Below are 144,179 nucleotides of genomic sequence, written 5' to 3'. Positions count from 1 at the left end.
GAATGTCCCATTTCCAGCCCTAGCACTTGGGCTGCTTCCAGAGAGTGGGAAAGCAAGGGGACATAGTCTGTACCAAGGGACATTAAGTGATGGAAGCTCCACAGTATCAGGCGAGCTGGCTGGGACAGCTGCCACAGGTGCCCTGCCAGTTCAATTTTCTGGGGGTACCACTCTGCAGCGAAATGCACAGAGGCTCAAAGGGAGGTGTGGGGGAGAGAAATGACTCATCCCTGACTCTTGTTCTGCCTCAGGGTACAAACCCTGGGTCGAAGGACCTCTTTCAAGATACCACCCCTGAACTGGTGGGAGGGAAAGTGGGAAAATGGTAGTTACCACCTGGGGCTACCACTCTTCCACTCTGAGAAACCACAGAGGACAGAGCCCTGAGGGGGACTGGGTGCTGGCCCTTTACAAAAACAGCTGTCAGCCCTCTCTAGAAGGTCACCCCCTAATATTTTGCCTTCTACTACATTTTGCTGATTTTTTTTGCTTGTTGGCCTTGGAACTCTGGGCATATTACCACTGCTACCCATTGCTAAAGTGCTTGCACTCCCTGTCTAAAATATAATTTGATTGGAACATGCCTGATTGGCATATTTAATTTACACGTAAGTCTCTTGTAGAGTGTTGTAGAGTCATATACCATATTCCCAGGGCATGTAAATTAAAAGCTACTGGTGGGCCTGCAGCACTTATTGTGCCACCAACTTAAGTAGCACCCTAAAAGTTGTGCCAGGCCTGCCATTGCATCCTGGAGCCAGTGACCCACTGCCATGTTGACAGGGCATTTAAAACCCCTTGCCAATCCTCAACCCCCCCTTTTTCTTACATATAAGTCACCCCTAAGTTATACCCTAGGGAACCTATTAAGTAGGGAGCAGAGTAATTCAAAGGTAGGGTATGTACTTTTTAGTTTTATTTCTACCAGTATTGAATAACTCCCAAATTCATTGTTCACTACTGTGAGACCTACACCTCCCATAAATAACATTGGGGAATCCTTAATATATTTAATAAGCTGTAATTCCTAAACCAGAGGTGGTAGATATCTCATGTTTGGTATTTATGAATGTGTGATGATAAACTCTCTTTAATGGTAAAGTCAGATTTATTTTTGCAAGTATGAAAATGACATTTTTAGAAAGTTGGCATATTCCTGCCCTTAGCCCTCTGTGCCTGTAGCCTGCCTTAGGTCACATGACTGGGTGTAACTGACAGTTAGGACTTTGTAATTCGTCCCTTACAGTCACTCAATAGTGGGATTAGCAGAGCCTGAATGAGACATTAACTTGATGGGGGAGGCGAGAGCAGTTGCCCCACTTGCACCTGTATAGGCTGTGCTCTGCTATCACACAATAGGCTTAACAACCTTGTATTGTCAGTGCAGCCAGGTAGAAGCCAGCGCAGTAGAGGCAGACACTCCTTAAACGTCTGAAAATGTCTCCAAACCTCTAGGAGCAGGGTCACAAGGTATACATATAGGACTCTCAGACCCACTTTTCAGTTCCCCACTGTACCTGTAGAAGGACTCTCAGATGACTGCCTTCTGCTTTGACCTGCTGTGCATTCTACCAGACTGCTGCTCTACCTTGAAGGATTGCTTTGCTCCCTGGAGCCTGCCTTGATCCTTCACAGGCCAGCCTTGCTGTGGTGCCCTGCATCTTTACCTGCACCCAGGACTTCGGAAGAGACTCCATGGGCTAGTTTGCTAGCCTTCTGCCCTGAGCCACAGGGACATAACAGGCTCTCATCATCTTGAAACTGTACCTGAAGCTAGCCGAGTGGGTTGTGAACCCACAAGAGGTCTATATCTACTCCTTGACCCGTGGTAGTGGTGCTAAAAGTGCCCAGGTGGCCATATTCCAAAATGGAGGACTTGCTATTTTGCACCTTTAAACTTTAAAAAAATCATAACTCAGGTTTACTAATTGGGTTTTTATTGGTTTTGGTGTCAAATCAGGTATTACCATTGTTTCTATTTTTCTAAATTGGTTCACAATTTTTATTGTGTTGTGCCAGACGAGGTCCTCCCAGGACTGGTAACAAGTACCCTGGGACTGGTTACAGGGTATCACCTGTCATCACCCAGGCTAGCTCGAATCCAGTGCCATGGTGAATCCGGGATCCACGTCTGGGGATACTCAGCGGACTTTGGGTGACATAAGCAAACAAACACAAATGATGGATTGAATGTGGAATCTATCAAACATGCCACCCGAGTTTGGACCCAGCCATTTGCATATGAGTCTTGATCCTCTTTCCCAGTTCCTGCCTGGACCAGAAACGAGCATTCTGGGATCAGTTTCATGGTAGCATGGCTGCTGAAGGGTGATTCCTTGAAACCGGGCCCAGGATGCTTGTTTCACATACTAACATAGGGGAAATTGCATATTTTTAGAGTGCCAGATTTACAGTTCCATCTCCTTTCTAACAAACATTGGGGTAACCACATTTATTTAGTGAGGTCAGTTTTAACATTGTAATTCTGGTCCAACACATTTTGGATAAAGTTCATATAATTGTAGGGGTCAATTCTAGTGCAACTAAAATTTGGGCTTGGATTGACAAGTCTAACTTCAGTCCAGCACGCACCAGGGTAGGTTGATACAATTTTGTCATGTTCATATGTGATATTCTTACTCTAATCCAATAAATATCAGTGAAACTCCATATATTTGGCATTGTCAGTCATTCTATTCTGACAACTTTCCAATTAACATTGGGGGTAGTGCACATATTTGGGGTGGAGTTCAAATTTACTATTCTCACTCTAATGCAAGTAACTTTAGGAAAGTGTATACATTTTGGGGAGTGGGGAGGTGGTAAGATTTAGCATTCTAACTGCAGCCCCAATAAAACTTGGGAAAGTGCATATATGGGGGTGTTGAAGATTTAGGGGCATATTTAAGAGTCCCTAGCATCATTTTGACCTGGCAAGAACACCCATTTGTCAGTCATACCCAAACCTTCCCTTTTACTACATGTATGTCACACCTAAGGCAGCCACCATGGGCAAAGTACATTGTATTAAAAGGCAAGACATGTACTGGTATGTTACTGCTAAAATCGTTTTTAGGGTCTAGAGCTCGCTCCCAATGCGCGCAGCTCTACCAGGTTGTGCCTGTGTCACTGACCCTGCCCGCGCTGCTGTCGCATGTTCGAGGCCCTCCAACACCCACAGGCACCTGGTGTCTAGTGGGCTGCTCTGGTAAGCGCTCCTAGACTTGTGCTTTCCTTTCTCTGTTAATTTTTATTGTGCCTTATTTTCTTTTTATTGTGACTTATTTCCATTGTTTGTCTTGTATTTTGTGCCATTTTACCCCTTGTGCGCTCCCTGCCCTTACGCTCTGTTTCTCAGCTCCCCCGAGCCGTTTCAGCCTCTCTCCCTTCCTACTGCTGCCCCCCTGTGGCCCTGACCCCCTCTTACCCCCATTCGCTCATTCCTCCCACCTCACAGCTGCTCCTCCCTCCCACCTCTCCTTCTTAATGGTGGGCGCTGTGCCGGTGACGCGGCAGAGGCGCGCTAGAGGCAAGCCCGTCTGCGCCTGCCCACGCCTGAACCGCGCGCAGCACCACTCCCCCTGGCCCGCAAGGCCCCCGCACCTCTGCACGCCGTTATGCTGCCAGTGACCTCCACGCCCTCAATCCAGGACGCCCCTCCACCTGCTTCCAGTCCTTCCAGAAGAACACCAAGGGACCCTTCTCCTGCCAAGCCTGCCGCTTCACTTGTACCCGAAAGCATCACAACAGACCTGCTGACAACCACCTCAGCTGCATTCTACTCAATACCCGCTCCATTCACAAATACGCAATTGAACTCTAGGACCTACTGACCTCCACCTCACCGGACATCGCCTTCCTCACTGAAACCTGGACAAACTTGGCCTTGGAACCCGACATACCCATAGCCATCCCTGAAGGCTACAAAATCACCAGAAGAGACCGCACCAACAAACCAGGAGTAGGAATCGCCATAGTATACAAAAGCACCATCAAAGTCTTGAGCAGCACCCACGACACCCTCAACCTCGCCGAGCACCTCCACTTCAACATCCACATCAATGCCAACACCACCCTCAAAGGAACTCTGATCTACAGACCCCCGGGCCCCGATCTAAATTCTTGCGACGCCATCGCTGACATCGTCAGTGCAAACGCCCTCGACTCTACAGACTACATCCTCCTCGGAGATATGAACTTCCACCTAGAAAACAACAATGACACCAACACCACCAACCTGCTGGACAACCTCATCAACCTCGGCCTCAAACAACTCGTCACTTCGCCCACCCACTCCGCAGGCCACACACTCGACCCCATCTTCTCAGCCAGAAGCCACGTCTCCTTCAGCCACACCACCTAACTCAGCTGGACAGACCACCGCGGCATCCACTTCTCCTACCAGAAACCAGTAACTCACCACCACCACACACAACACCCCCGACGCAACTGGAGCAAAATCGCAATGGAACAACTGATCTCCACCCTCGCCCAGGCCCCACCCCCTGGGACTTCAGACCCTGACACAGCCACCACCAACTTGCATCACTGGATAGAAGACTGTGCCAACACCTTTGCGCCGGTCAAAAAAAACCAAACACCCTCCACAGAACCAAGGCCAGCTGGTTTACCCCAGACCTACAGGAATCCAAATGGTTATGTCGCAGAATGGAGAAAACCTGGTGCCTCAAACCTACAGACTCCAACCACATCGCACTCAAGGATACCATACGCAAACATCACCAGCTGATCCGCACCACCAAAAGGACCCACTTCAAAAGCCGCATTGACACCAACGCTCACAACAGTAAAGAACTCTTCGGCATCATCAAAGAGCTCTCCACCCCCAGGACCTGCTCCAACGAACCCCCGCCATCACAGGAGTTCTGCAACTCCCTTGCAACCCATTTCTGTCGAAAGATAGAAGAAATCCACAACCGCTTCAAACCCCAGACCACCAGCTGATTACAGACACCCACAAACCCAATGCCCCAAGCAACACCTACCTCCTCCACACCTGGACCCTCGTCAACAAAGAAGACACTGCCAACACCATGGCCTCCATCCACTCCGGATCACCATCGGACCCCTGCCCACACCATACCTTCAATAAAGCAAGCAACATCATCGCTCCCCACCTCTGCAAAACCATCAACAGCTCCTTCGAGTCAGCCACCACACAGAAGTCAACGCCCTGCAGAAGAAGCCCAAGGCAGACCCAGACGACCCCAAGAACTACCGGCCGATCTCCCTCCTCCCCTTCCAGCCAAGGTCATCGAAAAAATTGTGAACGCCCAATTATCCCGGTTCCTGGAAGACAGTAAGGGGCTCGAGACCTCCCAGTCCGGATTCCGCAAAAATCACAGCACCAAGACCGCATTCAATGCTGCCACAGATGACATCAGGACCATGCTCGATGAAGGAGAAACAGCAGCACTCATCCTCCTGGACCTCTCTGCAGCCTTCAACACAGTATGTCATCACACTCTCCGCACACGCCTCCACAACGGCGGAATTCGCGACAAGACTCTCGACTGGATCTCGTCATTTCTCACCTGCAGAACCCAGAGAGTCCGCCTTCCACCGTTCCTGTCAGAATCCTCCAAGATCATCTGTGGCATCCCCCAGGGATCATCTCTCAGCCCTACGCTCTTCAAGGTTTTCATGGCCCCGCTCTCCAAAATCACACAAACCCATCACATCAACATAGTATCCTATGCAGACGGCACCCAGATGATCCTCTCCCTCACGAAAGTCCATACAACTGCAAAGAACAACATCCACAACGGACTTCACGCCATTGGCAGCTGGATGGAATCAAGCCGCCTCAAGTTAAACACAGACAAGACAGAGATCCTCATCTTTGGCGCCAACCTCTCAGCATGGATTGACTCCTGGTCACCCACCTCCCTTGGAACGGCACCCTCGCCCACCACCCACGCACGCAACCTGAGATTCATCCTGGAATCCACACTCAGCATGACTCAGCAGGTCAACACTATCTCATCTTCCTGCTACAATACTCTCTGCATGCTCCGCAAGATCTTTAGGTGGATTCTCGTTAAAACCAGGAAAACTGTCACCCACGCCCTGGTCAGCAACCGATTGGACTACGGAAATGCTCTATATGCAGGAACAACGGGCAAACTCCAAACGAAGCTGCAAAGAATTCAGAACGCATCCGCTCGCCTCATCCTTGACTTCCTACGCTGCAACCACATCTCCCCCACCTCAGAGACCTACACTGGCTACCACTATCAAAGAGGATCACCTTCAAACTCCTCACCAACGCACACAAAGCCCTCCACAACAAAGGTCCAGCCTATCTCAACAACAGACTCACCTTCCACACCCCCACCTGCAATCTTTGCTCAACCAGCCTCGCACTTGCCTCCGAACCCCGCATCTGCCGCATCACTGCCGGAGGAAGATCCTTTTCTCACCTAGCCGCCAAGACCTGGAACTCCCTACCGCTCCACCTTCACCAGACCCAGGACCTCCTGACATTCAGAAAATGCCTCAAGACATGGCTTTGCGACCAGTAGCTCCCCCCTCCACCAGCGACTTGAGACCCTAACGGGTAAGTAGTCCGCTTAATAAATCCTCTGATTGATTGAATGATTGATTTTTCACTATTGCAAGGCCTTTCCCTCCCATAGGTTAATATGGGAATTGCCTTGACATATCTTTCATGTGTAATTTCCCATTGGGATCACATGGAGTTTGGGGTCTCTGAACTCACAATTTCAAAATACATATTTTGGTAAAGTTGTTTTTTAAATTGTAGTTTTGAAAATGCTGCTTTTAGAAAATGAACATTTTCTTGCTTTACCATTCTGTGCCTCTGCCTGTCTGTGGAATACACATATGGGCCAGTGTGAAAGAAGGGTAGTTTGTGAATTTATTCTAGACAGTCACACAAAGGGAGCTGACAGCTGGTGGGGAGAGCTGACACTTGCACCTGAATAGGGCTGTGCATGCACTTACTGAAAGCAGTCTCTAACCCCCTGGAGTGTGTCTGGGGCAGAGCATAAAAGGCAGGGTCTTGTGCACTACAAAGTCTTCACTTTAAAGTTTGCCTACTTCAAAGGCATAAATGGGTATAAGTACTGGACATCTGTCCCCACAAAGTTGGAACACTTCTCTACTTAGGACAATCTACAAGGAAAAAGAGCTAGAGGAGGGACTGCCACTGTGCCTTATGATTTGCTGTTCTGGCCTGCTGCTTTCTGCTTCTGCTATGGCAGTGAAAGGATTAGACTTTACTTTTTACATCGTGCTTCCAAAGGTTCTCCAGGGGCTTGGACTGAGTTTGTCTCCTGTTAGAAGTCTTAGTGACATCAAAGACATCATCTTTCAGCACCTGGGATGTCTTGCTGAGAGTCCTAACTGACTTTGGAACTGGCAATGCTGTCCAACTCCACATTTCTGCCTGCACCAGTGCGTAGTCCTGGCGATTATTATCCGCCATGGCAGCGCTGCCCTGACGGATTATAACTGCAGGGACAATGATGGCAGAAAACCGCCGGTCCCGGTGGTGTGACCGCAGCGCTACCACCACAGTCAAAATATGGCAAATTGTACCGCCAGCCTGTTGGCGGTACAATCGCCAATTCAACCCTGGCGGTCTTTGACTGCCAGGGTTGTAATGAGCGCCTTAATCTTTAAAAATGTGTATCTCTGCTTATGTATGCTGGAATTTTGTTGTTTTGGTCTTTGTTTACTCAGATAAAAAGCTCTTCTTTTTCAAAACTGGGAAGTACTTTTATGATCTTTTCACTGTGTTACTATGTGTGTGTACAAATACTTTACACATTGCCTCTGAGATAAGCCTATCTTCTATTGCCAAGCTAACAAGAAGGTGTGCAGGGGTCATCTTAGCTGTGTCACTCCATTACCCTGACCAGGGTGAGGTTCCCTACTTGGACAGGGTGCAAAGCCCTGCCAGCTACAGACCCCATTTCTAACCACACAAATAACAATAATTTATTAAATGTAATAAATAAAATATACATATATGTATACATGTGTGTATATATATATATATATATATATATACATATATATATATATATATATATATATATATATATATATATATATATATATATATATATACAAAGTCACACAATACTATTGAACACTTTTACAGATGGGTGAATCTTCAAAGAGGGGGTCTCAGGTCAGTTATTTACAAACATCCATAGAGGAAAATGAGCACTCTTGGGTTCCATGCAATGTTTCGGTACAACAACCTTTTTGAACTCTGGTAAAAAACACAGGCATCACTTTATGGCTTGTTATATGGACTTATTGTCCTGCTCATTGGTCAGTATCTAATTGCCACTCAAAGGGGACTGAGTTTGCTTCAAAGATTGCAGCAGTTTGTCTCCCGCTATCACAGTGTTTCTTACAAAACATTAGGGGCCATATGTACGAACACTTTTTCCCATAGACACAGAATGGTTAAAAACCTTTGCTACATCTGACCCTAGATCACCACATTGGTAAAACATATAAGTGTTTTTAAAATCATATAAAATGTATGTTTTTTCAGTGGATTTTAGTCAGCCAGCACCTTTAGCAGTTAAAATTGTGAGGCCTATTTCCTCAATTCATCATCTTGTTCAGTCCAACCAAGCTTGTATTTAATTACAACCCTTGTCTTGCCGCGTGTTGAACATCATAGCACAATGCAGACCTGTAAATGCAGGTTTAGTAACAAACACTTGACATTTAGGCCCTCATTATAACATTGGCGGTAAAAAACGCCTACCGCCGCGGTGACGGCTGCCAAAAGTCAGTTGCCACAGCTGCCAGCCGAACACCATATTATGACCACAGATGGATTTCCGCCACAAGAATGGCAGAAATCCAGCTGTGGCCATACCGGCCTCCAGCGTATTGTTCTGCCGGAGGACCCCTGGATCCAGGTAAGTCGGGTCTCTGACAGGGGAGGGGGGCGGGAGGTGTGTGTGTGTGTGGAAGTGTGTGAATGTATGTGTGTGTGTGAATTTGGGTGTATGCTGAGTGTTGAATGCATATGTGCATGTACTGACATGTGAGTGCGTTATGTCGTGAAATGTGAATGAGTGTCTGCAGGTATGTTTGGAAGTGAGTGCGGATGTATGTGTGATAGGATGTATGCATGCATGTATGTATGTGTGAATGAGTGTGTATATGCGTGTGTGTGTTTGTGTGTGTGTGTGTGTGAAAGGGGGTGTAGATGGGGGTGGGGAGAGTAACTAGGGAGGTGGGTGGGAGACCTCTATCAGTGACAGGGAAGAATTCACTGACATGGCCTACTGCCATGGTTTTTGTGGCATTAGGAATGCAAAGAAAACCATGGCGGTAGACGGGGTCATAATCCCACAGGTGTAACAATGGCGGCCCCTGGGATGAAAATGGATATCTCCAGCCCGGCGGCTGTTACCGTTGTGGTGGTTCTGAGTGGTACATTGGCGGGTTGGCTTCAGCCAACCCGCCATTGTCATAATGTGGCAGTTAGTATGGCCAGCCTGTTGGCGGTACTTACTGCCACATTATTGCCGACCGCCTGGGTCGTAATGACCCCCTTAGTAACGTCCCAAGTTCTTTTGGCAAGCACGTCAGCATGTTCAGCAATTTATACAACGGTTCATGGTTGATTCAAATACCAAAAATAAAGACACACATTACTGTTGAATACTTTTATGGAAAGGTGCTTCCTTCTGTGAGCATGGTCTCATGTCAGATAATTACAAACAAACATCCACAAAGGAAAAAGAGCACACTCTGGTTTCATTTAATTTTATTGCTTCCAGAAGATGCAATTGAGCACAACGACATTTTACAATTCTGGTAAAAAACACAGGCATCACTTTATGGTTCATTATATGGACTCATTGTCCTGCTTATTGGTCAGTATCTAATTGCCACTGAAAGGAGACTGAGTTTGCTTCAAAGATTACATCAGTTTGTCTCCCGCCATCACAGGTTGTCTTATTGCATATTAGATCACCCCGCTGGTAAAACATATAAGTGCTTTTAAAATCACCCACAAATTGATAGTTCCTCAGTGGATTTTAATCAACCAGCACTTTTAACAGGACACATTGCGAGGCATATGTCCTCAATTTCCATCTTGTTGAGTCCAACCAAGCCTGTATTTAATCACAACCCTCGTCTAGTCGCTTGTTGAATATCATAGCATAATGCATAGCAGTAAGTGTAGGATTAGTAACCACCACTTGACATTTAGGGCCTTATTTATACTTTTTGGTGCAAAACTGCACTAAGGCAGTTTTGCCCTAAAAAGTTTTGCACCGGCTTGCACCATTTTTTAGCACCAGCTGGGCACCATATTTATGGAATGGTGCAAGCCGGTGCAATGGGTAGGCTAGCTTAAAAAAAAATGACGTTAGGCAGTTTTGAGTCAAAATAAATGATTCTGAGCAGATTAACATCATTTTTTGACGCTAAGGGGCATATTTATACTCTGTTTGCACTGAATTAGCGTAATTTTTTTAAAACTCTAAATCAGTGCAAAACTAACTCCATATTTATACTTTGGTGCTAGACCCGTCTAGCACCAAATTTATGGAGTTAAAGTCATTTTTTGGAAGTGGTAACCTACCTTGCCTTAATGAGATGCAAGGTAGGCGTTCCCGTGCAAAAAAATGACTCTATGGCCTTAACACCATATTTATACTCCCATGTAAAAATGGTGCAAGGGAGGGAGGAGGGGTCAAAAAATGGGGCAAAGCTTGCTTTGCCCCATTTTTTAAGACCTGGGTCAGTGCAGGTGTTAGGGGACCTGTGGCCCTATTTCCATGGTGGAACACCATGGAATAAGCCCAGAGGTGCCCTCCCTAGGCCCTAGGGGCACCCCCACCCACACAAGAGGGACTGCGAAGATGGGGGACCCCATCCCAGGTAAGTACAGGTAAGTGCATTTTATTTTTGAAAGTGCCATAGGGGACCCTGAAATGGGCCCCATACATGGCACCGGGTGCAATGGCCATGCCCAGGGGAACCCTGTCCTCTGTGCTGGCCACTGGGGTGGTGGGCATGACTCCTGCCTTTTCTAAGGCAGGAGTCATGTGGCATGGTAGGTTTAGCACCATAAAATGACGCTAATCTGGTTAGAGTCATTTTTTTTTACTGTAACCTGCCTAAAGCCATTTTTTGGTGCTAAACCCTCTTCTTCCATACTGCCAGCCCCACCCGACTAAAGTCATTTTTTTAAACTCTAGCCTACCCTTTGCACTGGCTTGCACCATTCCATAAATATGGTGCCCGGCTGGTGCACAGAAATGGTGCAAGCCGGTGCTAAATTTGTTGGTGCAAAACTGAGTTAGTGCAGTTTTGCAGCAAAAAGTATAAATAAGGGCCAATATTTTGTAAGTTTGTGCCACTTTTGTGTCATAAAATGACGTTAATGCGGTGCAAAAAAAGTTTAAATCAGGGCCTTGGTGCTAGATGGGTCTAGCACCAAAGTATAAATATGGAGTTAGTTTTGCACCGAATTTGAGTAAAAAAAAATGACACTAATTCGGTGCAAACAGAGTATAAATATGCAGCAGAGTATAAATATGCCCCTAAATATGGCGTTAAGGCCATAGAGTCATTTTTTGCACGGGAACGCCTACCTTGCATCTCATTAAGGCAAAGTAGGTCTCCACTTTCAAAAAATGACTTTAACTCCATAAATTTGGTGCTAGAGGGGTCTAGCACCAAAGTATAAATATGGAGTTAGTTTTGTACCGAATTAGAGTAAAAAAAAATGACACTAATTCGGTGCAAACAGAGTATAAATATGCCCCTTAGTGTTGTCCCAAAGTGTTTTGGCAGGCACATCAGCATGTTCATCAAATTATATGGCATTCACTGTTGATTCCTATACCAAAAACAAAGCTGCATCCTTCTGTGAGCATGGCCTCACATCAGTTAATTGCAAACAAACCTCCACAGAGGAGAAGGAGCACTCTCGGGTTCCATGTTATTGGATTACAATAGATGGATGCAAATAGGGCAAAATTTAGCTCCAGAAACTCATTGCATTTTTCATGTGTCATCTTCTTCTCTAGAGAAATTGGACCTTTTCTCCACTTATTTTTAATGTGGTTAGTAATAGCAAGTGTTAGACATGGCATAATTGGCATGGTCTCCCCAAACCTTTTTCCTCTACTTCCCAGGTTGTTTCTGTGTGCTTGACTCTGTTTTTTGCTATTTTGTTTGCTCTGGACACTTTACCACTGCTAAAGTGTAAGTGTTCCCTGTATAAAGTATATGTGTACATTGACTTATCCATGATTGGCATATTTGATTACTAGTAAGTCCCTAGTAAAGTGCACTAGAAATGCCAAGAGCCTGTAAATCAAATGCTACTCGTGGGCCTGCAGCACTGGTTGTGCCACCCACATTAGCAGCCCTGTAAACATGGCTCGGACATGCCACTGCAGTGTCTGTGAGCGCAGTTTTAAACTGCCAATTAGACTTTGCAAGTGTACTCACTTGCCACGCATAAACCTTCCTTTTTCATTCATGTAATGCACCCCTAAGGTAGGTCCTAAGTAGCCCATGGACGGGATGCAGTGTATGTTAAAGGTGGGATATGTTCTTACGTGTTTTACATGTCCTGACAGTGAAGTACTGCCAAATTCGGTTTTCACTGTTGCAAGACCTATATCTCTCATAGGTTAACATGGGGGCTGTCTTTAAATATTATTAAAACACAGATTCCCTTTGGGAGCAGATAGACATGTGGAGTTTGAGGTCATCTTTCAGTGAAGTTGGTTTTTAGATTATGGCCATCATTGGCCAGTGCTGGTGGTATATCTGGCTCCCTATTTTGACTTTTCCACTGGGCCAGCGGACGGTAACACAGTTACCGTTGGCTGGCCCAGCGGAAAAGTCACATCAACATTGCTGCCGGCTCGTAATAGGGCCAGTGGAAATGTTGATGTGCAGCGGGTGCAGTAGCACCTGTCACACATTTCACTGCCCAAAATTCGGGCAGTCAAATGCGCGATGGGGCTGTGCCTTGGGGCACCTGCACTGCCCATGCCCCTTACTGCTAGCCTTTCCATGGCAGTGTTTACTGCTGTGGCCAGGCTGGCGGTCGGGGAGTCAGAATCCTCAGGGCAGTGGTGCTTGCACTGCTGCCCTGGGGATTATGACCGCCAGGTGGAAGCCTAGTCGTATAGTGGAGGGACAGGCGGTATGGCTGTGGCTATTGTGCCACGGTCATAATAGCTGGCGGAACATCGCCAGTCTGTTGGCGGTGTTACCGCCAGTTTACTGCTGCCCGCCAGGGTCGTAATGAGGCCCTATGTGTTTGAAAATGCCACTGTTAGAAAGTAGGCATTTTCCTGCTCAATCCATTCTGTGACTCTGCTTGTTTGTGGATTCCCTGTCTGGGTCAGTTTGACAGTGGGGCTGTTTGCACCTCTCCTCTAGACAGTGACACAAAGGGAGGTGGTGTGTAGCCTGCATATTCTGATAAGCCATCTGTGCTGGGAGGAAGGGGAGGAGTGGTCACTCACACCTGAAAGGGCTGTGCCTGCCCTCACCCAATGCAGTCTCCAACCCCATGGTGTGTGTCTGGGGCCTGGCCTGACCAAGGCAGGATCTGAAAACAACAGAGACTTCTCTTTGAAGTAGGCCTACCAAAACCCATGAAAATCAAATTACTTCTGGAACCAAGAGTAACCTCTGAGCTGGAAGCTGGAGGATGAGTACTGCCTCTTTGCCTGTGACTGTGCTTTGCTGGGTAGGCCTGCAGTAGTTGCTTCTACCTAAGAGAAGACAAAGACTGACTTTTGTATGATTTCCTACTCGTAAAGTATCTGCAAGGTTTGAAACTTAGATTGCCTTCTGTTGTTGAAGACTCAGGGAAAACAAACACTTCTCTCTGCCAGCACTTTGGCTTTCTGCTGAGAGTCCTGCCTGTCAAGTTGTGTCCTAACCTGTCTCTGGGCCCTTGAAAGGTGCAGCTGGTGAAGAAGGACAGAGATCCAAACAAAGACTGCCATACGGGGAAACTTTTGATGCACCACCCACCTCACAGCTGAATATTGATGCGCCGCTTGCCTCGTGGATAAAACCGTTGCTCCACCTGCATCGTGGCTGGGACATCAACGCAACACGGCTGGAGAAACGACGCACAAAACTCGCAACGGCTGCTGTTAATGACGCAAGCCCCCATGCAGCATGATTTCCTGACACTGTGCGACTGGATTTTGATGCCACATCGCTGGGAGCAAGAAAAATCAATGCAAAGCCTGCCCGGACCCGAGGTGTCAATCCAGATTGACACATCGCTCTCTTGCAGGAGAGATGAAACGGCACACACCAACGCGATTGGAGGAGGAACGACATCTGATTGTCAGATTTTTCTCATTAATATTACCTATTTCTCTAAATCTATGTTGTGTCATTTTGTAGTGTTTTCACTGAGTTATCGCATGTGATGGTACAAACACTTTACACCTTGCTTCTGAAGTTAAGCTGTAGTGAATCCTAGTTTGTATTAATATGATAACAGGAGTTAGCTTAGATTTCGCTTGCAGACTCGTGCCCCCCTTCACCTAGGGGCTTTTAACCTAGTTAGCTTGATATGTCTTAGACCATTTATTTAATTAAATCTTTTAAAATAGCTGCTGTGTTTATAGTTGGCCTCTTTTGTTTAGAGTTATCAGTGTCACCTCGCTAAGGCGTCAACTCATACAACAAAGACAAACAAACTATATGGGCTCACATTAGAAATTACCGTCCCAAGCATGAGGCGTTATCTATCATTTTGGAACAGCCTACGTCAGGGGTCCAAGTAGATCTGTATAAATACACCACACTTTAGACAGATAATCAGAGAGATTCTGACCAGATACCATTGCCGCTATCGATGCAGTACGTTGCCTTGACGCTGACCCGGACTTCGTGTTCTGCTGAAGTCTGAGTGTGAGACCACATTCAAGGTAACCAGGGCTGGGGGCTTCTTCCAGGGACATGGCATTGGCAGATTAGGTTTAACATACGCAGCTCTCCTCTAGGTAGAAGGTTAGGCCTATTATGGTAGGGTAAACAGACATATGACACGCTTCATGTCTTCCTATGCTATTACAAGATGATGGGGGTCTTCATTATCATGACCCTCGTCTTTACAATTTTATCCCTTGTGCTGTTCATTATCCTGATCATTGCAGCCAATATGATTTACCTAATTTTGTTGATTAAAAACTATTGAAACATTACTGCATCTTTGTTATTGCCTGTGTTTGGATGAGATATAATATATCTGTGAGAAAGGGGTAATCTCTGTTTAACCACAACATTCCCTCGGATGTCATACTTCTGAGTCCATGCGTAAAGGTTGCCACAAATCACCTTTGACTGTTTGGGTTGTTGGTGAGGTACTGCTAGTGAGCCGGAAGGGTTGGGGCTACAGTGGTGACTTGTTGTAGGACAGGCATAGTCACCTACAAACATAAGTACTGTCATCCCCAAACCAGCAGTCTTGCCCACGGAAAGAGTCCAATATACTACATAGCCTGTCTCCTCCTGCCAAGCTACTGAGGGGGTAAGTAGGGGTTAACTGAGGGTGATTCTCCTTTACTCTGACTAGAGTGAGGGTCCTTGCTTGGACAGGGGGTAACCTGACTGCCAACCAAAGACCCCATTTCTAACAGCAACATATATTTGAGAAACAGAGATTGCACCCTCCTTGTTACTTCTAGAAATTCATTATGTTTGTCTTGAGTGGCTATGTTGTAGTCCAAGCAGACCACACTCCTTATATTGTCAATGGACATTAGGTCCAGTTGTCAGGCTTTTAGAAATATTATGCCTCTATCCCAGTTGGTTTCAGATTTTTGTATAACCAGGAACAACTCTACAAAGTCATTCTATCACCTCAGGCATTCCAACATTTTGAAAGCTGTTTGTCCTGAAATAGTCTTGTGAGACTTCAGCTTTATATTTTAAGAAACAGACCCTATCTTTTAGGGCAGCCATTGTGGTGAATCCCCGTTGGTTTTAAAGGGATACAGGAGTTAGCTTAGCCAGTGGCTTTTACCCTACTTAGCTTGCATTGTTTTAGCACATTTATTTAATTAATTATTTTAAGATGGCTGCCTTTTTTTGACTTAGGCCCATGTTTCAGTTTGCATTATCAGTGTCACTGTGCTAAGGCATCAACATCAGGCGACAAAGACAAACAAACTGTAGGTGTTCACTTTAGATACTTTCCCTCTTCATGCTTTCAAGGGAATTGTTTATATTAATTACCATCCCAAGCACGCCTTGTTATCTATTGTTTGGGATCCAATTAGATCTCTATAAACACTCCTCGCTTTAATACATTGTCAGAGGGATTCCGAACAGATTCCATCACTGCTATTAATGCTGCACGTCGCCTTGATGCTGACCCAGTCTTCGTGTCCCTACGGAGTCTGAGCTAGGAAACAAGGGTTGGGGGCACTTCTCATGGACATGGCATTGGCAGATTGAGGTTTAACATACCTAGCTCTCTCTTAGGTTAGAGGACAGGTTCACAATGCTAGGATATTAGCTCAAATCACACACTTCATGTTATTTCATGATATTGCATGATGGTGGGGGTCTTTACCATTCTGTTTCTCACACTGTTCGTTATCCTAATCCTTGTGGACCATGCAAATTATCTCAGATTGCTGTTTTGCTAAACTAAAACCTATTGAAAACTCTACTGCATCTTCTTCATTGCCTGTGTGTGACTGAGACATGTTGTTAATGTGAGAAAGGGGTAATCTCTGTTTAACCATGAGGCTCCCTGAGATGTCACACTCTTGAGTCCATGCGTAAAGGCTGCCACAAATCACCTTTAACTGTTTTGGGTTTTTGATGAGGTACTGCTTATGAGCCGGGAGGGTTGGAACAACAGTTGTGTTTTGTTGTAGGATTGGCATAGTCGCATACAAACATAAGTACTGTCATCCTTAAACCAGCAGTCTTGCCTAGAGCAAGAGTCCAACTACGACACCATCTGGGCATAGCGGTTCTTAAACTTTAACTTTAATTTATTGGTTTTTTTGCCCACCATGCCACCGTGATGGATTAAACCCAGATCTGTGATTGGGGGTGAATGTTTGCATTGTTCAGCATTCCGTCCATCATCTGTTCTTTTTGCTGACTTTCAGAGCTACAGTATCACCAACTCACAGCCTCTCATGTCTCCTTAATACTTCTACACGTTAGGTCAAATTCATCCGATTGCTTGCTTGTGGATCTGCTCCCTGGTAAAACCATTGCTGATGGTAGAGGTGTTGAATTTGCTTGCTTTTTCAGGTGCTTTGTCTTGCCTTTTTCGCAAATTATGCAGCAACCTCACCACCTTAATTGATATCTTGTTTTATTTTGGGGGAGGGGTTGTTTTCCTTCACATACCATCTCCCAAGATTCTTCAGGCCGCTTTGCAACAGACCCACACTTCTTAGACAAAAGACAGGTGGTTGTTGGAAATATAACTATGGGTTGTCCAGTTGACTGTATTGCCTTCAGTACTCCTAGCACTCACTGAAGTTATCCTTGAAGAGAACATGGAAGACTGTAGGAGAATTGCAAGATGGTGGGGGTCTTTGTATTATCCACTCTTGTCTTTACCATTCTATTCCTTGCACTGTTCATTATCTGAATAACTGCAGCCCATGCAACTGCAGTGTTGCTAAATAAACTACTGCATCTTCTTCATTGCCTATGTGTGAATGAAACATGTTGTTAATGTGAGAAAGGGGTGATCTCCGTTTAACCACAACGTTCCGAATTCCATTCCTCAATGATTTAATATTTACAGTCACTTAGTTTAGTCTTATTACACATATGAAGTGGAATTCCCTCTATGCTTAAGCCCAGCTTATGGACAACATTTACTGTTACAAGTTTCTGCAGTCTCCAGTGTGTTCACCCATGGCTGCAAACTATTCTCTGAATGTATGCCCCTCCTCAAGCAAATTATAAATGCAGCTAAATGCTTACATTATTACTGGGGCAAAGTGAATGCTTTCTGATCCTCTTTCATGAATTGGGCCCAGCTCACAACACCTTTCCCAAAAAGGGCCACACTCTGCACTCAATACTGGCACCAAACCCCAGGAGCCACTCTAGCCCAGGACCCTCAACCTTTCCTGTGGGAGTTGCACAGAGATTCCTATTTAGAGAGCATTGCCACAGTCTAGTTGGCTGATGATGAGTGCCCATGTCAAGGCATGTCTAGTGTGCAGGGGTAGCCATTTGAGATCTTATGTAGCATGTGAAGAATGAGGAAGCAGGCAGGTTTCACTACCAGAACATGTAAGACTTAAAAGTACATGCCCTACTTTTTAGTTACTTAGCACCCTGCCCTGTGGGCTACCTAGAGCCTATCTAAGGGATGGCTTCTATAGAATAAAAGGGGAGTTTCATGCTTGGCATGTGGTTTAAATGTCAAGTCAAAGTGGCAGTAAACTCCACTGATGGGCCCTGCAATGGCAGGCCTGAGATGTTTGACAGGCTACTTGTGTGAGGACACGATCAGTGCTGCAAGCCCACCAATGCCATTAATGTACAGGCCCTCAGTATATAGTATACCACTTTACAAGGGACTTCCAAATAAATTAAATATGTCAATTGTGCATACTGCACAATGTTTTAGGACAGAGCACAAGCATTTTAGTACTGGTTAGTAGTGATGAAGTGCACAGAGTCCTAAAGGCAACAGAAACAAGCTCAGAAAAAGAGTGGGGGAGGTAAAACATTTGGGTTCAACCCTTCAGAGAGGGCCTTTTTCGAACAGTAAGGTGACTTGGAGAAGGCTGACTGATTGTGTGGTTGTGTGACGTAGGCTCTCATTATTCTAATGAGACTACTGGATTTGGGCGGCAGAATCACTTGCACTGTGGGGGACTGAGCCTGAACCCACTACAGGTGACACCTTTCGGCCTAATCCGGGTTTTGCTCAGGCTAACTAGCAGTGCCTCATCTCCACCCAAGAACAGGGATGATTGGGCAGCCAAGCGCATGACACAATTGATTCCTCAGGGAAATCATGGTCACTCAGATTGCATCAGTTTCTCTCATTTACATTAGTCTCACATTTACAAGGGCAATCAAAGCCAGTATATATTTCAATAAGGTTTTAATGAAGCAACTGCATCTTAGATAATAAAGCATGTATTGCATTAACTAGGACGATGAAGCATGACAGGATTAAAATTGTCACAATGAGAGTAAAGCAGAAAAATAATGCTACAATATTGTCATTAGAATCATTAAAATAATTCCTGCCTAGGCTATGTTAGAGCACAGCATGATAAGCTCTAGTTCTGCCCTTCAGGTTCCCCTGGGAAGACATCATCCCTTATACCTGAGCAAGAGGCCTGTAGTCTACATAAGCAGCTGTAGCGAAGCACTCAGCAATCAGCATAAAGTCGTGATCATCTGGCTGGAATCTCCCTCCAACGTACATGGGTCAAAGTAGTGTTTTTATAATAAAACAGATGATGTTCCAAGAAAGGATCCCTACTTAAGAGTGTGTATGTTTCTATGAACACTAGAGACAAAGCGTTACCACGTTTGCCGGCACCCTATCTTACTGCAGCCTTGAGAAAAACACAGAGTGAAAGAAATGTCTTGTTTAAGAATGCAGTGCTGAAGTAGGCACAAAAACAGCTAGATAGAGAGAAATAAAACAAGACCGCAAATGTGGCTATTGCTCAAATAATAAACAAAGCTGAAAAAATATATCTAGGTTAAAGTGCATAGCGGCAGGCCTAGTTTGCTAAAATAATGTGTATGAAGCTATAACTAAAATGGCTACACAACAGTTGCCGTACCACAGCAAGCTGCATGAGGACTATTCTCTGTAGTATCCAGCTGACAAGTAGCAACTTGGCTCTGACCAGACCTCAGCTGGAGTGAATTGTAACCACCAAATGCTATCCCTTGAGTCCTGGGAGGCTTGGCAGTGACTAACTGGACATCTTCTAACACTACTGAAAGGTGGGACTTTTTATTAGACCTTTCTTTACTTCCAGATCTCTGGTATACTGGGACCAATCACAGAAACCAATATGCAAAATATATGAATTTTCTGGGATAAATTGGGTTATTCCCACTTGGAACTTCTGTACAATAGCATATCCATTTCAGCAACCCCTCTGCAATAAGATGTCCCAATTTGAGGAAGTTTCCTTCAGCTCGAGACTACAACCTCACTCTGCTGGCTTCCATTTCCGATACTAGGTCCTAAGATCAAATTTATGACAAAGATGAACATGTCCAGAGTATCTGACCCACCCTGTATTGACACCTATGTCCTTGCCTATCATGACCATAGGCTATCATAATACTGTTTTGGTACTGTATAATTAGTTTACATATTGACCTAAGTTAAGGATGTCTTCTCTGTGCCTTAGCAATTAGAGGGTTAATCTCTGGTTCACTAATGTACTTTTGGGGTTCTTCATGATTGGATAGTATTAATATTTCTTGAGGTACGTGTCTGCCCCCCAACCCCCCACTACCAAGAGGGGACATCATCAAAGGTCATATAGATATTTCATTACACCCGTTACTTCTTCAGAAATGTCCAGGATATTCTGTCTGCTTGTAATAGGCCTGATATAATTTGTTTCAAAATTGTCCTGGATTAAACCATTGAACAGTGTGTATCTCTGGACCATTACTTTTGTTTAAAAATTTTACAAAACAATGATTTTTGTTCGCATGACCTAATTAGGATATTATGACAATAATTACCCTATTTAGCACAAAGCAAATTATGTAGTATTGCAAAATGCATTGTAAAAAAAGGTTCTTAAAACAGTAGGTATTGTTAGGCCATGCCCAACATTATCATTAATACAGATTGCATCTAACAGATCTACAACTATGTGAATACACTCTTTATGCAATGGTTTTTTATGTGAGTAGCTAAGGAATCTGTTTTAAAATGGTGTGTTTATACACTTGCCCTGGATGGCTGATATAATTTCCAGGTCCGAGCTACGACCTAGGTATCGGAACATGGTCACATATATTAAACTTAATCACCACTATTGGAAGGGATCATGTCTAATGTATATAAGTGCAGTTGCAACATTTTTTACATGTGTCAAGTAAGCATGAATCTCATCAACCACTTGGTGGAAAGAACAGCTTATAAGTATGTGATCAGTCACATCTGTAAAAGAATTGATTATGTTACATTAAAATGGTATTCTCAGAGTGCTTATATTTTCAATTGAAACCTAGGTCATTTTGCAATAGGTGTGACATATCCTGCAGACCTGATTGCATGTCACATATTTTTTCCATCTTTTAAGGTGGGAGGAATATTTACCATGTTTCAAAACAAAATCTTTAGCAAAGTCTATTATGATTCCATTTGTTTTTAATAAAGTCACTTCAAACCTTGAATGTCATAAAATAATTGTTTTCTTGATTGTAATAATTCCACTTAAACCTTGAATGTCATTAAATATATTTGTTCTCAATGGTTTACTATCTCACAAATATAATAGAGGTGCCTTCAATTGTTCTGCATCATCATTATATCAATTATACACAAACTAATATGTAAACTTTTCAGTTTAATACCCTTGATTAACCCTTGTCACTGTTTCATGGCCTCCAGCTGCCTAACCATGTCAGGATAGACCACAGCCACAATCCACTGCATCATAGAGGTCAAGGAGTGCCACACATACTGCTTTGTAGGGAGGACCATCAATGTTTATTTTGTTTCATTAAGCTTTGACATCAAAGATCTTTCCATGGTTTCCAAAGATATATGTTGCAGTGTCTATAGATGTAGGAAAGTACCATCTTGCAGGGCATGTTACCTCCATTTTTACTTGTTTGTCAGTTTGTTTTTGCCTGTCTCACTGAGATCCTGCTAGCCAGGACCCCAGTGCTCATAGTTGTGGCTTGAATGTGTTCCCTGTGTGGTGCCTAACTGTGTCACTGAGGCTCTGCTAACCAGAACCTCAGTGCTTATGCTCTCCCTGCTTCTAAAATTGTCACTGCAGGCTAATGCCCATTTTTGCCAATTCTGATTGGCACACTGGAACACCTTTATAATTCCCTAGTATATGGTACCTAGGTACCCAGGGTATTGGGGTTCCAGGAGATCCCTATGGGCTGCAGCATTTCTTTTGCCACCCCTCGGGAGCTCAGACAATTCTTACACAGGACTGCCACTGCAGCCTGAGTGAAATAACGTCCACGTCACCTATATGTCTAACCCTCACTCAGTGAAGGTTACGTGCAAAGTTACTAAGTGTGAGGGTACCCAGGCACTAGCCAAGGTACCCCCACATAGTTCAGGGCAATTTCCCCGGACTATGTGAGTGTGGGGACACCATTACACGCGTGCACTACATATAGGTCAATACCTATATGTAGCTTCACAATGGTAAATCCGAATATGGCCATGCAACATGTCTAGGATCATCGAATTGTCCCCCCATGCCAAATATGGTATTGGGGTACCAATCCCATGCATCCCCGGGGCTCCAGCATGGACCCAGGGTACTGCCAAACTAGCTCTCTGGGGTTTTCTCTGCAGATATCACTGCTGCCAACTCACAGACAGGTTTCTGCCATCCTGGGGTCTGGGCAGCCCAGTCCCAGGAAGGCAGAACAAATAATTTCCTCTGAGAGCGAGTTTACACCCTTTCCCTTTTAAAATAGGTGTTAAGGGATGGGGAGGGGTAACCTCCCCCAGCCTCTGGAAATTCTTTGAAGGGCACAGATGGTGCCCTCTTTGCATAAGCCAGTCTACACCGTTTCAGGGATCCCCAGCCCCTGCTGTGGCGCAAAACTGGACAAAGGAAAGGGGAGTGAGCATTCCCCTGTCTATCACCACCCCAGGGGTGGTGCCCAGAGCTCCTCCAGTGTCTCCCAGACCTCTGCCATATTGAATGCAGAGGTGTTAGGGCACAATGGAGACCTCTGAGTGGCCAGTGCCAGCAGGTGACGTCAAAGACCCCTCTTGATAGGCTCTTACCTGAGGGCTATTTAGGGTCTCTCCTATGGGTTTCTCGTCAGATAACAAATGCAAGAGCTCACCAGAGTTCCTCTGCACTTCTCTCTTCAACTTCTGCCAAGGATCAACCGCTGACTGCTCCAGGATGCCTGCAAAACCACAACAAAGTAGCAAGAAGACTACCAACAACATTGTAGTGCCTAATCATGCCGGCGTTCTCAACTGTTTCCTGGTGGTGCATTCTCTGAGGGCTGTCTGCCTTCACCCTGCACTGGAAGCCAAAAAGAAATCTCCTGTGGGTCGATGGAATCTTCCCCCTGCCAACGCAGGCACCAAACTTCTGCATCACCGGTCCCCTGGGTCCCCTCTCATCTTGACGAGCTTTGTCCCTGGAACACAGGAGCTGGATGCAAGTGACCATGACAGTCCAGTGGTCCTTCTGTCCAAACTTGGTGGAGGTAGGTCCTTGCCTTCCCACACCAGACAGTAATCCTGTGTACTGCATGATCTGCAGCTGCTAGGGATTCTGTGCACTTTTGCAAGACTTCTTTCATGCACAGCGCAGCCCAGGTCCCCATCACTCCATCCTGCATTGTCCAAATTGCTGAGTTGGACTCCGACTTCTTGGGACCAACTTTTGTTGTGCTGAGACGACCGCTGTGCTCAGATTTCCTGAATGCCTATTCAAGTACGTATGCGGGTGCTGCCTGCTTCTGCGTGGGCTCTCTGTGTTACTGATTGCCCCCTCTGTCTCCTTCTCCAAGGTGCGACCTCCTGGTCCTTCCTGGGCCCAAGCAGCACCCATAATCTTTAACAGCGACTCTTGCAGCTAGCAAGGCTTGTTTGCAGTCTTTCTACGTGGAAGCAAAAGTGCATCCTCCAGCACACCGTGGGACATCTTCTAACCAAAGGAGAAGTTCCTGGCACCTTCCGTATTTGCAGAATGTTTGGCTTCTTCCACCCAGAGGCAGCCCTTTTGCACTTTCATCCAGGGTTTAGTGGGTTCCTTCCCCCCCTGGACACTTGCGTGACTCTTGGACTTGGTCCCATTCCTTTGCAGGTCCTCAGGTCCAGGAATCCGTCTTCAGTACTTTGCAGTCAGTTGTTGTCTTTGCAGAATCCCCTAGCTCGACTTTGCTGTCTTTCTGGGGTAGTAGGGTAACTTTACTCCTACTTTTCAGGGTCTTGGGGTGGGGTATCTTGGACACCCTTTGTGTTTTCTTACCCTCCCAGTGACCCTCTAGACACTACACTAGGCCTGGGGTCCATTCGTGGTTCGCATTCCACTTTTGGAGTATATGGTTTGTGTTGCCCCTAAGCCTATTGTCTCCTATTGCAGTGTTTGCACTACTTTTCTAAGTGTTTTACTTACCTGCTTTTGATCTGTGTGTATATTTTGTGTATTTTACTTACATCCTAAAGGAGTATATCCTCTGAGATACTTTTGGCATATTGTCACTAAAATAAAGTACCTTTATTTTTAGTAACTTTGAGTATTGTGTTTCTTATGATATAGTGCTATATGATATAAGTGGAATAGTAGGAGCTTTGCATGTCTCCTAGTTCCTGAGCCTAAGCTGCTCTGCTATAGCTACCTCTATCAGCCTAAGCTGCTAGAACACTACTAAGCTACTAATGAGGGATAACTAGACCTGGCACAAAGTGTAAGTACCACAAGGTACCCACTATAAGCCAGGCTAGTCTCCTACATTGGTGATGCAGCGGTGGGATAAGTACTTGTAACTGCTTTACCACTTTGTCATTGGTGCTTTTCATAAGAAAAACATACCAAATACTTCAGAATATACACAGTAACCTAAACAGTTTAACTTCCCTTCTCTAAAACTTTCTAAAAAGTTTCTGAAAAGTTTCTGAAAACTTTCAAAAGTTTTCAAAAGTTTGAAAACGTTTTTCTCTGTACTTTTAAAAGTTCCAAAAACGTTTTTTTTTCTGTCTCTGTCCTAAACCTTTTCTGTCATGTCTGCAGTAGAGCTTACTCCCACAGTTGTCCAGGCAACATATGGGAATCTAGAATTTAAAAGTTTGAGGGGTCTCTGCATTAAAAGTGGTTTAGCCATTGGTAAGAATCCTACAAAATATCTTCTCCTTAGCCTTCTCCTAGAAAGTGACCAGAACCAGTCTGGCCCATCCCAGGATCAAGAGGTAGAGGAGGGGGGTACCCAGCCAGACTCAGGGGAGTCCCCCGAGGATGCTGGGGAGGGTTCTTCCAAGGACCTGTCAGCTAACAGGTCATCTAGTGATACTGGTAGTAGGAGGGGGTCACACACTAGTAGGGCTCCTTTCACTCCTAAAGGCAAGGTTACTAGAGTCCAGCTAGTTAGGGACAGGTCTCTCTCTGCCAATTCCCACATTACTTCTGTGTCTCACAATTCCCAAGCCTTGCACCCTGAGGATAACTTAATGGAAAGGGAACTCAGAAAGCAGAGTTTGGAAGAGGCCAGGCTGAGGCTTAAACAGCAGCAGCTGGCCTTAGACAGGGAATCTCTGGATGTGGAAAGGGAAAGGCAGAGGTTGGGGTTAGTTCCCCATGGTGGCACCAGCAGTGTTTTTGATAGCAATCCTATTAGAGAGCAAGAGTCCAGAAACCTGCATAAGATAGTCCCCCCCTTACAAGGAGGGGGATGACATTAACAAGTGGTTTGATGCACTTGAGAGAGCCTGTATGGTACAGGTGGTCCCTCAAAGGCGGTGGGCTGCTATCTTGTGGCTATCTTTCACTGGTAAGGGTAGGGATAGGCTCCTTACTGTCAGAGAAAGTGATGCTAATAACTACAAAGTTTTGAAGGATGCACTCTTGGATGGATTTGGCTTAACCACTGAACAAAACAGGATTAAGTTCTGAGACACCAGGAGAGAGTCCTCTCAAGACTGGGCAGACTTTGTAGACTGTTCAGTCCAGGCCTTGGAGGGTTGGTTGCATGGCAGTAAGGTGACTGACTATGAAAGCCTGTATAATCTAATCCTGAAAGAGCATATTTTGAACAATTGTGTGTCTGATTTGTTGCACCAGTACTTGGTAGACTCAGATCTGACCTCTCCCCAAGAATTGGGAAAGAAGGTAGACAATGGGGTCAGAACGAGAGTGAACAGAACAGTTCATACATGGGGTGACAAGGATGGCAAGAAGAAGGATGGCAAGTCTTCTGACAAGGGTGGGGACAAAGATAAAAAAACAACATTCTGAGCCTTCATCAGGCCCACAAAAATCCTCTGGGGGTGGTGGGTCCAAATCCTCTTCTCACAATCAGAAAAAAGCCATGGTGTTATTTATGTAAAGTAAAAGGCCATTGGGTAAGTGATGCCACTTGTCCAAAGAAAAACACCAAGGCTCCAACCACCACAACCCCAACTTCAACCTCTAGTGCCCCTAGTAAAAGCAGTGGTGGTGGGAAGTCTACTACAAATAGCTGGGCTCACTATTGGCAGTGTAGGTGGGGTTGGTCTTGTTAGGGACACCACAGAAGCTGTTTTAGTCTCTGATGGTGGCATTGACCTTGCCACCTTTTTTTGCTTGTCCCCTTAATGTGGGTAAGTACAAGCAACTACCCCTAATTAATGGTGTTGAGGTTGAGGCCGACAGGGATGCAGGAGCCAGTGTAACTATGGTTATAGAGAAATTGGTTCACCCTGATCAATACCTACTTGGTCAGCAGTACCAAGTGACTGATGCTCACAATAAAACACTTAGCCACCCCATGGCTGTTGTGAATCTCAACTGGGGGGGAGGGGGGGTTACTCGTCCAAAGAAAGTTGTGGTAGCCACTGAATTACCTGTAGATTGCTTACTAGGCAATGGTTTGGAGACATCAGCTTGAACTGGAGTGGAGTTGGAGGCTCATGCAGCAATGCTGGGCATTCCTGTGCATATTTTTGCTTTAACAAGGGCTCAGGCCAAAAGGCAAAAAGGACAGGGAAATGTGAATCCTGGAACAATGGACCAAGTGCTCCCAAAAGCTAGAGGTAGAAAGGGTAAATCCTTGCCCACTATCCCTCCCTCTCCAGGAGATTCCCCTTTTGAGGAATACAAATCCTCTCCATGTGCAGAACCTACACCAGATGAGCTGGCAGCAGACATTGCTGAGCTTTTGGGTGCAGGGGGGCCTGCTATGGAAGAGCTGAGTGTGGCACAGCAGACCTGTCCCACACTAGAGGGTTTAAGACAACAAGTTGTCAAACAGCAGAATGGGGATGTTACTGATAGCCATAAGGTCTATTGAGAAGACAATCTCTTTTATACTGAGTCAAGGGACCCTAAACCTGGAGCTGGTAGGAGATTTGTGAGCCCTTTGCAGTATAGGGAGTTTCTTCTGACCTTAGCACATGAAATTCCTTTGGCTGGGCATTTGGGCCAGAGTAAAACTTGGGACAGACTTGTTCTATTGTTTCATTGGCTTCACATGTCTGAGGACACTAAGGAGTTTTGTCGCTCTTGTGTGACCTGCCACGCCTGTGGCAAGACAGGTGGCACACCTAAGGCCCCTTTAATTCCACTTCCTGTGGTTGGGGTGCCCTTTGAAAGGGTAGGGGTTGACATAGTTGACCCCCTTGACCCTCCTTCTGCTTCAGGCAATAGGCTTATCATTGTGGTAGTGGACCATGCCACTGGGTATCCTGAAGCAATTCCCTTAAGGACCACTACAGCTCCTGCAGTGGCAAAGCCCTCCTGGGAATCTTTTCCAGAGTGTGTAGGAAAGTACCATCTTTCCTGGAATGTTACCCCCAATTGTTAATGATATGTATGTTTCTTTTTGCATGTGTCACTGGGATCCTGCTAGCCAGGACCGCAGTGCTCATAAGTTGTGCCCTGTATGTGTTCCCTGTGTGGTGCCTAACTGTATCACTGAGGCTCTGCTAACCAGAACCCCAGTGTTTATGCTCTCTCTGCTTTTAAAATTGTCACTGCAGGCTAGTGACTAATTTTACCAATACTGATTGGCACACTGGAACACCCTATAATTCCCTAGTACATGGTACCTAGGTCCCCAGGGCACTGGGGTTCCAGGAGATCCCTATGGGCTGCAGCATTTCTTTTGCCACCCATAGGGAGCTCAGACAATTCTTACACAGGACTGCCAGAGTAGCCTGAGTGAAACAACATCCACGTTATTTCACAGCCATTTTACACTGCACTTAAGTAACTTATAAGTCACCTATATGTCTAACCCTCACTTAGTGAAGGTTAGGTGCAAAGTTACTACGTGTGAGGGCACCCTGGCACTAGCCAAGGTGCCCCCACATTGTTCAGGGCAATTTCCCCGGACTTTGTGACTGAGGGTACACCATTACACGTGTGAACTACATATAGGTCAATATCCATGTGTAGCGTCACAATGGTAGCTCCGAACATGGCCATGTAACATGTCTAGGATCATGAAATTGTCCCCCCAATACCATTCTGGTATTGGGTGGGCAATCCCATGCATCCCCTGGGCTCCAGCATGGACCCCGGGTACTGCCAAACTAGCTCTTTGGGGTTTTCTCTGCAGCTACCACTGCTGCCAACCCTCAGACAGGTTACTGCCCCACTGGGGCCTGGGCAGACAAGACCCAGGAAGGCAGAACAAAGGATTTCCTCTGAGAGATTTTGTTACACCCTCTCCCTTTGGAAATAGGTGTTAAGGGCCTGAGAGGAGTACCCTCTCTGGGCCTCTGGTAATGCTTTGAAGGGCACAGATGGTGCCCTCCTTGCATAAACCAGTCTATACCAGTTCAGGGATCCCCCAGCCCCTGCTCTGGTGCAAAACTGGACAAAGAAAAGGGGAGTGACCACTCCTCTGTCCATCACTACCCCAGGGGTGGTGCCCAGAGCTCCGCCAGTGTCTCCTAGACCTCTGCCATCTTGGATGCAGAGGTGTGAGGGCACAATAGAGACCTCTGAGTTGCCAGTGCCAGCAGGTGACATCAGAGGCCCCTCCTGATAGGTGCTTACCTGACTAGGTGGCCAATCCTCCTCTGAGGGCTATTTAGGGTCTCTCTTCTGGGCTTCTCTTCAGATAACGAATGAAAGAGCTCACCAGAGTTCCTCTGCATTTCCCTCTTCAACTTCTGCCAAGGATCGACCACTGACTACTCCAGGACACCTGCAAAACTGCAACAAAGTAGCAAGGAGACTACCAGCGACATTGTAGCACCTAATCATGCCACCTTTCTCTGCTGTTTCCTCGTGGTGCATGCTCTGGGGGCTGTCTGCCTTCACCCTGCACTAGAAGCCAAGAAGAAATCTCCTGTGGGTTGACGGAATCTTCCCCCTGCTCATGCAGGCACCAAATGTCTGCTTCACCAGTCCTCTTGGTCCCCTCTCATCGTGACGAGCATTGTCCCTGGGACACAGGAGCTAGATGCAAGTGACCCCGACAGTCCAGTGGTACATCTGTCTAAATTTAGTGGAGGTAAGTCCATGCCTCCCCACGCCAGACAGTAATCCGGTGTACTGCATGAACTGCAGCTGCTACAGCTTCTGTGCACTTTTGCAAGGAATCCTTCAGGCACAGCACATCACAGGTCCCCAGCACTTCAACCTGCATTTCTCAACTCACTGAGTTGACCACCGGCTTTGTGGGACCCTCCTTTGTAGTGTTGAGACAACTGCCGTGCTCAGTTTTCTTGAACCCATGTTCAAGTGCTTCTATGGGTGCTGCCTGCTTCTACAGGGGCTCTCTGTGTTGCTGAGCACCCCCTCTGTCTCCTCTTCCAAGGGGCAATGTCCTGGTCCTTCCTGGGCCCAGGCAGCACCCATTTTCTTCAACCACGACCTTTGCAGCTAACAAGGCTTGTTTGTGGTATTTCTGCATGGAAAGAACTCTGCTTCCTCCAGCATGCTGTGGGACATCTTCTTTGCATAGGAGAAGTTCCTGGCATCTCCCGTTGTTGCCGAATATTCAGCTTCTTCCACCCAGATGCATCCATTTTGCACCTTCATCCTGGATTTAGTGGGCTCCTGTCCCCCACGGACACTTTCCTGACTCATGGACTTGGTTCCCTTCCTTTACAGGTCCTCAGGTCCAGAAATCCATCTTCAGTGCTTTGCAGTCAGTTGTGGTCTCTGCAGAATATCCTATCACGACTTTAGTGTGTTTCTGGGGAAGTAGGGTTACTTTACTCCTACTTTTCAGGGTCTTGGGGTGGGGTATCTTGGACACCCTTAGTGTTTTCTTACACTCCCAGCGACCCTCTACACACTACACTAGGCCTGGGCTCCCTAAGTGGTTCCCATTCCACTTTCTTAGTATGTGGTTTGTGTTGCCCCTAGGCCTTTTGTATCCTATTGTATTCTACAGTGTTTGCACTTTTCTAACTGTTTACTTACCTGATTTTGGTTTGTGTGTATATTTTGTGTATTTTACTTACCTCCTAATGGAATATATCCTCTGAGATACTTTTGGCACATTGTCACTAAAAGAAAGTACCTTTATTTTTAGTAACTCTGAGTATTGTGATTCTTATGAAATGGTGCTATATAAGTGGTATAGTAGGAGCTTTGCATGTCTCCTAGTTCCGCCTAAGCTGCTCTGCTATAGCTACCTCTATCAGCCTAAGCTTCTAGAACACTACTAATCTACTAATAAGGGATAACTGGACCTGGCACAAGGTGCAATTACCATCAGGTACCCACTATAAGCCAGGCCAGCCTCCTACAATAGACCACCTTGAAGTGCACATGCCTGGCAATGGCCTGTTGTGGGCTGAATTACAGAGACTAGTTAAACAACAATAAAATACATTAAATATATATTCTTTTAAACCACACAAGTAAAGTAACAGATGATTCTCTCTATAGGGAGTGCAGAATTATTAGGCAAATGAGTATTTTGACCACATCATCCTCTTTATGCATGTTGTCTTACTCCAAGCTGTATAGGCTCGAAAGCCTACTACCAATTAAGCATATTAGGTGATGTGCATCTCTGTAATGAGAAGGGGTGTGGTCTAATGACATCAACACCCTATATCAGGTGTGCATAATTATTAGGCAACTTCCTTTCCTTTGGCAAAATGGGTCAAAAGAAGGACATGACAGGCTCAGAAAAGTCAAAAATAGTGAGATATCTTGCAGAGGGATGCAGCACTCTTAAAATTGCAAAGCTTCTGAAGCGTGATCATCGAACAATCAAGCGTTTCATTCAAAATAGTCAACAGGGTCGCAAGAAGCGTGTGGAAAAACCAAGGCGCAAAATAACTGCCCATGAACTGAGAAAAGTCAAGCGTGCAGCTGCCACGATGCCACTTGCCACCAGTTTGGCCATATTTCAGAGCTGCAACATCACTGGAGTGCCCAAAAGCACAAGGTGTGCAATACTCAGAGACATGGCCAAGGTAAGAAAGGCTGAAAGACGACCACCACTGAACAAGACACACAAGCTGAAACGTCAAGACTGGGCCAAGAAATATCTCAAGACTGATTTTCTAAGGTTTTATGGACTGATGAAATGAGAGTGAGTCTTGATGGGCCAGATGGATGGGCCCGTGGCTGGATTGGTAAAGGGCAGAGAGCTCCAGTCCGACTCAGACGCCAGCAAGGTGGAGGTGGAGTACTGGTTTGGGCTGGTATCATCAAAGATGAGCTTGTGGGGCCTTTTCGGGTTGAGGATGGAGTCAAGCTCAACTCCCAGTCCTACTGCCAGTTCCTGGTAGACACCTTCTTCAAGCAGTGGTACAGGAAGAAGTCTGCATCCTTCAAGAAAAACATGATTTTCATGCAGGACAATGCTCCATCACACGCGTCCAAGTACTCCACAGCGTGGCTGGCAAGAAAGGGTATAAAAGAAGGAAATCTAATGACATGGCCTCCTTGTTCACCTGATCTGAACCCCATTGAGAACCTGTGGTCCATCATCAAATGTGAGATTTACAAGGAGGGAAAACAGTACACCTCTCTGAACAGTGTCTGGGAGGCTGTGGTTGCTGCTGCACGCAATGTTGATGGTGAACAGATCAAAACACTGACAGAATCCATGGATGGCAGGCTTTTGAGTGTCCTTGCAAAGAAAGGTGGCTATATTGGTCACTGATTTTTTTTTTTTTTTTTTTTTGAATGTCAGAAATGTATATTTGTGAATGTTGAGATGTTATATTGGTTTCACTGGTAATAATAAATAATTGAAATGGGTATATATTTGTTTTTTGTTAAGTCGCCTAATAATTATGCACAGTAATAGTCACCTGCACACACAGATATCCCCCTAACATAGCTAAAACTAAAAACAAACTAAAAACTATTCCAAAAATATTCAGCTTTGATATTAATGAGTTTTTTGGGTTCATTGAGAACATGGTTGTTGTTCAATAATAAAATTAATCCTCAAAAATACAACTTGCCTAATAATTCTGCACTCCCTGTATATATTAATTTACTTTTCTCACACAATTCATGAGAATGGCAGTGTGTTAGATGTTTTAGTGACTTGCCACAGTAACAGAAATACCAACCACATTATTCTAACTAGACCATCTACAATGTTCTATCGTAAATGTTGTCTAGATTGTCTGTTACCTTTTTTGTCTAAAAATGGAAAATAGTTATAAAAATGACAAACACTGTTTAATTAAAAAAATGTACAAGCCTGATTTAGTGTTTGTCAAACAAGTATTCCATACTGCAAATTTCTTATATCAGATGCCCATTGCAATATTGCAAATGGGTGTGCTGTCACTCGTGTGACATAATTCCTGTCCCTCAACTCTAAATTAGGTCAAATATTATTTTATACTGACTAATATATCTATGTTGTCTTATGTCAGTATTGAATAAATCCAGACATATATATATATATATTTTTTTATGTCACTGTTACTCCATGAGAATGTGATTGATGGGCACAACATCATACTAATAATCCCTTGTTGAGTACTGGTAGCTATGGGCTTATATCACATTGTAATGGAGTAATCATTCTTCCTAGCAATTGGTCTAGCACACTGTCTTCTAGGTGCGGGTACATCATTTGAAAGAAGTCCTGAAGTAGACAGTTCATACATTTCACATCAAGAAAGTAAACTTGATTGCATATTTTTAAACACTGTTAAGGTAGAATAATTATTTTTTCAATGTAACAATATCCTAGGACTCCATGGCCTCTGATATTGCCATGCCCTAAAGCTAAACACACTTGCCAAAACAATTCCTCTATAAACATGAAATGCTTAGTGACAATCTGTTTGCTAATAATTGGTTCACTAGAATATCAGTTGGCATGGTTAATCACACAACTTTCCTGTTCAGAAAGGTGTTCCTGCATGCTTGGAAAAATGTAATACAACGGTTTTTGCTTACAGAAGAAACCTTTTTGGAAATGTATATTTTTTTAACAAAGTTTAAATGTGTTATTTTACATCACTAATGTTAAAGGAGAACATCAATATCAACTGAATATAGTCCCTCATTTAGAACATATTAATACTAGGGGTGGGCAGAGTTCACAGAGTTCAACTCCGCAGAATTCCATGGAGTTAGATAAAAACTCAGTGAAATTCCATGGAGTTCCACGTGCGGTGGAATGCTGCCTGCCCTAACATCCCGGCCTGAATGCACTTTATCTTGGAAGCACTAAGCAGGGTACGGCCTAGTTATTAGTACTAACCAGCCCTGACCCTGCTTAGTGCTTTTGAGATCGGGCACATTCAGGCCAGGTTATGCCAAAACAGCAGCAAAAGCACCTGTTTCTGGCCTCTTGTGCCAACACAGGCCACCAGCCTGGAGCCTGCTGCTCTCAACCAAACCTCTACACTTCCCTTCACCAACCGCCCTCCTTCACAAACTTTCTACGGAGGGCCAAGCCTTGCAAACACTTCCTCTGCACTTACACACAGCATCAGACCACCCCTTCTTTAGGGTCCAGCACTAGCAGCAGCAAACCAGCTGACCACCAGCAGCATGGTATTGTTACAGAGTTCTTAGCCTTGCTTGGCACTGGGCTCGAAAGCATTCTCTCAGGTCACACACATCTCTGTCTGGCGGGGGCTGCCTGACTACCACTCAGCAGCTGATGCTCCCCAAGTTTCCAGCTCTCCCTGTTTGCCTCAGAACAGTACCCCATAACACCACTTCCTATCCCAGGGACTGTGGGAAGACAGGTTATTTTTAAGAGGAGCTCTGACTGAAAGTTTCCTTTTTTCCACCCCCCTCCCTTTATGTGCAAATACTGTCGATGCCCAGTGACACCCCCTCTGTGCACATAGAATGGCAAACGAGGGTCAGACTTACCTGAGGCTGAATGCTGTCTGGGTCCAGGGTCCTGGTTGCCAGCGGCCCGGCTCTCTGCCTCCCTCTGCCCCCTGCTCCCAGGCTTCTGAGGATAGTAAAAGGAGAGAGTTGGCATTGGTACAGTCCCTCAGCATCAGTTTGTAGCAGCTCCATGCCACTGACCACCAGAAAGCAAAGCCTTAGCTGGGGGTATCTTTTCCTGTCTTCATATGGCAAATGTTGTCTTCATTTTGGGCTGATTATAAAGTTCAGCCCAGTTATGGGGGACTCAGTACAAGTGGAGACTGTGCTAGCGCTGTGTGGTCCATACTGGGCTGCAGTGAGCATCGCTCGCCAATGGTAAGTTGGTGACCGCGAGAGAGATTGATCTCCCCCGGTGTAATTTTTGGGCACTCAGAGGGCACCTGGCAAGATTTTCGCAATGCAGGTGTTTGCAGGCAGTTGCGACAGTTCACTTTGGGAAAGCTGCTGCTTGAGTAGTGTGAGAGAACAGGGCTGATTGCAGAGGCCCCCTAACTTTTTGCCCCCATTTTACACTTTTTGCTGGTGTTTTCCTGACTCTGATGGTGCCCTGGGTACTGCTAACCAGTCCCAGGGCCTGTGCTCTGTGTAAAATCAGTATGCAAATTAGGCTAATTATAATTGGCTAAGTCAACCTACCTTGAAGGCCCTAGTATATGGTAGGGCATGTAGGTTTAGGGACCCTAGCATAGGTAGTGCACCCATATGTGCACTGCTGAGGTGCCCAGTGTCATTTTAAAGGCAGGCCTGACTTGCTGACTGCTTTTAAATGAAAGTTACAGGCACATTTGACTTTGGAAATAAAAGTAGTTCCAAAGTCTTAAACTACCATATTTTTACATATAAGTTACCCCTAAGTTGTGCCCTATAAGCCCCTAGGGTTGGGTGCCAAGTATCTATAAGCAGGAACCTTATAAAAATACTTTTATAAACCCTGGTGACGTAAAACAGCCAAATTTGTTTTTCTCTCATTGTAGTAAATGGCCTCCATAGGCTAGATGGGGGGCACCTCCAAACCTGTAGCCATAGTGTCCCTAGAGAGGGAGGGTATCCTTGACTGGTTAAGGGTGGTAGTCAGTGCTGACCTCCCCCTAGATCGTATCCTGGGCAATGACCTCCCAGAGGTGAGTGTGGTCCCAGATGGGGCGGTCGCTCAGGGCGCCCTGCAACCCAAAGTCCTGGGGAGTTAGTCCCTACAGTTAGGAGACAGGGGTCCCAAGAAAAGGAAAGAATAAAGGGAAGGGTGGGCCACTCTTAAAGAGAGTTCTAGGGAACCAAAGGCCTTCTGCCCCAGTAGGGGGGAGCCCAGAGTTGGCACTGGTGAGGCCTCACCTAACCCCAAGGAAGTCCTGAGTGGTCAGGCAGCTGTCCATCTGCAGGGGGTTGTCCCTGCACTGACAGAAGGGAGAGTGGAAGGAGGGTGTCTGCCACCGGAGGTGGTAGCCCCCCTTTCCAGACAGTAAGAGGGGTGCAGGACCCCACAATTGCCCCTAAAGCAGCTCAGCCACCTGTCAGTGGATAGCTTAGGGTGTGGTTCTGGGGCTGACAGCTGTCAGTAGCCTCTGCTGGGTGCTAGCGTTCCTTGCAGCACTGCACTTGGCCTGGGAGGCAGACCCCATGGCCAAAAGCCTAGTAGGCCCCCTTACCCTGTTGGTCATGGTGGGGTTGCTCAAGTGTTGTGTGACCTCTTTGGGTAAGGTAGGTGTTGCTCTAGCAAAGTTAGGGATAGGGGAGGTGGGTACCTCACTACCCAAATTGGCAGAGAGAGAGGAGGAAGACCCCCCTAGAGGGAGGTTCAGTTTGAGACGGGTCCTTTCGCTGTTGGAATTGATTCACTACCCAGAGGGAGTGACCATGGCAGGGGGATGTAAGGCAGAGTAGGCCCTGCAAAGGGACAGACTGTTCCCTTCACTGTCTTCCTCGTCTGACAAGCCAGGAAGACTCTCCCCCGGTTGGGCTGAGTCTCCTGGGCATGTGGGCTGGGGGGGAGGTTTGGGTGAGAGGACAGAGCTGATTGCAGAGGCCCCCTAACTTTTTGCCCCCATTTTCCACTTTTTGCTGGTGTTTTCCTGACTCTCATGGTGTCCTGGGTACTGCTAACCAGTCCCAGGGCCTGCGCTCTGTGTAAAATCCATATGCAAATTAGACTTATTATAATTGTCTAAGTCAATAAGTCCCTAGTAAATGGTAGGGCATGTAGGTTTAAGGACCCCAGCATAGGTAGTGCACCCATAGGAGCACTGCTGAGATGCCCAGTGTAATTTTAAAGGCAGGCCTGCCATGCTGGCTGCTTTTAAATTAAAGTTACATGCAAATTCGACTTTGGAATTAAAAGTACTTCCAAAGTCTTAAACAACTTTATTTTTACATGCCAGTAACCCCTAAGGTGTGCCCTATGTGCCCCTAGGGCTGGGTGCCATGTAACTATATGCAGGGACCTTATAAAAATAGTTTTATAAGCCCTGGTGAGGTAAAACAGCCAATTTTGTTTTTCCCTCATTGTAATGAATGTCCTCCATAGGCTAGAATGGGGAGACTTTATTTTAATTTTAAAAGTCCCCTAAGTAACAGATACCACACGTTTGGTATCAAATTAATTGTTGTAATAAATCCCACAACTTCCAGTTGTGGGATTTAATGTAACTTGTTCAGGTAAAGAGTTTTAAACTTTACCTGAAAAGTTGCCAACTTCAGCCATGCAGTGATTTTGCTGCTTTGCTCTGATTGACCAGCCTCTAGCAGCCTGGCCAGGCTGCCTTAATGAGGTGTGAAAAGATGTGCCTGGTGGAGGAGACCTTCCCTCAGCAGATGGGGAAGCAGGAAGGGGGGGGCTGCCAAACTGGTCTTCAAAGGCAGGGAAGGACATTTGGAGCAATGCAGCAATACCCTCACATCCTGCAAATCCAGACAATTAGAGGGCAGGAGAGGGGTGTGTTTATGATTTTTTAGCCACACCAGTGGGTGGGCTCAGCCAGATGTAACCTCCAAAAATCACTTTCAGCCATGATGGATTTTTGAGGAATATTGCTCCCTGGGATTGATTTTTGCCACATTTTCCCAGGAAGTGGTCATCACAGGGGGAAGGACCCTACCCGTGATTGGAGAACCAGGACTGCCCTGTTTTTCACCCAGGAGCAAGGATAAAACTGGCAAACCTGCACCCACACCTCAGATCCCTATCAGATTCCAACAAGGAAGAACTACAGAAGAAGAAGGACTGCCCTCTGGACCCCTGGCCTGCACCTGGACACTGCACTCTGAAGGACTGCACCAGCTGCACACTTGGGCTTCACCACATGAAGGACTTTGCCTGGCTTCAACTGGTTTAAGGAGGAACTCCCTGTTTGCTACAGTTGAAAACTTGCTGACCAGAGTCCCCTGCACCAACTCCTGAAGAAACCAACCAGCTGACCACTGTCCAGTAGCCAAAAAGGAGTTTGTGCCAGGTGCATTCTGGGAGTTGTAGTCTGCACCCTCAAGGAGCGTCTCAGAGCTTCTGGAACCTTGGGGTGAACTGTGGACCTCAAAAGAACCTTAAAAGAAGATCCAGAAGTTTGGAGAAGTTTGGAGAACTTTTGGAAAAAGGCTGCATAGATGGAGCTACCTGCCTCAGCAACTCTGGCCGGCTTGCCTCAACCCTGACCCGACCTGACTTGCAGGTTCATCATGGTGAAGAAAATCTCCCAAAAAGTGACTAAGTCCGAACATAGGAAGTTGACTGGGACCTCCCAGACAGCGTATCCGAAGAGGGCTCCAAGGATGTCGGATCAAGATTCAGGTTTGCCCTGGTCAAAGGATTTTCACCTAGAAAAAAACAACTAAGTCCGAAGGTAAAAATCTCGGCCAAGGGCTCCCGTGACATGTATCTGAGGAAGAGTTCCAGGGGGTCGGATTGGACTGGTAGGTTCGTCCCGCTGAAGAAAATCTCCAGAAAAACAACAAAGTCCTAATGTAAACTTTTGACCGATGCCTCCGCGGGCTGTAGCCGAGCTGGGCTCCATCGCGGTCGGCCTTAAACTTTGACTTTGCCCCAGTCGAGGTGCGACTAGATGACCAGATTGGCGCTGTTTGTTTCTATGCGCTAGAAAGCATTCATTCTTTAAAAAATCATATCGCTGGTTCCCCATATCCGAGTTTATTCATTTTGCTGTCATTTAAAAGCTAAAAAATCCTATTTTAATAAATTGATTTATGATTTTTAAACTGTTTCCTGTGTTTTATTTAATTTCTGTTTTGTGATATTTGAATGCTTTACGTTTTGTCTCCTAAGTTAAGCCTTATAGCTCGTTGCTAAGCTACCAAGGGTTGAGCTAGGTTTAATTTACTGTGACCTAATTGGACCTAATTAGAAGTTAGTGTGCCTATTGCTAAGTGTAGGTACTTACCTGCCCTAACCAATAACCCATTTTCCAACAAGTAGAAAATCTACTAGAGTGGCAGTAAAATCAACTCGAGCAGCAGCACCGTCTGGAATGCCATGTCATTTCAAGCTGATTTCTCAGGGTGGAACAAGCTCCTGGTGCTAAAAATCAGAGCAATGTACCAGTTTTCTTCTGCTCGTGGAACTCATTGGAATCTCACTGAGTTTTTATATAACTCCATGGAATTACATCCAGTGGAACTCCCCAAGTTCTGCCTGCCTTTAATTTTATCATTAGTAAGTAGTTTCTGAAGTGAATCACAAGTTTACTTGAAACAAGCACCACATTTTGGTAATTGCATAGCAGGTCTGATGCTTACCTGACTCTCTGCTGGACAATATAACTGGCTGTAGTTGGTGAAAAATCACTCCACGTGGATTTCCAGGATGTACTCCTGTGAGTGTCTAGTATTGGAGACAGCATTCCCCATATTGATTATCCTGATCTATATTTCATTTTCTGGCCGGTGGTTGTTTTCTGGACGAGAGCTCCAAACAATTGTGGCTCAACCCTAAAAAATTCATCCATCATCCAAATGAATTTGTTTTCCAAGAATCTGGTTTGTCTGCTCTTAGCCACCTTTTGGTTTATGTTTCAAGGAGCAGTTCTGCTGATGCATGCTGTGACTTGTAAAATGTTTTGTGTGGTGTGAGGAGTGAGATGTGGGGTGTGTTTTTTGTAGTGGGAGATGCAGATGTGGTTGATAGATGTTTGCTCACAGAGGTGTTCATCAGCAGCACTGCACAACAATTACATGTCAAGTTCTCATTACAGTGTCTTTTCTATATTTAAATTATTGGAAAATCATAGTTGACTCAGAACAGGTAACACAACTTAATAAACCAGACGACTGAAGACTATAAGCCTCAATATGAGTTTGGAGGTCTGACAAACTGACAAGGAGGATGCTACTGACATAACAATGACATTTTTCCCAAGCCTATGACAATGTTCCTGGCTGACTGACCAGCGGAAACACTGTAATACACATTCCCACCTGGCTACCTGGCGGGAACAGTGTTAGGATATTAGCCTTGACTCCCTCCAGCATCATTGGTATGTGTATTGTCTGCAAAACACACATTGTGCATTCTGATGGTGCCAGGCAGCTTCTAGCATATACATGGCGGGGACCCCACCCTGAAAAGGATGGTGGGAAGTTAGGCTATAATCAGCCATGTAGCACTGAGTTCAGCGCCGCTATGGCTCGTCGCAAGCCCGATCACCGTGATGCCATCAGGAACCATGTTCTCAGTGGTGACGGCAGTCCTTTGGCAGCCCGACTGTCCAAGTCAGATTTTGGTTGTCAGACTGCCAAAGCTGTGGTAATCCAACCACCACCACAAGTTTGGCAGTCTCATGAGCACCAAACTCGTAATGAGGTCCTATGTTTTTATATTACTCATACCCCTAAATTACAGTGCATGATCCAGTTAGCAGCAACCACGAGCCTTGGGACCACTATAGTTGGCTCAGGGATGGGTTCATTTTGCTGAGAGCACATTGACTTTAACACACACCAGGGAAGCTACCCAGACACAATAAGGACATGCAACATCTCGCCAGTCATACCTTTGACATATTTAGGGTTAGAATGAACAGAAACTAGGCATGTGAACCAAAATAAAAGTACCCCCATAAGCAAATAAGATGTTTAAACTGTGGGCAACATTTACAAATTGGGGCAGATTTGAACTTTTAAAGACACGTTGTGTAAGTGTTTTACAGGTTGTTCGATAATGCATGCTTGTGTTCTTGCTGCAGGTAATAGTTGTGGTAATATCAGAGACATTAACAATAAAAACGATCCCACTAGGCAACAAAACAGACTCACAATCTGCTAAAGAAACAGCTTACATAATGACCTACCAACCAGCCCTTCTGGTACTACCTGATTTTCCAATCCAACCCAGGGCATATGAACAGTCTTGGAAAAAGGAAGAAGATTTCATTCTTTAGCTTCAGGGTTGTACAAGTGTGGTACACTTTTATCAGACATCTTATGAGAATATCGGGGTATCCTACAGTTAGGTTTGGCTAATGCACATCCGATGTGAATTGTCTATATTATTTTGACCTCTGCATTTTATGTGGTTGTACTTGACCAGCCTGAGTTGCTCTATCTTACAAACATGAACAGAGGGGCAAGATGACCTACCCTCAATCCACTCTACTTGATCATACTACAACATTTCTTTTAAGTCTTATCGCATGCAACTATAGGTCCTCATTATAACATTGGTTGTAAGTCCTGCTTACCACCATGCCGACTACCGTCAACATACTATCGCGGTTTACCACTACCCATATTATGACCCACACATAACAATCCGTCACTATACAGAGACACACACAAGTCTGCCAGCCCAAAGGTCAGTGATAAACTAGCAGTATCCAAACCCACACCGTTATGCCAACAGACTACGTCCATCTCATTATGACTCAGGAATCACCATGGCGCACATGCAACTGCAGTAAACCATTGGCATTACATACCGCTGCGCTCAAAATACACACACTCAAACAAAACAACCCTACATTGGACAATTCAAACTACACACACCTGACACACATACACACACCACACCCACACACCAACACACTATAAAACTCACACCCACATTACCCACATCCCCTTTACGACTCCAAAAAATTGACATCTGAGAGAGAGACACACCAAGAGCACCCACAGAATCAGAGCCACAGAACGCCATCACCCATACACCATCCACACACCTTACAGCACACACCCCAACACATCACCCCACACACCCTCACACACACCACTCACACTACATCCATGAAACCACAAAGTCACCCCAGGTTCTCAGAGGAGGAGCTAAGGGTCATGGTGGAGGAAACCATTCAGGTAGAGCCACAGCTATTCGGATCACAGGTGCAGCAGACATCCATTACTAGGAAGATGGAGCTATGGCGGAAAATCGTGGACAGGGTCAACGCCATGGGGCAGCATCCCAGAACAAGGGATGACATCAGGAAGAGGTGGAACGACCTACGGGGGAAGGTGCGTTCCGTTGTTGCAAGACACCAGATAGGTGTACAGAGGACTGGCAGTGGACCCCCACCTCCTCCCCTACAACTATCAACATGGGAGGAGCAAGTCTTGGCAATACTATATCCTGAGGGCCTGGTAGGAGTAGCAGGAGGACTGGACTCTGGTAAGTCAAATCTCTATTACTATCACCCCCCTACCTGCATGTCATCACATACCTCCACCCCTACCCTCACCCCATCACTCCACCACCTCACATACACCCCACCATCACAACCCACCCATCCCAATACCAATCCCTGCATTTACCACCAATGCATGGACATCATCACAGCCCTGCATGGATACCCATCACTGAATCATACACATTAGAGACAATCACCTAGCCCACAAAATCCATACTCACACAAAGTAAAGCTGACAGGGCAATCACAACCATACAGGGCAACACACCCATGCACAAGATGTCACACACAGAAACAATAACACTGCATTTACATCCCCACAGGTCCCCCACCCAATGTCACCAGAGAGGAGGTGCCAGCAACATCCAGTCCCCCCACAGAAGAGGCCCACAGTGGTGACAGCACCTCTGGTTGCGTGGATCTGGCTGACCGACCTGGCCCATCAGGGATCTCAGGACAGTTGGTTACCCAGGCACAGTCCCTTACCACCACAGAGCCTCCCCCCTCAGGAAATGCCACCACTGCACCCACCCACCGGGCCCATACCTCTGTCCCCAGGACACATCAATCAGCAGTGTGTCCACCACTACAGGGACCACAGGGCACACCACAAACACAGGATGATCAGGGACCTGGGGTCAGTGGCAATGGGCACACGGTTCAGAGGACAGAGGCACAGGACAACAGGGAAGCTGGGAGGACTGCTGTGCTATAGGGGGAGGACAGGCCCAGGGAACCAACTCACCAACATCCGTGGAGCATACCACCATTCCCAGGAGACGATGGGCTAGATACTGTACAAGTTGCAGGAGACCCAGCGGCTGCAGGAGGCACAGTACCTGGGGATCAGGGAGGACCTGAAGGACATCCACACCACCCTGATCACCATTGCAGAGGTGCTGGCAGACATGGCCTACACCATGAGGGAGGCAGTGGCACATCACCAGGCCCCTGACACTAGCCACGCCAATGAGCAGCCCTCCACCTCCGCTGCCACTAGTGGGCAGGAGGCCCGCCACAAGAACAACAGGCCACCAGCACCCCTCCCACTGCAGAAGGAGAACCACCCAGCAAATGGTCCCTGCGATCCAGGCAGAAGCCAGAGAACATTGCCAAGACCCCCACCAGGAAATAAGACTCTCTTGATTGCCACCCTTGTATCCCACTCTGTCACCATGTCCACCTTGAACTGCCATTGCTCACCTTCCTATGACCCCTTGGACAATGCACCTGTGATACAAACAGACTGGACTCTATCCTGGACTTTCCTCCACCATCAGCCCAGCACATTGCACATACCCCTCTATTTATTAGCACATAAATAAACACCCTTTAAAAAAGTACAAGTATGGAGTATGTCAAATGATTTAACTGTGTATTTGTTTAACAAGGTTTAAACACTGCAATACAACTGTACAGTAATGTATACATAGGAATCACCTGTAGTTGGCTGCAGTCAACACACCAGGTGCCAGAGTGGGGCACAGATATCTGAAAACCGAGATGCCAAAGGGAACAGTAAGTGGCCATAGAATTGGGAGAATCTGCCTGCCATGTACAATGTCAAATACAAAACTGTCAATGCAAAGTTACAGTGTCTTACCTTTGTGTCACTGAAGTACTGTTGTATAATAGCTGTTCTGTTGTCCTCATCCTCATCCTCTGCCTCCTCATCTTTACTGTCCACAAGGTCCACTACTGTCACACGCCCATCTCCAGCCTAATCCTCCTGCAGAAAAGGCACCTGACGTCTCAAGGCAAGCTTATGCAACATGCAGCATGCCACGATTATCTGGCATACCTTCTTGGGTGAGTAGCACAGGGATCCACTTGTTAGATGGAGGCAACGAAACCTGGCCTTCAGGAGGCCGAATGTCCTCTCTATTATTCTCCTTGTTAACCCATGTGCCTCGTTGTAACGTTCCTCTGCCCTTGACCTTGGATTCCTCACAGGGGTCAGTAGCCATGAGATGTTGGGGTAACCAGAGTCAACTGCAAATATCGAGGGACAACTGTGACACACACTAACCCTTAGGGCTCACACCATACCCATACACCAACATCCACTGGGTGGGAACCAGGGCTTACCTATTAGCCACACCCAGTGCCTCTGGAGTTGAGCCATCACATATGGAATGCTGCTATTCCTCAGATATAGGCATCATGCCCAGAGCCTGGATACTTGGCATTGACATGGGAGATGTACTGGCCTGCCAGGCACACTATCTGCACATTCATCGAGTGAAAGCTCTTTCGATTTCTGAACACCTGTTCATTTCCCGGGGGACACAAATGCAATATGTGTACCATCAATAGCCCCAATAATGTTGGGGATTTGTCCCATTGCATAAAAGTCAGCTTTCACTGTGGCCAAATCCTCCACCTGGGAGAAAACAATATATGTGTGCATGAGTTTTATCGGGACAGACAACACTCTGGTCAGCACTACTGAGAGCATTGGCTGAGACGTTCCAGCAGCCAAGCCCACTGTCACTTGGAAGGAGCCACTTGCCAAGAAATGGAGCACAGATAGGATTTGCACAAGATAGGGATCCCGGTGGGCTGATGGATAGCAGATATCAGGTCAGGCTCCAATCGGGCATACAGCTCTGTGATAGTGGCCTTGTCCAGTCTAAAGGTGAGGATGATGTGCCTGTCCTCCATTGTTGCCAAGTCCACTAGGGGTCTGTTCAGGGGGGGATGTCTCCATCTCCTATTCATCCACAGCGGTTGTAATCTAGGGGAAAAACGGGGAGCAGCTGGTCAGTATACCACATTTCAAACACTACAATACAATGCATGTTGTGACTGTAACAGTATGTTGTTGGATAGGACCAAATGGTGCCTATGTGTACTGTGACGCAGTTAGGTGCCATGGCCTGCCCCCCACCCCCTGAAATGGCGTCCGCCTGTCCTGTGTGGATGGACATGTGGAAATGATGTAATACTGAATTAGGTGGTTGCGTACCGCTGTGCAACTCCTCCTTGGTTGTCATTGGGCACTATGGGTTACAGTGGCCAATGGTGATGTACGCCGGTGGTGACGGTACGCAAAACCACAGACGTGACTGCCATTTTCTATCTGTTCACTCACTTGCTATCTGACCTTCAACAGGAGAGGACCTACACTGCAAGTGCTGCTGTGGCTTGTGTCTGGAACCGACCATGGTTTGTGTCACTGGGGAAAGGGTCCCTGCCTTCACCGCTGTGGAGTTGAAGAGACTGGTGGATTGGGTCCTACCCCAGTACCGAATGCTGTATTGGCCTCCAGACCAACAGGTGAGTACACTGTGAGCACGATGCAAGGGGCATGATTGCATGGAGTGCTGTGTGTGAGGTCCTCGTGTAGCGGGGTTAGTGGAAGGGTTCTGGGCAGCGTGTTGCATGTATGGTGGGCAATGTCTGTGCGTAAGGGGATGTGAGGGCTATGGTGGGCTATGAGTGTAACGGGCCGGACGTTGTGACTGATACCTTTTTCTATATTTCTTTTATTGCAGGTCAGCGCCCATCACAAAAAGGGTATATGGCATCCCATTGCTAAGGATGTGCGGACTCTGGAAGTCTACGGCAGGCGGAGCACCCACTGTCGGAAATGGTAGGAGGACCTGAGACGCTGTGCAAGGAAGACGGTGGAGGCCCAGCTGGAGCAGCCTCCCAATGAGGAAGGGGTGCCCTTCGAACCCTGACCCCACCTGATGGCCTGCATACTGGCAGTGGCCTATCCGGAGCTAGATGGACATTTGAGGGCATCATAGCATCTACAAGGGGGTGAGTACAGTTTCCCCATATACTACTTGCGTGTGGTGGGGTGGTCTCTGGGTGGGGGAAGTGGGCCTCTGGGTACCTCAAGGCCAGGCCGGACATGGCAGGGTAGGTCCCATGTTGGGCAGGGTATGATGTGAACCACCTCCAACCAAGCTCGTAGGCATCAGCTACTGGGCAGGGGTCTGTGAGTGTCAGGTGTGCTGCTATTGATGTTAGGTATTCCTGTCCATGGGCTGGTGACTAGCATTGTGACTGGTAATGCTTTGCCTGGTGCGTAGGGCTGTTCCCTGTGTCTGTGTGTGTGTCGTGTACACCAACAGTGGTGTTGTTGCTGCCATTGACCAAGTCTATCCTTTGTCTCCTCCCCCCACTTTTTATTTTGTCACCCTGTCCTTATGTGCATTAGCATCATCCAGCGGATGAGCAGAGGCACTGGCGAAGGAGGGAGCTGCATCCCACAGGGCTCATGAGGCCGAATCCACTGATGGTGAGGGCACCAATGGGATGGAGGGCGAGGGGAGCACCACGGCGGAGACAGGAGGGGACAGTTCTGACAGTGATACCTCCTCCGATGAAAGCTCCCTGCTGGTGGTGGACACCTCTGTGCCCACCCCAACTACAGGTACAGCCACCACCCTGTACCAGCACCACCCTCCCAGCAGTCCGTCAGCGAGTTTCCCGTGCCCGCTCACCCAGGAGTGTGGGCATCTCCTTCGCCCCAGGAACCTCAGGCCCTGCCCCAGTCAGCCCTGCTGCCCTGCGTGTTGAGGCTATTGACCTCCTGTGATCCATCTCTGTTGGGAAGTCAACCATAGTGAATGCTATCCAGGGGCTGGCAGGCCATTTGCAACAAGCAAATGCATTCCTGGAGGTCATTCACTCTGGCATGGCAGCCCAACATTGATCAATGCAGGCTCTGGCCTCCTCCCTGATGGCAGCCATTGTCCCTGTCTCTAGCCTCCCCCCTCCAACTTCCTCTACCCAGTCTCATTCCCCTGAATCCCAACCTATCCCAAGCACACACTGAGACCAGCATGCACCCAAGACAACACACAGGAGTGGCTCAGGCAAACACAAGCGCCACACATCATCCCACAGCCACTCACACAAACACCATCCAGATGCAGACATACCAACATCCACTGCCTCCACTGTGTCCCCCTCCTCCTCCTCATCCACCACCCTCCCAGTAGCATCTCTATTCACACCTGCTTGCACTACATCCTCATCCACTACCCCAGTCACCATCACGCCTATCATTACACACCCCTCACTGGCAGTCACTACCCCCACATTCATGCACACATCACCTGTGTCCTCTCCTACTGTGTCTGTGCCCCCTCCTCCCAAAGTACACAAATGCAAGCACTCAGACACCCAACAGCCATCCACCTCACAACAGCATCCAGCCCATGCACCTGCACCCAAACACAGCAGACACCTCCTACAGCCACTCCTCCTTCCTCCAATCCCAAACCTTCACCCTCTTCCTGCCCCCATGTCCCTAAGAAGCTTTTCCTCTCTGCCGTTTACCTCTTTCCTACCCCTCTCCCCCCGTCCTTCACTTCAGGCCTGGGTAGTCAGAACCCAGACTAGCACCTCAGCCACCCAGTAGTGTCATCAGCTACTGCAGATGGGAGAGGCTCCAGGGAACCAGCCATCAGCACTGACAGTGTGCCTGCACCAGCTGCCAAGGGGAAGGGCAAGGAGACACCAACAGCTGCTAAGGTGAAGGGCAAGGAGGCACCATCAGCTTCCAAGAGGAAGGGCAAGGAGGCACCACCAGCTGCAAAAGGGAAGGGCAAGGGCCCTGCACCTGCAGGCAGGAAGGACAGGAGGCCTGGTGCTGGGACTGATTCTGAGCCCCCACCACCAACCATGGCGGTTAAGCCATCCAAAACTGCAGGGAAAGGGCTGGAGCCTCCTCCCACCACTGGCATCCCCGACACTAGCACCGCCTCCCTCCAGCACCGCCACCAGCACCACTGCCAGCAGCAGCAGCCCCAGTGGGCAGCCATCTGAGGCTACAGGGGAAGGGCTGGAGCCCCCCCACCCACCACTGCCTGCACCACCTCCAGCACCACTGCCAGCAGCAGCCCCAGTAGGCAGCTGTCCGAGGCTGCAGGGGAAGGGCTGAAGCCTACTCCTACCACTGGCATCCCCAACACCAGCACCTCCACTGTCACTACTGAGCCGCTGTCACTGCCGAAGGGCAGTGTGTAGTCCTGCCTCCATGGGTTGTAGTGCATCCTGGACCCAGCAAATCCTGTAGGTGTGACACCCAGGTGAGAGACTGTGACCTTGCACACCCCAAGTGCTGCATCACAGGGCACAAGGCCCCCTCCAGAACGAGTGGAGAAGCCATCCACGCACCCCATCCTTCCCAGGATGAAGCACACTGGGCACAATCCCCCCTCCAGAACCAGGGGTCGGGGTGGGGAGGGGAGCCCTGCCACCTTTGGGGGGGCGGCAGGGGTGATGGGGGGTGTAGGGGAGGGAGTCGGGTGGGGGTGGGGGGTGGGGGAGACCCCTATCAATGCCAGGGAAGGAATTCCCTGGCACTAATAGTGCTTACCGCCATGGATTTCATGGCGGTTCCTACCGCTGGAAATCCACAGCGGTAAGCTGGGTCAAAATACCGGCGGCGGTATTGTGACGGCCAACGGGCTGGAGACCCAGGTCTCCAGCCCAGCGGATGTCTCTGCCCTGGCGGGCGGAATGGAGAAGCGGCGGATGACCATGGCGCTAACCGCCATGGTCATAATACAAAAAAAAAAGACTTCCAGCCTGTTGGCGGTCTTACCGCCGCTTTAACACCGTCCGCCAGGGTTGTAATGACCCCCAATATCTCTTCTCCATGGAGCCTCCCCGTGCCCACATGTGTTGTGGGTCTTGACTAAGAGAGAGAGTATGGGTTGCATGTCATTGGTGTAGAAGAGAATGTTAATGTGTGCGTGGCTGACATTGGTCAGGGGGATCATGTATGCATTGAACAGGGTGGGGGTGAGTGCTGAATCTTAAGGCACTTTTCAGTTGAGTTTGCAGCTTGTGTTCTATCCATTCAGAAGTAGCAGATTCAGTAGAGAGCAGGTTGTGCATGCTGATCTTGTAGAGATTTCTGATGAAGATGGGGTATGACACAATGTCAAATACTTCAATAAAGTCCAGGAGAATGAAGGCTGCCATGTGTCTACTCTGTCATGGATCATACAGATGTTGTCTTTGGCAGCGATTAATGTTAATTCTGAACAGTGGTTGAGCCTGAATCCAGACTTCATGGCAATGAGGAGCTAGTGATTGCTGAGGTGCTCAATGAGGCATCCGTTGACTAGCTTCTTTAAGACCTTTGGCAGGTATGTCAGGAGGATGATGGGTCTGTAGTTGGAAAACAGGCTTAAGTCAATGACTGATTTCTTGAGCAGTGGCAAGATGGTGGTATGTTTCTAGGTGTCAAGGAAAGTGGCTAAGTTGATGGAGTTGTTTGGGATGGCTGTTAGTGCTCTGCTGATTACTAGGCATGTTTTAGTCAAGGAGTGATGGGGTCAAGGATCCTATGGAACTGCTAAGCGGATTGTCTTCATGGTAGCAGTGGTTTTGACAGTGATGATGGTAGGCCTCAAGATCAGGGTTAATTTCTTTGCTGTGATGGGAAGTTGAGTTGCAACGGTGATGGGATCTGGTTAAGGGCAGAAGGTGCTGTTTTTATTGATGTGATTTTGTTACAGAAGAATTCTTAGAGTTTGTTGCAAAGGTCTTGTGAAGGGGTGATTTTGTTAGAGGTGATGTGACATTCTTGTGCTGCTCTTGGAAGACAGCTCTGTCATGGAAGTGCGTGTCCCTTTACATATCTCTGGTAGTACCCAGGTAGACCCAGTAACGCGCTGTAACCTGAGTCTGGTTCTGTGTGTTAAAAGCAGTGTACTGAGAGGGAACTCTCAGCAGACATAACACTCACATTGCCAATGCATTTGTAAATTTCTCTGAAGACTAGTATCAGTCTGCCACCACAATAACAGACACTAACTGTGCTAAATTTCTCTAAGATATCTATCTCAGTGAGCTCACAGTGGATTTGAGAAAGGCCTGTGGGGCGGACCGCCTGGTGGAAGAGATTGCACATGTGATATGCAACCTGCAATCCAGTAAGATCATGGGCACCAACGGATTGCCAACTGAATTGTACAAGAGCATGGTGGCTAAGATGGCCTTGCCGATGCTGGTCATATTTAAGGCAGTGCTGCAAGAAGACATTATCCCTCAAGATCAGCAAACAGCTACCATAATAGTTATCCATCAGGTTGGGAAACCACAAATGGCCCATAGCTCCTATAGATCTATTCCCCTGTTAAATGCAGAGAGGAATATCCTGGGGAAGGCCCTAGCAAACAAACTCTTGACAGTTATAACATCCGTAGTTCTCCCTGACGAATCAGACTTCATGCTCCGCAGGGGAATGAGACTTAACCTCCGCTGGCTCCACGGGACACTATACCTGGGGAACAGACCGGGGTCCGAGGAGGCGGTTCTCATGGCACTGGATGCCACCATGGCCTTCGATGGCATAGCATGGGATGACCTGTTCGCCATGCTCCGCAGATTGGGCTTTGGACCTACATTTAGTACTTGGGTCAGGCTTCTGTATCATTCCTGTGTGGCATGCGTACAAGTAAATGGTGCAATATTACGCATATTTACCCTGCACAGAGGCATGAGGCAGAGTTGTTATTTCTCCCCCATGATAATTACCCTGGCCATAGAGTACCTGGTGGCATGGACAATTGGGAGGAGAGAATGTGCAAGTGGTGTGCTACTGTACCTCATGCATCCACCTCTCTCAGTGGACAGGGTCTTGCAGATCTTTTGATTCTTTAATGATCACTCAGGTTATCAAATAAACTGGTCTAAATCTGAGCTTTTCCCATTGGTGGGGACCTCTCCTCAACTTCCACGCCACTGTGAGATACCAATAGTCCATACCAGCTTTAGGTATCTAGGAATTAATATCATGACAGATCCACAGATGTTCCTTCAAAGACAATCGACTTTTTCAGATAAAATGCCTTCAGGCAGTTGTAGTGCACTGGAGCAAACTATCCCTCTCGCTCATGGGTACAGCAGCTCTTGTTAAAATGTTGTCCGTCCCAGTCTCCTATATATCCTTCAGAATACGCTCCACCAGATCCCATTAGTGTTGTTTCAGCGTATTAAGCACATGCTCCGTTGTCTCCTATGGTAAGGTAAGACCCCACGTATTGCCCTGCGTAAATTACAGAGTGGTGTATATGATGGTGGACTAGCAATTCTGGACATATCTAAATACTACTGGGCTTCACAGGTAGTTTTTGTCAATGAATGGGTCTTTGCTGACAGAGACAAACCCACCTACTGAGTAGACTGGTTAGTTATGGGGAGGAGAGGCTAAGGGGCTGAGTGTTAATGTGGCGGTAGTACCGCCAAAAGGCTGGTGGCACATACTGCCACAGTATGAGAATGGCGGGTTGCCTGCAGCCATGGCGGTATCAGCTGCTGGGCCGTAGATGCATCATGAGCCTGCCTACCACCATGGTTTTCATTCCGTTAGCAATGCCTCGAAAACCATGGCAGTAGGCCCTACCTGTGACAGAGAATTCCTTCCTTGTCACCGGTAGGCAGCTCCCCCAGCACAACACACACAAAACACCCCCACCACCCATCCAAAACTCCCTTCCCTCATACATACACTAACCCCCCCACCCTCTGACATTCAAATACTCCCCCACCCCCTCCTGTCCTCACACTCAGCCCCACCCAGCATACACACACAACCCGCATACACGCACCACGCGTACACCCAATCACTCACACTGGCATTCACACATGCATACTTCCAGACATGCTCACTCACATTCTTACACACAATCACACTGACATGCAGGCACACACTCACTTCGCCATTCTTACACGCATTCACTCACATGCATACAACCACGTAAGCATCACAACACACACAAACGCATTCACAGAGTCACTCACACGTTCATGCACACACTCAGACACACCCCCCACTCTCCCACCCCTCTCCCCTGTCAGTAGTCTGACTTACCTTGCGCAAGGAGGTCTTCCGACAGAGAACAGGAAGGGGCACTGCTACCATCAGCAGCGCTCTGCCAGCAGAACACCGCCAGGCTGTATTACTTGTCACAATACGGCTGGCGACATTCTACTGGCATGGCGGTGCTGGTGGTAGCAGCGCCATCTCACCAATGTCCGCCAACATGAAAACTAACTGCTGGATTTCTGCCCTGCTTGTGGCGGAAGTCTGGCAGTGTCATAATATGGCAGATGGGTGGTAGGCGCGGTGGCAGTTTTTTGGAAGCCGTCAGCACGGCGGTAGGCATTTTTTACCACCAAAGTCAAAATGACCACCTATGAGCCTGCCCACCACCATGGTTTTCATGGCATTAGCAATGCCACAAAAACCATGGCAGTAGACACTAGCGGTGACAGGGAATTTCTTCCCTATTACCGGTAGGTGGCTCTCCCACCCCCCTAACAGTCACCAGATGTCCCCACCCCTCCAATCCAAACTCCTCCACCCTCTTCGACCAACACACATACCCTCCCACCCCCTCCAATCCACAAACACCCCCACCCCACCTACACCCACACACCTGCAGACATGCGCACACCACACAACTGACCCCACAGACAAACATGCACACATGACCCCCTACCCCTACCAGTCACAGCACCCCTCATCCCACACCCTCCTCCCCGCACACATTCACATGCACCACACATACACCTATTTACTAATACTGTATTACATGCATTTCTACACACACTGCATATACACATTCATACACACACTGCATACATACATTCACACACACCCTGCATACATGCATTCATACATGCATACTTACAGTTATACTGACACACACTCTTACACAATCACCCTGACATGCAGCCACACACTCACTTTCCCATTCTTTCATGCATTCCCTCACACACATGCAAACATGCAAACTACACAACACATGTAGACACATTCACACACACTTACACACTCAGACACACACACAACACCCCCACCCTCCGCTGTCGGAAGCCCGACTTACCTTGGTCGAGGAGGTCTTCTGTCAGGGAATGGGAAGGGAACTGCTACCGCCAGCAGTGCCCGCCAGCAGAACACCCCCGGGCTGTATGAATTGTCATAATACGGCTGGCGGGGTTCAACTGGTGTGGCAGTGCTGGTGGTAGCAGTGCCAGCTGACCAACTTCCTCCAGCATGATGACTGCCGGATTTCCGCCCTTCTTGTGGCAGTGATAATAAATTGGTGGATGGATGGCAGCTGTGGTGACGGTATTTTGCCGTCCGTCACCACGGCAGTAGGTGGTTTTTATCACCAATGTCAAAATAACCACCTAAATCATTACCCTATATCGGAGCAGAGCAGAAACCAGTTTTCTGGACCATACAAGAGTGGTGGTAAGGGCGCCCAGGGAGGCCAATAAGGCTCTGGGGTTGCACGACGCACTAACAGCAATGACCCCTCTGTGGGACAGCAACATTTTGCGAGAGGTGGGATTCTGTAAATGAGAACGTGAATAGTCATTGAGCGAATAGGTGGTGTTTGGAAAGACTATACATTCATCTCCTTTGAATCTCTCACAGCAGAATTCACTCTGACAGAAAAGGAACAATACAAATACCTATTTACAATGGTAATGCCTTGCAATATAATATTAGGAAGGGAGAACAATTGCCACCATCCACCCCCCTAGAAGACAGGCTACTCACAGAACCCATACCAGACAAATCCATCTCAGTGACATATAGAAAATTCATGAACAATATATCAGGCTCACTGGGATCCCTGAGAGAGGCCTGATCCCAAGACTTGGGAGAACTAGCAGACAAAGAATAGCAGGAGGTGATCCCAACACTAAGAGTGTTTACAATTCGAGCCAGATTCTGCTTGATACAAGTAAAGTTTCTACACAGATTCTACTTTTCACGATATTTCCTGCACAAAATTCACAAGGCTGATATGCCATTTTGCCTCCAGGGCTGCAGGCAAGAGGGCATTTTTTTCCATATACTATGGGTCTGCCCAGTGACTCAGACCTACTGTTCTGCAATAACTGAACAAAAACAATGAATTCTAGGACTTCCACACCCCATATCTGACAAGTGGATCATATTGCCAATCACCGGGGAGGAATGTAGGAAAGTGCCATCTTGCCTGGCATGTTACCCCCATTTTTTACTTGTGTGTCAGTTTGTTTTTGCCTGTGTCACTGGGATCCTGCTAGCCAGGACCCCAGAGCTCATAGTTTGTGGCCTATATGAGTTCCCTGTGAGAAGCCTAACTATATCACTGAGGCTCTGCTAACCAGAACCTCAGTGTTTATGCTCTCTCTGCTTTTAAAATTGTCACTGTAGGCTAGTGACCATTTTCACCAATTCTGATTGGCACACTGGAACACCCTTATAATTCCCTAGTATATGGTACCTAAGTACCCAGGGATTTGGGGTTCCAGGAGATCCCTATGGGCTTCAGCATTTTTTTTGCCACTCGTAGGGAGCTCAGACAATTCTTACACAGGACTGCCACTGCAGCCTGAGTGAAATAACGTCCACGTTATTTCACAGCCATTTTACACTGCACTAAAGCAACTTATAAGCCACCTATATGTCTAGCCCTCACTTAGTGAAGGTTAGGTGCAAAGTTACTAAGTGTGAGGATACCCTTGCACTAGCCAAGGTGCCACAACATCGTTCAGGGCAATTTCCCCAGACTTTATGAGTGCGGGGACACCATTACACGCATGCACTACACATAGGTCAATACCTATATGTAGCTTCACAATGGTAACTCCGAATATGGCCATGTAACATGTCTAAGATCATGGAATTGTCCCCCCATACCAAATCTAGTATTGAGGTGCCAATCCCATGCATCCCCTGGGCTGCAGCATGGACCCCCGGGTACTGCCAAACAAGCTCTCTGGGGTTTTCTCTGCAGCTACCGCTACTGCCAACCCTCAGACAGGTTTCTGCCCTCCTGGGGCCTGGGCAGCCCAGTCCCAGGAAGGCAAAACAAAGGATTTCCTCTGAGACAGGGTGTTACACCCTCTCCCTTTGGAAATAGGTGTTAAGGGCTGGGGAGGAGTAGCCTCCCCCAGCATCTGGAAATGCTTTAAAGGGCACTGATGGTGCCCTCCTTGCATAAGCCAGTCTACACCACTTCAGGGATCTCCCAGCCCCTGTTCTGGTGCGAAACGGGACAAAGGAAAGGGGAGTGACCACTCCCTTGTCCATCACCACCGCAGGGGTGGTGCCCAGAGCTCCTCCGGTGTGTCCCAGACCTCTGCCATCTTGAATGCAGAGGTGTGAGGGCATAGTGGAGGCATCTGAGTGGCCAGTGCCAGCAGGTGATGTCAGAGATAGGTGGCCAATCCTTCTCTGAGGGCTATTTAGGGTCTTTCCTCTGGGTTTCTCTTCAGATAACGAATGCAATAGCTTTTTTTTCTGTAAAAAAGCTGTTACTATCTGTGTTTCCCCATTTGATTGTAAGACCTTTTTTGGCTGAAAACTTCATTTCTGGATGTCACTTCTCTGATCTAAAGTCACTCTTCAAACCAAAGTTTGTTTCAATAGTTAGAGGGTTGTGATCACTAATACAAGTTATCATCACCCTAAACTGCCCAACAAAGGGGGTTAATTCTCTGGAATAAATAATAAAATTGATTACAGTGTGGGCATCTCCTCTTATAAATGTCGGTACCCCCTCTGAGTCTGATATAGGAAAAAGCAGAGAGTTAGCTATTATCACACGGTTTAGAGCCTTCCCATAAGGAGAATGTTTAAAGTGCTGGATGGGACAATCATATTCATGGAGGAGCCTGCAACAGTCTAGATAATCTGGCTCACACAAGTGAGCATTAAAATCACCAACCCATATTATTCTTAGGTCCTTCTTGCTAGTGTTCATTGCCATGTGTGTTGTCGTCTCCAGGTTACCAACCACACTAGTGTCCGAGTAGTCAAAGATGTTATTATAATAGTTAATCAGCAATATATCAAATGGCTCAGATAATTTCAAAATTAAAGCCAAGAAAAAAGGGGATATGCCCACAGCACACACATTCACCCCCTTTGCCATTACTGATACAAAAGTGACCAATCCTCCCTTAGCCCTACCCATGGGGGTCTTTATTGTGGGGACACTATATGGAGGCTCTATAAGCCAGGTCTCTTGGCAGCAAATAAAAAGATTTTCTGTCACTAATTGTAGCCAATCAAGGTTTCCCATTTTTTATTTTAATCCTGCCACGTTCCAAGAAATAATCCCAGAAACTGTCATATCATGTATATCAGAGGCTCCCTTTGATTGCAGAGAGGACTATAGAGGAGACCCAGTTACTAATGGTCAATCTAACTGCTCTAAAGAAACCACGGGCTCGAATCTCGGTGGTATCAAGCAGCTTAGAGACACCAAGATGGCTAAGATTATGTTTTCCAGAGTGATTTAAATCAGATGGATAGGGCTTAGGTGAAGAAAGGATAAACTTAGATAGACGTTGTACTCTTATAGACCCTGTGGGTTGCATTATGGTTGAAAAGTGATGATGCAAGGCATTAACTATCCAGGGGCTCCTAAAATGTATGATTATACAATCCCCTTGTGAAGACTTGGGGGATAAGCCAACCCAGGGGAAACGTCTTGCAGTTAGAATGTCCTTGCGAAAATCTACCCTCCTCCCCAAATACTTTCCTACCCAGTGCATCACTTTATTTAGCAATGATGAATGAGACTCGGAGTGCGAGTTTCCTAGTGTAGGCACATTTTCCAGATTAAAAATATAAGGAGCACATACCAACGGAATACTTGGGTAAGATGTTTGAGTTCTCATAGACACCTGGCCCTCACATCCCTCCCGCTTGTCTGTTCCCCAGTGGCATTGCATATTTGTAGAATTTTGTATTGCCACAGGATTCAGGGGCTTTTAAACTAAGTTCTAGACAGGATTTAGCCTGTGTTTTTGATGTGCCAAAATAACAGGGACTGGTGGGCAAACAGAGTCTATGTGATTGAGCTGAGATTCTACCCTCAATAATGATGGCTTCATTGTCATTGAGATAAAGTCAACCTTCTCCTCGAGAACAGCCACTTTCTCCAGAACCAAAGAACATAACTTTTTTATGTCACTGAGTTGGTTCTCAATCTGGCTAAAATAATCATTAGAAAGCTCTGAGGTCTTAGGCCCATATTTATACTTTTTGACGCAAAACTGCGCTAACGCAGTTTTGCGTCAAAACAATTAGCGCTGGCTAACGCCATTCTGAAGCGCCATGCGGGCGCCGTATTTATTCAATGACGTTAGCCGGCGTTAGCCGCCGGCGCCGTCTGGTGTGCGTTAAAAAAAAACGACGTACACCAGGCAGTGCCGGCGTAGGGGGATATGGGGCTTGGGCGTCAAGAAATGGGGCAAGTCAGGTTGAGGCAATTTTTGCGCCTCAACCCGATTTGCGCCATTTTTTTTCACTCCCTGTGAGAAACTGGGGCTGATTGCAGAGGCCCCATAACTTTTTGCCCCCATTTTCCACTTTATGCTGGTGTTTTCCTGACTCTGATGGTGCCCTGGGTACTGCTAACCAGTCCCAGGGCCTGTGCTCTGTGTAAAATGGATATGCAAATTAGGCTAATTATAATTGGCTAAGTAAACCTACCTATAAGTCCCTAGTATATGGTAGGGCATGTAGGTTTAGGGACCACAGCATAGGTGGTGCACACCTAGGTGCATTGCTGAGGTGCCCAGTGTCATTTTAAAAGCAAGCCTGCCTTGCTGGCTGCTTTTAAATTAAAGTTATATGCAAATTCGACTTTGGAATTAAAGGTACTTCCAAAGTCTTAAACTACCTTATTTTTACATATAAGTCCCCCCTAAGGTGTGCCCTATGTGCCCCTAGGGCTGGGTGCCATGTAACTATAAGCAGGGACTTTATAAAAATAGATTTATAAGCCCTGGTGAGGTAAAAACAGCCAAATTCGTTTTTCCCTCATTGAAGTAAATGGCCTTCATAGGCTAGAATGGGCAGACTTTATTTAAAATTTTAAAGTCTCCTTAAATGTTACATACCAAGAATTTGGTATCAAATTGATTGTTATAATAAATCCCACAACTTCCAGTTGTTGGATTTAATATAACTAGTGCAGGTAAAAAGTTTAGACTTTACCTAAAAAGTTGCCAATTTCAGCTCTGCATTGTTTTTGCTGCTGTGCTCTGATTGGCCAGCCTGCAGCAGCTTCTGCCAGGCTACTTTAATGAGGTGTGAAGTGGCCTGACTTCACACAAAGGAATGTGCTTGGGGGAGAGAATCTCCCCTCAGCAGATGGGGAAGCAGGAAGGGGGAGGGCTGCCAAACTGGTCTTCAAAGGCAGAGAAGGACATCTGGAGCACCCAGCAACACCCCCACATCCTGCAACCCCAGACAGCTAGGTGCCCCCTTGATTAGATTAGGAGAGGGCAGGAGAGGGGTGTGTTTATGATTTTTAGCCACACCAGTGGGTGGGCTCAGCCAGATCTCTCCTCCAAAAATCAGATTCATCCATTTTGGATTTTTAGAGACTATTGCCTTCTGGGATGGATTTTTGCCACACTTCCCAGGAAGTGGTCATCACAGGGGGACGACCCTGTCCCTGATTGGAGGACCAGGGCCTCCCTGCTTTTCACCCAGGAGCAAGGATAAAACTGGCAGACCTGCACCCACGCCTCAGATCCCCTCCAGAATTCAACAAGAAAGGAACTACAAGAAGAAGAAGGACTGCCCTGCTGGACCCCTGGCCTGCACCTGGACCCTGCACTCAGAAAGACTGCACCAGCTGCACACTTGGGCTTCACCACAAGAAGGACTTTGCCTGGCTTCCACTGGTTCAAGGAGGGACTCCCTGTTTGCTACAGGTGAAAAATTGCTAACCAGAGTCCCCTGCACCAACTCCTGAAAAAGTGACCAGCTGACCACTGTCCAGTGGCCAAAAAGGAGTTTGCGCCAGGTGTATTCTGGGAGTGGAAGTCCGCACTTCCCAAGGACCATCACAGAACTTCTGGACCCTTGGGGTGAGCTGTGGACCCCAAAAGAACCTTAAAAGAACATCTGGGTGAAGCCCCAGAAGTTTGGAAAAGATTGGAGAAATTTTAGAAAAAAGCTCCATAAAGTGACCGACCCGACGCGGAAATTCTAGCCGGCTTGCCTCAACCGCGACCCGGCCTGACTTCGTGGTTCGTCCCGGTAAAGAAAAACATCCAAAAAAGAGACTAAGTCCGAACGTAAAAAGTTGACCGGGACCTTCCAGCCATCGTATCCGAGAAGGGCTCCACGGACGTCGGATCAAGATCCAGGTTTACCCCGGTCGAAGGATTTTCATCTCGAAAAAACGACTAAGTCCGAAGGTAAAAATCACCACCGAGGAAACCGACTTCGCGTATCCGGACAAGGGCTCCAGGAGGTCGGATCCAACTGGCAGGTTCGTCCCGGTGAAGAAAAACTTCAAAATAAAGACTAAGTCAGAAGGTAACTTTTTAACCGAGGCCTCCCGCGACCTGTAGCCGAGCAGGGCTCCATCGCGGTCGGCCTGAAAGTTTGACTTTGTCCCGGTCCTGGTGCAACCAGATGACCCGATTGGCGCTTTTTGTTTCTATGCGCTAGAAAATAATAATACTTTAAAAATTCATACCTCCGGTTCCCCTGAACCGATTTTAATCGTTTTTGTGTCATTTTAAAGATAAAAATATAAGCTATTTTTATAAATTGGTTTTGGATTTTTAAACTGTTTCCTGTGTTTTATTTAATTACTGTTTTGTGATATCTGAATGCTTTACACTTTGTCTCCTAAGTTAAGCCTTGACGCTCGATGCCAAGCTACCAAGGGTAGAGCTGGGATTAATTTACTGAGACCTAACTGTACTTTTGTGGAGGTTTGTGGCTTGTTGCTAGGTGTAGGTACCGACCTGCCCTACCAATAACCCATTTTCCAACATAATTGGAAGCAGCGACGGGATCCTGTACTTGTGTTCAATATAACGTTACAGTTTTAGATAAAACAAATTAAAAATCCTTTAAATTGTCCTAGTGCAAAAATTGTTTTAAATTTTTAATTTGGATTAATTTCAATTATTGATTTTTTGTAATTTTTCTAAATTCTTGTTTCCAATTTTTGCAAAAAGTTTTTGTTGACACAAAACTAGGGAACCATGGAGCTTGATCTGGCGAGCCTACCCACACTGACAGTAGTCCAGCTTAGGGGGTTGTGTATTGAGAGGGGGTTGCCTGCAACCCCTGATCTCAGGAAGCAAATCCTGATTAAATCCCTGACAGCATGGGCTGAGGCCCAAGAGGTAGAGACAGAGGAAGCTCCAGAGGAGGAAGAAAAAGAGGAAGATGCTAACTCTAACCACTCAGGGGAGGGAAGGCATCAGACCCCAAGTGAGGAAGAGGAGGAACGGTCCTCAATGGATACAGTCACTAGGGGCAGACCCAAAGCTAGTGGTAGGAAGAGGGTCCTTTCAGGAGGAGAGAACCCATCCATCAGGGAAAGAGAGCTGGAAGCCCAGCTAGCCTACATAGCTTTGGAAGCAGATAAGCTTGCCCTAGAAAAGAAAAAGTGGGCAAGCAAAGAAAAAAAAGATGGAAGCAGCGATAAAGAAGCTGAGGTGTCCATGGGTGGGGGAGTTTGCCCCAGATTACCCAAGGGGGTGGTTCCTGCTTATGTAGAGGGGGATGACATAGATAAGTGGCTAGGGGCCTTTGAGAGGGCACTCCAAATGAGAAGGGTTAGGCCTCAATACTGGGGTTCCCTTTTGTGGGAGTTGGTCCCCAACTCAGGGAGGGATAGGCTTCTGACCTTAAGGGGGGAGGAGGCAGATTCATACCCTAGTATGAAGAGGTGCTTAGTCAAGAAGTTTGGTCTGACCCCAGAGCAATATAGAATGAAGTTCAGGGACACCCAGAAGGTCAGTACCCAGTCTTGGGTTGACTTTGTGGATACCTCACTAAAGGCACTAGAGGGCTGGATTATTGGCAACAAAGTAAATACTTATGAGGGGTTATACAATCTGATCATGAGAGAGCACATCTTGACCAATTGTATCCAAGAAAGGTTACGCCAGCATCTAGTGGACTCTAAGCAGACCAACCCTAGAGAGCTAGGGGAGGCAGCTGATGAGTGGTTGAGAACCAGGGTGGTTGTCAAGTCCCAGGGGGGAGACTCCAAGAAGGGGGGGACAGGTCCCCAAAAACCTAAGGAGGGAGGTGGTAAGCCCACCACAGAGACTCCCTCTGTACCCCAGAACCCTAAGAAGGAGGAGAGTAAATCCCACTCCCACTCTGACATGCAGAGACAGGGAGACCCAGGGTTAAAAAAGCTCTTGGACAGTAGGGCTTGCTTTGACTGTCAGCAGACAGGTCACTTCAGAGGAGATGCAGCCTGTCCAAAGAAAGTGGTTAGCACTGGGCTGTCCAGTGTAGCCATAGAGGAGGATTCCTCAGATGATGAAGTCCTCCTAGCATTGTGCTGGGAGACAGGACCAGATGGTAAGCTGGTGATCCCTGAGGGTGGGAGTAGGCACTTCCACCACATTCAAGTGAATGGGATCCCTACCACTGGCCTGAGAGACACCTGTGCCAGTCACACTGTAGTGAGTGACCGGTTAGTGACCCCAGACATGTATGTCCCAGGAAAGACAAAGAAAGTCAGGATAGTCACAGGGGAGGTCACCTCCAAACCTGTAGCCATAGTGCCCCTAGAGAGGGAGGGTATCCTTGACTGGATTAGGGTGGTAGTCAGTGCTGACCTCCCCCTAGATTGTATCCTGGGCAATGACCTCCCAGAGGTGAGTCTGGTCACAGATGGGGTGGTCGCCCAGGGCGCCCCCCCAACCCAAAGTCCTGGGGAGTCAGTCCCTACAGTTAGGAGACAGGGGTCCCCAAGAAAAGGAAAGAAGAAAAGGAAGGGTAGGCCACTCTTAAAGAGAGTTCCAGGGAGCCAAAGGCCTTCTGCCCCAGTAGGGGGGGAGCCCAGAGTTGGCACTGGTGAGGCCTCACCTGACCCCAAGGAAGTCCTGAGTAGTCAGGCAGCTGTCCAGATGCAAGGTGTTGCCCCTGCACTGACAGAAGGGAGAGTGGAAGGAGGGTGTCTGCCACAGGAGGTGGTAGCCCCCCACTCTAGACAGCAAGAGGGGTGCCAGGACCCCAAAGATGCCCCTAAAGCAGCTCAGCCACCTGTCAGTGGAGAGCTTAGGGTGTGGTTCTGGGTACTGACAGCTGTCAGTAGCCTCTGCTGGGTGCTAGCCTTCCTGGCAGCACTGTACTTGGCCTGGGAGGCAGACCCCAGGGCCAATAGCAAAGTAGGCCCCCTGACCCTATTGGTCATGGTGGGGTTGCTCAAGTGTTGGGTGACCTCTTTGGGTAAGCTAGGTGTTGCCCTAGCAAAGTTTGGAGTAGGGGAGGTGGGCACCTCACTACCCAAGTTGGCAGAGAGAGAGGAGGAAGACCCCCCTAGAGGGAAGTTTCAGTTTGAGTTGGGTCCTTTTACTGTTGGGATGGCTTCACTACCCAGAGGGAGTGACCCTGACAGGAGGATGTAAGGCAGAGTAGGCCCTGCAAAGGGACAGCCAGTTTTCTTCACTGTCTTCCTCGCCTAACAAGCCAGGAAGACTCTCCCAGGGTTGGGCTGAGTCTCCTGGGCGTGTGGGCTGGGGGGGGGTTGTGTGAGAAACTGGGGCTGATTGCAGAGGCCCCATAACTTTTTGCCCCCATTTTCCACTTTATGCTGGTGTTTTCCTGACTCTGATGGTGCCCTGGGTACTGCTAACCAGTCCCAGGGCCTGTGCTCTGTGTAAAATGGATATGCAAATTAGGCTAATTATAATTGGCTAAGTAAACCTACCTATAAGTCCCTAGTATATGGTAGGGCATGTAGGTTTAGGGACCACAGCATAGGTGGTGCACACCTAGGTGCATTGCTGAGGTGCCCAGTGTCATTTTAAAAGCAAGCCTGCCTTGCTGGCTGCTTTTAAATTAAAGTTATATGCAAATTCGACTTTGGAATTAAAGGTACTTCCAAAGTCTTAAACTACCTTATTTTTACATATAAGTCCCCCCTAAGGTGTGCCCTATGTGCCCCTAGGGCTGGGTGCCATGTAACTATAAGCAGGGACTTTATAAAAATAGATTTATAAGCCCTGGTGAGGTAAAAACAGCCAAATTCGTTTTTCCCTCATTGAAGTAAATGGCCTTCATAGGCTAGAATGGGCAGACTTTATTTAAAATTTTAAAGTCTCCTTAAATGTTACATACCAAGAATTTGGTATCAAATTGATTGTTATAATAAATCCCACAACTTCCAGTTGTTGGATTTAATATAACTAGTGCAGGTAAAAAGTTTAGACTTTACCTAAAAAGTTGCCAATTTCAGCTCTGCATTGTTTTTGCTGCTGTGCTCTGATTGGCCAGCCTGCAGCAGCTTCTGCCAGGCTACTTTAATGAGGTGTGAAGTGGCCTGACTTCACACAAAGGAATGTGCTTGGGGGAGAGAATCTCCCCTCAGCAGATGGGGAAGCAGGAAGGGGGAGGGCTGCCAAACTGGTCTTCAAAGGCAGAGAAAGACATCTGGAGCACCCAGCAACACCCCCACATCCTGCAACCCCAGACAGCTAGGTGCCCCCTTGATTAGATTAGGAGAGGGCAGGAGAGGGGTGTGTTTATGATTTTTAGCCACACCAGTGGGTGGGCTCAGCCAGATCTCTCCTCCAAAAATCAGATTCATCCATTTTGGATTTTTAGAGACTATTGCCTTCTGGGATGGATTTTTGCCACACTTCCCAGGAAGTGGTCATCACAGGGGGACGACCCTGTCCCTGATTGGAGGACCAGGGCCTCCCTGCTTTTCACCCAGGAGCAAGGATAAAACTGGCAGACCTGCACCCACGCCTCAGATCCCCTCCAGAATTCAACAAGAAAGGAACTACAAGAAGAAGAAGGACTGCCCTGCTGGACCCCTGGCCTGCACCTGGACCCTGCACTCAGAAAGACTGCACCAGCTGCACACTTGGGCTTCACCACAAGAAGGACTTTGCCTGGCTTCCACTGGTTCAAGGAGGGACTCCCTGTTTGCTACAGGTGAAAAATTGCTAACCAGAGTCCCCTGCACCAACTCCTGAAAAAGTGACCAGCTGACCACTGTCCAGTGGCCAAAAAGGAGTTTGCGCCAGGTGTATTCTGGGAGTTGAAGTCCGCACTTCCCAAGGACCATCACAGAACTTCTGGACCCTTGGGGTGAGCTGTGGACCCCAAAAGAACCTTAAAAGAACATCTGGGTGAAGCCCCAGAAGTTTGGAAAAGATTGGAGAAATTTTAGAAAAAAGCTCCATAAAGTGACCGACCCGACGCGGAAATTCTAGCCGGCTTGCCTCAACCGCGACCCGGCCTGACTTCGTGGTTCGTCCCGGTAAAGAAAAACATCCAAAAAAGAGACTAAGTCCGAACGTAAAAAGTTGACCGGGACCTTCCAGCCATCGTATCCGAGAAGGGCTCCACGGACGTCGGATCAAGATCCAGGTTTACCCCGGTCGAAGGATTTTCATCTCGAAAAAACGACTAAGTCCGAAGGTAAAAATCACCACCGAGGAAACCGACTTCGCGTATCCGGACAAGGGCTCCAGGAGGTCGGATCCAACTGGCAGGTTCGTCCCGGTGAAGAAAAACTTCAAAATAAAGACTAAGTCAGAAGGTAACTTTTTAACCGAGGCCTCCCGCGACCTGTAGCCGAGCAGGGCTCCATCGCGGTCGGCCTGAAAGTTTGACTTTGTCCCGGTCCTGGTGCAACCAGATGACCCGATTGGCGCTTTTTGTTTCTATGCGCTAGAAAATAATAATACTTTAAAAATTCATACCTCCGGTTCCCCTGAACCGATTTTAATCGTTTTTGTGTCATTTTAAAGATAAAAATATAAGCTATTTTTATAAATTGGTTTTGGATTTTTAAACTGTTTCCTGTGTTTTATTTAATTACTGTTTTGTGATATCTGAATGCTTTACACTTTGTCTCCTAAGTTAAGCCTTGACGCTCGATGCCAAGCTACCAAGGGTAGAGCTGGGATTAATTTACTGAGACCTAACTGTACTTTTGTGGAGGTTTGTGGCTTGTTGCTAGGTGTAGGTACCTACCTGCCCTACCAATAACCCATTTTCCAACACTCCCAAACCCCATAGAAATGACTCCTGTCTTAGCAAAGACAGGAGTCATGCCCCCTTGCCCAATGGCCATGCCCAGGGGACTTCTGTCCCCTGGGCATGGTCATTGGGCATAGTGGCATGTAGGGGGCCACAAGTCAGGCCCCCCTATGCCACAAAATATATTTTTTTTTAAACTTACCTGAACTGACCTTAATGTCCCTGGGATGGGTCCCTCCAGCCTTGGGTGTCCTCCTGGGGTGGGCAAGGGTGACAGGGGGTGTCCCTGGGGGCATGGGAGGGCACCTCTGGGCTCCTTCAGAGCCCACAGGTCCCTTAACGCCTGCCTTTTGCAGGCACTAAAAAACGGCGCAAAAGCGGCCGTACGTCATTTTTTTTGACCCGCCCACTCTCGGGCGTGAATTTTGCCTGGGAGTATAAATCCGACGCACATGCCTCGGAGTCGATTTTTTAGACGGGAACGCCTACCTTGCATATAATTAACGCAAAGTAGGTGTCCACGCAAAAAAATGACACTAACTCCATGGACTTTGGCGCTAGACGCGTCTAACGCCTAAGTATAAATATGGAGTTAGTTTTGCGTCGAAATTGCGTCAAAATAAACGACGCAATTCCGGCGCAAACGGAGTATAAATATGCCCCTTAATTTCTCTTGTCTGTTTTCCAATAGTTCTCTTTAATCGGTTAGATTGCAGTTTTCCCTTTCTCTTCTTTTGGATGGGGAAGAAATACTTAAGGTCCCACATTTTACGTACCTGGGGGTTCCTATTGATGTAGATTTTAATTGGAAATTTTTAGTAAACATACGCTCAATACAATTTCAGAAAACCATAGAAGCAGATTTTAGATTTTCGAAAAGGTTGCGACACAAACCTGTAAAAGAGATGATGACTGTTTTATCTAGTAAATGTCTCTCTGTCGCGACTTTTGGAGTTGGGGTTTGGGGATATGCTGAATTCCCGAACCTCTAGATAGTAGAAAACAAGTTTCTAAGGAGGCTATTAGCAGTCCCGCAATCAACTTCAGTAACGTTTTGCCATGAAGGAGTGGGCTTGAGAGGCATATCCAACTACATAAAGCTCCAACCTATATTACTTTGGATAAAAATGTTGTCAAAACAGGAAGCTCATTTATGTAGAACGGTGATACAGGATTGCCTCTTATTATCACCACCATTGGACATACCTTGGCTCAGGTATGTCCACTCCTCTCTTCTTTCTTTAGGACTAGGGGAGTTCTTTCTCAAGCCGGACCTTCTGACAAAGCGGGACATTAAAAAGGTAAAGGAAATATATTGGCAGAAAATGTATGACTTAAAGCCAAATTTGGCTACAGACGGAATCCAGGTGAGGAATCAGACACATCAATCACACCCAATATTATATTTGACTGCTACCAGCCTTGAGCGACATAAGTTCTTACTTACCAGGCTACGCTTGAATACATTACACTACTTGGTAACATTTCCTATCTGCGGAACTTGGTTTAAGAATCTTCCACCGTGTTGTTGCGATGGAAAAACATCTCAAAGTACCTTGCACTTCATACTCTTCTGCACTTTTTATGATATCCCAAGAAAAAGGTTTTTACATCCATTATTTTTATCTAAAAGTTTAAGAACCACCCAGCTTGCTTACTTTTATTTACATAACTTAGGAAATGTAGACACAATACAGGCTGTGCTAAATTTTATATATGCTGCTTTTGGAATTCAAAATATGTATTAATAATGCTTTTATCAATTTCATGATCATGACATTTGTGTGTTTGTATTTATTGGATGTCTTTTATGGTCTATTTTGTACCGAATAAAGTAAAATTGACTGTTGATTGATTGAATGCAAGAGCTCATCAGAGTTCCTCTGCATCTCCCTCTTCGAGTTCTGCCAAGGATCGATCGCTGACTGCTCCAGGACACCTCCAAAACTTCAACAAAGTAGCAAGACAACTACCAGCAACATTGTAGCGCCTAATCCTGCTTGCTTTCTCGACTGTTTCCTGGTGGTGCATGCTCTGGGGGCTGTCTGCTTTCATCCTGCACTGGAAGCCAAGAAGAAATCTCCTGTGGGTCGACTGAATCTTCCCCCTACTAACGCAGGCACCAAACTTCTGCATCACTGGTCCTTTGGGTCCCCTCTCATCTTGACGAGCATGGTCTCTGGAACACAGGAGCTTGATCTACGTGACCCCGGGAGTCCAGTGGTCCTTCTGTCCAAATTTGGTGAAGGTAAGTCCTTGCCTCCCCAAGCCAGACACTAATCCTGTGTATTGCGTGATCTGCAGCTGCTAGGGCTTCTGTGCACTTTGGCAAGGATTCCTTCGTGCACAGCCCAGCCCAGGTCCCCAGCACTCAATCCTGCATTGCTCAACTCGCATTTTTTGACCACCGGCTTCATGGGACCCTCTTTTGTTGTGTTGAGATGACCGCTGTGCTCAGATTTCTTGAATGTCTGTTCAAGTGCTTCTGTTGGTGGAACCTGCTTCTGCATGGGCTCTCTCTGTTGCTAAATGCCCCCTCTGTATTCTACTCCAAGATGCGACCTCCTGGTCCTTCCTGGGCCTGGGCAGTACCCATCATCTTCAACTGCAACTCTTGCAGCTAGCAAGGCTTGTTTGCAGTCTATATGCGTGGAAACAACTCTGCATCCTCCAGCATGCTGTGGGACATCTTCTGACCAAAGAAAAAGTTCCTGGCACCTTCGTCATTGCAGAGTCTTTGGCTTCTTCCACCCTGAGGCAGCCCTTTTGCACCTTCATCTGGGGTTTAGTGGGCTCCTGCCCCCGCTGGACGCTTGCATGACTCTTGGACTTGGTCCCCTTCCTGTGCAGGTACTCAGGTCCAAGAATCCATCTTCAGTGTTTTGCAGTCAGTTGTTGCCTTTGCAGAATCCCCTATCTCGACATTACTGTCTTTCTGGGGTAGTAGGGTAACTTTACTCCTACTTTTCAGGGTCTTGGGGTGGGGTATCTTGGACACCCTTAGTTTTTTCTTACACTCCCAGCGACCCTCTACACACTACACTAGGCCTGGGGTCCATTTGTGGTTCGCATTCCACTTTTGGGGTATATGGTTTGTGTTGCCCCTTGTGTCCTATTGCACCCTATTGTATTCTACAGTGTTTGTACTACTTTTCTAACTGTTTACTTACCTGATTCTGGTTTGTGTGTATATTTTGTGTATTGTACTTGCCTCCTAAGGGAGTATATCCTCTGAGATACTTTTTGGCATATTTTCACTAAAATAAAGTACCTTTATTTTTAGTAACTGAGTATTGTGTTTCTTGATATAGTGCTATATGATATAAGTGGTATAGTAGGAGCTTTGCATGTCTCCTAGTTCAGCCTAAGCTGCTCTGCTATAGCTACCTATATCATCCTAAACTGCTAGAACACTTCTAATATACTAATAAGGGATAACTGGACCTGGCACAAGGTGTAAGTACCATCAGGTACCCACTATAAGCCAGGCCAGCCTCCTACAAGGAACCGCTGCCTAAACGCTCTGGGATTTGAGCAACATTGGCATTTGGGGTGGCCAAACTAAACGTAGCTAGGAATTTGGGTACGCCAACTCCACTGATGGTTTAAAAATTTGGAGCAGGCCTTGATTGGTGTCAATGAACTAAGAGAGTGGTGCGTCAAAGTCGAGCATGCCCCAAAAAGTGGGTGAAAGTTTGAGGACCATGGTGTATTGCCAAGGGAGTCTAACGGACTGGTTCCTGGCCAATTATAGACATTATGGTAAAAGGAAACCAACCAAATATATGATGTCTTTAGACAGATGTAACAAGGCCATACAAGTGCTTTAATTACAGAAAAAGTTTGTGTCAATAATGAATGTAATACTACTACTGATGTGGAACTACAGTGGTTAAAGCATTTACTTGATGCCTTGACCCTTGTTTCCATGAAAATAGTAAAAAAAAAAAAAAAAAACTTGAGACTGGGTTGTTGGGGGCTCCCAGACCATGATAATCTGGATCATGGGCTTGAGAAGCTATGCATGTCATTTCACAACTTGGAGTTCACAGATCCCTGCCCTTTCTGGCATTAGTTGGCCTTGATAGTCAGGCCTGCCTGCATTTAATTACGTGATGTTGCCAAGTGGGGCTAAAGACAGTAACATCATCAAGATATGTTGCACTGAAGCTCTGCAGTCAAGAGTGCACTTTGTCCCTCATTCTCTGCAATGTGACAGGGGTGTTTTTCAGCCCAAAAGGCATCACATTCAACTGAAGGTGGCCCTCAGGATTTGAGAATGCAGACCTTTCTTTGCAACCCACAGCCACGATTCAGCCATTAAAGTAAAGATACTTTACAGCCCTGATTGCAATATGACCTCATCAGCTCTGGGGAAGATGTGAGTTTCAGGGACAGAATTGGGCCCACTGTAGTCCACTCGAAACCTAAATTCTTGAGTCCTCCCTTTGGGTTGACCGTAGGTACCAGCAGCCCTGGACTAAACCAATAACTCCCTGAAGGCTCAGTCACACCAAAGGACAACATCTTGGTTACTTCCTCTTTAATAGTAACCTCACCTGAGGGTAAAACCTCACAGGAGGCACTGGCCTCACCTTTGTCTGACAACATCTATGACTTATTCTTGACAGGTAAGCTGCCACAATTGTTAATGTTGTTGTCACACAGTTGGGTTGTCGCGCAGGCTCTCATTATCCTAATGAGACTACTGGAGTTTGGGTGGCAGAATCACTTGCACTGTAGGGGACTGAGTCTGAAACCACTACAGGTGACATCTTTCAGCCTAATCCAGGTTCTGCTCTGGCTAACTAGCAGTTCCTCATCTCTACCTGTTTGGGCAGCGGAGCACATGACACAATTGATTTCTCAGGGAAATTGTGGTCACTCAAATCGCATCCATTTCTCTCAGTTACATCAGTCTCACATATACAAGGACAATCGGAGGCAGTGTATGTTTCAATAAGGTTTTATTGAAGCAATTGCATCATAGATAATAAAGCATGTACTGCAATAACTAGGACAAAAAGAATTAATATTGTGACAAGGAGAGTAAAGCAAAAAAAAAAGCTACCATATTGTCACTAAAATCATTAAAATAATTCCAACCTAGGCTATGTAAGAGCACATCAGGTTAAGCTTTATTTCTGCGCTTCAGGTTCCCCTGGGAAGACATCATCCCTCATACCTGAGCAAGAGGCCTGTAGTCAACATGAGCAGTTGTAGCGAAGTGTTCATCAGTCAGCATACAGTCATGGTAATCTGGCTGGAATCTCCCTCTAACGTGTATGGGACAGAGAAGTGTTTTTTATAATAAAACAGCTGATGTTCTGAGAAAATGTCCCTACGTAAGGATGTGTATGTTTCTATAAATACTAGAGACAAAGCATTACCACGTTTACCAGCAACCTATCTTACTGCAGCCTTGAGAAAAGCACAGACCAAAAGAAATGTCTTGTTTAAGAACGCAGCGCTGACCTAGGCAAAGAACAGCTAAAGAGAAAAAAAACAAGACCGCAAATGTGGCTATTGTTAAAATAATAAATGAAGGTGAGTAAAACATATCTAGGTTAAAGTGCACAGCGGAAGGCCTAGTTTGCTAAAATAACGTACATGGAGCTATAACTAAAATGGCTACACAACACGATCACACCCGATCTCATATTAGAACATATAAGCAAGCTGGTCTAACAAATTGTGATATTCCTTCTGCTTCTCTTGTTAGTATAGGCGAGAGCACAATTCCTGCTATTGAACCATCTTCTGCATTGTGGGACAGAAGTTCTGGAAACAGCTCATTTTCCTCATCTTCCCCTTTATCTGTCACCATCAACATGGTCACGCCTGTCCTGTTAAACTGTGGCAGGCGGTTGATATGGATTACTCTTTGGAAGTGTCTTGGTGTCCCCAGCTCCAGCAGGTAGGTAACCTCACCCACCTTTTCGAGCACAGTGTTGTGCCTAGGCCACTTTTCTTAGCGGGCCCTTGGTCCAGGTAGCTCAAGCACCACAGCTTCTAATCAAGTCGGTATCCCACAAGGTTTCCTTCTAATCATACCAGTGCTTGATCAGTTTCAGACTGACTGAAGATTCTTCTTAGCGTTTTAACTGCACTAAGCCATCTGTAGGGAACCCTAATTTAGTATAGATATCAAGCAGGGCACTGGCCACCACTGTCCTCTGAGGTACTGCCTCAAGATATCCAGCATTGTGGTCCACTACTATTAGGATGAACATGAGTTTGTGCGAGGGTCTAGGAACCCAAAAATGTCAATGCCCACCTTCTCAAAAGATTTCTCTACCATTGGTATTGAGATCAGGGAAGACTTAGAATGTCCTCCTATCTTCTCAGTGGCATAACTGGTGGTGCAGAATCTAAAGAACATCTTCAACTCCTCAGACATCTGGACCAGTAAAAGTGGTTTACTAACCTTTCCTAAATTTTCATCTGCCCCCCACCCTAGTTTCCAGTTAAGGTGATTTTATGGGCTAGGTTTATCATCAAAGCCCTGTAGCACTGCAGAACTCTCAGCCTCCTGGCTGCACACTTTTTGGGTCTGTAGCCTCATTATACAAGACATAATCCTTCCAGTAGACAGCCTGTGGTTGGAATGTGACCATTGCGCTGGCTAAGAAACTACTAAAAGTATTGCCTCTCTCTTTCCAGCACTTGTGTTAATCCCTCACTTTCGGTCAGAATACCTTTTCCAGTCACAAACACTTTGTTATCATCTATTTAAACATTGTTAACTAAAATATTTACCTCAATAAGGATCTCTGCTTTGTCCTGAAGTCTGTCTATAGGAAGCTGCTGCTCCTGGAGCAGTCAAAGCTTCTACACAAGGATGGGAAAGCTGCTTCAAGAATCCCCTACTAGGGCAGCAAAGACAGCAAGAGAACAAGTAGGTTGATGGTGGACTAGCAATAATTGAGAGGAGTGGAGATCTTGATAGGGCAGAGAGCCCCAACCTCTGCATCAGGGAAGCAGAACCCACCTATGAATGTCACCGGAAAGGCAGTGTTTATAACACGTGCAGCCTCACACCCCAGTTAAATTTCTCCTGTACATCAAGCACACTAGAGTAAGAATATTTAAGCAATGTTCTGCCCAAATCAAACAGCAACTGGTTACAACTGAGATCAAAAGTGTTGGCTACAGATCTTTTGAAGGGAACCAGAGAACTGGGATGAATAAAGGGGGCACAAAAGTACATTTGAGAGGGACCTATCACCAAAAGCCTATGTGGGCCCAGAATTACATAAATTAACTATTAAAATGACACAGAGGCCAAATCTTCCTTAAAGTCCTGCAATACCTAAGATGTTTTTTGGAATTGCATGTGACATTCTGGACATAATATTTAGGGATACGGGTAAAGCCCAGGACCTAGGCACCAGACAGTCTCTGGGAACTTTAGAAGAACCTGTGGAGCACTGCAGGGAGATGTTTGATGTTAGCATGGTGTGGTGAAAGAGGGTAGTACTGTATAAAGTCAAAAGCATCCTGACTTTTGTGTGTCTAACCCACTCATTCCCCCTGGCAATGCTTTTCTGATGGCTGGTCTACTTCCTTCTACAGTACATGAGACTGTGGCTTATCCTACAGTGCACACAGATGTTCACTTATTCAATAGACATAGCATCCTGGCAAGAAAAGGTAAGAGAAAAGGTAATGCAGACCTGACTCATTACAGCAACTAACAGAGATTTTGGAATAATAACTAAGACAGGATTCCAACCATTTTAGAATCCCAACTACCCCAGGAGGGGTGGCTTAAAAACAATGTTGAGGGAAATGTACAAATACACTGAAAACAGCTTATCTATCCCCGTGGCAAACAGAAAAATATATGGGACATTTGTCAACTGTTATTTGAAAATTGGGCATGCTAGCCTGCAGCGATGGATGAGGCAATGGCAAAATAAATTTTTAGATGTCGAAAGATGCTCACACATTTTTACTCACTTATGCACCAGTTCCATCACCCCTCAAGGACAACTCTTTACTGCTTTATCCTTAATACTCTCACCTGAGGATAAAACCACACAGGAGATACTAGAGAGGCTGGGAAAACAGGCAACAAGGAACAGCATTCAAATTATAAACTTTGTCATGGTGACTAGCAAAAGTCACTAAATCAACCTGTGCTTAACCCTTTGGTAGCTTTGCACAAATCAGTCAAGCTTTACTTTGAGGCAATGTACAAAGTATTTATACAGCACACAAACAGTATTAAAGTAAAGACACAATACAATAAAAATCACAAACCAATTTAGAAAATGAAGCACCATGTAATTGAGAAAGTGAGACCAAAATGACAAACCTCAAATTCGTAGAACTGGAGATATGCATTTTTAAATGTTTAAGCAAAAAAGAACCAAGAAGAAGAAAAAACTAACTGTGGGTATCTGATCGTACTACACCAGTGGAAAGTCACAGGTTTAAGACGACTGCTATGGAATGCAAATCAGATAAAGGGTCCAGGTTGTTCCAGCTGAAAAAGTTACCTTCTCAAAGTCCAGCGAGAAGAGTTCTGTTTGCATTGGAGGAGTCTCTGAGAAACAGTAAGAGCATCGCAGATGGTCGTCGTGAAGAGCTCAAACTTCAGGATGTCACCTTTTCTTCTTTGGAGGAGCTCAAACTAATGCAAGGCAATGGTCCAGGACCTGGTGGCACCCTTTCCAACAGAGGCCATCAGTGCTCAGGCAGGTCCAATTGCAAGTCCAGGCAGGTCTGTTTCAGCAGGTCAGCTAGGCAGTTGCAGAGAGGCTCCTAGAACAGAACGCTTCACAGTATTTCAGAGAGTCTTGCTGGAGGCTTCTTCAGTTGAGAAGAAATCTGGTGCCATGGCCATCTGAAACTGCCCTCTGCATCTGAGACTTGGGTGAAGTTTCTCTCCTAGCCATAGGGTTAAGTGGTAGCCCTTATATATTGCCTTTTATCTAGGATGGAGTGTGTGATGTCACCTTAGGAATGTTTTGACAGAATCATATACATCAGTGGATATACTAATAAGGTAAAATATGTCAATATAAATGACAATATTTGGGCTATGGTTGTTGTATAACCTTGAAAAAGGCACCTGCCGCATACCAAAGTTATGCTGGGGATTTTCCTGATGCCTATATCTGAATGCCTTGATATTTTCACAGGTAGGCACAGCTGACATTTTGATGATTAGACATAATTTCAGGAAAAGGGCAGCCTCTTTCCTCAAAGATAGGAGCCTCCATGGTCTAAGATGGTGACCTCCATTACTAGGAGGGATTTGGGGACAAAGAAAAATAAGATGGAGAGGATACCTAAAATGGAGACTATAGCTAAAATTGAACCTCTCCTGTATGTGTTTCAGAACCTAAAACTAAAAGAAAGAAGACTAAAAGCAAGTGATGATTAAAATGATAGAATTATGTAGGGAAATAGTCGTAAGATTTATGAGATTCCTGAAATAGCAAGCTAAATAGCAATGATTGAGCGTTTGATAGATCTTGCTTATATTCAATGTACAAAATAGAAAAACACATGTGAGAAATGTGCATTCAATGAAATATCTATTCATCACTTGGTACATATATCTTCAAACTAAAAGGAAAATGGTGTAACTGAGCAGGAAGACAAGATCCTTACAGCAGTCGTTCAGTAGCAGGGCAGACCTTCTGTAATGGCCACAGGTCCAAGAGAGTTCTGAAGAATTTGTCTGAGTGTCCAAAATTTATACCTAGTAGGAGCATATGTGTGTGTAGGAACACCCTGTCCTTACTCCACATCTGGTTCTGGAAAGTTTAGACCTTTCGTTTTAAGGCTCCCAAATGCCTGGGGTAACAAAAGACAGGGCAGGCCTGATATCGGATTCATTTGTGCATACTAGGTAAGCCCTTGGAGAAGCAAGTGGAACAGGACACAGTTCTGCACCAGTCATCTTGGAATGATGTCCCATTCTGCCAACACATAGGCACCATTGTGTCACTGTGTGGAAGAAATACACAAGCCCCAACAGAAGAACCATTCAGGGTCATGTGACCCAAGACACTGGCAGAAGGTATAAATAGATAGGGCAAGATAAGTCCACTTACGAAAAGTGCCATTTTCAGAACTGTGACTTAAAATTCAACTTTACCATTAGAGAAGATTATAAATTACAATTCATTTGAGTCTAAAGAGCATATTTCTATCTGCTCCCAATCCAAAGTTAACACTTATTAAATGTAATGCTAGCCCAACATGTTATCCCAGTATTTGCCAATAGGAGAGATAGGCCAGACAGAAGTGAAAAATGACTTTGGGAATTTTCCTCTACCATTGCGCACAAAACTTAAGTGCACATATCCTTCTTTTATAATACAATGTCCCCTGCTCTCTGGGCTTTTAGAGCTACTTTAGGGGTCACTTATAAACATTAAAAGGAAGGAATAGGCCTTGCAAGAGGTTTCTTTTGACAGGCTGAAGTTGAAGTTTAAAGATTAAAACTACAATGCAGGCTGCAGTGGCAGGCCTGAGATGTGTATTAAAATGTCATTTTAGTGGGTGGCACAAGGAGGTTTGTGGGCCCATTAGTAGAGTTTAATGTGCAGACCCTGAGTACATATAGTACCATCTACTAGGAATGTACAAGTACATTATATGTCCCAATTAGGTAGATGCCAGTTGTACCATGTTTTATGGAGAGAATACAAGCTCTTTACCTCCAGTAAGTCAAGAAAAGGTTCACAGAGTCCTAATGCCAACAAACATGGGTTCAGCAATAGGAGGCAACAATATGGGGGGGGATCCTGCAAAAACAGGCCAAGTCCAACAGATAAGATGAAGGAGACAACAGTGATACAATTTAGAATATCTGAGAGGATGTGGTGCCTGATTAATCATCCTCTTAAAGTCTTGACAGACCTGGAACACAGACCTTTGTTTTAAAATTAGAGATGAGTCCATCAGAAGTGTGCATGTCACAATCACACTTAATTAAGAGTGCAGCATTTTTGATTAGGAGAAATGCAAGAATCCAGGTGTTAAGCTCAGAGGTTGTTGAGCAACTGGGATGGGTTATTGCAGCATTGCAAAGAGGGTGCAGACATTTCACATGTGCCAGGTATTACAGTCTACATTTCAATGACCGACTACACTTGCATTAGATGTTTACTTGACTATAAGCATATTCATTGTCAATATTATGGAGGAGAGATATTAATCTATTGTTGAACAACGCACTAGAAAGATCTACTGCTTGGCTGCATGCTCATTCTCCCAAGGTTGTAAGTTGCTTTACGAATGTTTTAGAAGACATGGGACTCATCAACTCAGCAAGGGCAACGGTATGACTTCAAGAGTGTAATCAGGCCAAAATAAAAAATATGGACAACGATTTAGATAAAATGATTGGCTTGTAGACAACAGATGTGCAGATCAAGCACAACTTGTCAGGTGTATTCAAGCATTCTTGTCTGAGCATATCATGCTCTTGTTGTTTCAGTTCAAAAAGGGACATATTGGTATCTATTGGGAAAACAGTGTCTAGGATGCATATAAGGCTTATATAAGCTGAATCATCACCAAATTGACAAGAGCATTTATTAAATCAGAGAAGGAAGGGGAGGGATTATTGTAAGACAAAATGGGAAAGCAGGCAAGGTTATTTTTAGACCCATGCCATAAGAGGCGTTTTAGGCAACAACAAAAAAATGAATATGAAAACAGAGATTATAAGTCACTAGCAGTCAAAAGGTTATTTGAGGTCACGAGGGTGCTGGAAGTAAGGCTGGTTACAGAACCCACGCAGGGTCTTCTGAAACAGTACCTTGGATGTAGCAAATCGCTGATGCAGAGGGCACAACGTGTCAGTATTTTCCACACAGTTGTGCCACTGAGTCGTTGGCCAGCTCTATTGATCATAAGGTGATGCTCTGGGTCTGTGTAGAGTGCCATTGGTGAGCAGTGCAGGCTGTGCATTTGCTGCCATTGTGAAGCAGCTGTGTCGTTGTTGTTGTGTGCCACTGGTTTCAAGCTAGCCTGGCTGATGAAGGGTGATACCTTGAAACCGGTCCCAGGATGCTTGTTTCTGGTCCAGGAAGGACCTGGGCTGGCAGTTTGGGCTGGACTGTTCCCATGGGGAACAGGATCAAGACTGTTTTGCATATGTCTGGGTCTAAACTGGGGTGGCATGGTGAGCAAAAGAACTGATGGATTAAACCCAGTCTGTGACTGGGGGTGAATGTTTGATTGGTTCTGCATTCTGTCCATCATTTGTATTTGTTTGCTTTTGTCACCATAAGTGTGCCATAAATGTCCAGACGTGGGTCTAGGGCTCACTGTGCCACTGGATTTAAGCAACCCTGGCTGATGAAGGCTCATACCCTGATACTGGTGGCTGGATGCTTCTTTCTAGTCCAGGGAGGACGTGGCCTGGCAGTTTGGGCTGGACTGTTTCCATGGGGAACAAGGTCAAGACTGATTTGCATATGGTTGGGTCCAAACTGGGGTGGCATGGTGAGCAAAAGAATTGATAGATTAAACTCAGATCTGTGACTGGGGTGAATGTTTGTTTGCTAATTTCTAGAAGTGACATTTCTAAATTAGTAACAGGTAATCCAACTTTTTCAGTTCATAGGATTTATCATTAGCATTCCAAAGATATGAAACATGAAGTAGCTACTCCTTTCTGATCAGGAATTACAGTTTAAAAGTATATTCAGGAATTCCTAATTCTGGCCTATGAGAGTGGAAGGCTTCCCTACAGTGAAAAACGACTTTGGAAGTTTTTTTACTAGTAAGACATGTGAAACCTTAAAGTATATGTCCTGCTTTTTAAATACACTGCACCCTGCCCTGTGGGTTACATCCAGTGTACCTTAGTGGTGACATCTGTACTAAAAGGGGAGTTTAAGGCTCAGCAATGTATGTTAAATGTCAAGTCGAGGTGGCAGTAAAACTGCACACACAGGGCTTGGAATGACAGGCCTGAGACATGGTTAAAGGGCTACATATGTAGGTGACACAATCCGTATTGCAGGTCCATTAATAACATTTAATTTACAGGTCTTGGGCACATACCGCGCACTTCATTAGGGACTTTTAGGAAAATTAAATATGCCTGTTGGGTAGAAGCCAATGTTACCATGTTTATGGGAAAGAGCACAAGCACTTTAGCACTGGTCAGCAGTGGTAAAGAGTGCAGAGTGTGCAGTAGTAAAGTTTGCAGAGTCCTAAAACCAGCAAAAATTAGATCAGAAAAGTGAGGAAGGCAAGCAAAATTTTGGGGAAAGATAGGTCATTAATTAAGCAACATCCCAAAGATATATTGAAAGACAGAAATGTTCAATGCTCTGAGGGGCAGATATAAGAGTCCCTAGCACAACCTTAGCGATGCCATAGAGTCATTTTTTACACCACGGCGGAGCATTTTCCCCTCACCATATTTACAAAGTGACACAATGCATGCATTGCTTTGTAAACCCTTGTGCACATTATGCCTGCACCCAGCATAATGTTTGCAAGGGGGAAATCTAAGAGATTTCCTTGCACCATTTCTTTCTGTGCTTTTAACGCCTGCTCAGAGCAATATTTTTTTATTTATTTCAACAGTTAGTTTATTTGGGCCAACCTTGAAGGATCTACATAAATGATTTCTTGCTGAATTCAGAATTGTGACTACCTTTAAAAAATATGTAGGTTTTGAGAATCTCCCATGGGCCTCACTACTCTTTTCATCATATACTGGAAGTAGGTTGAAAGCACAAAAATAGGAAAATGGACTACCTCACAGAAAAATTCCAAAACTGTAGTAATTTTTTCAGTCAGCTATGCTTATTCCTGAAATCTCGTAACATGGTAAGTTTAGTGCAGCAAACCTTTAGCTATATTTTGGCTATTTTCCCTGCCCCCTCCAGGGTAATCCACAAGTCATGGTTACCTTTAGAATCCCCATGATGTTGAAAAAAAAGACACAAGTTGAGCATGGATACTTTATGCATACATTGCATTCTGAGGACCTAAGCATGAAGTATCCCAAATTGTGAAAAAAAGGCTCAGCACTGGAGTGAAGGGGTTTAAACCCATTCTGGGCGATGTGAAAAACCGTCACAGGCATAGCTAACCTGACTCTCTGCCCGAGTCCCAAATATCAAGCCAATAATGCATTATTTTGAGGGGTGTCACTCCCCAAACAACTCCAAATGTGTCTCTGCACTCCCCCACCGACGTTACACCCATGTTTTCAGTCGCAATTTACATGTGTGATGTTAAACGGCAGTGCCGAAGTGACCAGGTTTTGTAGTTTCTCAGAAGAGTTTCTCTTTTTCATACATCCTACACTCTACACAGCCTTCTCTGTTCTAGCTTCGATTGATTCAGGTCGGTGGTTACTACGCTTCAGAGTTATCGTTCCACCGTATTTTGAACTGCCAGCGTAGAAATGGTTTGCATAGCAATCAATAAGACACGCATGGATAGATAACAAAATGCTTCAGAATTAGAACGGGCGCCAGCGTTTTCATCCTTACGGCTGAACTGGGTGACTTCTTTCACATTAGTACCGCCAGCGGCAGGGAGGGTAATTGCATCATCAGTCTCTGGAGCTCAGCAAATGTTGCACAATTATCCATTTGATTATTTCATGATTCAATTGACGATTTTTCTTTTCTGGAATAATTTCATGAAGGTACAGCATTAATGACCAGTGGTGGGATTGCGTTATTTTCTTTTCATCTTTCTGCTGTCAGTAGTGGATGCTATTGGAACCACACAGGCAGCACGAGATGCTATTGAGAGAGCGTAGTTTAAATATGATATATATTAGACGTGAAATGCTTATACCTGCATACAAAAACGATCACAAAATATTATCCACTTGAATGTATTCTTAACGTAATTATAAGTGTGAAGCTGCTATTGTACTTATATACTAATGTCGATTATAAGAAAAAACTGCTTGCATATGTTAACATCTAAAAGGATTACGCTTATTAGAATCCATGAGTCTTAAGTTAGCGTGAGTTGAAAACTTAGGGCCAGATGTAGGAAAAAAGCAAATTGCAACTTGCAATTTGCGAGTCCGTGCGACTCGCAAATTGCAAGTCGCAATTTGCTATGCAGAAAGGTGTCTCAGACACCTTCTGCAACTCGCAATGGGGTCGCAAAGACCCACCTCATAAATATTTATGAGGTGGGTCGCAGTTTGCGACCCCATTGCGAGTATAGGCACTCGCTAACATGGAGGCCTGCTGACGTCAGCAGGCCTCCATGTTAGCGACCTGCCTTTTAAATAAAGGTTTTTTTTTTTTTTTGAAGTGCAGCCCGTTTTCCTCACAGGAAAACGAGCTGCATTTCACAAAATTCCGAAACCTTTAGTTTCGGAATTTTCAGGGCAGGGAGTGGTCCCTTGGACCACTCCCTGCCCTGAAAAAATAATATGGGGTCCATTCACAAAGGGGAAGGGGTCCCATGGGGACCCCTTCCCGTTTGCGAATGGGTTACCATCCACTTCAAGTGGAAGGTAACTGCGACTCCATTTGCGACCGCATACGCGGTCGCAAATGGAATTGCATACCATTGCGAATCGCAAATAGGAAGGGAACACCCCTTCCTATTTGCGATTCGGAAATGCATTTTGCGAGTCGGTCCCGACTCGCAAAATGCATTTCTGCATAGGAATCACGCATTTGCGAGTCGCAAACGGCAAATTTTGCCATTTGCGACTCGCAAAGTGCTTCCTACATCTGGCCCTTAATCGTGTAGCTCTCATATTAAAGCATATTTTTTGTTCCTTCAGTGTGCTGACTCGCAAAAGACCATGACCCAGCATTTGTTCTTTTCTCCGCTTATTGTATCAATGACAGTTATATTCCCATCCACTTGCTAGATGTTTTAGTATAAACGATTTGCAACAAAGAATGGAAACTTCCAAGGACATTCGACCATGGACAAAGGAACTTTTGACCTGATGAACGTGCCAGAAAATGAAGTAACCCCGGATGTGCCACCTACAAAAACGTCAAATATAAAGACCAATCAAAGTATTCTAAGTTATCATGAAATGACAAATGCATTACTTAATGTATAATTTGATAGGTTGAAGATAGTGGGGTGTAGTGATTATCCAATAGAATTTTGGGGGAATGTATTATGAAAAAGGGATCAAAACTCATGACACAGGAGACTCGAGAGCATCAGGTAGGGAATGATATCGATTGCATCCAGAAACTCTGTCACTCTATTTGGTGATTTGAGACTTAGACAAAACCATCCTTACCCATAAACTGCCCATTTCATTTTCCCTCCTTATGAGGGAAGTGTCCCCTGTCCTTAGATGAGATAGGCTGTTGGCGCTCTTACTGATGTCCTGAAGACGAAGACTGATCCTGTATGCTGACTCATTTAGAGGAGGGTAACTATGACAATTGCTATCGTAATTTGTCTAAATGCTTTTCCTTTCTAGGAACTGCTGTATTTTTGATTAGAGACCCTAGTTAGATGTTTTCCAAATTGGTGTTCTAAATTGTTTTGCATGAACATTCCAATTTGTGGTTAGATTAGGTTTTCACTTTGTCTGACACCAACAGATGTGACTGACATTGTGCTATGTTGAACTAAATGTATATAATATTCTATACATTCTGATCTACGTGCCTTATATATCGATGTTCATGTTTGTGATCTTTTTGCCATATCGTGGATATGTTCTTTGCTTCATGGTTTGAGATTAATACTTTGCTATTAGATTATAATCAATAGGGAATAAAATTCACAAAACTTCAACAAGGTGTGGTTATTCATGACTGAAAGGTCATGGTTGCGTCAGTAGTTTAACCAATGTCTAAAGTTAAATATATTGTGGTGATATATGTTGATAACATCATTGACATATTGCTTGACATATTGATCAGTTATCTCGTTCTAAGGTGTCTCACCACTGGGTCAAAAGATTAATCCGCCTAAAACGAGTCCTAATGTGTATAAATTAACATAAAGGGACTCGTTAGCACTATCTTACAGTACAAGTGCAAGTAGAGCAGTAGGCTTCAAAGATTAATCTTTTTTTAATGCAAAAAACATGTTTTAATGATTTAAAAATCGCTCTGGTGACCATCAGTACAGTGTTCACTTTACGTAAAAGAAAACATTAACGCTAGGAAAACGCATTCACAGTAGCCGAACATTGCAATTATATCATACAAAGACAACTTTCAGTACTTGTGCAATTTCATATTTTCTATTTAGTTATGCTTTTGCTGAATTCAATATTTATATCTGATACACTCATGAAGTCATTTCTAATCCTGTGTATTTTATGATCACTTCAGTCATGATCTACTGTCCAGTACCAAGAAAGATGGGGTTAATGGTTTGTATACACAGGGCGGTGGAGAAGATTTGTTTGGATTGTGATAATACCTATTTTGATGATTGTTCATATTTTTTAATATATACAAACACACTTATAAACCATTTACAGCTCACACCCCCACCCTAGCCAGGGATCACAAATACATGATTTTATATATTACTTTAATTTAAACTGGGCATACATTTGTGACCTTATATCACAATATATATATTTCATCTATGGGGCACTGCATGGATGCAGTATATAAGGTTCTGTATTTGCAAGTACTACTTTGTTCTCAAAAAATGCTATGCAGCAATTTCTGAGTGGATGACTAGCTTTTATGGAGCCAACGTCAAGATCATCAAAGAATGGCACTAGCACTTTGGTATTAAGAAAAGCAGTTCTTGGTGCAAAAGCCTTTTTCCACCATATTATGAAAGCAGTTGACCCTCTTAGTTAATTGGGCTTACCCCTTGATTGCCACAATTAACTTGCCTGTAGGTCCCTAGTATATGCTTTAGAAAATGCAACAAGAACCTGGAAGCCAAAATTCAAATTTCTCCCACTCAGAGCGTACCTTGCCTTAGCGAAAAGCTCCAGCTGGACTTCGAGCAACACTTATCCAGATTTGCATTGCCTTTATAAGATGCGGCATGCTTCCTTGCCCAGCAGGAAGACCTTTTCCTCCATTTGCACATTATGTTTGAAGATGAAATATTTCACCAGGTCATCCTGCATGGTGTATCTGACCTCAGGGTCGATTGAAGTTGGCCTCAAAGTGCACCTACACCCACTCCATCATGACCATGGACTATCACTGGAGGTTTGTGCTATTTGTCACTTTTTCACTTATTTTTTTTTTTTAAATCATATCTCAGTGTTCAAATTTTTGAATTATTGCCACTGTGGTGGTGTATTTTATTAGGATTTTTATTGTTTGGGCTTTTAATTTTGCCATTGTTTTTGTAATACATAAACACCTTACACATTGCCCTAAGTTAAGCCTTTAGTGGGTGACCACCCATCACGAATAATAATCCCCTTTTCTACAAGATGTTTATGTGTGACAAGAATATGTATGCATGTTTCTTGTGTTGAATTTTGTTGTGGTGTGAAGTGTGTTGGTTTTGTGAATTGTTGTACTCTATTCTTGTTATGTGGTACTGAGGCTATTCTGTTGCATTAAGTTGTGACTGTCTGTTGTGTTGTGCCCTGTTATGTTTTTCTTTTTCTTAGTGTTATGCCACTGGGTTTTGTTTGATAGTGCTCTGTAAGTGAGCTTAGATATCCAGCCAAAAGCACCACATTACTTTATAGTTCCTGTGACAAACAATCATGTATTTCTGTCTATAGTGGTGAACTAGCACAGACTTCAGTCTGATCAAAACAGTGAGCATGTCTTAAGTTGGCACCTGCAGTGATCACTTTATGTGATAGGGCCCCCAACCTCAGTAGCAGCTATATCAAGTAATGATCCAATCTAACCATGTTTTGTGATACTGTAGAAGGATAGACCATACGAACTTCAATACAAAACGTGTGTAAAGATGATGAGGCATGCCATTTAACATTAATGCTCTAGAAGTCAATGTTTGCCAGGAAATTCAGGCGGTGTCTGAATGCTCCAGGGCCATAATTAGAATTGCTCATTTCTTAAATGTGTAAATGCATAATGAGAGCTCTGTGGCCTTTCAACACTTGTTGACTCTTCAAAAGTCTATGAAAACCTTGTCTCTCAGCCATGAGACGCTGCCCACTTATATGAGTTTTTATCCAAATGCAGCCTTCCCAGGTTAGTTTTAGCCACCAAGCTTTAGTCCAACCTTGTCATCTGTTTCTAAGCAACATTTAGACTTTATCTCGGAAGTAATATAATACATGTAAACCTCTTTTTGTGAACTTCAGAAAATAAGGCTCCCTGAATGATTTTTTCTTATAAATTATGGCTGACTCCTTGAGTTTAGTGACATTACAAAACGGCTGGCCTTTTTTAGGGAAATCATATGTAGATATAAATTATTGTCTCAAAAGAAATTATTGTCTTGGGCACTAGATTAGTAGTCAGATGCAGCCATGATTGTGGTGAAGAAGGCTGCTCACACTGTTCATCCCTGGAACCACTGCACAAGCTGACTTTATGCCCTATGCCTGGGTATCATAGCACTGTGTTCATGCAAGGATTACTACTCAATCTCAACATAAAGACAATTCCTCTTAAGACAACTTCGAAAAGCTAGCATCATGAGTGAAAATGTTTAAGGACAAACACTTTTTTAATCAGTTTTAGAACAATGGAATGTTAATAGCTCCATTGATGACAGTGGAGTAGCTCCAGGCTTATAATGGTTGGTATAAACAAGGAGCTCCAACATTACAATGTTTGCCTTCAAGATTCTCCCATTTTAATTGAGCACATTCTACCCTTAGTGTGGAATGTTCTAAGAGCCTTATAACCCTTCCGCCTCAGGCTACACTAGTTATTAAAAGCCCTCTCCCTGCGGCTCAGGCCTAAACCTTGGATTCAGGGCCTCTAACAACTGGTATAGCCCTCAACAAGGAGTAATAAGGCTATATTCAATACTCTACTTCCAGCAAGTAGCAACAATGAATGCTGATAATTGTGAAGTGGTTGTTAAAAGATCAATTCAGTGAAGCATTTCATTACTAATTTGTAGATTTTTTTAAAGTTTAAATTGGTTAATTGAAAATAAACAAAGTACAACACAATTAGGCATTCAAACCATTGACAAAGATAAAGGGGCTTATTACAAGTTCAACGGTTGGACAAGCTGACCACCAAGCTTTTTGGGGATGAGACGCCATTCAACCCGGCTACCTCCCGTCTCATCATATTACAATGACCTCACTGGGCTGACCGGCATGAACATCAGATAAGGTAGTTCCTGTCATGCTGATCGGCAGGATCAGTGCTGCGGAATTGCTCTCAGCTCCCATAAGGGAGCCAAGGTTAATAGTGTAGCACACCAGCACCCTCGGATTGCACTGTCTGCAAAGCAGAAAGTGCACATTCTGAAGTTGCTGGGGTGGGGGGGCCTACAATGCCCATGCCATGGGAAGTGCAGAGGCTCCCCGTCATCCCATGCACTGTTTCCACCAGCCCTTTCATGGCTGGGTCCCTGCCAAGAAAATGCTGGCAGGAACTGGACCAGCGTGGCAGTGCTGAACTCAGTGTCACTGTGGCTGACCATGACTCCAACTGCCATCGGCATGTCAGGAACAAGGTTCCTGGCAGACACGGTGGTCCCCTGGTGGTCTGACCACCAAGGTCATAATGTGGCAGTCAGACAGCCTGGAGTGTGGTGGTCTGACTGCTACTGCCGTATTGGTGGTCTTAGGACTGCCAATATCATAATGAGGTCCATAGTTTAAGGCAGAAAGAGAGAGGGGACAGAGGGGAAAAGGGGTAATATTACAAGATAACCATACATGGTCAATCTAACTACAATCTGAGGATCATATAAAATGAAAATATGCATTAATAAGTTTTGTACAGAAAGAAAAGCAAATCTTCATTCAAAATCAGAAAAGGAAGCAAGGGACACCAAGGAGGCTTAGACACTTTCTATGGACTTGGTTGGTGATGCAAAAAGGATTGTGCTTGTTTGTCTAAGAAGTTTGTGATTGGGGACCACACAATAAAGCTTTTAAGGGCTAGTGAAAGAGGGTGACAGGATGACATGTCAAGTCTTTGGTTATGACAAACTGCATCTCACTATGCCTGAAAGTATAGTTGGGAGAAATCTTTCCGAATTCTTTGGTATTTGTTTGAAAGCCACTGCTAATAATCAATCTATAATTTTTGTACAAGTGGAGATCGCAGAACAACAATCTGCTAAACGTCCCAAGAAAACATTACAAATGGAAAAGAGCAATAAAGAATTAAAGATTAAGTTAATTTGATTCCAGACCTTCCCCCTAAACGTATGTACTAAAGGACTAGAGAATATTACATGTTTCACATCTACACTGGGTGAATGGCAGGACCAACAACTATCGGATATGTCAGGACATATGTGATGAAATGCGGCAGGAGAAAGAAGGAGTCTGTTATGAACATAAAAAATTGTAGTGTTGGCAGCTTGAGAAGATATCTGTAATTTTAACCAAATACATCGCCAACTGAAATCAGGCCAAGTTACTTCTAAATTATGTTGCCAGGCTAAATCAGTGTCAGTTTTAGATCTATCTATGCAATGTTTTTGTAAGAATCTGTATATAGTTGATACTTTTGGATCTGTTAGAAGTAGAGTACGTAACATGGAAGAGGTTAATGTGGGCTAGATAATACTACATTTAAAAATAGTAAATAGGAAGTACAATGTTCTTAAGTAGTTGAGATTTATTATAACACAAGCATGGTAAATTAAAGAGCCTTTGGGCTTGCTGGAATGTTAGAAAGGAATTATTAATAAAAAGTTGGTAAACTCAAATGAGTACAGCGTTCCTTCAGTATTTCCAATAAAAAAAAACAGGGATCAACATCATCTTTATAGTATTGAGGTGACTCCACCAGGAGTGGTATATAGGATGCTATAAACTAACCAATTATTTTAACTTGCCTATGCAGTCCTCTAGGCTCGATGAGATAGAAGCTTTGATTATGAGTTCACACTAATCATTGTTCATTTTTTAACTGGAAATGCAAGAGTAAGAAGCAACTTCATGAAGGAAAGCTGTGATCGAATCTTGGGGGGTAAAATAAATAAAAGTATGTCATCAGCATAAACTTGATGTTTTAATCTGCTGATCTTTCAAAGAGAAGCCTCTATTATATAAGGATGGTTCCTAATTTTGGAAATGACAGGCTCGAAGGCTAGATTAAAAAGGTATGGGGAAAAAGGTCAGTCTTGACTAACTCCTCTATCAGAGTGAAATAAGGGGAGATAAGTCTGATGGCAAAAATAGCAGCCTGAGGAGCAGTATGTAAAAGAGAGATGGGTTTAATCATTTTTGGTCCAAGACCAAACCATAGAAGAGTATAAAAAAAATAAAGGAGCAATCAACCCGGACGAAAGCCTTCTCTGTATCTAATGTGATCGCCAAGAAACGATAAGGCACATGTGCAGATTTAGAAAAATGCCAAGCATTAGGTGAGTATTTTCAGAGATAAATCTTCCTTTAACAAAGCTGGAATGTTCCTATCCCAGAAGATGAGGTAGAAAGGGTTCCACACAAAGGGCTAGGGCTTTGGAAAAAATCTTATAGTCGAGAGTAACTAGGGAAATTGGTCTATAGTTTTTGTAAAGTTTTGAATCATTCTCATCTTCTGCAATAAGGTATATAAGAACCTGTAAAAAAGGTCCAGCTGAACAACCTTCTCTAGAAAAAGAGATAAGAAAAACACATTTAGGACAGAGCAATTTCAAGAAATGTTGAAAAAAATTCAGTAGTAAAACCTTCAGGTCCAGGAGATTTATCAGACTTAAGACAAGATAAAGGGGGTCATTATGACCCCGGCAGTCGGTGGTATAGTGGAGGTATTACCGCCAACAGGCTGGCGGTACCTACCACCACTATTATGACATTGGCGGTTTGGCCAAAGCCAAACCGCCAAGTCAACACACCGCCCGCCACGGCAGTAACGACCGCCGGGCTGGAAACTACAGTCTCCATTCTGGCTCCCGTCACTAGGCCGCACATGGCATTTTGATAATTCGCTAAAATGTCCCCATTTTATTTTGACCAGCATGGTACTTGGCACTGAATTTTAAAGGAAACAAAGATGCACTATTTGTGTACAATGTATTAAATTATAGTTTGACATTGACATTCCTGTAGGCAATCTTTAGATTTGGAGGTATAATGCTTGTGCTCTAATTTTTTCAGTTGTGCAAAAATGTCTTTAGATTTAATAGCAGAGTCTTTCTTTTTATTGATGACAAACCTTATAAACAAGTCATGGGCTGATGCTTTAAACGCATCCCATGTGTTGTGAAAAGGAAGTTCATCTATATGGTTAAGCTGAACAAACTCATGAAAAAAGAGGTAACATCCGTGAAGAAGTGTCCCAAAGGGATTTGTTGTTAAATTAAATGTCCATCTAATAGGTCTAAAAGTGGTAGGCAAAATATTCAGTTGAATTATAACAGGGATATGATCAGATATTAAAATAAAACCTGCATCAGCAGAGTGAAGGGATTCCGATAAGGTTTGTGAAATTAATATATAATACATATGTGATTGAGTGTGTTGGGCAGGGGCAAAACCAGTGTATCAGCAGAAAGTGGGATTAGAAATCCTCCATGCATTAATTAATGCGTGTTGTTTGACAGTATAACCAAACAATTTCTGGAAGGTATTAGGCAAGTAAGGAAAAGAAGAATGTATATCAAGAAAAAGATCAAAAATCTAATTGCAATTCCCTGCAAAACATGAAATTATCCTCTGAACATTGTGATATTTTCCAACAAACATGTAATCAAAATTGGCAATCTGCATTAGTTGGACCATGTAAGTTAAAAATAGAAATTGGTATATTATCTATCAAAAGATTAGTGAGCAACCAACGACCTTCAGTATCTGTTTCTTTTACAATCAACTGAACATTAGGAGACTTATGACATAAAGGTACAAGCCCATTTCTTTTCTCATTACCAAGTGAAAAGAAAACATTGCCAACCCACCCTCTTTTCAGTTTCATGATAGGAAAACTATAAAGGAGAAAGGAGATAAAGATATGAAGTAACCAAGGACGTTAGAGAAAATGAGGTTCAAAAAGGCAATGTAAAACACATGAGGAGTGAAACAGATACCGAAGGATAACATTGAAGCATGATGGGACAGTGAGGCCACATGGAAGAGGCGACATTGTCAAGGCTTCATGGAGAGGGCAACAGGTAGAATGTAGAACAAGAGTAAACGACAGATGGCACATTTCATTCAGTAAAAAAAACACAGCCTGTGGAAGGAAAAATATTATTCACATAAAAACATTTCAGAAGTGCTATAACCAATAGATCAAGAAAACATTTTAGATAACACATACAACTAATTTGTGTTAAGTAATAAAAGAAAATCTATTTGAAATATTAAGCATTAAGTTAAAGCAAAAGTTTTTTGGCTGGTCTGGAAGGGTCCATAGATTTAACTTTTCATTCTTGAAGAAATGCCCTCAGAAGTGATGCATTGTTGTAAGTGTTTGTCTTGTTCTTGTTGCTTGAATGTGAATGTACCTTGAAAAAACAAAAGGCAAGAGGCATGTGGCAAGGCAGGAACAGTTTGTTTAATTAAACATTACGCCTGGGAGAACAGTTACAGAATCGATGTCTGAGGACTGTCTCAAGGTACAGTTGATCCGAGCGGTGTTTTATACATTTCTCTGAGTACCATAAAATAATGACAGCGTTCCTTTTTAGGGTAAAAAAATGTTGTCTTAGAGCCGTAAATAAGGTCCCAATAACAAATACAGGTAGGCCTAAACCTTGCATTGGCACAATGAGGGCCAGTGGATAATGTATCCAGATGTCCAGCCTGAGGGACATGTAATTCTGGTGTGTTTCTGTGCGTGGTATGTTCTGATTGGCTGAATGCTCCTAACTTCATATGGCATCTGACTTTATAGTGTTTAGGAATGTCCATACTCCTCTGGCCATGTGTGCTTTATTGGGGCCAATCTAATGGGACCATTGTGGTGTCACTGAACCCTGTCTTGTCAATCAGTAACCTCAGGCCTAGGTCTCAGATTCTGATTGACAAAATACTTTGGTGTCTGGGTTGACAGAGAATTCAAGAGGGGTGAATTTGGCAATAGTGATGCATGTTCATTTTTATATGAGAACATATTGTTGTGCAAATCAACACTGATTTTTCCAATATTAACATTCTTATAAGTAACTAAACAAAAATGGATGGACAAAATCACATTGAGCACGGAGAGATCAAAGAGCTGGTCTCATGGAGAGAAATTCTTTGCATCTGTCTGCAGTGTGTTAGCATAATCCTGTGATCAGTAAACATTGTTACCCAACCAAGTATGTTTTTTAACACATTGTCTGCTGAAAGGACCTTCAGCAGGTCAGTATATTGAATGAAATAAAGGATGACACTTCTGGGATTTTTAGAGATAGATATGGTATTAGGTAAATGACCCAGTCTGTGAGCTTTCTGTATATTTAGTGAAAAGAGTTCAGGTAAATACACCTTCAGGAGAAATTACTTGAAACATTAAATAGAATTAGATCCTTTAGAGCCCTCCGGCAAACCATAAATACACACAATATTTCTGTTTTCTAAATCCTCCACCTGTTTTTGAAGTGAAAAAACATTGAAGCTGGTTAACTACAAGAGTTGTGATATTAAAGGATGAAATATGCTGTTTTGCTATCAAAATCTGTTCCTCCAATCTAGATCATCTATCATCAGTGATTGGAGATTGGCATTAGTTTCGTCCCTATAAGGGCATAATGGCCGAATTCCTTCCAAGAAAAGGCCCACCAAGATCAGAGAATGTGATTTGGTGGGAAATGGAGGTTCTTTTTCAATATTTTGTGGAAGATTTACTAGCTGTAGAGTCTAGGAGGCTTCCAGCCAAAGATGAATATGAGCTATGAGACCAAGTACTAGTACTAGGTCTAGTACTAGTACTAGTAGACCAAGACTCCTCCGTTTCCAATCTTGTTGAATGGCAAGAAGTATATAAACCAGCCCTAAATGAGAAACAAGATAGAAGCTTAAAGTCAGCTTTGGAAAGTGACTTCAATCTGCCCATATAATAAAATAATTGCAAACACCGTTAATCTTGGAAATAAAATACCCAGAACAGCTGTGAATATTAATATTCTGGGGAAAATAAAGCAAGAAAAGATGACGACCTTTAACGAGCAACAGACATAAGTCTGTGCAAAAAGAGCAAATTACTATGTGCTTGTTCTGCTCAAAATGCTGAAAAAAGCTATATTTGCCAAAAGAAACTCACATTCTGGATTGGCTGACATCAATCTGTGTTGTTAGTGGGTAATTGTCAATAGTTTGCTTCCATCCATTCTCCTCAGCACTGCAACACCATTGCCGAAGAAAATGGCAACCAATGTGAGGAAACAACGCAAACCTCCATCGAGCAGATAAAAGAGGTCTGTAAGTTGGAAGATGATGCACAAACACACACATCGTCTTGCGCATATCAATAAGCGAGCTCCAGAGAAAGGAGTCACCAGCTTAATTTAAGAAACTCTCCCACTCCCTGGGGAAGTAATCAACCATGACCATCTTTGTTGGGTTGCAAGGCCTGCCCCTAATTTGAAGATTTTTGAAAGCTTACAGTGTTAACATTTTCTAAACTAAAATTATATAATATTTATATTGAACCTGCTCCACATTCATTCCAATATCAAACATTAGAATGCAAAAATCTTTAGTTCATAATTTCATCAAAGTACTGTCATATCCAACTTCAAAACACAGAATTTTCATTACAATTCATCAAATTAGATATAAAAAGACTACATTGAATTGATCATTGGAGTGTATGTTGTTGTTATTAGTTAACTCGCCACAACCTGGTATTTTCTTAGCTTTACAAATCGTGTGTGTCAGAGGGGTTACTGGCATTGTGGGTAAAGTGAGTAGGTCCTGAGACCTGTGAACCCTGAGCATAGATGTCTCCAGTCCTGCAACTGCAGTCTGCATAAGGAGTTACAAAACTGCCAATTCGATTTGGCAAAAAAAAAAAAACTTTTGCTAAACCTAAACGTTCCTTTCTAATGCTTATAAGTCACCCCCTAAAGTAGACCTACATGCCCATAGGGCAGGGTATTATAATATTAGGGCATGTGTATTTATGTGCATTGTATAATATTTTTCTGGAAAAAGTATGTATCGATGATAAAGCACTGTAATTAAGTGGACAAATAGAAAAAGTGAATAAGCAGAATTTGGAAGAAATATATGAGCACTATAGTATTCATCCAATTCATTCAAAAGAAGTTGTTATGGTTGCTATTGATCTTTTTCAAATGAAACAAGCTATAGGAGCTCCAATGAGTGTCGGAAGAAAGTTTAGAGGCTCACTGTTTTCCACAGCAATTTCCCACAGGAGAAGGTTGGCATTACAATGAGATGCCTGTACAAATACCAGCAGCTGAAAATAAATCAACAAGATTATATTCAGAGGGCCCTAGTTTTCAAAAATGTATCCCCTATTTTTGCCATATGTTATTTGAGAGTGACATGTCAGGACTCTCTTATGCTATGAACCTTATTCTTAAGACAGGAGTCAATCTGCAAAATCTTTCTGCAATGGAGTTTGTTGATAAAAAACAAGGTAAGGATGAACATCTGTAGTAAAACTTAATTAATCTGATGGCATGTCAATGTGGGACTAAGGAATACTGTTAACGTCATCATGGAGAACTTAAATGTAAGCTCTGCAAATTAAGTCCACCTACTTGGTTTGTAATACTTAGTTGCACATAGGATACATGGGATGGTTTACTACAATTTCTAAGAGAAGCAAACTCTAATATGAAGGATATCCATTTGAAGACAAGGAGAGAACTTTATTGTTCGGATCCTGCTGATGTATGCAAGTATTTCCATCACGAAATGATGAGTTTTACATGCAATAAATCAAATCCTCTTCTTGGAGAAGTCACAGATTGTTTTGGGAGAAAAGAATACTAGACAAGAGGTTCTCCTCATCTACACATCCTCATATTAATACAGTATGCACCAACTGATGAGTATGTTCTGTCTTTCATAGAAAAGTATGTTACATGTAGCATCCCAAATGAGAATAATAACAAAATGCTGCAATAGCAAGTTGTCCAGTTCTGAACTCATAGATGTAGCAAATATTGCCGCCAAAGATACAGATGTAAAGGAATGTTTTATACAAGGCGTCATTTTGGTTTTCCAAGGCCTATAATTTCTAAAGGAAGAGTGAACAGCTTTTTATGTGCAGTGAGGCACACACTGACAAAAAATCACCAAAAAGATGCATATAAAAAACACAAATATGGGCATAGAGTTTGTTGCTGACAGTTCCATTTCTGTTGCTCGCTATGTCACTTCATAATTCACAAAGTCAGAGAAAGCAGAGATGAACAACACTTGGGAGGATATTTCTGCAGAAAAATATCTATAAAAAAAATATTCAGTTTCAGCTTGAAAATGCTCTCACATAGAAATATAAGCTCATTGACTGCTGTGATAGGTTGAGTTCACCTAGCCTCTTCTCAAAGTAATTGTTTGGGTAAGTTTAGGCCTTGCCAATGCATGAAACAGAGACTTGAAATCTTATCCAGAACCTCAGTACTTAGCAGAGTTTGATCCAGAGAGTAAAGGTATTGTAAAAACAATATACTGGATACTTACTATGCAAGAAGAAGTCTACACCTCGAAAATTCTGCAGCACTATAGGCACTAAAATAATGTTTCAGAATACATTGATCAAGGCAAATAATTGGTTGCGATGGTTTTTTGGTCTGGCATGCAAAAGGTAACTTAATAAACCATAGAAAACTTACTTGTCAACCTAAGGAGAAAAGATGATTTTTCTATTTAGCACTACTCCAGCTATTCAAACCTTGGCATTCTGAAACACACCCCTCAAAGGCTGACCACACCTCTAAGGTGAGCAACCAGTCTGTGTACTAAATGTTGATTTCTGCAATCTTAGAAGTGGCAGAATAGATGGTTCTGGGTAGTAGAAGGTGACATACTCCACCAGATGTGGTCACCTCAGGGGCAGATTAGCTGCAGGAGCTAATTGTGAATTGGTCAATAGCCTCCACAACCCCAACTCCCCTAAATCTAGGATTTAAGTGACACCCCTAACACCAAAATGTCAGAACTGCTTGGCCAACTTTAACGAAGGGCTCAGAGGAGACCTGTGTCATTGACAACAGGACTTTGCCCACTGCACCAACACAAAAAAAGGATGCTCAGTCACCAGGGCAATAGGCTTGGAACTGCATGAATTACCCTTATCCTTGGCTTACACTCAGCACTCCTGACCAGAGATACATCTGTGGAAGCCAAAAACACCCTTAGGCCCTAATTTCGAGTCTGGCAGTTCTTGGACTACAAGACTCGCAAGGTGGCCGTCCAGGAGGGGATGGCTCCCGCCACATTCCAGCGCCGGCACCGAACAGCCATGCAGGACACCACCACACCGTATTACGGATCGTAATATGGTGGGTGGTGTCCTATTGGCGTGGCAGTGCTGTCGGTGAAAACCGCCTCTATTATGACAATAGCCAGGCTGATTGTGTCAGATTTCCACCCAAAATCAGGCAGAAATTGGCACATTGCAGTAATATGGCAGTCTTTTGGTGCCTGCAGCTTTGGTGGTGTTTCACAAAGACCTCCTAAGTCGAAATGAGCACCTCAGTCTCTCTTGGACTAGGGGCACTAGTCCCCTGCATTTGTAGGTAAAAACACAGGATCTGAAGATTCACTCTCCATTGGGCCCTCCATGTGATCATGCAAATCCAGGTGGTCCAGTGTCATCTGGGAGTTGTAGTCTCACCTGCCTGAAGTTTCAGACCCCTATGTTACTCCCCCAGACCCTGTTAATTTTCCAAAGCTTTTCTGTGATGCCAGTCTGGTAACTGACCCTCCACACTTTACGCTGCATCTACAAGGCACACCATGAAACTTGCATCGAATGTTGACAATCTAGCCCTTGCTGAGTTTTTGCATCTTGTTTGTTGCAATGTCATGTAAGTGGTAAAATCAGCACCACGGCCAGTCCCGTTCAGCACAGGGAACAGCCAGGAAAACACTGCCCCCAAACACCATAGGTCAGGTAAACTTTAATTGACTTTGTGAATTGGTCCTAGGACCCACACCACTAAACCCCTGTAGGGGTTCCACATAACTCGACTTCAAAGTGGCCGATTGTCAATAGTGTTTTTTCTCACTGACCACAGCGTTAAGTTTTCATTGTGCATTTTTGGTGTGATTTAATTTTGCTTCCAAAAATCTGCAACTCCGTTGCACTGATGCAATTCCATTTGTTTTGGTGTCTAAATTAAGATAAAAGTAAGCTTTATTTTCTTAAATGGTGTCAGATTTCTTTCCAGTCCTGTCAATTACTTATCATCCATGTTGGTTCTCTGAAATGCTTAACACATGTTCCTCTGAGTAAATCCTGATTGCTCTTTGCCACTATACCAGGAATGAGCTTGGGATTTACTAGTGTGAATCCATGGACCATCTTTGGGGCATTGTGAGGATATTACATTGTTAGGACTAACAACCACAGCACATACAACTCCACTTTTCTTCATAAACCAAAGAAAATTTTTAGCAATTAGATTCCACAAATCAAAGCAGCTGACTTGCAGGTGGAAATCACTGCTTGCACCTCTTGGTGACAAGCTTCTTGGGGACATATTCCATTGTTCCAGATGATTGGCCCTTCCTGAGGGGAGCTGATGGTTTTTGAGTTGCAGGATGAGGGGTTGTGTCAGGTAGTGGGAGGCAGATGTTTGACTGTTGGAGGTAGAGGGACTGCCAAAGAAAGAGGATGCTGCTTCTTTAATAGCCCTACAAATGTCCCTGAAGCCACCCTACATCACCCAGGAAAAGGAGCACATAATAGAGATGTTTTGCTCCAGAAGGCCATTATTAATCTCTAGCAGGCCATTGGGCTCCCTCTGCATCTTCAGAGAGGCCCCCAGAAGATCATTGCTCTTCTTGTGGAGTCCCGTAATTGGACTCAGCTGACCTTCCTGTCTGAAGGCTGTACTTATGTTATTGTGACCAGGAGTTGTCCTAAAACTGTGACCAGCTCAACCAATCCAGCCCTACCCTTGGCAGCACTACCCTATGACCCAGTCCCAGGTATAGAGGGTCTTGAATCTACAGCAGATGTTGTTGCTGGAACAGAAACATGAGCCAGGACGGGGTGGATACACCAGATTGAGATGTGGCAGGAGGGGACAGTGAGCAGCAACAACCAATGATTGGATAAGGATGGCCCAAACTATGGTGTCTATTGTCAAAGTAGTTGCAGGCTGAGTAATGCTCACATGTGCATTCAGAACAAAAAAAGCCGAAGGCCAGGCTGTACCTCCTCCTCATATCGGAACTGTGTTGTCTTTGCTACCTGATTAATTGATTAGTAGAATGGTCTGTGCTGACTGCTGGACCTCACCTCAAGTTGAGAGTTTTGTAAAAAAAACATAGAAAAAGTAAGATATTTAAAACCAGCACACAATTATCTACAATAAAAGAGTTACCAAAAACCTGTAAAAAATACCTTTTCAAAATGTAAACTTGGAATGGCAAATGTAGTGAGACACTGTACATTATAAATGTGTAAGCCATACTTAAGTACATTTTTTTTGCTAGTCCCCCATTATTTTTCTTACCACACTCTTGAAGATCTACACACTGGTCTAATGAGTCTGCACTCAGGGGAGACACAGTGTATGTTTTCTGATCCATATATGTAAGTACCAATGGGTAGAAATTGGCTAAAAACAGATTGACAAATTTAAGTTGACTATTAAAGGGTACTTGGGCCCATATTTATACTGTGCCAGATTTGTGTCATTTATTTTGGCGCAATTTCAGCGCAAACTCAACTCCATATTTATACTTTGGCTCTAGACCCGTCTAGCGCCAAAGTTATGGAGTGTGTGCCATTTTTTGTACGTGAAAACCTACCTCGTGCTAATGACATGCAAGGTAGGCATTCCCGTGCAAAAAATGACTCTAAGTCATGTGCGCCATATTTATCCTCCAGCATCAAAATGACGCACAGGAGGAGGTGGGCGTTAAAACATGGCACCAAGCCGGATTTGCACCTTTTTTTAACGCCTGGGTCAGGGCAGGCCTAGGGGACCTGTGGGCTCATTTCCATGGTGGGAGACCAAGGAAGCAGTCCACAGGTGCCCTTCCCTGCACCCAGGGTCACCCGCTGCCACCCTCACCCACCCCTGGAGGACACCCATGGATGGGGGATCCATCTATGGTGAGTGCAGGTAAGTACAGGTAAGCATTTTTTTAAAATGTATTTTAAGTGGCATGGTGGGCCTAGCTTGGGCCCCCTGCATGCCAGTGTGCCCAATGTCCATGCCCAGGGGACAGAAGTCCCCTGGGCATGGCCATTGGACAGGGGGGCATTACTCCTGTCTTTTGACTCTAACCTGATTTGCACCATTCTTTGGCGCAGAACCCCAAGTCTCACCTTCACCTCTGATGCCCGGTTACCGTCATTTATTTTGACGTAAACCAGGCCGCAGCGCCGGCTACCCTCATTCCATAAATAAGGTGCCAGGCCGTCGCGTTGGAATGGTGTTAGCCGGCTCTAAACTTTTTGACGCAAATCTGCGCTACCGCTTGATTTGCATCAGAAGCATAAATATGGGCCTTAGTGTACATAGGTATGTCAATTTATGGGCTACATGACCTGGTAGTGCAAAACTGCCTATTGTAAGCTGATAGACATATCGGCTAATATTGGATATAATTTATTAAGTATAATCAATCATAACAAAGTTGTGTAATTCGTCACATTAATAGTTTCCTTAGATCCAACAATATGCCAAAGTTGAATTGAATCTAACTAGTGTCGAAAAGTACATTTGAAATGTCTTTACACCCTTATTTTAGTGGCCTTTTCTGACTGGCCAGCAGCTGACAGCAGCTGTGGCCTGTCCTGTGATTTTGTGTGAAGTGCTCATCGGAACTGGAGACAATGAGGTCATTTTGGGGTCAGAGATGTGCTTCCCTGAAACAGCCTGGCTGAGGGAGGGGGCTGGTAGGTTAGTTGTACTCCAAAGGCAGGGAGCCCAGTCCCACCCCCATTTTCCATGATATCAGGCAGGCTTATTATACAAATTTGATTAATGACTGATCCTGAAAGGGGAGTGTAGTCACTAGTTAGCCACACCTCTGGGTTGGACTAATGAGCTACAAACAGGCAGGGAAAACTTTTGACATATCATAGTTTGATGCCACACTTTCCATAAAATATTTACCAGGTTAGAGGGGGATTATTGCCCTATTGGCTAGTAAGTCCCCGAATTACAAACTTTGTGCACAAGGATAAAATTGACAGCCCTGCAGTGGAAAGCAGACCAGTGGTTGTACAAAAAAACTGATCCCTTCTGGACCCTGTAGTGCACCAGGAAGGTCTGCACTCTGAAGGACCGCAGCGATGCACCAAAAGGCTCCCCAACATAGGGTTGGCGAGTTGTTAGACTACAAGGAGTGGACTCCAACGGTTAAGCTGAATGAACCTCCTGTATCATGCAAGGGACACAAAGGCTAAAAGTTGCCCCAAAGACTACAGGGGCCCAGCTAACCAATTGGAAATGGATTTACTCTGCTGGTGCCTTCTGGGAAAGTGAGTCATGGGGCCCTTTGAACTGAGATGAGTGTACTTCTGATCCTAACCCTAAAAGTGGGAACTCAAAAGAAATTTCAAAGATATTCCCAAAGAACTAAGTGGAAACAAGGGCCAACTTGAAACTGCACCTGCTGAAGTCACATCGCCAGTCAGACTAACGTTACTGGTTTGTCCCACTGGAGGAAGAAGGACATTGGGAAGTCCCACCATAGAGGATTTCAGCTGGAACAATGGTGATAACCAGTCCACCATCACTGAGTCCTCTCTTAGATCACATAAGCTAAATTACTATTGACAAGGACATTCCCAGTGGAATAACAAAGGCCCTCACAGCCCCTGTGGTGCTGGGGGGCCCGTGAGCTCTGGAGGCCCCTTCAGGACAGAATGCTCTGCACGGGTGGCAGGCCTATGACTGAGTCCAGAGAGAAGATGGAGGCCTCCAGATACTTTGCAGGGGGCCCCCTCAAGTTTTGTTACACCACTGGACATTGCTTCCAAGAAAACAACTGAGTCCAAAGGTATGTTTTTCACTACGAAAGAGTGGGTACCTGTATTTGACCTTAATTCCATTGCCGTAGGCCTTAGCTCTGGAGTTTGCCCCAATTCAGTACAACCAGATGAATGAGGTAGAAATGTTGTGTTTTTAAGTGCTAGAATTGCACATAAATGTTAAATGCTCTTAAATTCATAATTACTCTAAAGATTTTTGTGGTATTGATCTTCTTTTAAAGATATAAATATTGACTATTGAATAACATTGTTTAACTTTGGGGTGATATTAACCCTTTCGCTGCCAGGCCTTTTCTCCTTCAGATGCCAGGCCTTATTTTGGTTATTTGGGGGCAGTTTGCGCTTAGGCCCTCATAACTTTTTCTCAACATAAGATTCCCACACCAAATTTGCATCCTTTTTTTCCAATATCCTAGGGATTCTAGAGGTACCCAGAGTTTGTGGATTCCCCTGGAGGACACAAAGAAATTGGCCAAAATCCAGTGATTTTGTTTACTGGGAAAAAATGGCTGCAGAAGAAAGCTTGAGTTTTTCTCTCCAGTAAATGGCATAAACAAAGAGTTTGAGGTGCTAAAATCACCACCTTTTCAGATGACAGGAACAGGCAGACTTGAATCAGAACACCACATTTTTCAATACAATTTTGGCATTTTACTGGGACATACCCCATTTTTACTATTGTTTGTGCTTTTAGCCTCCTTCCAGTTAGTGACAGAAATGGGTATCAAACCAATGCTGGATGCCGCACAGCTAAACATTTCTGAGGAGAAGCCAAAATTCAGAATTCAGCAAAGGGACATTTGTGTAGATCCTACAAGGTTTTCCTACACTAAATAACAGCTAAATTAAAAAATATATATTGAAATTGAGGAGAAAAAAACAGTCTTTTTATTCCATGTTTTACTCTTTAAATGTTTTCTGCAAAGTCAGATTTTCAAAAGCAATACAGCGTTACATCTACTGCACTCTTATGGTTTTGAGGATATATAGGGCTTGTAGGTTCATCAAGAATCCTAGGTACCCAGAGCCAATAAATGAACTGTACCTTGCAATGGGTTTTTATTGCATACTGGGTATAAAGCAATTCATTTGTTGAAATATAAAGAATGAAAAATAGGTATCAGGGAAACCTTTGTATTTCCGCAATGGGCACAGGATAAGGTGTGGAGAATCAGTGGTTATTTGCACATCTCTGAATTCTGGAATTCATTCCTCAAATAGACATCTTTTTTTACACACTGTCTTACATTTGAAAGAAAAATTAATTGTAGAGAAAGACAAGGGGCAATAACACTTGTTCTGCAATTCTGTGTTTCCCCAAGTCTCCCGATAAAAATACTACCTCATTTTTGTCGTTAGGCCTAGTGCCCGCGACAGGAAATGCAAAATGGACACATCACATTTTTACATTTAAATCTGACGTGTTTTTTGCAAAGTGCCTTGCTGTGGAATTTGGCCTCTATCTCATCCGGCACAAAGGGAAGCTTACGAAACCTGTGCATTTTTTAAAATGAGACACCTAGGGGAATCCAGGATGGGGTGACTTGAGGGTCTCTCACCAGGTTCTGTTAACCGGAATCCATTGCAAACCTCAAATTTTGCCAAAATAAAACACTTATTCCTCACATTTCGGTGATAGAAAGTTCTGGAATCTGAGAGGAGCTACAAATTTCCTTCCACCCAGCATTCCCCCAAGTCTCCTGATAAAAATGGTACCTCAAATATGTGGGTAGGCCTAGTATTCGCAACAGGAAATACCCCAAAGCGCAACATGGACTCATAACATTTTTACATTGAAAACTGACATGTTTTTGGGAAAGTGCCTAGTTGTGGAGTTTGGTCTGTAGCTCAGTCGGCACCTAAGAAAACCTACAAACCTGTAAAAAAAATTTAACTAGACACGTGGAGGAACCCAGGATGGGTTGACTTGTGGCGCTCTCAGCAGGTTCTGTTACCCAGAATCCTTCGCAAACCCCAACATTTTGCAAAACAAACACTTTTTCCTCACATTTTGATGATAGAAACTTCTGGAATTTAAGACAAGCCATAAATGTCCTTCTACCCAGCATTCCCTCAGGTCTCTCTATAAAAATAGTACCTCACTTGAGTGGCTAGTGCATGAGACAGGAAATGCCCCAAAACACTATGCGGATGCATCAAAATTATCAAATACAAAACTATCTATTTTTGCAGGGGGCACCTGCGTTTTTGGTCCAGGGCTCAGCAGCCATCTAAGGAAACCTACCAAACCCAAACATTTCTGAAAACTAGACACCCGAGGGAATCCAGGGAGGTGTGACTTGCATGGATCCCCCAGTGTTTTCTCACCCAGAATCCTCAGCAAACCTCAAATTTAGCTAAGAGAATCAAATTTTTCCTACATTCCTGTGTGGGATCACTGCACCAGGACAAATTTCCTACCACTCAACATTTCCCTCAGTCTCCCGGTAAAAATGATACCTCACTTCCGTAGGTGGGCCAAGTGCCTGTGACAGGGAAGAGCAAAAAACATGTCAAAATTGAAGGGGAACCAGAGTGGGTCCAAAAGGGCAGTTTGAAAAAAAATGATTTTAGGCCGACAAGTGGGACAGAATTTTTATCGGTATAGATGCAACAATGCTGAGTGGTAAGAATTTAATGGATTCCTGCAGATTCCAGAAGGTCCCATTACAAAAGTGTGGGAAAAATGTGTGATTTTAAGCAAAGTTGAAGGTTTGCAGGGATTTGGGTAAGAAAATGGTGCAAGGTGCATGTGAAGCACACCACCCTGGACTCACCCAGATGTTTTGTTTTCAGATGTGTCTGGGTCCTATAGATTTTTCTACATGGGACTTTTTTGAGAGTTAGCCAAGCTCTCATGGCTCAAATGTAAAACCAAACCCCAAAATAATCAAATGTCCTCTTGCTTGCCATGGGATAAGATGTTTTAGTGAGAGCCGAAAGACTGTTACCCCCTTCAGTTGGGGTGGGGGCATAACCATGGCCCTACTGGTTGGTACCCACCACCCCATCATTTTTTTTTTTTTATTCCCTGGCATCTAGTAGGCTTTCTGTCCCCCTGGGGAGTAGATAGGGGGCAATTGCCCCATCTGCTCACCAGTGGGCAGAACAGCTTTGTTCCCATTTATTTGGGGTGGGGGTATGGCCATTCCCCCACCCTCTTTTTTTAAACAAAATCTTCCCTGGTCTCTGGTGAGCTTTCTGTCCCTTTGGAGGCAGATGGGCCATACAAAAATAGGCTGATCTGCCCCCAAAGGGGGGCAGAAGTGGCCTAAAATATATTTGTCTCCCAGGGGAGTGACCCTTGTCTGAGGGGTCACTACCCATCTGTATAAAATAAAATAAAATAAAAAAATCCTTGGTGGCTAATGGTTACTGCAGATCAACATAATTAAAATAGGCCTAAAATAACTTTGCCCCCCAGGGGAGCGACCCTTGCCTAAGGGGTCTTTCCCCTTGGGTGAAACAGACGTAAAAAAAAAAATCCCTGGTGTCTGGTGGTTTTTGCCCTCCTTGGGTGCAGATTGGCCTGTGAAAAACAGGCCGATCTGCCCCCAAGGTGGGCAGAAATGGTCTAAGGGGTTGCTCCCCACATGTAAAAAAAAAAAACAAAAAAAAGATCCCTGGTGCCTAGTGGGTTCTGCCCTCCTGGGGGCAGATCAGCCTAATTAAAATAGGCTGATCTGCCCCACGGGGCAGAAAAGGCCTAATAATAAGGCCTAATAATTAATTGCCCCCCCTGTGGAGCGGCCCTTGCGAAAGGGGCCACTCCCCTTATGTAATAAACACACAGAAACAAAAAACACAAACAAAGTCCATGGTGCCTAGTGGACATTTCTGCAGCCCTATCACTTCACAATCGGGCTACAGAAATGCTCACTGAGCCATGAAAGGAAAGGAAAGGCCTAGCGGAAAATACCCTACAACATTGTCTCTGGCTCGTAATTGAGCTGGTGGCAGTGCTGTAGGATGTGGGGTGAACAAGCACCCGTGCAATGTTCACTGCCTTCAAAGCAGACAGTTAACATTGCGACAGTGCTTGCCAAGGGAGGGGGGCTGTACTGCCTGTGCCAAGTGAATGGGCAGTGCAGGGGCCCCCCGGGGCCCCCTGCTCCCATTCCACACCAGTATTTTCATGGCAGTATTTACTGCCATGAAATTGCTGTCAGAGACAGGGCCATCAGACATTCTTGCTTCCTGACACTGAATCCCTGCCTAAGGTGCACATGCTACAATAGTTTAAACTAAACAATCAGCATGATTCAGCAAACAAGACAGAGTACATGAAAAAGTACACTTATATGATCATACACCCAGGCAGAGGAATTGAGAGCTTCAAAACTTGCTTAAAATGTGACATCTTCCTTGCATTTCTTTGACATATACTTCCAGACTCTGCAAGAATGAACAAAATTCCTACAACCCAACATCCCTTCATGTGTCCCATAAGTAGCGATTTTGTAGATTCCTTAGATTTCTGGAAGTTAATATCGTGAAAATGCAAGGAAAATGTGTGATTTTAACCAAAGTTTGAGATTTGCACAGAATTGTGGATAAGAGAATGTCATAGGATCCATAGGATGCAGACAACCCTGGCTCCACTAGCTGTCTAGTTTTCAAAAAGGCCCAACTTTGGTAGGCTTCCCTGTGTGGATACCAAGCTTGTGTCCAAACACTGGAGCTACCCCAATTGCTGATTTTTCCTCATTGCAGTTTAGGGCATTTTCTATTACAGATGCAAGGTTCCGCTAAGCAAGTGAGGTAACATTTTTATCTGGAAACGTGGGTGAAGGCATGGTGGTGGTTATTTTGTGAATTTTTGTGGTCTCTAGAAGTCTATTTCACAGAAATGCAAGCTTAGCTTAGCTTCAGAAAGACTGATGCACCTTTTCTTGGGCGGGAGCACGGTGTGATGCCTTTCTGTTCCCAGGAGAAAGATTTTGGGTAAACATATTAAACCACCCTGAGGGGAAGGGCAGAAAGACTGATGCACTTACTCTGAGATTGGAACAAGGTGTGATGTCTGAGTGAGTCACCCCAGACAACTTTTTTTACTCTGCATCATGCCTTTCTCCCACCCCAGAATAGATGCATCAGTCTTTCTTCACCGCACTCCCATAGAGGATTGAGGGTTTTCATCCAAATTATTCCTCTGTGGTACAGAAAGTCCACTGGACACCAGGGGCTAAATATTCCTAAAAAAATAAATAAACAGCAAGTCATTATGACTAGGTGGCCCACCTAGTTATCATGACTTGCTCCCACCCCAGAATAGGTACATTGTTCATTGTGTCTCTCTAGACTAGATTGAGGGTGTTTATTTACACAAAGTCTTCCTCAGGAGCAGAAAGGAGAATAGACACCAGTGGAAAAATATTCCTAAAAATATGAAAGGGGGGGAACAGCTCACCCATGCATTGCACCTTGCACCTAGTCCAAAATGGATGCAATTTTTTTTAGACCACCCGAGGCAGATGGTTGGTGAACACTCTTTATGTACAGCATGGAAAAAGCTCCCTGGTTTCTATTCGGCTTTCTCCCCTCCAGCAAGGCAGACCTTACCTTTTATCTACTCCCTATGGGGCAGAAACATTGCAGGGGTCATTTTGGAAGTAGAAGCTAGGCCAAAGTGTGTGAATAGGCCACCCCAAAACCTTGAAGTAATATAAAAAAAACTCCCTGGTGTCTATTGGGCTTTCACCCCCCAAGGAGGGCAAATTGTGGTTAACGACCTCTTATGTAGAATGAATGTTGCTGGTTACTTGAGTAATGGGGCTTAGACTCACCCCGCCCATTCATGCCCCTATTAAGTATCCCTGATGTCTAGTGGGCTTTCTGACACTCTGGGGGCAGTTTGGAAGTAGCAACACCTCACAATCAACTCTGTGGTGGTCTAATGGACTTTATGCCCCCCAAGGAAAACACCTCCAATCTGCCCCTGATGTGGGCAGAAAGACTGCTATGGTTATTTTAGAAGGGTGGGGTTAGGCATAATGCCTAGGTGGGCTGCCCCTACCCATTTATGTCCCTATTAATAAAACTGGTATCTAGTCTGCTCTCTACCCCTGAAGGGGCAGATGGGAGGTAGCAACCTCCATTTTGTCACTGGGAGGAGCAGAAAGACTTTTTCTCCTGGTAGAAGGAGAAGGAGCATTGGCCCATTACAAGTGAGCTGTTCCCCTCATCAAAAAATAGTCTATGTGCTCTGGTGGGTGGAATCATGCTTGGGGATCACCCTCCAATGGTGATCCACAAGCAGGGATCTGTTAGAAAAAGGTACACATAAAAAGGAAAAATACTCCCCTTTCCAATGCTATCTCTCCTTTCAGAGTGGGTGGTCGGGGCCTGAGCTAGGTCCACAGCACTGAAGAACTAAATAAGCAGATTGGCTCATTTCAACTTTACTTTCAATTGTAATGCTGATCGGCATTAGAAATTTTTTAAAATGCCTCATGGTGCTGGAGAAGCTCTTCCTCAACACAGCGAAGTGAAAGAAAAAAACGAAAATTCCTCTGGTGTTCACACTGGTGCTGAAGCCTGCACCAGCACATCCTTAGCATATTCTTCATGTTTGCAAAAATGCTTGCTCTTTCATATGAAAGAGCTACATACTAACGTTTGTCACTGGTTTGTGCGAAAAGTAACGGTGTGACCATGTATAATATGGGATAAAGTACTCACAGGCATACATGATAAGGTCATTGCAAGTCAACTTGGAGTTCCATAACCTTATGAAGAGCCCAGGGTAATTTCTCTATTTTTTATGGAACTCCTCTGGGACTTGCAATATCTTTATAATGTACAGCAGGGGTTACTTTATCCCTTAAAGAATCAGAGGCTCTCACCTCTATTGATAAGCTGATCCCCTTACAAGTCAAAAGTCTTTGTCTGGAAAAAAAAAAAAAAAGTTTGCTGTCTAGTTCAGTGAAACACAAACTGCACCAATTAGAACGCATTTGGCATCTCAACAATACTTCCATGCCAAATGAGACTGACTTACTTTTAATAATACTTATAAAAAAGCAAGAAAAATAAATATTATTTGCAGAAACTTCTTTCTGCTTCTACCAACTGAAACAACAAATTGTAGCAGTGATAAATGAGATTACAATAACAGCACTAAAGCAAATTGAACCTGGATCATTTTCTAAATGTAATCATTTTCCATAATAGTTTGCAAAAAACACAGACTGTTAAAGATACTCTTATGTGTGATCTATATAAAACATCTAGTTCAGGTTTCGCTTCCCTATGGATAAACTGTATTTAGAAATCATATTCATTATGTATTCTCATGTCTGTGACATTATTAAATCTTTGTTGCAATAGGAAAATGTACCAAGAGATGTGAAAAACACAGGTGGTACATCAGCTAAAAATACACGTTATGGTGTTCAATCAGCTTTCTTATTTTAGTGAGTCCCAAAAAGGACATCATCTAACACAAGCAGGCATTTGTGTTCGATTGAGCATGGAAGGTGTACTGACAGCTTTTGTGAATGATCTATGCTGCTCCGCTGTTCCAGGGATAGTGTCTGCTTTGGTCTTATAGACCTGTACGTTGCTTTGGATACCCTGAATCAGGAGATGCTGCTAAAGTGTATGACGGACCTACACATCAGTGGAACAGTTCTGAGCATTCTATAGAAGTTAAAATCGATTATTTAGTCTCAAATTCAAAGTAAATGCCACATGAGGTTCCCCAGGGTGAGTTAATTCCCTGACTTTTAAACCTTTACATGGTTCCACTGACCCGTTTGACCCAATCGTTTGGTTTCATGCTTTTCAGATATGCTGATGACATTCAGATCATCCTAGCAGTGGAAGTGTGCCCCAGCTTAAAGGCTGAACAAATGTATAATTGCTTGGTCAGTGTGCAAGGGTGGATGGCTCCCGTGGTCTCAGGTAGTTCTGTTTGTATCTAGGCCTTGTACACAGGTTCTTTGTGATTCCCAGTCCAACTGTTTAGCATGAAGGCCTGTCTTTTATAAATCTGAAATTTGAAGGACTGCTTCTATGGAATATTCTCAAATCCAAAAGGGTCAGACTGGGAAGTAGACCTTTTTCTCTGCAACTGCTATAACAACCTGCATCAATCAATCAAACAATCAATCATTTGTAAAGTGTAATGCTAGCGCCCCTAGGAGTATCTGGGCACTGAGGATGCTGTGTCTGTATCGAAAAGCCAGGTCTTAATCTGCTTTCTGAAGACTGACAGGGAGGGTGCTGTTCGGAGGTAGAGGGGGAGGTCATTCCAGGCGTTGGCAGTGATGAAAAAGAAAGCGCAGTCCCCGATGCGAGTGCCATGGATGCGAGAGACGTGTGAGGGCTAGTGAAGAGGAGGGCAGCTATCTCGAGGGAAGGTGGAAGTTCAGCCGGTGGTTGATTTAGTATGGTCTCAGTTCGTGTGAGTGTCTTGAACTGACATCTTTTTTTGGACAGAGAGCCAGTAGAGTTTCCTGGGTTGAGGAGTGATGTGGATGTGCTTAAGGAGGTCCCGGATGAGTCTAGCTGCTACGTTCTGTATTGTCTGGAGTCTTCTGAGGAGCTAGGAGGGGATACCAGTGTATAGCATGGTGTCGTAGTTGAGGCGACTGATGACAACCTTTGTGGTGGTTATTGGTATCCATCAGAAGATCTTGTGAGAAATGTGGAGGTTGTGAAAACGGGAGGAGGCAACTGCATTGACTTGCTGTTTCACGGTCAGTTGGCTTTTCAAGATGATGCTGAGGTTGTGAATGTGGTCAGTTGTTGTGGGAGTGGGTCTGAGTTTTTCCGACCACCAACTGTGGTCCCAAATGCTTAGGTGTAGGAAACTCATGACAAAATGGTCTTTCCTTAATTATTGGGGTATCATTTGCCATTTAGATAGTAGCATCTTTTCATGAGAGCATCACATCTTCAAATGATAACAATTCAGCATCAAAGTACCTTCAAGTGAGTGATGCGATGCGCTATACAAATAAAGAAGAATAGTAAACACATAATAATGATGATAATAAAAATAACAATAATAATAATAATAATAATGAATCACACATTTTCATCTTGTGTTGAAAGAAGATAATAGTCAATTTTATCATGTCTCATCCTTTTTAGTGTTAAGATGTTTAAAATTTTAAGTTCATTAAAAACAAATCCTGTATCATTTTTTAGTATTTTCCTTGTGAAATGAATGAGATAAGCAGCATTTAATGTCCAACAAGATTCAATATTAGAAAATTCTATTTTAAAGGTTCCCAGAATAAGCTGTTCTCTGTTTTTGCCCATCACAGGGTGAACATCATTCAAATGTTCAAGGGTACAGTCGATCTGTAAGAGTACCAACCCTGTGTGATTGCATAAACACCTATTTTGCTTGAGCTAAAGCTTGCTATAATCACTGCGGACCATAGTCACCCTCTTCTCTGACACCACATCTCTATCTCAAATACTAGCTTATGCACTGAGTAGAAGGCCACCTGTGGCCATTCTTCATTATAAAAACGTAGAGTGAAAGCACCAGAATCAAAGCTCCCCATTGTGAAGTTTGAAAATGATTTTTCTGAAGCTTGTTGTGTCCCTGTTGTTGATATAAGAGGTCAGCCAACTGAACCTGGGGTCACTCTGGGTAGGTATGGATGAAGTATAGCAGGGCCATTCTTACTTCTCAGACAGCAAGGCAGCTGGTTGTTCAAGAAGCAGAGCAGTTCTCTGGCAGCAGGTTAGTCCTTCTTCTATAATTCACAGGTCCAGGAGTGTTCTGAGTGGCTTTGGCAAACCAATATTTATACCTGGTGTCAGCCTTTATATATAGGTGACTCAGGCCCATATTTATACTTTTTCTGCAAAACTGCGCAAATGCGGTTTTGCGGCAAAAAGTAAAGCGCCGGCTTGCGTCATTCCAAAGCACCAGCCGGGTGCCAAATTTATGAAATCCTGCAAGCTGGCGCCAAGGGTGGGCTAGTGTCAGCAAAAATGATGTTAGACGGGTGGGGGTGCCGGTAAGGGGGAAGAGGGTTTTGCCTAAAAAAATGACGCTAGACTGGTTAGAGGCAAAAAATGCAGTTAACCAGCCTAGCTTTATTTCCTGATGCAAAACCATCCATACCACATGACTCCTGTCTTATAAAAGACAGGACTCATGGCCACCAACCCAATGGCCAGCACAGGGGACAAGTGTCCCCTGGCAATGACCATTGCACCCAGTGCCATGTAAGGGGCCCATTTCAGGGCCCCAATGGCACTTACAAAAATGTTTTAAAATACTTACCTATACTTACCCTACCTACCTGGGATGGGGTTCCCAATCCTAAGGTGTCCCTCTGGTGTGAGCGGGGGTGTTCCTGGGGCTTGAGGTGGGCACCTGTGGGCTCTTTCCATATTGTTTAACCATCTAAATGGCTCCACAGGTCCCCTAAGGCCTGGTCTGACCCAGGCATTAAATTATGGCGGTAAGATTTAGGCCTGTCTCCTAACGTTCACCTTTTTTGCACGGGAGGATAAATAAGGCGGTAGGAGCTTTGAGTCATATTTTGGACGGGAACACCTACAAAGGTGGTTTCACACATCCCAAAATGATGTTAACTCCAATATTTTGACACTTGATGGGTCTAGCGTCAAAACATAAATATAGAGTTCAGTTTTTGCTGAATATGCATTAAAAAAATGACATAAATTCAAGGCAAACAAAGTTTAAATATGCTACTCAATGTCCGACCTCCAAATTTGGTTCAGGAATGTTCTTTCTTTCCTCCTTTCAAGACTCCAAATTGTCTTGGGGTAAAAAATGCTGGGCAGGCCTGGTGTCATGTTCCTTTGTATGTATGTGGCAGGCAAAACCATTTGAAGTGTAAGTGGGGAAGGGTACAGCCCCTCCCCATTTATCTGTGCCAGATGGTCTATCATGTCTACACCTAATCCTCTTTTGTGTTACTTTCTGAAGGCAACACACAAACAGCAGATCCATTCACTGTTGTGTGACTGAGGGTATTGGGAGAAGGGAAGGCACAAATGGTGGGAAAAGAAAATGGCAACTTTCTAAAAGTGGCATTTTCAGAAATGTAACTTAAAATCCGAATTCACCTTAAGAAAATATTTTAAATTACAATTCATTTATACATGTGTAGCATACTTCTATTTGCTCCTGATCTAAAGTTATCACTTATTAAATGTAATACAGTAACCCAGTTTATTCAAAGAGCGAGGTAGGTATTACCACAATAAACAATGATCTTACGAGTTTTGCACCAACATGACATGTAAAAGTTTACATCCTACTTTTTAAATACAATGCACTCTGCCCCATGATCCTATAGATCCTTCATAGTGGTAAAAAGAAAGTTTGGGGGCTGACAAAAGAGTTATTTTGCCAAGTCAAAATCTCAGTTTAAAACTGCACTACAGGCTGCAGTGCCAGGCCTTAGACATGTTTTAAAAGGCTACTTTAGTGGATAGCAAAATGGGTGTTGCAGGCCCACTAGTACCATTTAGGGGTATATTTATACTCCGTCTGCACCGAATGTGCGTCAATTTTTTTTACACACATTCGGCGCAAACTGTACACCATATTTAAACTTTGACGCCCGAGCCCGCGGATGTCAAAATCCCACTGTGTGTGTAATTTTCTGGATGCGGGAAACCGCCTTGCGTTAATGATCTGCAAGGTAGGCGTTCCCGTCCCAAAAATGACACAAACACCTGTGCACCTTATTTATGCTAACTTGCAAAAATCCCACACAGCAGGGAGGCGGAAGCGGAAAATGACGCACAGCCCGATTTGCGTAAAAAATTAACGCCTGGGTCAGGGCAGGCGGTAAAATGGGGCAAACACACCTGTATTTAATGAAAACATACAGAAACAACAGCAGAGCTCCAAAAGGAAGACATGGAGGTGCTTTTCATCCAGCGTGCACACAGACGCAGAGCACAGGACCAGCAAGAGCAGGTTCCCCAACACCAGCAGGGACTCCAAAGTCAACGCAGAAAGCAGGAGAGGATATTCCGCACCAGGACAACCCTTCATGGCCTCAGGGAACATGAAATCATCCAGAGGTACAGGTTGAACTGGCAAGCCATTCAGTAGCTGCTGCGCAACATTGAGCCACAGTTGGCACCCAGCTTTCAGACACCCCCACCATCCCACCAGAAACCAAGCTGCTAGCTGCACTACACAGATTGGCAAGTGGCTCCTTTCATACCACTGGTGTCCTGATTGCTGGATCTCACAGCCATCATTCTCCGCCTTCCTGCCCAAGGTACTGGATGTGATCATCACCCTCATACCCCGCCACATCTGCTTCCCCAACACACAGCAGAAGCAGCAGGAGACAAAACAAGGCTTCTACCAAATCAAAGGCTTCCCACACATGCTTGGTGCCACACATGTACGCCTTGTGCCACCTGCTGCAACTGAACATCTATACCGCAACAGGAAGCACACACACTCCATCAATGTGCAGGTCATTGTGGATCACCAGGGATTGATCACCAACATTGTGGCAAAGTATCCTGGGAGTGTACATGATTCATTCATCTTCCGTCACTGTACCATCAATCTTGTTGGTAAGTACAGAAACCTACTTATATACACACTGCACAGCAACCCTCTAGGACGAACAACACATACACCACGACAGCGACATGTGGATAGGAACACACTGAGGTTGTGACACCGCTAGGCATGTTTGATATCCTCACTCAATGGGAGACACACCTAGGGACAAAGTACCGTTCCAAATAAAAACTGATGCCACTCCACAGACACAAGGGGAAAATGTAAAACAACACAATGACAAACGCACGGTGCCAACTGGCATTACATCTGTGAAGATAAAACTCCAATAACACATCAATAACACCCAATCAAACACCTTTCCATCCAATACATACTGTGTAAGGGGTGCGGAATGTAATTTGCTGCAGGTCAAACATGGTGACTCACATAGCATTATGATGACTACAATAAAGGTCACATGCAATCATTGAGCCCATTCCAATATCTCACATCACTCCTGCTCTAACATTGCCCACTACCAAAAGGCAAGTGGACTGTGTGAAGAACACATATTGATGGTACTATAAGGAAGGTGCACATTCCTACACATACGCATTGTGACAAATTAACACATACACAACAGATGTACTGCCATACGAACAACCTCACAACCAAGTTAGCCAGCTGAACTAGACCATGTACACTAGTCTAGATAGACGTTACAACCTGAGTCAACTTGCCAAGGGCAGAGAAATAGGTCTGCAGTGAACTTGCACACATGTGAAATTAGTCTACAGTCAAATGTTAAGACGTCAATGATCACAATGTATAGAGAAGTTTGGCTAATTGTCACCTTGCAAAATGTAAGCGTCTCACTGATGGTTAAATTAATCTGTTGCATATGTCAAAATGTATGGGATGTCCAGGGTACATAAATGCAAATGTGTTACCACCACTGTCGAATAGATTCTGCGTATGGAACTATCATCTCACCCCCAGTGAAGACACAGCGACACCCATTTCACAAGTCACAATGCAAGGGAGTACATACTGTACTGCAACTCTCAAAATATACTGCTGACAACCGGTCAGCAGCCAAACACTCATTCAGCCAAGGAAACAACCCAATGCTGACGGTACATCCTAGAAGCCTAGGAATCGACACAATAACACAAACGCAAATGAGTCACACACAACATAAGATGATCTCAATCATTTTCTCTTTCAGCTGATCAGGGGTATGGGATCCAGCCATGGATTATGACCCCATTTGGCAACCCAAGCACTGCAGCAGAGCGTGCCTACAATGAGGCACATAGGAGGACACGCACCATAGTCGAGAGGACATTTGGCATCCTGAAGTCGAGATTCAGGTGACTCAACATCACTGGAGGCAGCCTTCTATACTCACCAGAAATGGTCTGCAAGATAATTTTAACCTGTGCCATCCTGCACAACATACGTGTACGAAGGAACATTCCCCTATTAGAACCAGAGCCACATATGACTGAAGAGGAGGAAGAGGAGGAGGATGGCCATAGACATGAGGGGGACCAACCAAACACAGCTGCAGGACTGCCTAGGCACCAACATATTGTCAACAATTTCTTTTGAATCAAGTCACCATCACCACTGTATTAACATATGTAAATAAACATCTATAATAATCACCATATCATGGTCTGGATAATCATTTACCTTTATCTCTAACTATCAGAATAAGAGTGTAGCCTCATGGAGCATTGCTGATATACCGATCAGGACACAGAAATTTCCAAAGCAATTGCGTATTAATCAACAGTCTCATTCACACACACTGTAAATTACATATATCCTGTACATTTTCACCTTTGAAGGTCAATAGCAGAGGACCACACCAATTTCACACATACATGTTGGCAACATGATTCATTGCAGCATTTGGCACACAACTAAAGCACCATCAGTCAATAATGGAACAAAAAGCATCATACATGAGGCTTTGGATGTGCAAATGCAACAGTAACATTAATGTATGGCCTGACCCTTGACAGCAGTAACTGTTACATCACCTATCTTTGCAAGGACCATGTGTGACTAGAATTCCATATAAGCAGAACATAGATAGCACAAGTGCAACACCTATGACAAGTATTGCGCACATAACATTCCATGTACATGTCAGCCCATGTCCTAAGTCCCGACACACCCATGTTCCTGGTCTCACCCCATCCGTCTTAACAGGTCCCTGGAATGGTAATATGTGTACCCAGATCTTCCTTCCTCTACACACACACAGACTCACAATGTTAATCCAGTGTGCTTCACTCTTTAGTATGGTATGCCATAGTCATTGTACATCTGTCTGCATAGAGGTCAGATTAAATAATGCACTGGCTAGTAGTGTCTAAGCCCTGTTATTACCTGTAGATTGCTTCCCATGTGAAAGGTACTGTTGGCCATTTGAACTAGACTCTCACCTACAGGACGTGTGAGAGACTGATGCAGCACACACCTGTGAGCACCTCCATGCAGACCAGCCATTCTAACATGCACTGCCCTTGCAGATGCTTGGCACAGCATAGAAGCTACCATTTGATCAATTACACTGTTATGCTTTGCCATAAAAATCAGCTGTGTAACACAACCCTTGGGTTAATGTGTCACCTTCCAAAACACAGGACAAACACAGTTTTCCATGTCAACTGGCTTGTTCCTCCTCCGACCAGTCTCAGTCAGACCACTGAGTATGTAACTTGTGAAATTGCTGGATCCTGATTGATTCTGCATCCTGTTAGCCTGACTGGCACCTGTCCATGCGTTACCCTAAAGGTTCCTTGTGGCTACATATTTATCATAGTTGCTTTCCCCACCCTCACATTCCTCCTGGGGTATTTTGTCAGGTGGTTCTTCACTGCATACTCAAATACATTGTATAGCATAATCTGCTTATTTATCGTACCATTGTTGGGAACTTGTCTCCAAATACCCAAATCATGGCCTATCCCTTCTCTGGGTCTCATGTATGCATGAGCGACAAATTGTGACAGTGTACCAAGGATTGGGTATGGTGCCTCCAGCAGAACCAGCAACGTCAGATAATGTGCATGAAAAGTCCACACATGTTAGGACCCTGACAGTTCACACGCTGATTCACATTGCTCACAACATATTGATGGGCCGTGTGTGGCGAATAGCTGCGAGAATAATTAGCACAGATGCTATGATGTTCCCAGATGCAGTGGGAATTTTAGAGGCCAACCTGTGTACAAATGTTGTGATGACACCTGCCGGTACAAAAATCCTGAGATATGATCTTAGTCAGCACACCAAGGTTGCCCTGTTGACAGTCTCATAACATGTCTGCAGTGACAGGGTAGGACCATCCCCATGTGGGTTTTCAAATCCTCATTGGCTGTACTTCCATTGATCTCCGAAGGATACTCAGTAGATACAGGAATAGCTGCCACAGAGTCATGACTAGACCTGGACGTAACTGTGACAACATAGACCCCTAAAAATATACAGGATAAACATTGGCCCACACACATGAACCAGACACCTCGGTGCAATTGATCACTGGAAATATGTGGCCACGTGCTGCTTGGTCTGCTGGACCTCCACTGCCACAGGAGAGTTGTGGCTCAGTTATTTGACCTGCAACGGTGGTGTGACATTACAAATGTGGTTTATCTTTGGCTCTCCGTGTCACAAACATGGTACCCACTTAGTATGTATATGTGCCTGACTCATGGTGGGTTCACCAACAAGTGTTGAGGAAGCAGTATACAAAATGGACATGTGATGGCCAAGTTTTGGACCATTAAGTTGAACAACCGTCTGCTATCAATCTGGTGCATGCTTTGTCATTTGTGGTGTTTATGCTACCCAAAAACTAGAAAGTGCACACAGCAGTTGTTGCTACATGTATGACTAACACATGTCCTCTCTCATTTCCACACTGACTTGCATCTGAGGGTTGGACACATTGACTCAGCATACAAGCATATTTGCAATAATGCACATCTTGTGATGGTCACACATTGGGTCAACAACAATATTAGTAGCCAAAGCACACACATTGAGTCCTAGGCATTGAGGTATTGTACTTCTGTGCGTCACCTTGCTATCCTCTGCTGACGCCAAACATGCCCAATTTGTGTAATACATATATGTAGGCCACACGTTTGGCCATCTATTGCGTCAGTCAAGAGTGAAAATCCTGTACATGAAGTAGCAGATCATGGTCCGCAGTAGTATGATGTGTCACATGTGCCCATACACTGTCATGTCCAAAGTGGGTGCAATAAGCCTATCCCAGTATTGTCACAACTGTAATGTACCATTAAAATGGTAAAATGACCCAAACCCAGTTAATGCCTGAAATGTTGCCTCATATGCATAAAAAAATGATGCACATGTGTGTAAAAATGACGCTTATGACCGAGAAACGACGCATAATGCTCTGAAAGAATCATTGGCCCTGAGCAGTATCTTCCACACTGTATCTCCGAAAATTGGTTAAGTTTGAAACTATTTAGAACCAAATGGATGCAGGCTTAAATCTACTCCTATGCATCGATAAAAATGACGCGCAGACTGTATGCGTCAACATTTTTTGACACATGAAAACAAAAACGCCTGCCATTTTAGGCAGGAAGTGATGGAATTGGATATCCGGTTTACAGAATAGGTACAGTGGGTGTACTTTCACTTTCACGTTGCAGTCTGTGATATTTCCTGACTGTGTGGCTGTGTCTCAATTTGTCTCTGTGCCTTTAGTGAATTTGTCTCCTGTGTGGTCTTTTTATTGTCTTTTGTGATTAAAAACTTGTTGTAGTATCCTGTCTGAGTGTTTTTTGTGGTAATTTGGGTTGTAAACTATTGTCTTTGTTTGTTTGGGAGTCTGTTGTGGGTAGTGTTAGTTTGGATATATTTGGGCTGTGTTAGTAGTTTATTTGAATTTTTCCTGTCCTACTTTCCCCCTATTCTTCTTTGTTCCCCTTTATCCCCTATTTCTCTTTTTGTATCAATATGTTGGGTAGGCCTCATCTTGGCAGGGTGGGAGAGGAGGAGCTGGGTGGGTTAATTTGGCTGGTGTGCCATTTCCTACCCCTGATGATTGAGGCAGGTGGGCGTGTGATACAGGGGTATCACACTGAGGCTCAGAGGCTCCGGTGGGCAAAGGTGTTGCATCATCTGCAAAGGATTTACAACACACCCAGAAATGACCACCAGCTGAAGCACCGCTGGGCTGAGCTTGTCTCCAGGGAGCAAGATCTGCTGGGCCACCTGGGGATTGTGATTGGTGGTCCTGTTGGTGAGTACAAATCATGTTAATGTGCACGTTTAAATGCTCTGTGGTGACATCAGCTGAATTTTACAATATCTGCCAGCAATGTTGTTGAATGTGTGGAATGCTACTGAACATGCAGGGTCATATTTCTACTTTGTTAAGGACCACAATTGCGAGCTGTATGGAAGTAAGAGCTCCGCAAACTTACTGAATACCTTTATATTCTGTAAGTTAGTGCCACCTTTGTGTCAAACAGCAACACAAATCAGGAGCCAATTATGTATAGATATAGGCCACAGTTGCCTTTGAGGTATAGAAGTTTCTGACTCATTACCGCCATTTGTTGACGCAACAGCTAGACTGACTTTCTAAACACAACAGGAGGTTGATAATTAGTGCAGGCTTCACGTCAACTGATGATAGCAATGTGGCGCAAACATATGTCTCACGTGTGTTTGGTGAGTGTGTTAGGAAACCGATCATGGAAATCCCGAAAATCTTAGGGATTATTGTGGCCCTCAATCATTTTGGATACTTGTCTGATCTGGATTTGGACACATAGGTAACAAGTTCTAGCTGCGCTCAGTTAACATCTTAGACTGGTATTTGGAGTTTGTAGGGCCACATTTCAATTAGGGATGGCTGGCCAAAGGTTTGCACATGGGTTCATATCTCTATGGTTGGTGCAACTCATCATAGCTGTACCACATCTAATGAAGAAACTGTAACAAAATGAGGGACAACAACTGTCCCTGGCCCTCTGTACCTTGTACTTGTGTGTCATAAATTGATCATAGTCACAATGGCTGGTTGACTAGTGATGCAGTCCTCATGGAAAGTGGCTTTGGATCTCTCTCATCGATACACATGATGAGACGAATACACTCCATGATTTTGTCTGCTCACTAATGAAGGAGCATGTTTGCCACCACATGATAGTTAGGGCCACTGCATGTGTGCAGATATGTGTGTATCATTCACTGGAGTCCCTGGGTCTGTACATGATTGTCGTGGTATGTAGTATGCAGTATCATCATGTCTGAGAGGCTTTACTTTCTGATGTTATTTTACACATAGGTGGACCAGCACCCTACACTGTTGGCGAGGTGGCTCGATTTGAGGACCCAGACACCTCCAGTAAGTGTTGATATGTCTGTTTTGTGTTGTGTTTGCTGGTGATGTGCGATGGACTCCTGTGTGTTGGACACATAGCAAGGTGTGATGCACTGGCCAATCATTTGTTTTGTTCCATGAGTGGATTATCATTTTATCACCATCTTTGAGTTGGCCAATCCTTATCGTATTGTCATATTTTGGTATTCTAGGTCAGTCCTGTAAGCACGGCAATGTGAATAGGGATGAGTCCTGTGGATAAAACTTGATTTAGAAAAAGTCACACTGGACCATATTAGTGAATTAGTCAGCCAGTCAGACCCGATTTCTCCCAGAATAGGGATGCCAAATGCTCTCCCACAGACTTCTGCTTCCCTTTTCACTAATGTACTTATTGAACTGTATGCTAAACTACCTAGCTGCATGCAGCTCCACATGTAGTGCTACGAGTATGTGGCACTTGAGTGCAATGGCCTAGGTGTGCATGCAACTCATGGCCAGAGGTGTTCTTGCATCTCTCTGTTTGTTGTAAGTCATGGCTTACTGGTAGTAAATGATGTGGACAAAGGTCTGCATTTCCAAACATGAGTGTCGATGGGATTGGTCAAGGTTTAGCTGTCTCCTATTTGGAGATCCTCCTTACCTGTGGTGTGTGTGCCGGGCCAAACCCATGTCCATCTTTCCTAAGCTTCCTTGGTGTCCTTGTTGTTGAAATTATTAGTTGATAGTCCACCCCCGCCCCCTCATACACAGGCATAGGGGTGTGAATAGTGTACCTAGGACTGATGATACAAGTTTGGTACACAGACATGTAAATCAGTGAATCACTTGTATGGACCTAGTATACACACTCATGATTAGCACATGATTACTATACTGGCAAGTCCATTTACAACTCGCAGATCATGTGGCCCTAGATTTCCATCCCGTACAATGACATTTGTAGCCCTGGCAGTGATGGAGGATGTGCAGCATGATTTTTAGCTGACAACTGTCAGAACTATGATGCCAAAATCATGCCAGTTGTTACCCATCTTGTAGGGTTTGGATGTGCTATGTGTGATAGGACCTTTGTAGGCTGGCTTGCCATGCACTTCTTCTGGGACAATCAATAATCTGTATGATGATATGGGCTGCTACAAGTACAATAGATATATTGTCTGATTTACTTCTTGTGCCATTTCTCACAATACAGTACCTAATTTTAGATTTTCTATTTGTCTTAACAGCTGCAAATATGACTCCCATCCAGGTCAGGGAGTTTCAACGGCGGGCAATGAGATACTGCCACATACTTGATGTCGAGTCTGGGTACCGCAACATGGCCGCAGATATCGCCATGAACGAGCCTCCGGAGCCTGGCGGTCATTTGCACAAGGCGGCCCTTCTTTGCCTACCACAACCAGCACCAGCACCAACACCACCACTACCACCCAGGTGGCACCACCAGCAGCTGGGACCATTGCGGGACCATCCACAGCAACTGCTCCTGGACCAAGCACAGCACCACCTGCAGGGCAGCCTACAGCCATTGCCACAACACAGGCCCATACTTACTCGGCTGGCACCCAGACCACCCCTGCTGCAGCCATTGACGCTGCTGCTTTTTCACAAATGCAAAAGAAATTGGACCGTGTCCTTAGAAAGATGAGCAGACTGCGGCAGGATGTGCGACAGGTCAACCAGCGGGTGTGTTCCATCAAGAAGACCCTCCGGAGGGCCAACCTATAGACATGTAGACGGACATGATTTCCTCCCCTCCCTCCTCTTTCCTGGTTCTTACACTTTGTGTGTTTAGGGGGCTTAGTGTTAGGTTAGTATAGGCTGTTAGTTTAGTTAGTGTAGTGGGTGGGGGGTGGGGGTTCCTGAATATTTCTACTGTTTATTTTTATGTGTGTGGGTGCTGGGCAATGTTGGGGTTCTTGTGTTTTTAAAATAAAAAAAAATAATAAAAATAAAAATACACACACATATATATATATATATATATATATATATATATATATATATATATATATAAAGAAAAGATGTCCTGATCTGCGTGTTACGGCGCACTTAATTCTCCGGTGGTGCTGGTTTGAGGCAGGACAACCATATTTTCAAAGAACAAGATTCTCTTTCTGTTTTAGCAAGAGAAAACCGCACTCTGTCGTTGTGCCAAAAATACCTTAACTTTTAATACATTAGTGAGATCATAAACAAACAAACAGGAATCCCCTGACGCGTTTCGGTCTCACTAGACCTTGTTCACAGGTGCTTGTTGACAGAGTGCGGTTTTCTCTTGCTAAAACAGAAAGAGAATCTTGTTCTTTGAATATATATATATATATATATATATATATATATATATATATATATATATATATATATATATATATATATATATATATATATATTTGTTTAGTAAAAGGATAGTATGTGTTTAGGTTAGTTTCTATTGTCCTCCATGTGTCCCGTCTCATAAGAGGGGTGGGGGGTTGATGTTTAGAATGTTTCGTTAAATGTGATAAATAAGTTTAGCTTAGGTTAGTTAAGGACAGTTGTGGGTAATGAGTAGTGAGAGTAGATTAGGGTAGGTAAGGTCTTTTCCCGAGTTTTCACTTCCGTTTTTACTGTTTAATAAATATCTAGGTAACCCTTTACAGTATGTGTCAAATGCTTGTAGATCAGGGCCTTGGCATGAATGTACAGTGTCTCTTTTGTTTTAGATTTTATATCCTATGCTGTAAACAAATCCCAAATGAGCTGTAACATTGGCAGCTACCCCAAAGCTACTTAGCTGAGATTCGGCCATTCATTGCAACCACCAACACAGTTACTATGGATCCCAAAGCGTGTTTTTTTCAAGATGTATGTTTTCAATGTCACATACTGTGCTTCCACATTTAGTATTGGGGACACTGTGTTAAGTCTGACTGCAGTCTGATGTCCAAGAAATCCTTATAAGGTGAGTGGTAGTAAGCTCTCTTGTAGTATAGTGTACATAACTCACATAGATAATTTGTTACACTCTTCAGCATGATTACTTATTTGGATGTAAACTTAGACACCTCCATTCCTGCAGTTTGGCGTGTGTTAGCTTAAATTTGTGGGAAATGTCACATACGTTAGTTTTGCATTGATTCAACAATTTGATGGCACTATTTTCTGGACATCCCTTGAGGAAGCGTTATTCTGTCCAACACAGTATTATGGTGTCTAGGTTCTCTTTTCCTCAGAAATAACCCTCAGGAAGGGCAGAGTATGGTAGAATCCAGGCCACTGTGCATAGTTATCAGCTCACATTATTTCAGGACAGTTTTATTGACAATTTATGATAATTGACAGGCAGCAAAATTCACTGATCTACTGCACGGCTGATGTGTCACATTACACAGAGACAAAGTGGTTGTGTAAGTGCTAAATGTACGTTGTCCATGATTGTGAGTCCATTATAGTGACATCTTCCATTGTGATCCTACACAAGTGCAAAAGGACATGTCATTGGACATGCTGGGGTGAAGTGTCAGACAGTGTAGAGGGACAGGACTTGCCAATGAGTTGGTGAGAGACAATCACTGGGCAGGCTGACAAGATAAACAGTGGTTTGCACAACAGTGCTGAGTACAGTTGTTGCAAGACTGGCATGTTACAAAGCGCAGAACCTTCGTAATAGGTGGCCATGTGCCAGGGACTAGTGCTACCGCGTACTTTTACGTGTGAAGGTGATCTGTTCCTGGTCTTCATCTTCTGATGTGTGTTTTGCCTCCTCTGCCCTTGGTGGTAGTGGTTGTGAAGGGGCAATACACACCTCAGTGTGTGTAGACGTGGAGTCAGACATCCCAGTAGCTGCTGCCTGTGGGGGTCTTAAGGGCAGTACTGCTGCAAGGAGGATCTGCTGGTTCTGAGGGGTTCAATGTTGCATTCGTGCACATGTTGAAAGGATTGCTCTTGTAGGTGTTGGGTCAACTGTATTACAGCTGAGCTGATTTCCTTCAGCCTTTTTTCTACTTCCTGCAAGATATTTGTTCGCCCTTGCACAGCTGCTGCCTGTTCTTCAGTTGACATCATGCACACCCTTTAGGCTGGCTGCCATAGTTTGCATCCCCACCTGCACCTCCTTGGCCAGCTCACACTGTACTCCGACTACGGTTGTCTCAAAGCTGGTGCCAGTGTCGTGAGAGTCCTCAGCTGTATTGGAGCTGGCAGGTCGAACAATTGGGGTGGTGGGTGGGTCCTCTGTGATGGCTGCTGTATCTGTGCTCCTCCTTGTGACTGAAGGTGGGGTCTGGAGGGTATCAAGGACCTCTTGGAGGGCCTGCTGGCTGATGTTTGTCAGCTCGTCATCCATGTCATCAGGGTAGTACTGGACAGGCATATGCGCAGGAGCAGTGCTGCCTTCCTGTTCCTGGCCATCTTTTCCTTGGTCCTGCACTTGCAGTCATGCCAGCGTTTCTTGCACTCGATGACTGTTCTCCGTACTTCTGCCACACTGTTAACCTTGTCAACAATTTGTTGCCATATTGCCTCTCTCCTACTGATCGGCAACTTTGAGGTGACAAACAGTTGCTGCTGATGTTCCGACTCCTCTTTAACCAGAATTTCCTGCTCCTCTGCAGTGAAACAACACTTTCTTTTCTTCTTCTCCCTTTCCTGGGTCTTGTGTGGGTCCTCGTGGCTGGTTCCTGGTCTGTTGTCATCTTCATGGGGTCTGTGAAAGCATCTGGGATCCATTTGGCTCTCCTCTGTAGAAATTGCTGTGTTTGCACCGAGAAACGCTGCCTATCCGGTTTGCGGTGTCGTAAATCGTCTCACAGTCATTTCCGCTGCGTTAACATTGTTTTCCTTTACGACGTGACGCTGTGGTGTGCGTCAAAGAAAATTACTTACACCTGTGATTTGCGCCGCCGTGCGTTGGTGCAGTTTTGCATCAAAAAGCATAAATATGGGCCTTAATGTATAGGCAATGGGTACATGTAGGAGCATCTTCTAGGGACTCACATGTAAATTAAATGTGCCGATTAGGTATAGGACAATGCTACCATGCTTGAAAAAGGAAGCACACACACTTTAGCACTGGTCAGCAGTGGTAAAGTGCACAGAGTCCTAAAGCAAACTAAAATGAATTCTGTAAAACAGGAGGAATGAGGGCAAAAAATGTGGGGTGACACTGCAGAGAGTGCCAGGTCCAACAAAGACATTAGGGGCATATTTATACTTTTTAATACAAAACTGTGCTAATGAAGTTTTGCATCAAAAGGTTTAGCGCTGGCTTGCGCCATTCTGCAGCACCAGATGGACACCATATTTAAGGAATGGCACGAGCGGGCGCTAAGCTTGGGCTAGCGCCCACAAAAAAGACACTAGCCGGGTGGGGGTGCCGGTATGGGAAAAGGAGGTTGTGCAACAGAAAATTATGGTAGGCTGGTTAATGGCATAAATAATACCGGTTACCAGCCTAGCATCATTTTCTGACACACAACCACCCAAAAATGACTCCTGTCATAGTGAAGACAAGAATCATGCTCAACACCCCAATGGCCAGCACAGGTGACCAGTGTCCCCTGGACATGATCATTACACCCAGTGCCCATGTAAGTGCCCGTTATAGCACTTTCAATAAATATTTAAAAATACTTACCTTGCTCACCTGGGATGGTGTTCCCCCATCCTATAGTGTCCCTCTGGTGTTGGTGGAGGTGTTCCTGAGGCTTATGGTGGGCACCTGTGGGCCCATTCCATTGTGTTTGGGCATGAAAATGGGTCACCAGGTACCTTAACACCTGGTCTGACCTAGACATTAAATAATGACATTAAGCAAGCTTAGCATCATTTTTGGGTCCGCCTCCCAGCTGTGCATCATTTTTGCACGGGGATAAATATGGCGCTAAGGGCTTGACTTCATTTTTTGGAGGGGAACGGCTACCTTGCATCTCATTGAGGCAATAGGGGTTCACGCATTCAAAAAATGACAATAACTTCAATATTTGGATGCTAGACGGTTCTAGCGTCAAAATGTGAATATGGAGCTAAGTTTGCGACATTTTAGTGTAAAAAAATATGATGCTAAAATGGTACAAACAAAGTATAAATATGCCCCTAAATATGTGATAATGAATAACATTGCAGAAGGAAGAATAGGATCTGCTTTATGGCCATCAAATACCAATAAAAATTTGTTTGCACATGAAACTATTTCTTTATTGGAAATATTGCAGAAAGAATTTTAGAAAGAAATTTTATCTACACTTGGTGAGGTATAAAGTGGAAAACCCAAAAATAATTACCCGAAAATCAAATTTACCATGTATAGAAACAGTTACCTTTTTCAATCAATGGCATTTGAACAACTCGATGGCATCTGAACAACCTTTGGAAACTTGAGGTGCAATATTGGTGTTGTCAATATGGATATTCACATTGTGGAATTTGTGAGATCGTTTTATAAGTTAAACACTCATAAGCACTTTCTGAAATTCAATGCATTTTTTTGTGTTTATATTGTGTTATCTGCATAACCTTAGGAAATACTATTTTCTTTACAAATTAGAATTTGGAGTTAAGATGTTTGAATTGGACAATGTTGTGGCTAAAGGTTATGACATTGATTGCATGAGAACATTTAAAATATTTTTATTGTTATGAGCCTGGGTAGATAAAGGCTAGAAATGTTTTTAAAATGAAACTTTAATTACTCTATGGCAATTTAAAAATGCAAAAATCAGTCTTTCATGCTGTTATTCGAACACATCTCTTTTCATTGCTGGAAATGGAAAACACTTTCTTCTGAACCCTTATATTGGGAGCCAAGGTATGGCAGTAGAAAAGGGGTGAAGTCATGAAAAGAGGAGGTCATAAAAGTAGTCAACTTATACATTTAGGGCCACCTGTACAAAGCAATTTTCTTTGCAGATTCACAGAATCGACCCGTTTGCAAATAGAAAAATGCTTTTTGTGCTGTTCAAAGCCCAAATTGCGAATGGTGAGAAAATATTTTTAAGAGCCAGCAGTGGTCCCACGGGCCCCTGCCTACTCTTAAAAAATGAAACATAAACGTTTCATTTTTTTCTTTTTAAACACACTCTGTTTTTCTTTAAGGAAAACGGGATGCATTTAAAAAAAAAAAAGATTCCTTTATTTCAAAACAATCACAGACAGGGTGGTCTTCTGAGACTAGCAGGCCACCATCCCTGTGATGGCTGCGACACCTAATGGGTCACAAATTGCGACCTACCTCATTAATATTCATGAGATAGGTCCTTTTGCAACCCACCGGGAATCATCAAACAAGCTCCAAAGAGTTTCATACATTTAAAATTGCGATTTCAAATTGCGATTTCCTAATTGCGATTCACATGAAATTGCAATTAGGAACTTGCAGTTTCAAACTTTACATGTGGCCCCCTTTTTTAAAAAAAATCCTGCCACAAAAAAGTTGTCAACAAGGACTACTGTTACAGAAATTCTCTCCTGGATTGCTCAATTTGTTACAAACAGACTGCATTTTTAAATATCTTACATGGTGAAATAACCTGCTACAGATATCTTTGCCTGCCCAGTAATTTTCAGGGGACAATATTAATGGGAAGGTAACTTTGGTGGTTAATACACGTGATGGTGAGATCTGTGTTTTGTCTCCTCACAGTTGTGACTCATAAAATGGCACAAATGGTTAAAATGTTTTGTGCAGAGCACTCTGTCTAATAGATCACAGGAATGTATTTTTTCTAGAAAAGTTAGTTGTTTATAGTTTTAGGCACATTGATCCCTTTCTTGCTTGCAGTTCATTAGTTGCCATCCTCATAATTTAGCAGCTAAATTAATGAACAAGCATCAAGGCTGTACGCAAACTGCAAGGCATGGGTTTAGAAACTGTGTTTTAATCAATCTGCTGTTTTAGTCAATCTGTTGACATTTTAAGTTATAACTTTGGATAGGAATACACACCCATTAGTACAGACAACCCTACCTCTGTGCTACTTTTTGTAAATCCTGACTTTGTATTTCTCCTGAACATGCACACTAAAATGTATAATACCTACCAGCATGGGCGATATTTGAAACCTATACATTGAACATGCAACATTTACTGCACATTGATTTACAAACTCAATTATTATTGTCTCTAAGTAAAGTGTGTGTGTATGGTTTAAAGCTGTGAAGCTCTGACAGCCTGCTACGGGATGAGTAGCACTACAAAAGAATCAAATAAAAAAATTCAAAAAATGCTATTTACATTGTTTAATAACTCATTCAAAAATGTACACCTGACAATATTACAGTTTATGCCTATATATATAAACTACATACAGGGTTGAACAAAGTCAAAAACCTGACTCCAAACCATTGTTTCTCTAAAGCACTTGTGAAGTGATAAGTTTTGTACCTTTGTTTCCCTCCGTTGCATTGGTATCTTCATGTTAGGCTCCAGATAGGGTCCAGTCAGGATGGTAAAAAACCATAAATAAAATTTAAAAAAAAGCCTTCTGGTTGCTCCTCTGAACAAAGGCAAACAAAGAGTCAGTGCGGCAGAATGGGTCCTGCTGTTTGCAACCTACACCAGGACAAATTCAGCATAATTCACTTTGGCAAGCCAGATGCAGCAGAGTGATAGCTGCTAGATACTGGATTCCCTCATTAACTGCACTGCCTGTATTTCTATTTGCCTGATAGTTTACAACCCAAATATTGCCTATCTCTAAATATAGGCAAGGTCTTGAGGCTGAAATATTCTTGCACTGCTTTCTGTAAAGGACTTCTCGTTGACTCCTCATGCAGAGCTAAGGTGCAAATCTAGTGACTTTGCTGCACTGCCATGCACCACAGGGAAAGGGCATAAATGCACCATATTTACAAGATACAGTGCATTTTTATACTTTCTCCCAGCACTGGGTCACAAATTGCTGCCTAGCGCCATTGCAGGCACCTTTGCACAATGGTGCAAAGTTGTCTATGTTGTCATTAGGATTGTTTTTGTGCAGGAAGGGACACCACCCATAGAGGCATTTTCTGCTTTCTATGTGTGTTAGCAAGAGGAAACAACAAGGAAAAATAAAGATATTTATTCTTGTTGCACTTGCCCTGTGGAGGCGTACAGTTGTGACGGATTCTCAGGTTTACAAATGTGTCAAAACCCATTGGTGTTGCATGGGAACACCCACTCCAACTCCCTTGGAATCCCTCCCAGACACAGTGTAAAGCAATGCAACTACTTGTGCTGCATTGCCTTACACCATATCTATGTGGCCATGAAAAGCAATGCAAAGTAACTTTGTGAGGTCTTGTAGATATGGATCTGCACTATGCACCCTGCTGCGTCACAAAATGTGTCACACCGGCTGCACATAGGGCTTGCAAATATACCCCTAAGTTTGAAATCCATAACTTTGCAGTTGCAGAATCGTTTGTTGCCACATTTCCAAAACTGTGCACTTTTATGATTCTTAATCTAAACTTCTCAATTTGTTTTTCTTACTACAACATTTTAATTGACTTGTATTTCATTGCAACATTAATTGTGTCTTTGACAGAAAGTAGAGAGTGAAATATATTACATGGTTATTTAATTATTTTTTTCCTTGTCTAACCACTACTATTAAAGCTGCCTGGTGTTTGGTCTAATATTTAGTGCACACTGACTTACTAGTTTTAGGGGTATAAATCTGCATGTTCCACTAAATATCATCATTGCTCCTCTTACAAGTATCATGTTTGACCCACCAATAATGATCTACAAACTCATAATTGCAATATGTGTGGTAACAACAGTTACCAGATATATTACAATTAACCTCTACACTAGTAGTGAGAGCTTTATGCCCGTATTTATACTTTTTTTACGCCCCATTTGCGTCGTTTTTTGACGTAAAAACGGCGCAAACTTGCAAAATACCATTGTATTTTGTAGGTTTGCGCCGTTTTGCGTCAAAAAGCGGCGCAAATGCGGCGCTAAAAAAAGTATAAATACGGCCTTAGTCTCTAAACTTTCAGTAATACTATAGCAAATCGTGAGCAGTTGTTTTAGACTGCATTATATATTCAACAGCATGGAAGTGCAAGGAAGGCCTTTTTGAATTTACATTGAAAAATAATTAAGCAAACTAACCATATGAAAATTTAGAATGCTGTCAAGCACAATTTCCTGTTCGTTCAATTTAGTACAGGAAGTGAATTGTGCTGCGCAATGAATGAAATCTTTATTTAGTTCTGTTTTCATTATACGCCTACAATTAGTGGTTATGGAACAACTTGTTTCTCCAAGGTGAAGTTTTTCAACTCATGAAAATAAGTGTGAAGAATCTGCATTTTAATGTTATTTAAGATCCACTAGCTCAGTGAAGGACTGGCTCTGGCCGGTGCTCTCATTTCTGTTTTGAAATAATCATATCGCTTTTGGTCATTGGCGCTGTCATTCCAGCCCTCAAAAAGAATTAGTCAGGGGAAAATGAGGAGCATTAATCTCTTAAATGCATAGGGTGTAAATAATCTCGCCTGTGCTGAGTCCTTTATTGCTTATCATTTTTTCCACAACTAATATCTAGGCTATTCTTCCATATGTTAGAACCAGTACATTTGCGATTTACTTTAGAGTGACTACAAAACAATAGCTAACCCATAGCTTTTTTTAAATGGAAAAAATTGTAATTCAAGAATGTTTTTTAATTAAAAAATGGCCCTATAAAAGGTTTGCTATGCTAATATTACGCTCATCCAATCTTTCACAAAGAGGAAGAGAGGAAAAAAAATCACCACTGTTTTTGCAAAGTTATGGTTAGTATTTGCTATTTTGCAGATTCTATATATATCAAATCTGTTTGGGGAACCAGTTATGAAACCCATTGGTGATTCGAGAAAATAGATACAATTCTGAAGTCAGTAACGGGTCATTTGTGTAGTTATCTCAGTGTTTGTCAATACATTATTAATTTCCAGAGATATAGGACCATATTTAGAGCCTGGGGCGCAATAGTCAATCAACCAGGGTGGTGGACGACAGTATGGGGCATATTTATGAAAAATGTTGCAAAACTACGCTAACGTAGTTGTGTGTCATTTTTCTTAACGCTAGCTAACCCCAATCCGGAAAGCCATCTGTGCGCCATATTAATGGAATGACACGTGATGGTGCTAAGGAATGGCTAGTGTAAAAAAAAAATGCTAGCCTGGGGGGGGAGAGGTATGGCATGAGGGGTAATGGCGCTAGTGGGTCAGAAATGACGTTAGGCTGGTTAGCATGAAAAGGAAAAGGTTTTGCCGCTAGTCAGCCTAGCGTCATTTACGGACGCACAAGCAGTCAAGAAATGACTCCTGTCTAATTTTAGACAGGAGTCATGCCACCACCCCAATGCCCACCACAGGGGACCAGTGTCCCCTGGGCAAGCCCAAAATGCCCAGTGCCAGGCAGGGGGCCCCAGGGCACTTAATTGTTTTTAAATATACTCACCTAAACTCACCTGGGATGGGGTCCCCTGTACTGTAGTGTCCCTGTGGTGTGGGTTTTGGTTTTGCAGAGGGTTGGATGGGCACCATTGTGCCCATTCCATGGTGTTTCACCATAGAAATGGGCCTACCTGGACCTTAGAGCCGGGTCTGACCCAGGTGTTAAACAATGGGACCAAGCAGTATTAGCACCAGTGGATTTGTAAACTGGGAATCTTCTAGACTCAGAATTAAGTGATAGAATAAGGTTTTGAAGGACAGCGTACTCTGTCACATTTGATAACTAGATACCTACATTTGGGATGGGAATGTCAGATGCATGGTAAATTGGCTCCTATAACTGCCCCACGTCATGTAAAACTGCTATCCTGACATTTTGTTGAGCACTGGCATTATACTTATCTAGCTTGTATGCAGAGGCCATGGTCTGTCCCTTGTAAAGTGAGGGCCAGAACCTGTTCTGTGACCTGAAGTGAAGCACCAAGCATATCATCATAGCGGGCATTTCATTATTGTCCAATCCCTGGGTGCATCATGAAGCTTACATAGCATAATGCGTATTGTGAATCTTTAGTATGACCAGACCTTTTCTTAGGCTAACTCTCATTTAAAGTTTAGGCATTATCTGAACCCCCAGAATCTTGCACTGACATCCCACGCGCATATTGAGTATAAATGTTTGAAGTGAATATGTGACGCATACCTGGTAGTAAGACTGTGTGTGGTAGAAGTCTGAGTACTGGGGCTACTGGGATCCATTCTGGATGCCCCTGGTTTAGCATGAAATAAGATAGAAGGATGAGCACAGCTTCAACACAATGTGTAAGTGTATTTCCTGCATTCCCATCACTGAAGGGTAGAGACCAAGGCACTACACTGAGGGAGGATAGGGATAGTGTTTTCTTTCAATAAGTGTCTTGTTAGAAAGGGTAGCTAGGTCTTCCTGAGTACCACCATTTGTTAGATGGAATGACTTTGAACTGAGCTGTGCATTATATTAGTAGAGTAGATTGAAGAAATCTGCACCTGTGTCTAATTATTGCCTACACCCACAGCAGACTGAGGACTACAGCCAGTAGAAATCAACCACAGTGGAAGGAGAATACTGGAAGAGGGCAGGCATCACATACTGAGGATCGCAGCAACGATTAATACCTGTATTTTTAATTTCTATTCAACTGTGTAGTATTTCATTTTTCTGTGACAATAAAATACTTTTTAACCAAAACATCAGCATTGAGCTTGACAAAATATGTTTTGTGTCTGTTGGGTGAATGTTGAGATCTGAGATTTTTTGCTCCATGCTGCCTCCCGAAGAAGCTCTTGACTGTTTACCCTCACTACCCTGAGAAAGGGTTGTACTTGGCTTAGTTTGCAGAGCCATAGCCGTTAAACACAAATGGCAAACCAACCCAACTGTCATGGTTAGGACCTGGTAGTCAATGTTTAATTTGAAGACTCCCTGAATGTGGTCTGAGTGCCATTGTTAATGTGCCTGCAACTGTGATAGCTATCCTTGAAATACATTTCTTAAAATACAACAAAAGATAGTGAGAAATGGCCATTGAAGATGTGTGCATTTTTGTTGGCCTTTAAATATATCAAAATAGATAAAATTGAGCTTGACATGGATGTGTGCATATCTGCTTACACAGGCAGATATCTTGAAAAGGTTACAAATTATTTTGAGATAGTACTGCACTAGTAGAGTAACAGGCACCCTGAAAGCATGAAGGTAATTTGGTGGCAAGGGGGTAAAGAGAGGGCATTTGGGAAAGAGCAAAGAGGGTTTAATAAAGAGAGGGAGGAGTGAGGAAGGGGAAGCAGATAGAGAACAAAATAACTCCACATATGCATTGTAATGCACATTGTTAAGAGGCAGATGAGGGAACTATCACAAAATCTGCCCTCTCCTTAGAGGTAGGAATCCCTACAGACCAAAAAGGAAAATGTGAGAAAAGGAATGGGTGGGAGACCAGCCCACCTTGGCTTCAGGATCCACCCCTAAGAACTAGATATTCTTTAAGCCCGCTGGTAGAGGTGGAATGGGAGTTCACCCCTTTATACAATGCAATCTGTACAAAATACACCCAAAGAAACACCTATATAATTTCACTTGCTATGGGTGTGGCTGCAGTGTGTGTGCATTAGGATCGCCATCATCCAGAGGACCCTGCCAACCGAGGCAGTTCTTACAATTGGAGTCTCAGGAGAATCCAAAGGAGTGTGGTGTGCATGGATCTCCGAGTGTGTTCTCACACAGAAAGCCTTATGAACCTTAAACCTATGCCTAATGACTCCCACTTTTCTCTGATTTGTGAGATTACTACAGTATTTTGACCTAGAGTTGACACACCCTGAGAGCTCTACAATACTGGACATTCATGAAACTAGAAAAACAGGGAAATCGAGCTCTCTGTGGCTTGCTTGAATTCCAGCACATTTTCTTACCCAGAATGCATTTTGATGTGACATATATCGCAGACACTTCAATCAGTTCCAAAAGTCTTACATCCTCACCATTTTGCATTCCTGCATGCCTTAGCAAAAATATTATACCCAAAATGTGTGGTTGGATCTAATGCATTTGATAGGAATGGTCCAAGCTTCGTGTCTCTAGTATTCAGAAATGTCTGAAAGTGATAGGTATCTCAAGGTTCTGGATGATAGCAGACCCAATGTTACAGCCATCCCTCATGGAAAGTTCATGGAAACTGAATTTGTTAAGCATATCTATGAAAATTATAGGCAATATTGTGTAAGAAAACACACTGAGATCCTTTCAAGCAAGACTACTTGGGATGCACATGGACATCTAGTTGGTCCCTCTGTGATTCGTTACAAGTTCAGGGATAGAGGCTTATAATGAACATCAGTCCACACCCCTGTGTTCACATTCAAAAAGTACAAACTATTCTTTTCCTAAAGTAGACCATCTTTCTTAAAAGAAATAGTGCTACTTCGATAAAAAAGTTTACCATTTCGAGAGGAAGCATACTGTTTAACATGATCTCCAGGGGGGCAGCTGGCCATCAGGGACAGGGAGTTTCAATGTTTCAATGGACTGCAAATGCAATTAAGTTGTACATCGTTATTACGTCTCAGTAAGATTCACATTGAGGCAAGGGCACACCTTTCATTCCATCACCTAATGCAGTTTATAATGTGTGGCAAAACCCATCTGCATTTTAGAAAAGCTTTTCCAAATTGTAAAAGGTGTTTGATACATTAAAAAATATATCTGTGGAGCTTTGATGTGATTTTGTTAATCAAAGGGTATGCAATTGGAAAATTATTTGGTACATGTTAGAAATGGGGTCTTTGGTTGGCAGTCAGGTTACCCCCTGTCCAAGCAAGGACCCTCACTCTAGTCAGGGTAAAAGAGAATCACCCTCAGCTAACTCCTGCTTACCCGCTTGGTAGCTTGGCACAAGCAGTAGGCTTAACTGTGTAAAGATGTAAGGTATTTGTACCAACACACACAGTAACCTAATGAAAACACTACAAAATGACACAACTCAGATTTAGAAAAATAGGAAATATTTATCTAAACAGAACAAGACGAAAACAACAAAAGTTCACGATACACAAGTCAACTTATCACTGAAAAGGCAAAAAGAGTCTTCATGTAATTTTAAACGCACACTAACACTGTTAGTGTGAAAATATACCTTGGGTGGGTCAAAAATAACCCCACACAGGTGAGTGTGCATCAAAAAGGTCTTGTGATGCGTCGATTTCACTCACAAGCGAGGCCTTGCGTAATTTCTTCTTTCGTCGGGTCGGGGAGCGTTGTTTCTTCTCTCTGCAGGAGAGCGGTGCATCGATCGGGTCAGCACTCTCGGGTCTGGGCAGGCCTTGCGTTGTTTTTACATGCCCAGTAGTGTTTGCGTCGGAAATCCAGCTGCACTATAATCCGAAAACCACGCAGTGCTGTTTGTGATCTCACCAGCCTCCATCAGCGATGCTGCACGTCGTTTCTCCTGCTCAGTGCATCAATTCTTCCCAACTGTCAAACTGACCCAGACAGGGAATCCACAAACAGGCAGAGCCACAGAAATGGTATAAGCAAGAAAATGCTCACTTTCTAAAAGTGGCATTTTCAAACACACAATCTTAAAATCAACTTTACTAAAAGATGTAGACCCCAAACTCCACATGTCCATCCACTCCCAAAGGGAATCTACACTTTAATCAGATTTAAAGGTAGCCCCCATGTTAACCTATCAGAGGGACAGGGCTTGCAAATGTGAAAAATGAATTTAGCAATATTTCACTGTTAGGACATATAAAACACATTACTATGGGGGTCATTACAACATTGGTGGTAAAAGCCACTTACCATGCAGAAGACCGCCAGCACAACGCCGCGGCCGCGGAATTCCGCCACGGTCATTATGAGCCACAGCTTGGAATCCGACAAAATCCAGACACCCACCCAAGTCCGCCACACCAAAGGTCAGTGATAAACTGGCGATAACAAAACCTCCACCGTCACGCCAACAGGAATAAGCCCACACTATCATGACCCACGAATCCACGCAGTGGTCTTTCAACTGCGGTATTCCATTGGAGGTACACACCACTGCACTCAAAATACACACACATTTACAAAACACTACCACTTTGAACAAATCGAAATACACACACCTGATACACATACACACACCACTCCCACACATCCAATACAATATAAAACACACACCCACATCACCCACAAACCCTTACGTCAACAATTGCGACAGAATGCCAGAGAGGGACACCACCAGAAAGAACATTAGCATCCGCAGGCACCCTACACCATCACTCACACAACATCCAAGCACCTCACACAACACACCTCTAAATATCACCCCACACATCACAACACACACCACCCCCACACATTCACCCACACCACCCCATGGCACCGCAAAGACACCCCAGGTTCTCTGAGGAGTAGCTCAGGGTCATGGTGGAGGAATTCATCCGGGTAGAGCCACAGCTATTCAGATCACAGGTGCAGCACACCACCATAGCTAGGAAGATGGAGCTATGGCGAAGAATCATGGACAGGGTGAACGGAGTGGGACAGCAGCCAAGAACACGGGATTACATCAGGAAGAGGTGGAATGACCTACGGGGGAAGGTGTATTCCGTGGCCTCAAGACACCACCTTGCGGTTTAGAGGACTGGCGGCGGACCCCCACCTCCTCCCCCAGAACTCACTACATGGGAGGAGCAGGTCTTGGCTATACTGCATCCTGAGGGCCTCGCAGGAGTAGATGGAGGAATGGACTCTGGTAAGGCAAATCTTTCACTACTTCATCCCCCACCAACCTGCATGCTATCTCATACCCCCACCCTCGCCCTCACCCCCATCACTCCAACTCCTCACATATGCCCCAATATCACAAACCACATATCCCAAACCCAGGCCCTGCAGGTAACACCAAAGCACAGACAGCCATCACCAAAGCATGTCCACTGAATATACCCATACACCCCCCTAAACCATTATCACACAAGGTCCTACACAGGAATGCAAGCACTGGGGTACAGGTTCACCCACCCATTGCGCACCATGGCACACACAGATTCAATAATCATGCCTTTACACCCCTGCAGGACCCCTACCCAACGTCACCGGACAGGAGGGTCCAGACATGTCCACTCCACCCACAGAAGAGGCCCACAGTGATGACAGCAGCTCTGTCCAACTGTATCAGGATGACCAGCCCGGGCCATCTGGGACTTCAGGACAGTCGGTTCCCCTCACACTGGCACAGGCCACTACAGAGCTACCCCCTCTGGAAACACCAGCACCTCACCCACCCAGCGGGCCCATCCCACTGTCCCCAGGACACGTCAACCAACAGTGTGTCCACCACTACAGGGAACCCAGGCTAACCCACCACCCCAACAATACCACGGACCTGGGGGCAGTGGCAGTGGGCACACGGTTCAGGGGACAGAGGCCCTGGAACACAGGGGAACTGGGAGGGCTGCTGTGCGACAGGGAGAGGACAGGCTCAGGGAATCCACTCTCCACGAGGGCCTCTCCAACATCATGGGAGCCTACCACCATTCCCAGGAGACGATGGCAACGGTACTGGCCAAGTTTCAGGAGACCCAGTGGCTGCAGGAGGAACAGTATCTGGGCTTCAGGGAGGAACTAAAATCCATCAATTCCACTCTGGGCATCATTGTAGGTGTGCTGAAGGAACTCGTCATCACCAGGAGGGACACTGTGGCACAACAAGGGGCCCCTGACACTAGCCTGGACGATGAACTGCCCACCACCTCCACGAGCGCTAGTGGACAGGAGGCACCACCACAGGACCACGACACCAGCACCCCACCCCCTGCAGATGGAGAACCACCCCGCAAGCGGTCCCTGAGATCCAGGACAAAGACAGAGAACAATGCCAAAACCCCTCCAAGAAATGAGACCACCCTGAATGTCATCCATCTGTCCCACTTTGTTACCCTGTCCATACTTAAACTGCCCCAGCTCCACTTGCTATGCCCCTTTAGACAATGCACCTGTGAGACTAATATACTGGACTCTGCCATGGACATTCCTCCACCATCACCCCTGACCATTTTACAACCCCCTCCACTATTTAGCATTTAAATACACACCCTTAAATCACAAAACAATCTGGAGTCAGTCTGTGCTTTCACAATTGTGTATTTGCAATAACTGAGTGAAATAGCAATGCCCATTGTATTGTCAACATACCCATGTCACACAGCTGTAGTCCATGCGGAAACAAAGCAGATGTCACACAGTGGGACCCACATCTGTGAAATCGTAAGGGAAAGTGACAACTCAGTGATCATACACTGGGTGAAAATGACAGACAGATGAGAGGTAGTAGAATTAAATCAGATGTAGCAGGCAGTGTTGTCTTCTTACCTGTGTCTCACTGGAAGTATTGGTGGATCACTGTGTTCCTGTTGTCTATGTCCTCTTCTTCTGCTACCTCGTCTTCACTGTCCACAGGCTCCACAGTTGCCACAACACCTCCAAATGGACCATCCTCCTGCAGAAAAGGCACCTGTCATCGCAAAGCTAAGTTGTGAAGCATACAGCAGGCCACAATGATCTGGCATACCTTCTTTGGTGAGTGGAATAGGGAACCACCTGTCATATGGAGGCACCGGAACCTGGCCTTCAGGAGGCCGAAGGTCCTCTCTATAATCCTCCTAGTTCGCCCATGGGCCTCATTGTTGTGTTCCTCTGCCCTTGTCCTGGGATTCCTCACAGGGGTCAGTAGCCATGACAGGTTGGGGTAACTAGAGTCACCTGGAAATGGCGAGGGACAACTGTGAGACGCACACTAACTCATAGGGACATTCCCAGACCCAGACACCTATTCACACTGTATAGGGTCCATGTCCTCACCTAATAGCCACACACGGTGCCTCTGGAGTTGCCCCATCATATAAGGGATGCTGCTATTCCTCAGAATGTAAGCGTCATGCACTGAGCCAGGAAATTTGGCATTCACCTGGGAGATGTACTGGTCGACCAAACACACCATCTGCACATTCATCGAAATGGTAACTCTTCTGGTTTCTGTACACCTGTTTACTCCTGCATGGGGGGACCAAGGCACATGTGTCCCATCAATGTCACCTATGATGTTGGGGATATGTCCCAGGGCATAGAACTCACCTTTTACTGTAGGCAAATCCTCCACCTGAGGGAAAACGATGTAGTTCTGCATGTGTTTCAGCAGGGCAGACAAAAGTCTGGACAACACCTTGGAAAATATAGGCTGGGACATCCCTGATGCAATGGCCACTGTTGTTTGAAAAGACCCACTTGCTAGGAAATGGAGTACTGACAGCACCTGCACTAGAGGGGGGATTCCTGTGGGATGGCTGATAGCTGACATCAGGTCTGGCTCCAACTGGGCATACAGTTCCAGGATTGTGGTACAATCAAGTCTGTAGGTGATGATCACATGTCGCTCCTCCATTGTCGACAGGTCCACCAGCGGTCTGTACACCGGAGGATGCCGCCATCTCCTCACCTGCCCCAGCGGACGTTCCCTATGGAGGAGAACAGCAAGCAGAGAGTCAACCAACTCTGAGGTACGTAAACACAACTTAATCGGAAAATTTTTGCAAATCGACATATGGCTGTATTAGTGTTTCAGCAAGGCCTAGATATGTATGAGTCATCCAAAATAATGTCATGTGGGCCCCTGAAATGGCGGCTGCCTGACCTGTAAAGTGGGACAAGGGGATATGAGGTAACTGCGCTGGTGTTGTACACCGTCGCTGTAGGTCGTCGAAGACCGCGGCACAATCTTGCATTGGTTAACACTAGACCCTATGGGTCCCAGGAGCCAATGACGATGTACGCCGGCGGTGACGGTACACACCGCCGTGGACGTGCCCAGCATTTTTTCTCTGTTCAATCACTTGATACCTGATCTTCAACAGGAGAGGACCTACACTGCAAGTGCTGCTGTGACCTCAGTCTAGAAGAGACAATGGCTCATGTGTCTGGGGAAAGGGCCCCTGCCTTCAGCACGGAGGAGTAGGAGAAACTAGTGGATGGGGTCCTCCCCCAGTACACGCTACTCTACTGTCCTCCAGACAAACAGGTAAGTACACTGTGAACATTCTATATGGGCAATGGCTGTTTGGAGTAGTGTGGATGAAAGATGGGGGGTGAATGAGGCGTGCATGTGCGTCATGGCAAGGGTAGGGATGCGGGCCAATGACTGTGATGGTGCGGACGGTTATATCTTCTCCTTTTCCCCTGTACAATTCCTTTAGGTCAGCGCCCACCGGAAGAAGGATATTTAGCGTGCCATCGCCAAGTAAGTCCGGACCCTCGGGGTCTACCACAGACATAGCACCCACTGCCGGATAAGATGGGAGGACATTAGCCGCTGGAGCAAGAAGACTGCGGAAGCCAAGCTGGGGATGGCCTCCCAACGTGGGAGGGGTGCCTGTCACACCATGACCCCCCTGATGTTCCGGATACTGGCGGTGGCGTACCTGGAGTTGGATGGGTGCTTAAGGGCATCACAGCAGCCACAAGGGGGTGAGTACACTCTCATTCAGCTGATTCAGCGTGCATTGTAGGTGTTTGGGTTGGGGAGGTGGGCTGTGGGTTCCCCTAGGCCAGGGCGAGTTTAGTAGGCAAGGTCCCTTCTGAAGGCAGGCCCTCTGGCACCCCACCCCACCTGTGTAAAGAGCCAACTACACCTAGTCAGGCTCTTGTGACATCCATGTGTGCAGCAATCGGGCATAGCCTTGTAACCCACGTCCCTGTGATTGATTAGGGAACTCCAAGTGCATGGCGTAGTGCAGGGGGCTTCTGTGTCTGTAGTGTCCGCCAACGGTAGTTGTACTGCATGCACTCAACATGTCTTTCTTCTTTCTTACCCCCCTTTTTTGTGGTCTCCCTGTTCTTGTGTGAATTAGCATCATCAGGCGGAGGAGCAGTGGCTCAGGAGCAGGAGGGAGCTGCATCCCACATGGCCCTGGAGGGCGACGGAGTCTGAATTCACCAGTGGGATGGAGGGCGAAGGGAGCTCCACGGCGGGGACAGGAGCTGAGACCAGCGATACGGACTCCTCCTCTGATGGGAGCTCCCTTGCGGTGGCAGGTCCATCTGTGCTCCCCGCATCTACAGGTACAGCGGCCACCCCCCCACCAGCACTGCCCTCTCAGCAGCCCCTCAGCGTGTGCCCCGTGCCCGCTCACCCAGGAGGGTGGGCATCTCCTTCGCCCCAGGCACCTCAGCGCCTGCCCCTGTCACCCCTGCTGCCCTCAGTGAGGAGGCCATTGACCTCCTCAGGTCCCTCACTGTTGGGCAGTCTACCATTTTGAATGCCATCCAGGGTGTAGAGAGGCAGTTGCAACAAACCAATGCATACCTGGAGGGCATTCATTCTGGTCAGGCAGCCCAACACCGAGCTTTTCAGACTCTGGCCTCAGCACTGATGGTAGCCATTGTCCCTGTGTCTATCCTCCCCTCCAACTTCTTCCACCCAGACTCAAACCCCTGTACCTCAGCCTAGCTCAAGCACACCATCAGACCAGCATGCACACACGTCAACACACAAGGGAAGCTCAGGCAAACATAAGCACCACACATCCCACAGGCACTCACGCAAGCATCATACATATGCAGACATACCAACATCCACTGCCTCCACTGTGTCCCCCTCCTCCTCGTCTCCCTCCTCCCTCCCTGTCTCGTCTCCACTCACACCTGCATGCACTACATCTTCATCCACTACCTCCATCACCAGCACACCCACCACCACACCCAGCTGATGTGCACTCACCACCCCCACTACCATTCACACATCCCCTGTGTCCTCTCCCAGTGTGTCTGTGAGCCCACCTCCCAAGGTACACTAACGCAGCCACACACCCACCCAACAGCCATCCACCTCACGACAGCCTCCAGCCCATGCACCTTCACCCAAAGTCAGCAAACGTACACCTCCTACAACCACTACCTCTTCCTCCACTCCCAAACCCCCTCTATCTACCCATCCCAGTGTGCCCAAAAAACCTTTCCTATCCAACCTTGACCTCTTTCCCTCACCTCCCCCACCCCTTCAGTTTCCTAGGGCCCACCTCTCCAAGTCCCAACCCAGCGCCTCAGCCACAACATCTGCGGGAACAGTGGTGCCAGTAGTAACCGGCTTCTGGAGTGCGCCAGGCAGCAGGGAAGCCAGTGTGGCAAGGAGCCAGAGAACAGACAGTCCCCCGCCTCAAAAGCATAAAAAGTTGGCCAGCGCCCGGCGGGAGAGAGGAAAAAAATCTGCCACCAAAGCCGCTCCCAGGGGTACAGTTGGGAGTGTGGAGACAGCTGTGCCACCATCCAAGGTGGGGAAGGGGCACAGTATAACCGGCAAGTCTGGGAAAACCTGCACGGCAGACAAGACTGCAACAAGCACCGCTGCCAAGGACACCGCAGCCACCAGCACTGCTGCCAAGGACACCGCCGCCACCAGCACCGCTGAACAGGACACCGCCGCCACCAGCACTGCTGAACCGGACACCGCCGCCACCAGCACCGCTGCCAAGGACACCGCCGCCACCAGGACCGCTGAACAGGACACCACCACCACCAGCACCGCTGAACAGGACACCGCCGCCACCATCACCGCTGCCAAGGACACCGCCGCCACCAGCACCGCTGAACAGGTCAGTGAGCGCCAAAGATTCCGACACTACTGAGGCCGTCACAAGCAGGATGAAGCACTCTGGGCACAAAGCCCCCTCCCGAACCAGTGCAGAAAGGCATCCACTACTTCAGTCCTTGGCAGAATGAAGTACTCTGGGCACAAAGCCCCCTACAGAACCAGTGGAGAGATCCATCCAGTACCTCAGTCCTTGGCAGGATGAAGCACTCTGGGCACATAGCCCCCTCCAGAACCAGTGGAGAAATGCATCCACTGCCTCAGTCCTTGGCAGGATGAAGCACTCTGGGCACAAAGCCCCCTCAAGAACCAGTGGAGAGATACATCCACAACCTCAGTCCTTGGCAGGATGAAGCACTCTGGGCACAAAGCCCCCTCCAGAACCAGTGGAGATTGTTATCCACTTGAGAGACTGTGGCTTTGCACTCACCAGGATGCAGCAGTGGGCAACCCACCCACTGTAGAGACTTGAGAGACTGTGGCTTTGCACTCCCCAGGATGCAGCAGTGGGCAAACCACCCACTGTAGAGACTTGAGACTGTGGCTTTGCACTCCCCAGGATGCAGCAGTGGGCAACCCACCCACTGTAGAGGCTTGAGAGACTGTGGCTTTGCACTCCCCAGGATAAAGCAGTGGGCAACCCACCCACTGTAGAGACTTGAGAGACTGTGGCTTTGCACTCCCCAGGATAAAGCAGTGGGCAACCCACCCACTGTAGAAACTTGAGAGACTGTGGCTTTGCACTCACAAGGATACATCAATGGGCATGGAGCCCCCTCGTGGATCTGGCATCGTGCACTCATCCGGCTGAGATGCCCCCCCTTCCCTTCCACCTGAGGTGCCTGTTTTATTTCTATCTGATGCCTCAGCAGTGTTCTCTCCGTATTGAGTGTGGGCCTCGCCCATGCATTTTGAGCCAAGTGGTCCACGGACTATGATGGTGGAATCCCCTGGACTTGTATTCTTGGTGTATATATTTGTTTATAGTGTGAATATCTTTATATATGTATGTATTTGTGATTCATGCATTTGAATATATTACAATCATTCAACTCATTTCCTTTTGTCCTTGCATTCTTCCAGGGGGGGTGAGGGGTGTAACTGTAATGTATCATGATGTATTAGTGTGGGTGTTGTTGTGGGTGACGGTGGGGGTGGGGGGTTGCGTGTGTGTGTCACTCTCTTTTCCCTCCTCCCCTCCCCTGTGTCGTAGGTGCAGTACTCACCGTGGTCTTCGCTGCAGTCTTTGTTGTTCCTGGTAGAGAAGCAGGAAGATAAAGGCTGGCAGTATCTGGACCTCGGGTTCCATGGCGTCCTGATTCCTCGTGGGGTGTGTAGAGGTGAGCGTTTTCCCTTCCAAGTCCTGTTTCCGCCGTGTTTTTGGTTGCGGTGAATCCGCCCCGGAAAAGGTGGCGGATTGGACTGTTGTAATTATGTGGGCGGTACATTGTCCTCCGCCTGTCTGTTGGTGGTTACCGCAGCGGTGTTTGGTTGTACCGCCTTGGCGGTCGGAGTGTTAAAGTGGCTGTCTATGTTAGCGGTTTCCGCCATGGTCGTGATTCCAATTTGTTTTCCGCCGGCCTGTTGGCGGTTTTACTGCCACTTTAACACCGACCGCCAGGGTTGTAATAACCACCTATATGTCCTACCTTAACCATACACTGCACCCTGCCCTTGGGGCTACCTAGGCCCTACCTCAGGGGTGCTTTACATGTAAGAAAAGGGAAGGTTTAGGCGTGCCAAGTGGGTACACTTGCCAAGTCAAATTTACAGTTAGAAACTGCACACACAGACACTGCAATGGCAGGTCTGAGACATGATTACAGAGCTACTTATGTGGGTGGCACAACCACTGCTGCAGGCCCACTAGTAGCATTTGATTTACAGGCCCTGGGCACCTCTAGTGAACTGTACTAGGGACTTACTAGTAAACCAAATATGCCAATCATGGATAAACAAATTAATCATACAAATTACACAGAGAGCATATGCACTTTAGCACTGGTTAGCAGTGGTAAAGTGCTCAGAGTTCAAAAGCCAACAGAAGCAGGTCAGAAAAAATAGGAGGCAGGAGGCAAAAAGATGGGGGATGACACTGCATAAACTCAAAAGTTTAACAGTACACATTTCTTTTAAAAAGGGCTAAGAACTCTATTCCTGAACTTACAATCTTGGGCACATTCCCAAAGTGCTTTGTTTTTTTCAAATTCATGGTTTATTTATCAGGTTTAGGGCCAGATTTACAAGGCCCTTGCACCCCTTAGTGCCACATTTGCGGCAACATTTTTGCCACAAATGTGACGCTAATGGGCCACTACCATAGTGCCATATTTAGAAGGTGTTGCAAACTAGTAAACCCTTGTAAACCCTTTGCAAGACATCATGTATAATATGTGCATGATTTATGCAAAGGGGGTGCTCCCTCGTTAGACGGTCGCTATAAATGGTGCAATGGAATCTTCAAGATTAGTGAAAACAGGCGTTAAAATATGGCCCCTCATTGATTTCAATGGGCCTCTTAACACTATACTGTATTAGTGTAATTTTTTTGACGCTAATCAAGTATAGCGTTACAATAGCATCAATAAAATGACACTATTGCCCCTAACATGCGCCATGGTGTGACATATCGTAAATACATCGCTACCATGGTAGCATTAGGGGACACAAGGGGTAGCGCAAGCAAAGTGGCTCATCACTAGTAAATATGGCCCTTAATCTTAGAAATTGATGAGTGGTCAAAACTCAATGAAAAATCATTTTTAAATGCACTTTACGGGATCTGGATCTCACGTTTTTTTGGTCAACGGTCAAACACTATACATCGTTGCAAATGAAAGCGCGCTATAGTCACAGCAGTATATTACATTTTTAGAACTCCCTTTAGCTCAAACAAAAATAGACATGACAAGATTGCCAGCATTCTCTTTTGTTCCTACTTACCTTCAATCATTTTTGTTTCATCAGTTAGGTTTTTGTGGGGAAAACCATGGGTGACCTGCACTAATGACCCCTTGCTGAAGTTAAACTGTTTTAAACGATCAGAAAAGTATATACACACAAAGAGTAAACATTTTCATACCTCTTTCTTCCACATACTGCAATTAGGTACAAAACTGCAAACAGAGAAAATATCACATTGAACATTAGAAAGAATTATAGTGAAAACATGTTTTGTACAACTCGGGCTGCTTTTCAGAACCAAGAAGATGTTCATTTCACACAGAAAACCTTTTATTAGTGCCAATATAAAAACACCTTTTCCTTCATAGCACGTGTGTCTAGTTTTTGTATACCCGTATGTGCAGTTTGGCTATTTTCTTGGTTCACTCTTGGAGGAAACCACAGACCTTCAGCGTTTTTGCAAATATCAACTTGGAGGAACAATATTATGAAGGCTTGTCTGCAAAATGACCCATCTATCAAAATAGGCTCAGCACTGGGAGTCGGGAATCCAAAGGGGTTATTGAGTTCATTTCTTGAGAACAGCAAAAGTCCTGCAGTTCTGCATTTTTACACTTCTCCCAAAACAGTGTCCACAGTACCTTCGTTTGGTGGCCCTGTCATGCAGGGAATGACTTAAAAAACAACAATGTAAATGAGAGAAAAGATGTTTCAAAAAGGGAAGCTTCTTTTTTTGTTATTATGAAGCCTACAGTCATCTGGCTCTCAGGCACAATGCAACATTTTTGAAAAAAAGGTGCGCCACAAATATCCAAAGTGGCTTGGCTTGCATGAAGCCCATTCAAAATTAATATTGGG

This window comes from Pleurodeles waltl, chromosome 1_2, assembly GCF_031143425.1.
Source record: "Pleurodeles waltl isolate 20211129_DDA chromosome 1_2, aPleWal1.hap1.20221129, whole genome shotgun sequence".
Taxonomy (NCBI): domain Eukaryota; kingdom Metazoa; phylum Chordata; class Amphibia; order Caudata; family Salamandridae; genus Pleurodeles; species Pleurodeles waltl.
This window is presented reverse-complemented; position numbering follows the sequence as displayed.